The sequence below is a fragment of the Lotus japonicus genome, chromosome 2 (assembly GCF_012489685.1).
Source record: "Lotus japonicus ecotype B-129 chromosome 2, LjGifu_v1.2".
NCBI classification, from domain to species: Eukaryota; Viridiplantae; Streptophyta; class Magnoliopsida; order Fabales; family Fabaceae; genus Lotus; species Lotus japonicus.
In genome coordinates, this window is record NC_080042.1 from 94,603,350 (window position 1) to 94,724,931 (window position 121,582).

General features: G+C 35.6%; 14 protein-coding genes, 2 long non-coding RNA genes and 1 pseudogene across 27 annotated transcripts; 8 read left to right on the plus strand and 9 right to left on the minus strand.

The window, feature by feature from the left end:
• Positions 1-15,920: 15,920 nt before the first annotated feature.
• On the minus strand, positions 15,921-17,883 carry LOC130741368 (putative 12-oxophytodienoate reductase 11). The gene is made up of 4 exons (XM_057594246.1): positions 17,684-17,883; positions 17,333-17,604; positions 16,980-17,156; positions 15,921-16,822 (listed from the first exon to the last, which is right to left on the minus strand). Exons 1-4 carry the CDS (start codon positions 17,770-17,772, stop codon positions 16,239-16,241), a joined length of 1,122 nt encoding a protein of 373 aa, XP_057450229.1. The 5' UTR covers positions 17,773-17,883; the 3' UTR covers positions 15,921-16,238.
• A 1,454-nt stretch (positions 17,884-19,337) lies between these two features.
• On the minus strand, positions 19,338-21,723 carry LOC130741369 (putative 12-oxophytodienoate reductase 11; annotated as a pseudogene). The gene is made up of 4 exons (XR_009020360.1): positions 21,302-21,723; positions 20,807-21,078; positions 20,274-20,450; positions 19,338-20,130 (listed from the first exon to the last, which is right to left on the minus strand). The product of XR_009020360.1 is annotated as a putative 12-oxophytodienoate reductase 11 (transcript).
• A 4,720-nt stretch (positions 21,724-26,443) lies between these two features.
• Positions 26,444-28,646, minus strand: LOC130741370 (12-oxophytodienoate reductase 2-like). Its single transcript, XM_057594247.1, has 4 exons — positions 28,399-28,646; positions 28,036-28,307; positions 27,319-27,468; positions 26,444-27,166 (listed from the first exon to the last, which is right to left on the minus strand). The coding sequence occupies exons 1-4, from the start codon at positions 28,461-28,463 to the stop codon at positions 26,583-26,585; spliced, it is 1,071 nt and encodes a 356-aa protein (XP_057450230.1). The 5' UTR covers positions 28,464-28,646; the 3' UTR covers positions 26,444-26,582.
• Positions 28,647-31,625: 2,979 nt separating this feature from the next.
• Positions 31,626-32,713, minus strand: LOC130741371 (uncharacterized). Its single transcript, XR_009020361.1, has 2 exons — positions 32,167-32,713; positions 31,626-31,964 (listed from the first exon to the last, which is right to left on the minus strand). It is a non-coding gene; the product is annotated as an uncharacterized LOC130741371 (long non-coding RNA).
• A 22,000-nt stretch (positions 32,714-54,713) lies between these two features.
• LOC130741373 (12-oxophytodienoate reductase 1-like) lies at positions 54,714-67,819 on the minus strand. Its single transcript, XM_057594250.1, has 6 exons — positions 67,622-67,819; positions 66,887-66,988; positions 65,962-66,238; positions 65,721-65,861; positions 56,255-56,390; positions 54,714-55,249 (listed from the first exon to the last, which is right to left on the minus strand). The coding sequence occupies exons 3-6, from the start codon at positions 66,033-66,035 to the stop codon at positions 55,052-55,054; spliced, it is 549 nt and encodes a 182-aa protein (XP_057450233.1). The 5' UTR covers positions 66,036-66,238; positions 66,887-66,988; positions 67,622-67,819; the 3' UTR covers positions 54,714-55,051.
• On the plus strand, positions 56,414-62,217 carry LOC130741374 (uncharacterized). Of its 5 annotated transcripts, XM_057594252.1 has the most exons (7): positions 58,357-58,444; positions 58,517-58,620; positions 59,344-59,399; positions 59,504-59,788; positions 60,494-60,702; positions 60,787-60,932; positions 62,022-62,217. In XM_057594252.1, the coding sequence occupies exons 5-7, from the start codon at positions 60,623-60,625 to the stop codon at positions 62,096-62,098; spliced, it is 303 nt and encodes a 100-aa protein (XP_057450235.1). In that variant the 5' UTR covers positions 58,357-58,444; positions 58,517-58,620; positions 59,344-59,399; positions 59,504-59,788; positions 60,494-60,622; the 3' UTR covers positions 62,099-62,217. The 5 variants fall into 5 exon arrangements, 3 of the variants coding, with proteins under 3 accessions (XP_057450235.1, XP_057450234.1, XP_057450236.1); XR_009020363.1 differs by lacking the exons at positions 58,357-58,444; positions 60,494-60,702; positions 60,787-60,932; positions 62,022-62,217 and adding exons at positions 56,414-57,215; positions 57,516-57,764; positions 57,873-57,978 and having other exon boundaries at positions 59,504-59,786; XM_057594251.1 differs by lacking the exon at positions 59,344-59,399.
• Positions 62,938-65,686, plus strand: LOC130741375 (uncharacterized). Its single transcript, XR_009020364.1, has 3 exons — positions 62,938-63,274; positions 63,503-63,607; positions 63,751-65,686. It is a non-coding gene; the product is annotated as an uncharacterized LOC130741375 (long non-coding RNA).
• A 137-nt stretch (positions 67,820-67,956) lies between the features above and the next one.
• LOC130741372 (putative 12-oxophytodienoate reductase 11) lies at positions 67,957-69,782 on the minus strand. Its single transcript, XM_057594249.1, has 3 exons — positions 69,222-69,782; positions 68,943-69,101; positions 67,957-68,805 (listed from the first exon to the last, which is right to left on the minus strand). Exons 1-3 carry the CDS (start codon positions 69,556-69,558, stop codon positions 68,222-68,224), a joined length of 1,080 nt encoding a protein of 359 aa, XP_057450232.1. The 5' UTR covers positions 69,559-69,782; the 3' UTR covers positions 67,957-68,221.
• A 2,315-nt stretch (positions 69,783-72,097) lies between these two features.
• Positions 72,098-78,083, plus strand: LOC130741376 (DExH-box ATP-dependent RNA helicase DExH16, mitochondrial). Of its 2 annotated transcripts, XM_057594254.1 has the most exons (16): positions 72,098-72,379; positions 72,468-72,561; positions 72,663-72,784; positions 72,896-73,086; positions 73,418-73,558; positions 73,778-73,900; positions 73,986-74,063; positions 74,894-75,062; positions 75,710-75,822; positions 75,938-76,018; positions 76,341-76,406; positions 76,549-76,613; positions 76,780-76,825; positions 76,907-77,023; positions 77,379-77,470; positions 77,564-78,083. In XM_057594254.1, exons 1-16 carry the CDS (start codon positions 72,325-72,327, stop codon positions 77,673-77,675), a joined length of 1,665 nt encoding a protein of 554 aa, XP_057450237.1. In that variant the 5' UTR covers positions 72,098-72,324; the 3' UTR covers positions 77,676-78,083. The 2 variants fall into 2 exon arrangements, with proteins under 2 accessions (XP_057450237.1, XP_057450238.1); XM_057594255.1 differs by lacking the exons at positions 77,379-77,470; positions 77,564-78,083 and having other exon boundaries at positions 76,749-76,825; positions 76,907-77,010.
• A 1,769-nt stretch (positions 78,084-79,852) lies between these two features.
• Positions 79,853-82,696, plus strand: LOC130741377 (pentatricopeptide repeat-containing protein At3g22690). The gene has a single exon (XM_057594256.1). The coding sequence runs from the start codon at positions 80,066-80,068 to the stop codon at positions 82,619-82,621; it is 2,556 nt and encodes an 851-aa protein (XP_057450239.1). The 5' UTR covers positions 79,853-80,065; the 3' UTR covers positions 82,622-82,696.
• Positions 82,697-83,056: 360 nt separating this feature from the next.
• On the minus strand, positions 83,057-85,311 carry LOC130741378 (pentatricopeptide repeat-containing protein At3g22670, mitochondrial). Its single transcript, XM_057594257.1, has one exon. It carries the CDS (start codon positions 85,262-85,264, stop codon positions 83,609-83,611), a length of 1,656 nt encoding a protein of 551 aa, XP_057450240.1. The 5' UTR covers positions 85,265-85,311; the 3' UTR covers positions 83,057-83,608.
• A 963-nt stretch (positions 85,312-86,274) lies between these two features.
• LOC130741379 (protein RDM1-like) lies at positions 86,275-87,849 on the plus strand. Its single transcript, XM_057594258.1, has 3 exons — positions 86,275-86,499; positions 86,636-86,769; positions 87,201-87,849. The coding sequence occupies exons 2-3, from the start codon at positions 86,652-86,654 to the stop codon at positions 87,578-87,580; spliced, it is 498 nt and encodes a 165-aa protein (XP_057450241.1). The 5' UTR covers positions 86,275-86,499; positions 86,636-86,651; the 3' UTR covers positions 87,581-87,849.
• Positions 87,850-87,873: 24 nt separating this feature from the next.
• Positions 87,874-89,104, minus strand: LOC130737333 (pentatricopeptide repeat-containing protein At3g22690-like). The gene is made up of 2 exons (XM_057589079.1): positions 88,946-89,104; positions 87,874-88,809 (listed from the first exon to the last, which is right to left on the minus strand). Exons 1-2 carry the CDS (start codon positions 89,102-89,104, stop codon positions 88,168-88,170), a joined length of 801 nt encoding a protein of 266 aa, XP_057445062.1. The 3' UTR covers positions 87,874-88,167.
• LOC130735984 (protein SCO1 homolog 1, mitochondrial-like) lies at positions 88,989-92,389 on the plus strand. Of its 2 annotated transcripts, none has more exons than XM_057587848.1 (8): positions 88,989-89,138; positions 89,215-89,349; positions 89,438-89,632; positions 89,746-89,836; positions 90,194-90,406; positions 90,902-90,991; positions 91,127-91,259; positions 91,987-92,389. In XM_057587848.1, the coding sequence occupies exons 1-8, from the start codon at positions 89,103-89,105 to the stop codon at positions 92,093-92,095; spliced, it is 1,002 nt and encodes a 333-aa protein (XP_057443831.1). In that variant the 5' UTR covers positions 88,989-89,102; the 3' UTR covers positions 92,096-92,389. The 2 variants fall into 2 exon arrangements, with proteins under 2 accessions (XP_057443831.1, XP_057443832.1); XM_057587849.1 differs by having other exon boundaries at positions 89,215-89,322.
• A 561-nt stretch (positions 92,390-92,950) lies between these two features.
• LOC130741380 (serine/threonine-protein kinase STY13-like) lies at positions 92,951-97,184 on the minus strand. 5 transcript variants are annotated; one of them, XM_057594260.1, is made up of 9 exons: positions 97,001-97,184; positions 96,710-96,804; positions 96,508-96,522; positions 95,836-96,196; positions 94,767-94,888; positions 94,338-94,543; positions 94,077-94,251; positions 93,632-93,766; positions 92,951-93,418 (listed from the first exon to the last, which is right to left on the minus strand). In XM_057594260.1, the coding sequence occupies exons 4-9, from the start codon at positions 96,149-96,151 to the stop codon at positions 93,212-93,214; spliced, it is 1,161 nt and encodes a 386-aa protein (XP_057450243.1). In that variant the 5' UTR covers positions 96,152-96,196; positions 96,508-96,522; positions 96,710-96,804; positions 97,001-97,184; the 3' UTR covers positions 92,951-93,211. The 5 variants fall into 5 exon arrangements, with proteins under 5 accessions (XP_057450243.1, XP_057450245.1, XP_057450244.1 ...); XM_057594262.1 differs by having other exon boundaries at positions 96,698-96,804; XM_057594261.1 differs by having other exon boundaries at positions 96,934-97,184.
• On the plus strand, positions 96,898-105,766 carry LOC130737334 (uncharacterized). The gene is made up of 5 exons (XM_057589080.1): positions 96,898-96,949; positions 101,507-102,109; positions 102,330-102,684; positions 103,748-104,289; positions 105,003-105,766. The coding sequence occupies exons 1-5, from the start codon at positions 96,898-96,900 to the stop codon at positions 105,764-105,766; spliced, it is 2,316 nt and encodes a 771-aa protein (XP_057445063.1).
• A 9,954-nt stretch (positions 105,767-115,720) lies between these two features.
• LOC130735989 (uncharacterized) lies at positions 115,721-117,285 on the plus strand. The gene is made up of 4 exons (XM_057587853.1): positions 115,721-115,878; positions 115,997-116,127; positions 116,395-116,679; positions 116,877-117,285. Exons 1-4 carry the CDS (start codon positions 115,858-115,860, stop codon positions 116,929-116,931), a joined length of 492 nt encoding a protein of 163 aa, XP_057443836.1. The 5' UTR covers positions 115,721-115,857; the 3' UTR covers positions 116,932-117,285.
• Positions 117,286-121,582: the final 4,297 nt, after the last annotated feature.

Here is a 121,582-nt window from a genome sequence, read left to right on the forward strand (position 1 = left end):
TCCAGTTTCGTTTAAAGTTGTTTATTGTTGTCGAAAATACATCCGTCCACACACAACACTTTGGCAAAGCGTTTTCTCAAAAGGACCCTGAAATTTAAACTTCCTTTAGTCGAACTAAGAGGATATTTGTTTACCAAAAATCCGTGTAAACAAATTGGCACACCCCAGTGGGACCATTTTTGTGAAAATTAAGTTTTACAGAAGTGTTTGTGTGTTTTGTTTGCTGCATGCTATTTGGTATTTGCTACTTGCCTTGATTGTGATTTATATGCGCCTGAGAAGTGGTAAGACTATAAGTATGGCAAGCAATCGAGGAAGAACCTCCCCTCAAGGATCTAACGTGGGTAATCAGAGTAGTCCCGGGGGAAGTAGTGGTAATAATAATGAAGAAGTATCTACTGGAATGGGGCATGGCACCAGTATGCCAACCCAGAATGTGGCAATTTCTGCAGTTGCAGAAATGCCTGTATCTACATCAGTACAGGCACAAATCGTTCCAACGATTACGAGGGACATGCCTTATGGTATACCTGCATCTATGATGCAAGGCATACAAGCACGTGTTCGACGTTCCCTGAAAATGTTCCCCCATTCAGCATACCCCCTTTTGGGGCAAATGGAACAATGTTAAACTTGGGAAGTCGAGTTAGTCCCCCTATTCCTGGATCTAGTTCACAAATTTATTTATCTACAGGTATGAATAATGGTTCACTTCAAGCCATTAGGCAGCAAGTAGATGATAGTAACCATGAAATGGTTAACATGCTATCTCGACAGATAGGTGAGCTAATCAACCCTGTGCTCCAAAATAATAATGCCAATAATCAGCATTTGGCACGACAGATGGATCGTTTGGCAACAGCCCTGGGGGCACCAGTCGAAGTCCAACCGGCACCAGGGATTAACCAAATCCCGTTGCCTAACCATGTCCCTGCCCCGGCGCGCTATCAGGCGCCGCAACACCAAGAGATGAGGGCAAACCCTTTGTACGAGGCAGTGCAGCCACCATTGCAAAATGTGTATATGGTAAACAGGGAAGAACACACTGATGGTGTGCTAGAAAGAATTCGACACCAGAACGCTGGGGGCAACAAAATGTTGCTGCTGTGGTGGAGCAATTGTTGAACCAACATGGTTTCAACGTGGGTTTCGCGAATAGACCCCATTTTGTGTCAGCCTTTACAGAGGAGGTTCTCGAATCAGAACTTCCTCGAGGCTGGAAGGTCCCCAAATTCACTAAGTTCTCAGGGGATTCAGGAGAGTCCACAGTAGAACACATAGCCAGGTACCAAATCGAAGCAGGGAGACTTAGCCATCAATGAGAATTTGAAAATGAAGTACTTCCCGAGTTCTCTAACCAAAAATGCATTTACCTGGTTCACCACCCTCGCTCCTAGGTCAGTCCGTACATGGGCCCAGTTGGAAAGAATTTTCCATGAACAGTTCTTTAGGGGAGAGTGCAAAGTAAGTTTGAAAGACCTGGCTAGTGTCAAAAGAAAGCCAGCAGAGTCTATTGATGATTACCTAAACAGGTTTAGGATGCTTAAATCTCGATGCTTCACCCATGTTCCTGAACACGAGCTAGTTGTCTTAGCCGCTGGTGGTCTAGAGTATTCTATTAGAAAGAAGATCGACACTCAGTATATTCGAGATATGTCTTTACTCGCAGATAGAGTGAGGCACATCGAAATGCTAAAGGCCGAAAAGTCAGAGGAAAGGGCCAAGACCACTAAGTGGCCAAGAAGGAGAAGGTAGCGTACATAGATGCGGATTCAGTAGGTCAGAATCCATGTGTCTATCGAGAAGTCCCTGCGGACGTCGATTTGAATGACGTCAATCTGGCTGAACTTCAGCCAGGGGATCCTTATGTGTGTAAAGCATTGAAACCACGAGAAAACAAGCTTGGGGAGGAAAATCCCAAGAACACGATTCCTGCTGTAAAAACTTATACTTTTGATGTGGCCAAATGTGATGCAATCTATGATATACTTGTGTCTGATGGTTTGCTTGTGGTCCCCAAAGACCAAAAACTTCCTTCTCCTGAACAAAGGAAAGGGAAGAAATATTGCAAATATCATAACTTTTTTGGTCATTGGACCTCACAATGTGTTCGTTTCAGGGACCTCGTGCAGGGGGCATTGGACTCAGGAAGGCTCAAGTATGACGAAAAAGCCAAAAGTCAAATGAAGATTGACTCCGACCCACTGCAGGTAGCTGAAGCCAACTACGTGGAACCTTTCTACATTGGCATGGTTGACATTTCCGAGAAGCTGAATCTGGGCCTGACACTCGAGGAGGCAAAGGAGGAAAACACGGCTGTCGAAGAACCAGACGTCGTGAAAGAAGTGAACTTGGAAGAGGCTTACCCCAAGGCTGGAGAAACCCTTGTCGAGTTTCTATCCCGCAGCAAAGACGGCGAGAGGGAGGTTATGTTGTGCCCTCGATGCAGCGCTGTTTTCGACAAATCCGCAGCCAAGGCCTATCAAGATTCAGAAATGAAAAGGCATTATCAGAAGAAGGCTCCTGTATCCAGGAGACTGAAGTACCCTCACGAGGAGTGGGTCGAAAGAGACCAGGAACTCGATGGCCATAAAGGCCAAAAAACAAGCAGTAAAGACAAAACCTACCTCCCCAATGCTGGATTGCCAAGAAACCAATGGTTCAGGCCAACGCCTCCAAGGCCAAAACCATACCCTAAGTGGCAGAAAATCGACTTAGGCCAAGGATCCTCTTACATCAACAATTCCCGTGTGTCACGAAGCTACTCCTATGGCTCTGAGAACTACTATGCCCCTGAACAGATGACCAGGACTCAGTTCAGGCGTTTTTTGAGGAAAAGGAAAGCTGAGAGGGAAAGAGGTGGCAAGTTCCGTTCACTATGGGACATAAAGCCAGAAGATAACTCTCGCAATGAACCTAATGTGGCGTCGATTATCAACCAGCTGGATCACGCCATCAAACAGGGAGCAACCATACCATCAAATCCAGCTAAGGAAAAAGGGAAGAATGTCGTCGAGGATGAGGATGAAGACATGCTCGAAGATTTCGACGACAGTGAGGGAGAAGAGCTCAACATCATCTGCATCGTGTCCATCCTACCTGCAGAATTCGATAGAATCTCAGAGGTCACTGAAAGTGAGGAAGACTACTATGTCGACGACGAACCAGATGACAATCCTTTGTGTTATTATGTGATGCAGAGAGGATCCGTCGAAGATGAAAGAGCTATCTTCCAAAGGCCAACCGAGCAAATGAAGAGCCATTTGAAACCGTTATTTGTTTGGGCCAGAGTCGAGGAGAAGGGTGTTAACAAAGTCCTTGTCGACGGGGGAGCTGCAATTAACCTCATGCCCGGATTTATGCTCAAGAAGTTAGGAAAAACTGAAGCGGATCTAATCTCACATGACATGGTACTTTCCGATTATGAAGGAAAGACAGGTTCTTCCCTAGGGGCAATCATGTTGAACATAACCGTAGGAACAGTAGCCCGTTCCACATTGTTCATTGTAGTCCCTTCGAAGGCCAATTACAATTTGCTGCTAGGAAGAGAATGGATTCATGGCGTGGGGGCAGTGCCTTCAACCTTACACCAACGTATATCCATTTGGAAGGCTGATGGAGTTGTCGAAAATGTACAAGCAGATCAAAGCTACTATTTAGCAGAAACAAGCTACGTTGGTAAGAAGAATTTCGAGAAGAGTTTAGCCACAATTGCTCCTTTAGACACAGTGGCTAGCCAGTACTTCAACCCCTACTCAGAGTACTCAGTAACGTTGGACCCCATCCGGGGCCTAAACCTCAATGAAGCATGTAAACCTGATGCCATGAGTGGATGGCACAGTGATGAAGAGAAAGACGCCACTGATGGGTGGCAAGCCAATGATAAAGATGATTAATTCGAGCATGGCTCGAATTTCGGCTTACGCAGCCGAAAACAAAATAAGAACGGCCTTGGAGGCCGAGAGGATGGCCAAAGAAATGGCTATCGACGAAGCTAATGTCTCAATCCTGCCTGTCGAATTGACACCTCAGGAGGAGACAACAACAAACAAGGATGATACGTGCATAGAAGTAAACAAGCAGAGTGCCGAGGGATGCGGATTCGAGGACCTTTGCAATCTGAGGCTAGATTACATCTATGATGACGGCCCATTAGGCTTCGAGAAGCCAGTGGTCGAATTGTCCAAGAAAATGGAAGCGCAAGACCCTTTAGAAGAAGTAGACCTGGGTGATGGCTTAGAAAAGAGGCCAACGTATATTAGTGCTCTCATTGACCCGGAGCTAAAAGACAGGATGGTGAAATTACTCAAGGAATTCAAAGACTGTTTCGCTTGGGATTACGATGAAATGCCCGGCCTCAGTCGAGAAGTGGTGGAATTGAAGTTACCCATCAAAGAAGACAAGAAACCAGTCAAGCAACTGCCCAGGAGGTTCCATCCAGATGTGTTGGTGAAAATCAAGGAAGAAATCGAAAGACTCCTCAGGTGTAAATTTATCAGAACAGCTCGATATGTGGACTGGTTAGCCAACGTGGTTCCAGTAATCAAGAAGAATGGGAAGATGAGAGTTTGCATAGATTTCCGAGATCTTAACGCTGCCACTCCAAAAGACGAGTATCACATGCCTATTGCTGAGATGATGGTGGATTCAGCTGCAGGTCACGAATACTTAAGCTTGTTAGATGGTTACTCAGGCTACAACCAAATCTTCATAGCAGAAGAGGACGTGTCGAAAACAGCTTTTCGATGTCCTGGTGCCTTAGGGACATACGAGTGGGTGGTCATGCCATTTGGGTTGAAAAACGCTGGCGCGACCTACCAAAGGGTAATGAATACCATTTTTCATGATTTTATAGAAACCTTCATGCAGGTTTATATTGATGACATTGTGGTGAAATCCCCATCACGGGATGACCATTTGTTGCATCTAAGGAAATCCTTTGAGAGGATGAGAAAATATGGCTTGAAGATGAATCCCCTTAAATGTGCCTTTGGTGTTATTGCAGGTGATTTTTTGGGTTTTGTGGTGCACAAAAAGGGCATCGAAATCAACAAAAATAAAGCTAAAGCCATTCTCGACACAAGTCCACCAACCAGCAAGAAGCAACTACAATCGTTATTGGGGAAGATTAACTTCCTAAGGAGATTCATTACCAACCTCAGTGAAAAGACCAAGTCATTTTCTCCGCTTCTTCGACTAAAAAAGGAAGATGTGTTCCGCTGGGAGGCAGAGCACCAAAAGGCATTCGATGAACTCAAGAAGTACTTGTCCAATCCACCCGTAATGGTACCACCCATCAAGGGGAGGCCAATGAAGCTGTATATTTCTGCCACAGATGAAACCATCGGGAGCATGTTGGCTCAAGAAGATGAAGATGGCAACGAAAGAGCCATATTTTATTTAAGTAGGGTGTTAAATAGCGCAGAAACTCGATACACTATGATCGAGAAATTGTGTCTATGCCTATACTTCTCTTGTGTAAAGTTGAAATATTATATAAAGCCAATCGATGTAATGGTTTTTTCTCATTATGATATAATAAAGCACATGTTATCCAAACCAATCTTGCATAGTCGAATTGGTAAATGGGCTTTAGCCCTAACCGAATATTCATTAACTTACACCCCATTAAAAGCGATTAAAGGGCAGGCGGTTGCTGATTTCTTGGCAGATCACACCATGCCTAGAGAGATCATAACCTATGTGGGCATACAGCCTTGGAAGTTATACTTCGACGGTTCCAGCCATAAGAATGGAACTGGAATCGGGATGTTTATCATGTCCCCGCAGGGCATCCCCACTAAATTCAAATTTAGGATCAAGAGTAATTGCTCGAACAATGAGGTCGAGTATGAGGCACTGATATCAGGCCTCGAGATCTTGCTAGCGCTCGGGGCAAAGAATGTTGTCGTGAAAGGAGATTCTGAGTTGGTAGTAAAGCAGCTTACCAAAGAATACAAGTGCGTTAGTGAGCATCTAGCCAAATATTATGTGAAAGCGAGCAATTTGTTGGCTAAATTCGACGAAGCTGGAATAGGACATGTTCCTAGAATAGAGAACCAAGAAGCCAATGAATTGGCGCAGGTTGCTTCTGGGTATATGATAGACAGACTAAAGTTAACGGAGTTAGTCAAGATCAAAGAAAAACTGAGTCCTTCAGATCTCGACATTATGGTCATTGATAATCTAACTCCTGACGATTGGAGAAAGCCAATTGTCGAATACCTGCAGAATCCAGTGGGGTCAACTGATAGAAAAGTCAAGTATAGAGCTCTAAGTTACACCATTTTGGGCAACGAGTTGTTTAAAAAGAATGTCGACGGCACACTGTTGAAATGCTTAAGCGAAGACGACGCATTTATAGCAGTATCAGCTGCTCACGATGGCCTGTGCGGTGCTCACCAAGCAGGGGCCAAAATGAAATGGATTCTATTTAGACAAGGTTTGTATTGGCCAACTATCATGAAAAATTGCATCGAGTACGCAAAAGGTTGTCAAGATTGCCAAAAACACTCAGGAATCCAGCATGTGCCAGCTAGCGAGTTGCACTCTATTATCAAGCCATGGCCTTTTAGGGGATGGGCAATAGACTTAATTGGCGAAATTCACCCAGCTTCATCAAAGCAGCACAAGTATATCATTGTGGCAGTCGACTATTTCACTAAATGGGTCGAAGCCATCCCACTACAAAACGTAACACAGGAAACGGTGATCGAGTTCATACAAAACCACATTGTATATCGATTTGGATTGCCAGAGTCCATTACAACTGACCAAGGCACGGTGTTTGTAGGACGCAAAGTGGCAGCCTTCGCAGAATCTTGGGGCATCAAGCTTTTGACCTCGACCCCTTACTACGCTCAGGCTAATGGCCAAGTAGAAGCAGCCAACAAAGTCTTAATAAGCTTGATCAAGAAGCATGTGGGTCGAAAACCAAAAAGCTGGCATGAATCTTTAAGCCAAGTCCTATGGGCTTACCGGAATTCACCAAGGGAAGCGACAGGAACGACGCCTTTTCGACTGGCCTATGGCCAAGAAGCCGTATTGCCCGCAGAGGTATACTTGCAATCATGCCGAATTCAAAGGCAAGAAGAAATCACAAGCGACGTTTACTGGAATATGATGCTAGATGAAATGGTCAACCTCGACGAAGAAAGGCTCTTGGCACTAGACGTCTTAACAAGGCAAAAGGATCGCATAGCTAAAGCATACAACAAAAAGGTTAGAGATCGATCTTTTATTACAGGGGATTATGTGTGGAAAGTCATTCTCCCAATGGATAAAAAGGATAGAGTTTACGGAAAATGGACCCCCAGTTGGGAAGGGCCATTTACAGTCGAGAAAACGTTACCCAATAATGCTTACGTGATCAAGGAATTGGGCAATCAGAGTCAATGTGTTACGATAAATGGCAAGTATTTAAAAGCATATAAGCCAATGTTGCACGAATGTAAAATCGAATGAAACATGAACGATAAAATTGCCAAATTATATTCATTAATCGAAAAACATTACAAGTATGGCAAAATACAAGTAAAACTAGAAACCTAAAAAGGAAAAATGGCTCTGTATCCGTCATATTTAGCTTGCATAGGTGCTAATCGACCCACCAGCGCCACCATCTGGCCCTCAAGTCGAGCCTTCTTTTGACGAGCAACCAGGTCTTCAAGGGAGGCTGCAAGAATCGCCACAACTGACTGAACAAGACCTTCAGGATCTTGCTGATCCAAAGAGGCCTGGAGAAAATCGAATTTATCCCTCCACTCATCTATTTGGTGTTCTTGAAAGAACACCATTACTGAAAGTTCCCGGAACTCTTCAAACAGAGGCTTGGCCTCCAAGAGAAGCCCTTGGAACTCCTGAAGAGGAATTCTAACGCGCGCAACGATTGGCCTATGAAGTAGTTGATCAATGAGCCCTAAAAGCTCATCAAGGCCAGCAGAGGAGTCATACAGGTTCTGGAAAAGGTTCTCTTGGAAAGCCAAGTCCTTGATACGGCGAAGAATTAGTCTGCTATCCATGGTGAAGAATGAAAGGTTCTTGGATCGCAGAAAGAAGGGAAGAATGGAAAGAAAAGAGTTGCTGTTGAGAGACGAGTAGAAAACTGCTTCATTTATAGTAGGGAAGTAACAAACAGACGTATTAATGCAAGTATGCAGTTACCAAAGCGTCAGCCAAACACGGCAAGCCACGTCAACCACTACCACAAGTGAAGGAATTTCTTGAGTCGTTGAACAGAAACGTGATAAAAGCGTTATAAATTATCGTGGTTTTCCAAGAAACTTGGAAGTTGAAAGGTTAGATTAAGCACCAAGTCAAATGGTGAGGCTTAGCAATTCAATGCAAGGAGTAATGTAGCGAAAGCTAATTCAACGATAAAATGTAAATCGAGAAATAAAGCATGTCGAGCATTGCCAATACAAAGTCATTCATTAATTAAATCGAATAGAGTTACAGGACGGGAATGATAAAGTTGGCAACAAAGGCCATAATAGATCCATGGCCATTACAATAAGGCAACAAATATTGAAGCCTAAATTCTCGACTTGAAGGCTTCAAGCTGAACCCCAGCAGCAGCAATCCTACAATCCAAGCTTTGCTTCATACGCTGTTCCGCTGCTACTTCTTTAGAAAGTTGAGATGTCGAGAGCATCACACCCGTGCACTCAGCAGCCAGCGTATTCAGTCGCGAATTCACGGCTGGGCCTTCATCAATCAACATAGCCTTTTGCTTCTCGAGTCTGGCTACCTCCCTGTGAAGCTCATCTAGTCGAGCATCAACACTCGACAACTCAGCTGCAATAAGGGTCCTCCTAGCAGTCAGCTTGAGAACCTCTTCTTTTGCGGGCAATAGGCCATTGGTATTGGAAGCCACTTGTGCCTTTTTAGTCTCAATAGATTGCTCCACTGCAATGGCTTTGTCAAGTGTGGCCACAATATCGACCACGAGAGTTTGCAATTCGACGAGAGCATCTGCCTGAATTTGATCAAGTTGTTGGCTTAAGAGAAAGGCAAGCAGTTCTTTCACTTCTTGGCCTAATTGAGGATTGACTCGGACACTGCCAATGAAGCCAGCATCGAAAACCAGCCCTTTTAACTTAACGAGAGCCGCTTCAATCCGGCTATCATCGGGCACCCCACCAGACTGAGCAGTCTCAGCAATTTCAGCTTGGCGCGGCGGAGACTCGAGATCCAAAGTACCATCAAAGAAGCTCTGGAAGATGGAAAGAGGATCCTCGACCAAAAGAGCACTGAGCTTTTCACTAGAAGTATGAGAAGAAGCAGCCGTCTTAGAAGAAGCTGAATCCCCCTTAGCATGAGGTGAGATCAAAGCGGCTCTAGCGTCTTGTTGAAATCGCTGAGGAGAAAGTCGAGGCTGTTGAGGGGAAGCTTGAAGCGGTCGAGGAGAAGGTTTAGAATGAACAGAGGCCAGAACATCAGCCTTGGGTGGGGGCATTACGCCAATCACTTGGTCAGGCTGAATGATTGGACCCTCACCACCCTGCACTTCATCATGTGGCATGCTTTCTTCACGAGCAGGGGAAGGCAGGTTTTGCATACCCTGTGGAGGAAAATTAGAAAGGTTATCTCGACATTCTTTAGTATAATAGGGTTCACAACCAGGATGTTGCCAAGCAATTGGTTTCGAGTTAAAATAGAATGTCAGTTTGTCCCACACAGGGTCTGACTCAGTAGAGTCTAAACTCGAGCTAGAGGACTCTAAATCGCTCGAAGAACTAGATAGGGCAATTGGTGAAGGTTTATAAGAAAACCACGTGGCCCGAGGTACAGCCATTTTAGACATGCCAACCCTCTAAAGAATCAAAGTAAAAATGATTGAGAAAGAGGAAAAGGAAGCAAATTGAAACAAGATGTGAGTTAATGATTTACCTTAGGGCCAGATGCTCTGAGGGGACTGGAGCTGGTTGAACTCTTAGAATGGTGGGAAGAGGAGCTGCCAGATTTGCGACTAGACCTTTTCCCGGAGGTCTTCTTGGATTGAGCCATCTCGACAGGAATTGGTATAGTACCTTGAAGCAGAGGATTAGAAGCCTGCTCATCAACACCTTGTTCAACACCTTGCTGTACTTCCCCACGTTGACTGGCTGATTTAGCCGGGGAGGGATTTCCCACAGAAGATTCACCAGCGCCTTTAGCCCTCTTTTGGCTCGCAGAAGTAGTTGGGGTGGCTCCCCGTTTTCGACTCTGAAACAAAAGCAAATGATCACAAAGATATACACGTCGAGTAAAAGTCAGAGTTTCACAAGGTTCAATATTACCTTAGGAATCTTGAGCTTATCAGCCAAGGCAACATCATCATCATCATCATCCTCCACTTCGACAATCGCAGAGGCCACCCGAGGAGAAGCCTGAGGGGTCGGTCGAGGAATTGGTTCAGCTACAAAAAAAAAACAAAGGAGGATTAAGCCATAAATATCGCAAAGATGCCAGGTCGAAATGATTACCTTGACCAATAAGCGATTTTATCGATATGTGGTTGAAGATTTCAACCGGCACATGGAGAGGATAATTCCATAGGTAACGCTTGGTCCAGGTCACCCGCTTCCGAGGGGGCAGTGCACTGTGGTAGAAGTTTTTGATACTTACATGATCAACCCACTTAGGAAGCACTACCGGAAAAGCCAAAGCATACTTACAAGTAGGCAGTGGTGGGAACCTAAAGCCAGTTTTTCGAATAATAAAAGAAAGACCGTCCTCGTCAGAAGGAAAGTTCAATCGGGTTTTCTTGGCTTTAGCTTCCCACATTTTCCTGAGAACTTGAGCTGCTTTGGCAACCGTTTCCTGAAGTCGAGGACCCGGAAAGTACACTACACCGAAGAATTGTTGAAAAGCGTTGATCTTAGATGTATGCATACCTTTGGTTTTCTTTGGGGCCTGTCTCTGCAAAAGAAAAACGTTTGTTATGCGCTGGAAGCAATCCTCAATTGGCGTCGAAATATCATGCCAATAAGCATACCACCACGCCTTAAACGCCTGGGTGACGTAAAAGGATGGAGCGAAACTGAAAGGACTAAGACCAAGTAGCTCCTCATCGTTATAGTAACCAATGGTAGTGTCGAAAACACTACGTTTGGTGATGGTACCAGGATAGAGGATGAGGGATTTGTCGAACAAGGTATTGGGCAAATCTTGACTCAGCCCAAACTGTCGAGACACAAGCTGAGGATTGTAACCGCAAAGAGTAAAATCATTACTGGCGAAGTTGATGGTTAACACCCTGGGAGACAATATAGTCTGCCAAAGCTCGACTTGGTGTTGAGAAAGGTTTTCCGAACCGGGAAGATTAGGATATGAATTCCTTAGCCACCGAGGGCCGTAAGAGGGTTTGTGATACGGTGCAAAGCTCGAGCGGAAACGTTTCAGCTCGAAAAACATGGTGAAATACTTCTTAAAGTCAAACTCGAACGTGGAGGCATCATAAGGAGGGGTGAGAGCTTCAAGCCTGAAAGCGTCGATCCTTGTGTTGGACACCACAGGAGGAGAGTTCTTGGCTGGAAGAGATGGTTCGAAAACCGCATTCATCCAAAGCTGAAGAAGCCAGAAAGGACCAGCTGCATTCAAAGACGCCACTTTAGGATCTCGAATATCGGCGATTGCTTCATTGATCATTTGGTAGAGATTACCGAGCACGAGCCTAGCCATGGCGATAATTCGACCCTCGTGCAACAGATTGGCTAAAGGAAGAAGTTTAGCCGGAATTCTCAAAGATTTGGTGCAGAACACATAGGCAGAAAGCCAATACAGTAGAAACGCGACATGCTCAGCATCGGAGACTTCACCATTCTCGACATAATGATCTTTAATAAACTTACTGAAAGCAATGTTGTCTGTCGGAATGACGATAGGATCAGTGGGAGCAGCAGAAGAATGATAATCGTCACCCACCACCCAAAGGCCAGTGATGGCAGCAACATCGAGAAGAGTAGGAGAAAGCATTCCAAAGGGGAGATGAAAGCTATTGGTGGACCGCTCCCAAAAGAAAAGAGAACTCAGAAGCATGGCAGGGTTGTAAGTAATCGGCGACCTCGATAACTGAATGAGGTCGAAAATGCCAGTCACTTTCCAATGCCCAGACTTACTGGCCTCCACCCTGTTGAGCCATCTCAGATAGGCTCCTTCACCAGCAGACGGGTTAGGAGGCGCAGACCTGAAAGTCCTTTTGGGATCTTTCAGAAAAGGGAAGCGGTAAGAAGGTTGGAATGCAAGAATGAGCTCATCCCCACGAATGCTGGGGTGAAAATGCTCGTAGTCCTCAGGGAGACTGTTAGGCCTGCCCTTCTTCGCCTTCTTCAAAGGGCCCAAAATGGCACATAAATTGCCATTCACAGAAATAGGAATAAATACCTGGGATTTCCAGATAGCCCGTTTCTCCACGTCATACGGCGGATCTGGAATGGGAGTACGCTTGGCTTCATTCACCTCACAAGCAGCAGCCAAAGGGATGACATTGTCAGAGCCAGAACCAGAAGCCATGGAAATGTTCAGAGAATACACCGGGAGAACAGAAACCAAACGATGGAAGGCGGTCACAAGCAAAATCAGGCAAAAGTTTAAGTGTTCGAAAGCTTGAGGATTTGAAAGCGCGAGTGACTGAAGGAACGGTAAAGCTTGAAGAAGGCCAACAATGGCGTATTTATAGGCAAGTGAATAGTCGGACGTGAGGCTGCATTACAGGGTGATGCATAAAATTTTTGAAATCCAACGGTTATTTTATTATATAACCGCAAACCCTAATGAAAAGGCTAGGAAAAGGCCATGATTACTCTAAAAGTAGAGACGGCACACGGCAGACGAGGTCAGACGCTAAAGCCTCTGATTGGAGCGAAAGTCAAACGATTGGATATCTGATGGGACTTGAAATCAGAAAAGGAAAAGTCGCGAACAGCCGTCAAGGTCCGTCGAAATGCACGAGCGAAAAATGCTTGATCTCTCCAAGGACTGGTAGTCGAGAATCAACATTTTTGGGGGGCATCTGTTGGCCCAATATTTTGGCCCAAGAAAGAAAAACGCATTCAGCCCAAAATACTCAGAGTAGTCGAATTCTGACTAGAAGGAAGGAAAAGGAAAATGCACTAAGTTAATGGGGCAGCCAAATTCGACAACAACAATTACTACTAAACACAGGCACATGTAACACGTGCCACATTGACCAAGTCAAATTCTCCCCACGATGGTCGAAAACGTGGCCAAGAAACGGTTGAGGCAGTTGAGAAACACGACCCTCACCACTACGCATGAAACTTCCGGAACAAGCATCAGATCGTGGGGAATCAGACCCACTAACCCGACCAACAAGGAAGAAAACCGCCAGGGACACGCGAGACATGGAGCTCTATAAATAGGAAAATCTGATTCAGAAAAGAGGTTCCCAACTCAAACTCTGAAAAATTCACCAGAAAGCTTTAATGTCCGCATCAATGAGACTTCGAGAGCAGAACGTGATGATGGAGGAGTATGTTGCAGAACCAACGCTTTAATTTCCTTACATTTCAGTTCGTTAATTCCCAGTTTTTATGTGTAGCTTGTTTTGTCGAAATTTGCTTTCATGCTATTTTGGTTTGCTTGACTATTGTGTAATCGACTCATATTCAATAAAATCCAGTTTCGTTTAAAGTTGTTTATTGTTGTCGAAAATACATCCGTCCACACACAACACTTTGGCAAAGCGTTTTCTCAAAAGGACCCTGAAATTTAAACTTCCTTTAGTCGAACTAAGAGGATATTTGTTTACCAAAAATCCGTGTAAACACTATCTATCCTCATCAGTCACTATCTTTTGGATTAAAGATGTAGACATACACAAGAAAACTGGACAAGTATATACCTCTGATGTAGACCTCTCACTTGTATATATAAACACATTATTATACACACACTTCCAAGGTTAAAGGAACAATCTACTTTACCAATAAGCCATAAAAGAAGTAAAAAAAACTACAATCTCATTTTTTTCAGAAACTCAAAGCAACGTCTCACATACACTTTTTCTTTTTTATATTATTATTACTTTTTAATTTTCTATCGTATCATATTATATATTACATTTATTATTTATCTCTCTTTCTAATATAATTATCTACGGATTAAAATCTCATGTCCCCAAATTATGTCATATTTTTCTGTTACACTAACAAAATTTTATCATGTTTGTTGATTAAATAGAGGTATGACCGATATAATTCTTATAAAATGGTAGATTAACTCTCACTCGTAAGCTGGTTTTTAGGATAGAGTAGACTTACATGAAATTTATGTTATCGACACCCGCATTGGATGTATATGAAACATTCTAGAAAAAAAAACTATGTGGCTAATTGTAGAAATGGCCAACTGATTTTAGTTAGGAACGTAGAACTGGTGCTAGAAGTGGTTCTAGGATGCCATAGAATTAAGATTACAAGCATACCAGGTGAAAAGGTAGTCATAATTAGGAAAACAAACATGGTTGGCCCGAGTTGTGTATTTTTTGCAACATTTTATTCAAGTGCAGCATTCACCCCCTTGTGTCCAATTAAGTATGAATGCAAGTGAATTATTCATCATCATTGGATAATGATTAATTTTGGTTGACCATATATATGCATTCTTCTGGCTATCTCCATATCTTTGTTCACTTATTTCTGCTGCTGCTGGGTGAAGTGTCTCTCTTCCAAAATGAGGTAAAAATTTATTGAATTGGGTAAATCTTAAATGCATTATTGGACCAAAAGATAATGGTAGTAGGTAGAGTTCGCCAGTACAATAATTCACCAAGACTCCATCATATACGCAGATGCAGTTACCTGAAATTTAGGTCTTTTACGTATCTAAAATGTAGGTCACTAGGGAGCCATGGGTTCAGCAACTCAACTTTGGCAATAAATGTGTTATGATGTTATCAAAGTTCAAACGATTTTTTTCCTTATTCTTCATGACTCGTTTTGTATGTCGTATTAAACATGATGATATAAAGTTATACAATAATAAGTTTATTCATTATTTAATGTTAATATTGTATATTTGTATTATACATTAATTTATTCTTTTGCATTAAAATGATAGAGTATTTAATCATGCATACAGATCTGGGATAAAATATGATAAGATTATAACGTATAAGCTATTTGAAAATATTTAATCTAATCTCAAAGCCGCCACCACCACCTCCTTCACCACTTTCGTTGTCACCACCACCACCACCATTATCATCATCACCATCACCATCTGTCACCTTTGCCACCACCATTGCCGCTACCACAATCCTACAGTACCGCACCCTCCACCACTATTATTGTCACCACCACCACAACCAACTCCACCACCGCCATGCCACTACCACTTTATCGCCACCACCATTGTCATTGCCGCCACCACACTGCTACTGCTACAACTACCGCCCTTCGTTATAGCCAGAACCGTCATAGTTCATTCTTTCATCAATCATGCATTTCTTTCATGTCCCCACTCTCTGCCTCTATTCAACAGTATCGAATCATTTAGGCTTTGGGTTAACTAATCATTGACTTCCTGTATAATCGGTGAAATTTGATTTTCATTTTTCATCACAGTAAAGTTTGGATTTAGTTCATAATTTTAAGGAAATACACAATTTTAGTCTTCACCGGAGATGGTAGTCCAATGACCTTGCCAAAGAAATAGGTAACAGGAAGATTTTGGTGCAATACAAAAGCATAACCTGAATCTCAAGTCGAGAGATGCACATTTGGGGTTCAAAATGGTAAATTTATTGGGGTTTTTTTTGTTAACTTGCAATAATTCTTAAAGAACCAATAATTTTGAGTTAGCTGTTTTTATCAGCTACAGAAAATTGGCTGAGTTCTTGGTTTTACACTTTTACTTAGTTGTTAGCAGCTAGCTTACTGATAGTTACAATACCTAAGGTTAAGGATAAAAACTGGTAACGAAACAGTCCTCTTATTAGCACAAAGCGTCTATGGTGTTTGCACAATCAGTTGAGTAACTTTGACCCAGCACTAATTGGTATTCAGTGGCATAACTCATAATCACACACAATAGAAGTTTTACATGCTATGTATATGCCCTCCGTCATTTGAAAAAAGATCTGCCAACTGGGTTTGAAGAATATATTAATAAAATTTCAGGCATCATAATTTCTATTGCAATGACTAACCAAATTGCAATTAAGGAATGTGCAAGGGAAGAAAAACTTATTAAATCAGGAGGTTCCACCCTTGTAGGCTGCAGCTTTGGTTTCTTCATTCCAGAAATGGGTAATCAGTGTAACCAACAACTGGATCAGAGAGGTAGAAAGTCTCCCGGTTATACTTGTTGAGGGGAGCATCAAGTGCAAATCTCTTTGGCAGATCTGGATTAGCTAAGAACCAACGACCATAAGCAACGAGATCTGCCCTGTTTTCAGCTACGGCATTGATCCCATCTTGCCGGTCATAACCTCCAGCAACTATAAAAGTGCCATTGAAGGCTTTTCTCATTGGCACCAGGCTGTGAGGACATTCAACCTTTTCTGCAACAGTTTTCATTCTTGGTTCTACCATATGACAATACAGAATACCATATTTATTAAGAGCATCAACCATATAAAGCCCCAATTCTTTAGGATTTGAATCACCACATTCTGCATATTCTGCATAAGGTGACAATCTAATTCCAACTCTTTCTGCCCCAATCTCATTCGTAATAGCTTCAACAATTTCCAAAGGAAATCGACAACGGTTCTCAAGGGATCCACCATATTGATCTGTTCTGTCATTGACTTTATCTTTCATAAATTGCTCAAGCAAGTAGCCATGAGCCCCATGGATCTCAACCCCATCAAAACCTATAATTTGCATCACAACAAGTACGTCATATATGTTGGAAAACAAAATCAAATAAAGCAATAAAACAACTAACAGTCTAGCTTTTGAAATCACATTATATCATGATTGAAGCATATTGAATTTTAATGACATTTGTTAGAATACAAGTGAAGTTACCAGCCTCAATAGCATTCCTTGCAGCGAGTCTGAAGTCATTAACAACATGAGGAATTTCATCCGTCCTCAGCCGCCTCGGTGTTGTGAATTGCACTACATCAACCCCATTAGCCCGTACTTGCGGTTTGAGTGGCTTGTCCGTGGAAGATATGGGTGCTTGCCCGTTTGGCTGATAAGCTATTCAAAATCATACAGAAAATAATCATACATTGAGCTTGTATATTAACATCATGTGCATAAATGTGTACTAATAAAAAAATCATCATGTATTTTCCCCTTTACAATGATCAATAACAACAAGAAAGAAACCCTATTCGGAATTTGGTGCATTAGGTCAGGAAATATATGTATACCTGAATTTGAAACCCTTCCAACATGCCAAATCTGACAAAAGAAGAGAGCGCCTTTGGCATGAACAGCATCGACAATAGGTTTCCAGGCTTGGACTTGCTCGTTTGTCCAAATGCCGGGGGTGTCTGGATAGCCTTGAGCAGTGTCGGAGACACCGGTGGCTTCGGCGATGAGAAGACCTCCATTGGAAGCTCTCTGAGAGTAATAGAGAATAGCATGGGGTTGAGGAACGTTGTTGTAGGATCTCTGTCTGGTGAGTGGAGCCAAAACAATTCTGAAATTACAGTTACAAATGGAGAATCAGACAAGTGTGGGGAGCATGAATGAATACAGTAAGAATAAAATGTATCTACCTGTGGGAGAGATTGAAGTTACCCATCTTGTAGGGAGTAATAAGAGGGTTATTGGGATCCACAGGAAGAGGAAGAGTAGGAGAAGCCATAGATTCACAGTGGGTGCACTGTTTGTGTTGTTCCCTTGAAAATTGAATGAATGAAAAGAAGAAGAAGAAGAAGAAGAAGAAGAAGAAGAGAGAAGAAGCATGTCATAGCGTTGAAGTTGACTTGTTTGACTTTGACTGCTCTCAAAGGAAGTGACGTGTCCCATTGCACCTATCCATTTATCCGTCTACATTCCTCGGAACAAGTGTCCAACTAGTATGCTTATCATATTTCTACTAGTATTTATACCCGTGCTGATGCACGGGGGCATATTTCCGAGTATATAATAAATTACTTTTAATATATATAGTTATTTATTTTGTATAAATGAAAAATAAATATAAATATAATTTTTTATTTGATTAATTTGTTTATGATATAATAATATAATAAATTGTATATTTTTGTTTTTTTTCTTTTATTTTTGTTTTTCCGATCTCCAAATAAGTCTACAAAATTTATAACTTATAAAATTTGATAGAAAATATGTATTACATATTAAATTACATTTTTTTACACTATATCATTGTGATTTCCTAAACTCTATATAACTAAATACGGATGGGTATTCAAAATTTAAATGATGCAATAATAATTCTCTTATATAAAATACTATAAAAAAGCAAGAACATTTAATTAAAAATCGCAATAGATATCTCTGGTGGAAAAACACAACGTTGTGAAGCATACAAAATTTTTGCATTTAAAATCCAATCTATCTAATTGCACCACAAAGATAAATAAAAAATACAATAAAAAAATTTCCATAATTGATTTCTGGTGGGAGAATTTTTTTCACGAAATTATTTCGTTCATGACTCCAACATTAATAACGTGTGGATCATCTTTATGAATTCCAAACCAAACAAAATGATTCTCTGTAAGGTTATTCGCTTTGATGAATTTTTTCCACCCCTTCTTCAAGGTGCACTCTGACTCTCTCCTTGGGTTTCACAGTAAAATCTTCCATTTTTCTGATCTCGCAGAACCAAATTGTAATGCTTCTGTATATCTACTCCATTAAAATATTTAAAAAGTCTAAAAAAAGTTTAAAAATTATATTAAAACATTTTCTATTAGTTTCAACTTGAAGGTATCTTCATGTTAAATATTCCTCGTCGTATCAGCTTTTTTTTTATGTAACCTTAACATCAACAAATTTTGACTATATATTTTCAATCCTCGTGTGACAAATTGTTCTCTCTCTCTTAAAATACTTAAGAAAAAAAAATAGGGTAGCAAAATAATCCTCTTTTTAGCATAAAGCTTATCTAGGGCTTTGTTTCATGTTTTCTTGGTATGACATGTTTTCAAAATTAGAACTAATTTTGAAAACAGTTCTCATTTTCAGTTCTTAAAATTAAAAACCAAAACAATTAAAAAATGTTTTTAGTTTCAGTTTTTAGTTTTCAGATATAAGTTTTCTAAATGTTGGAAAACATGTCATTCAACTTGTTTTCTTCATCTGAAAACTGTTTTTAAAAATGGTTTATGAAAGTTGTTTTAAAAACTGAAAACAAAAATTGCAACCAAACATGCCCCTAGTACTGCAAATCAGGTACTTAACTTTAGCCCAATACTTCCCATTAGCATTCAGTGTCATTATCACACACAAATCATAGTTTTACATGCGATCTGCTTCCATTATTAATTAAAATTCAAGGATCATAACTCCTAGTACAATGACCAACCAAATTGCAAGAAAGGGATGTGCAAGTGAAGAATAGCTTATTAAATCAAGAGGTTCCACCCTTGTATGCAACAGCATTGGTTTCTTCATTCAAGAAATGGATAGTCAGTGTAACCAATAACCGGATCAGAAGTGTAGAAAGTCTCCCGATTATACTTGTTGAGAGGAGCATCAAGCGCGAATCTCTTTGGTAAATCTGGATTAGCTAAGAACCAACGACCATAAGCAATAAGATCTGCCCTGTTTTCAGCTATAGCATTGATCCCTTCTTGTCGAATATAGCCTCCAGAAACTATAAAAGTGCCCTTGAAGGCTTTTCTCATTGGTACCAGGCTATGAGAGCTTTCAACCTGTTCTGCATTATTTTTAATTCTTGGTTCTACCATGTGACAGTACAAAACACTGTATTTATTTAGCGCATTAACCATATAAAGTGCCAACTCTTTGGGATTTGAGTCAACACATTCTCCATGCTCTCCAAAAGGTGATAATCTAATTCCAACTCTTTCTGCCCCTATCTCATTTGCAACAGCTTCAACAATCTCTAAAGGAAATCGACAGCGGTTCTCAAGGGAACCACCATATTCATCAGTTCGGTCGTTCACTTTATCTTTCATAAATTGCTCAAGCAGGTAGCCATGAGCTCCATGGATCTCAATTCCATCAAAACCTACAATTTGCACCACAACAGATTGAAGCATGATTGAATGTTGGGGACATTTGTTAAACAGTCTAGTTTCTAAAAACATATTGTATCATGATTGAAACATGTTGAATGTTGGGGACATTTGTTATAAAGATCAATTAAGTTACCAGCTTCAATAGCATTCCTTGCGGCAAGTTTGAAATCATTGACAATTTGAGGAATTTCATCTGTCCTTAGCCGCCTTGGTTGCGTGAAATCTGCTACATCAACGCCATTAGCTCTAATTGTTGGTGTAAGTGGCTTGTCTGTAGAAGATACTGGTGCTTGCCCGTTTGGCTGATAAACTGTTCAAAATTACACGGAAAATAGGCATATGGTAAGCATTTACATGATGGTCATAAATAACATTACTAAAACAAAAAGAATGTATTTTTCCCTTAGTAATAATGACTAGCAAAAGACTGCAACTCCAATAATCTCTATGTTACTGTCAGTGATGGTAGACCAAGTGGTGTAAAAGAAAAATGTTAGGGACAGATTAACAACAACAAAGGCAATTAGAAAATATGCATAAGAGGTTCAATTAAACAGAAATTCCTTATCTATGTAAATTAAACTATGTTATTGTCTAGTGAAGCATGTTGAAATTTATAGGTATTTGCATTAGAATATGAATAAAGCAAGTGCAGGAAATATATACCTGAAGATGAAGCCCTTCCAACATGCCAAATCTGACAGAAGAATGTAGCACCTTTGGCATGAACAGCATCCACAATTGGTTTCCACGCTTCAACTTGTTCCTTTGTCCAAATGCCAGGCGTGTCTGGATAGCCTTGAGCGGTGTCGGAGGCACCGGTGGCTTCAGTGATGAGGAAACCTCCTTGGGAAGCTCTTTGAGAGTAATAGAGGATAGCATGGGGCTGAGGAACGTTGTTGTAGGATCTCTGTCTGGTAAGCGGCGCCAAAACAACTCTGAAATTATAGATATAGATGGAGAAGCAATGAAAGTAATTAGTATGATGGAGAAAAAAAGAGGAAAACAAAAAAAAACGGCGTGTGCGTGTTTGGAAACTCATTCGAAAAAAGGCGCTGAAGTCAAAATCATGGTATCATTCTAAATTTGAAGTCTCCATAGTTTTGACTATGGCGTCGGAGTTTCCAAAGGTGCATAAAATGAATGACAATAAGCAAGTACCTGTGGGAGAGATTGAAGTTACCCCTCTTGTATGGAGTGAGTAGAGGATTACTGGGATCCAATTGCTGAGCCATTGGTGCGGTTAACAAGTAAGTGAGTTAGAGAGAATTGAATCGAATTGAACTGAATTGAAGTGGGTGATAATGTATTGTTGTGTTCCCTTGGGGCTTGGTATTGGATGAATTTATAGAAGAAAGAAGCAGCATCTGCAACTGGCACCGCATGAGAGTAGTGACAGTCAAGTGGAGTGGGCGTGTCATGTGACGTTTGCCATTGCGTTGCATAGTCGGCTTCTTTGACTATGGCATAGCAGCCATTAATGAATCAATCACCCTAAAACAAAGGAACAAACAGAGAGAGGAACATGATTGAAAGTGAAGATAGATTCACTTTCACTATCCATGATCCCTCCCACTTTTCACTTTCATTGTTCCTCTCCACTAATCCTTCCACCCTCCTTTTCCATTTATATTTGTCATTTCATTTCATGTCCCACTCCCTGTCTATATATATCAGTATCGATAATTTAGTTTTTGGTGATCCTTTTTGGTGAGGCACTATCAAATAAAATAAATTGCATAATACAGATTTTTATTTTATTTCTTTGGAACATAAATGATTAAAAACCAAGGAATACAAGTTAGAGCATCTCCAATGGAGTTCTTTAATCCAGTTGGATCACTTAAGCAATGTTGCTTATTTTAGAGCACCATTAGAACAACATAACATTACAGTTTGGTTGCTTATTTATGCAACGACTGTTTATTCTCTTTTTTCTTGCTTTTTGACTAAAAATTATTTTTTCCTTTCGTTCATTCACTTGAATAATGTGATAACCTTGAAATAATATAAATATATAAGATATAGTGAGAACTAACCAAAAGTAAAATAAGCAACTGTGGTTTGAGAGAATTCTGCTTTGATTGCTTAAATCATATGTAGCAGTTTAGGATCACCAGAATAATGTTTAAGCAACCCAACTAGCAACTATGCATTGGAGATGCTTTTACATATTCAATATAAAATTATCTGACTCTGAAAGTTTTTATTTTACTTCTGAAAAAAAATTCTTAGCCAATGTATTTCCAGTCGTAAGACTAATTTCTCATCTCACGATCAACGCACTAAATGATACTCCCTCCGTTCCTATTTATCTGTCCAGGAAGAGAAGATTCACACAAATTAAGAAAAACAATTAATTGTGTTGATTTTCATAAAAGTATTATTTGTTTTTCTATGTCACCCTTTAGAATGCATTTTATCTTTCTTCATTTATTGTTTCTTTAAGGGCATTTCTTGGAAAAACATCAATTAATGCTCTCTTGAATCTCTAAATGGACAGATATATAGAAACACAATTTTTTCTTGGGTTAACTGTTATATTAGTCCCTGTCTTTGTCTCGCCGTCTGAGGTAGGTCCCTCCCCGGAAAAAAATTTGTCTGAAGTCCTCTTGTTTGAAAAGTGGTTGGAGCAGGCCCTCGCCGGAGGGCGGAGCTCCGGCGAGTGCATGTGTGGCTTGGTGACTAGGATTAATGAACCCACGTGGCATTAAAAAATAAATAAAAAATAAAAATAAAATTACAACTCAGAATTTTAAACCTAATTAACCTATTTCTAATTAACCCTAACTTAATTAACCAACCCAAATTCCCAATTAAAATCATATCCATACATCTTCTTTAAACACAAATCCAGAACCTTGAACACCTGGGTTTGAAAAAATTATGAACACCTTGGAAAAACATACTCAGTGAACGAATCAGCTGATTCAAAGTTCTTCAAAAGTCACACCATTTTCTTCTTTCATTTAGATTCATCTTCTTCCCAACCACTTCAAAATTATCTTCCCAACTATATTCAAACTCAAATTTAACAAATAAAGAAAGCTCAAATTCAAAATTATCTTCTTCACCCTTTCCTTCTCCTCCCTTATCTCCCATCACCAACAATCACCCCATGCCCATTTCATCCCATCTTCATCCCCCTCCGCCACCACCTCACGCACCACCACACCGACTCATTCTCTGGCCCCACGTCCCCCACACACGCGCTCCACCTCTGCTCACTCGTCATCTCCTCCATCCTCACAATCTCAACCCTCCTCTCTCAATACAGGAATTAGTCATAGTGTAGATCTGGGGTTTGAGATCTGAGAATCAAGGTGTAGTAGATGATAAAGGGTTTCACGGAAGATCTGAGTTTACTCACTGGAGGCGGAACTAGCACGCTGCCTGCGCCGGCGGTGATGACGCCGACGCCGACTTGGGTATCTGCGAAGTGGACAATCGATGAGAACGATGGGGGTTGAGTTGAAGGATAACACGAAGACGAGCCACCCACAACCACCAGGCGTCGAGCTCAACCGCGCCGACCATCGCTTCTTCTTTGACGGCGACGATGGAGGTCCAGAGAGGGTGAAAGAGAGTCGCAGAGACAGAGTCCAGATCAGAACATAAACATGAGGAAGCGTGACTCGTAGAGAGCTTAGGGAGAGAACATAAACTTGGATCTGGGTTGTGGGTTTCTGGGAGGGAGCGTGAACAGTAAACACGTTGAAGAACAGAGTGGGAATTGAGGGGTTTCTGGGTTTCTAGGTTGGATGAGGTTGCAGGGTTGTGGAATTGGGGATTTGGGTTAATTGATGTGAATTGGGTTAAGTTTGGGGGAAAATTATTTCTGTTTAATTAAGTTAGGTTTTTAATTAGGAATAGCTTAATTAGATTTTTTAAATCTGACTTGTAATTTTTTTTTAATTTTTCTTTTACACGTCACCTCATTAAGTCTAGTCAGCGTGCCATTTAAGCACTCGCCGGAGCTCCGCCCTCCGGCGAGGATCCGCTCCAAAAGTTTTTCAAACACGAGGAGCAAATGCAATAAATTTTCCGGGAAGGGACTTACCTCAGACGGCGAGACAAAGACAGGGACGAATCTAATAGTTAACCCTTTTTTCTTTAAAGTGGACAGTTAATAAGGAACGGAGGGAGTAGATAATTAATTGATGATTTTTTTTCATTTCCAAGAATTGAAAATCGTCAAACCCTCATAGAGAATAGAGAATTTGTCTAAGTCAATCGGTCTCATAGATAATTATGTCACGATGATGTGTATTCAATTTGGTCAGTGTTTATTATTTAAGAAATTTAAGTTCAGAATCAATAAGTTAAGGAAATTAATATTATATAATTTTAAGAATGATTTTATTTATATTAATTTGAGTAAGAAAAATTAGTTATGGTCCCAGTTTGTCTTTGGACAGTGGATGGGGTTTCCCTAAAAAGCTTTAAATCACCTATGATAGATATGATCTTTCTAAGAGCATTTAATTAAGATGTTGGTCCTAAATAATGTCTCATTTTCTATCTCACAAATAAAATTTTGTTATCTTAATTAAAAAGTCATTCTTACTCCCCCGTTCCTATATATAAGACTACTTTACTTAATTCTCTTAAATTAAGAAAAGTAGTTACAAGTAATAAATTTGTAAAATAGTTTATCTACTTTCCTAGATTACCTTTATTTACTTTCTTATAAATTTCTCACTCTAAGTTATTATTTCAAAATCTCATTATCTCTTTCAAATTAAATATGATGATAGTTTTGGAAAAAAAATATTTAATGCTCCATTAATATTGTAAATAGACTTATATTTAGAAAAAAAAAACTCTAAAAAATGATTTTATAATAAGAAACGAAGGGGAGTATTAAATAAAATTCATCACAATCTTCTTGGAAAGTAGAGTTTATAGAGAGGAGAGCTTCAGGATACAACATGGGGAATGTCAAGCCATTATGGACCTACCACTATTAAGGAGGGAGAGGGACAATAATTAACAGAAAGGATAGCTGAGTTTCAAAAGTTTCCTAAAGTATTGTGACAAGTTTATAGAGAGTTACGTGATTATTTTGGTTTCATCTACCGTGTGTCAGTTTGAAACTGACATACGGTGCTTCAGTTTCATATGCACCGTTGGATCTGATATTTTTAAATTTTAACGGTTCAGATAAATTAGCATTAAAATAATTCATTTGTTAATTATATCTTAATTTACAAAAACACCCTTCTTCTTCCCCAACCCACCCCCACCCCCTTTTCCTTCCCCCACCGCCCACCTCCGCAGCCCACATCCAGTGACCCTCACCATCAAACCATCAAAATCTTCCAGATCTGCATTTCAATCAAATAAACTAATTGAGGAAGCAAATCACTATCTATTTTCAGCCAAAGAAACTCATTGTACATAGGGCTATGTAGGTTTCAGAATAGTGTAAAAACAAAAAATAATCACTAAAACCAAAACAAATGCAAAAGAAATAAAAGCTGATGAATATAGCGACATCATCACCCCTCAAATCTACAATCATGCCCAGATCTTTTTCACTGACTTTCAATTGAAAATATTTTCGGTGGAGGAGAAAGACATGCAAAGGTTACCGGTGGTGATGGCCAGTGGAGGTGACTCTAAGACTAAGATTGGAAAAGCGGCAGCCATGGTGGATTGCTCTCTGATTTGTGAAAAGTGATGGCTTTTGATGTCTGGAAGCTGGAAGGAGAAGATCTGGAAAGCTCAATTCCACAATGGTGAAGAAAAGCTCGAACTTGTTGAAGTAGAAGATCTAGAAAGCTCAAATCTAGAAGTTCTGGTGGTTAAGGATGAGATCCAGGTTATTGTACGGCGGCAGTGGTGGTCGGTCAGAATTGGTGGTGGTTGTGTGGGGTTAGTTCCTTTCTACCCCCATTTTGTTCCCTTTTTTGAGCTGCGTCGTTCACCTCGCCATGAGCCTCCATGTCTTCGCCGCCATCTGCTGTAGTCTGGGCTGGTTCGGGAAGCCACATGCCCACATCTCATATTCAAACAAGATCTGGAAAATCTTGGATGATGATGGTGGAAGGAGCAAGGAGGAAAAAATTAAGAAAATAAGGATATTTTTGTCTAATTACTGAAAAAATGAAACTGAAGCACCGTATGTCAGTTTGAAACTGACACACGGTAGATGCAGCCGATTATTTTGGTGCGAACAACTTCATTATACTGACATTTAATCATTTCATGTACAGTTTTATGAGTATTTTAATAAATTTTAGAATTTACTTAATGATGTGGCAAATAACCATTTGATGACTTTGTAAAAAAAAAGACTCGTATTAAATCCATAATAAAATTTCAAGCATCACAATTCCTATTACAATGACCAACTAAATTGCAAGAAAGAAATGTGCCAGGGGAGAATAGCTTATTAAGTCATGAGGTTCCACCCTTGTAGGTTGAAGCATTGGTTTCTTCATTCAAGAAATGGGTAATCAGTGTAACCAACAACCGGATCAGAAGTGTAGAAAGTCTCCCTCTTATACTTGTTTAGAGGAGCATCAAGGGCAAATCTCTTTGGTAAATCTGGATTAGCTAAGAACCAACGACCATAAGCAATAAGGTCAGCCCTGTTTTCAGCTAGAGCATTGATCCCTTCTTGTCTAACATAACCTCCAGCAGCTATAAAAGTGCCCTTGAAGGCTTTTCTAATTGGCACCAGGCTATGCGAGCTTTCAACTTGTTCTGCAGCATTTTTCATTCTCGGTTCTACCATGTGACAGTACAGAACACTATATTTATTGAGAGCATTAACCATATAAAGCCCCAATTCTTTAGGATTTGAGTCACCACATTCTCCATGTTCTGCAAAAGGTGATAATCTAACTCCAACTCTTTCTGGCCCTATCTCATTTGCAACAGCTTCAACAATTTCCAAAATAAATCGACAACGATTCTCAAGGGATCCACCATATTTATCTGTTCTATCATTTACTTTATCCTTCATAAATTGGTCAGGTAGGTAGCCATGAGCCCCATGGATCTCAATCCCATCAAAACCTACAATTTGCAGAACAATTGGTACGTTACATGTATTGGAAACGTCAGCAAATAGAGGAACAAGTTAACAATATAACTTTTGAAAGCACTTTGTATCATAATTGAAGCATATTGAATTTTAATGAAATTTGTTAAAATATCAGTGAAGTTACCAGCTTCAATAGCATTTCTAGCAGCAAGTTTGAAGTCATTGACAATATGAGGAATTTCATCTGTCCTTAGCCGCCTTGGTGGCGTGAATTGTGAGCCATTGAGTGGCTTGTCTGTGGGAGATATTGGTGCTTGCCCGTTTGGTTGAAAACCTGTACAAAAAATCATAATGCAGGTTCCCCTTAACAATAACCAATAACCTTTTCAAGAAAAAAAAAACAATAACCAATAACAACAATCTCCAATTCCAGCAATCTCCATTTTATAGGCAGTGATGGTAGTCTAGGTTATTCAATTAATCTAACAAATATATGTTAATAACATACTGACAAGTGACAACAAAGGAATTTTGACAAGTTACTGAACAATCAATTAGCTTGAGCTTGTTAATATTAATTAATACCTTGATCGATCAAATTTCTACACTTAACATGTTCTACTACAGTCCAAGCAACATATCATATTTTTTACAAAGAATTTTTTGGAGTGATTCCTTCTACATATGCATTTTGATAAAAAAATGGCATTGAACAGGTGGGGCAGCGGGAACAACAAAGGCAGGTGAGTCAAAGCAATTTGTCCAATTCAACAGAATTCTCCCATTTTTATGTCTTTATATATGGAAGCATGTTAAAACTAAGTTTGAACTATTTTTAATTGTAAAGAGAAATCAATTAGTATTTACAAATTGATCAGGAGCAATTCAAGTTCATAAGTACCTGAATTAGAAACCCTTCCACAGTGCCAAATTTGACAAAAGAATGTAGCACCTTTGGCATGAACAGCATCCACAATTGGTTTCCACGCTTCGACTTGTTCCTTTGTCCATATGCCGGGCGTGTATTGATAGCCTTGAGCAGTGTCAGAGACACCAGTGGCTTCAGCTATGAGAAGACCTCCTTGGGAAGCTCTCTGGGAGTAATAGAGAATAGCATGAGGCTGAGGAACATTGTTGTAGGATCTTTGTCTGGTGAGTGGCGCCAAAACAATTCTGAAATTACAGATACAGAGAAAGGTGAAGCAATGAGAAATGATTGTAGAATAAGAGGAACCAGAATTGATTAACAATAAAAGGTACATACCTGTGGGAGAGATTGAAGTTGCCCATCTTGTAAGGAGTGAGAAGAGGATTATTGGGATCAGCCATGAGTGAAGTGAGTATGATTTGGTAATGAAGTGGCTAATAAGTAACAACTAGCTAACTAACAAGGCAAGAGACTCAGTTAGAATTGAAGTATGTTTTGCTCCCTTCCCTTGGTATTGGATGAATTTATAGAAGAAAGAAGCAGCACTGCACAAGAGTGAAGCATTGAAGTGGATATTGCACAAGTGACGTGTGCCATTGCGTTGGCATAATTGGAGTCATTGACCAACTCCAACCTTATGGCATGGCAGCCAAGCCATTCATAAATAATTATAAAAAATCACTGAAAGAAGCAAGGGAGGAACCTTACCTTGCCTCACTCAGTGAAACAAAGTGAAACTAATGCTTCATTCACTGCCTCTGAGCCTTGCTTTTGTCATGGAAACAATCACTTTTTTTTTCTATTAAAGGGATTCATTGTACCGCTCCATTAATCCGTCTACTTCCCTTCTTTTCCATTAAAAAATTGTAATTTCATGTCCCCACTCTCTATCGAATAATTTGTTTTAGGTGCAGCACTATGAAATGAAATAAATTGCAACTTTGATTCCCTGATCCTTTCAAAAATAGAATACAATATTTCTTTGAAACATCAAGTATTATCAGTCAAGTAATACAAGTATCAACCGTGTTATTGGTCTAAGTAGTAAGTAAACTAGATACCATAATGGTGAGAATACAAGCTCGAACTTCTAGAAAGTCATTTGTTGAGAGAGACAACTATACTTTCCCGAACAGATGTGGAAACTTATTAATGTCCCTCTGAGTTTGTCTTCACTATGATTTACTAGCCGCAGCTGAACTGCTTGTTTTATGGTTGACCTCCATTGCTACAGCACCAACAGAGCAAGACAGGCCCCAAAGTAAGGAGCAACGAAGAAAAGGCATAGATGGTACTCGAAGAAAATTAGGTAGAGATTTATTTTGATTCCAAATTTGATCGAGTTGTTTCTTTTAGCATTTCTATGCTTGTTTCTATTTCTAATTTTATGTTTTCACTGGATTGTAGATTTGTGGCAAGCATGCTATATATTGCAATACTTAATTATGAATCATTGTTGTATTACACTTTTGTACTACTAATGTGGTCCTCTATCATAATGTTAGTGTTTGTTTGGTCGCCCTATCAGCTTTGACCAAATCATCCTAGACAAAAAAAGTGATAACCAATAATCAATTTTCAGTTTCAAGAACAAGAAATTTGGCACAATCCTCTGGTTTTCATTACTTGTTGTTAGCAACTTAGCATCGTGATGGCTCCATAACTAACAGAAATATTTGGGTAGCGAAATAAAAAAATACAGCTCTTATGGTATTGCAAAATCAGGTACATAGTTTTGCCCAGGGCTTCTTTTGTACCCTCAATTTAAAAATTGTGTCAATTGGGTCTGAAGAATGTAAAAGAAAATTTCAAGCATCATAATTGATGACTGAGCAATTTAGTGACATGTGAGCAGTGGCTGGAAGGAAAAACTTTCCAACCAATCTCTGCTTCCGTGATCTAGTTCAGTTATTTGTGTGACGGTGGCCTCTCACCCAAAACGATGCATAGAGTTGGCATTGTATCATATGATTAAAGCAACAAATTAACAGTCTAGCTTTTGAAAACATTTTGTATCATGATTGAATCATATGCTAAATGTTTGAGACATTTGTTAAAGATAAGTGATAAAGTGAAGTTACCAGCTCCAATAATCTCTATTTTAATGTCAGTGCATGATGGTAGACCAAAGTGGTGCAAAAGAAAGGCAATTGACACATTACTGAACAATGATTTAGCTTGATATGGTTAATAACTAACTTAACATGTCATATATTTTACATATGCATTTTGACAAGAAAAATTGTATAACAGGTTCAATTAAATAGAAATTACCCATCTATGTTATTGTCTATTGAAATTAATTGGAATTTGCATTAGAATAGGAATGAAGCCATGTAATGTCAAATGTAGAAGTTAAATTTTATTGCAACCTTGAACATACATGAAGGAATTGACTCATTACTCAAAATTAATTTTTGGTTTAGATAAACAAGTTCCAGAAGCAAAAGTAGCATTGTTGATCTTGAAGACAAATCTCAGATGTTTGCAGTGAAAAAACATGATCTGCCAATCAATTGCGGTTTTGTACTTAGCATACAAGTTGAGTCCAAAATCTATTGATCCCTGAGCCTTGGCAGCGGCAACAGTGTTGTCACCCACAAATTGATCAACCGCGTTGATTTGAAACTGAAGCGTGTCCTGGCTCTGATTAAGTTGCAAGAAAGGTGGCAAGCGAGTGGAGGCAAAAAGGTTAAGTTGTGATTTATATTTTTTAGGAAAGTGGTCATAGTTATTGAGAGTGGCAACGATGAAGTCATAAGAGATGTTGTACTTGTTGTTAGGGTTTGTGAGAATGAGAGTGATGTCAAATTTGGCGGTGAGGTTGGGGCCAATGACATGTTCGAGTGAGGTGAAGGAGGCAGAGTGACATTGCACTCTGGGGTGAATGGAGTGTAACTCGCCTTTAAAAAAAGGGATGATAATGTTTGCAACAATAATGAAAAATGAACCAGTGATGCAGCCGATGATGGAGAGGATGAAGAGGAACCTAAAGAGGTTGGATCTAATTGAGTAGGCATAGTTAGGCGTTTGTGTTTGCATTGCAAAGAGTGTGAAGCTTGATGAATTGAAGCTAACTAGCGTGATGGAGTTAATTAGTTGTGGGTTGAAATAGAAATAAAAAGAGTTGTAGTATTTATTTATAAGTGATTATATGGGTTGATTCATGGAATCTCAAAATCTATTTTGAGTTGGCTTGTGGTCACGCGTAAATCAAGGAGGAGAGTTCGGAATTGATGATTGACAAAGACCAACAAGTTGGTTTTTTTTTTTGTTTAAAAAAAAGGAAGAAAGGGCAGTCTGAGCCCACATATGCGAAGGCCCAATTTGGGGATCCGATTTCTTGTCCACAGTGGTAGCTTAGTGCCATTAAAATAATGGCTTAATTGCACTTTTGGTCCCTGATGTTTGACCTTTGTGTAATTTTAATCCCCTTTGTTCTAATTGCGCAATTTTAGTCCCCTTTGTTTCTTGCGTTAGCTTCCGTTCAATTTCAAACGGAATATTCTTATTTAGATTCCTCATCAAATAAATAAATAAATGAAAATAAAAAGTAAAACAAATTAAATAAAAAAAATTCAGTAATTAAAACACGCGTTTTAAGTGTAATTTTCATCCATTAAACAATTCATCATATTTATCAATTCATCATCATCTCCCAACATCTTGATTAATTCATCGTCTTGAACAATTCATCATCATCTCCCAACATCTTGATCCATAAAACACCCGGTGTTCTCACCCATTGAACAATTCATCATCATCTCCCAACATCATCATCTACATCAATTCATGTCTTCATCCATCATCATCAACAACCCCTACAAACCCAAACCTGGAACCTTGAATTCAAACACCTGTTTTAAGTGTAATTTTCCGTCAAATTTGACACATGAACTACCCTGCAACAGAAGAAGTCAAAGGCCAGAAACTCATCATTTGACTCATGAACTACCCTACAACAGACATGATCAAATTCAAGAAAAGTAAACACATTTCAAACAAAAACCCAAACTTTTTGTGAGTTTGATCTTTATGAGAGTGAGAATAATAAAGAGAGGAAAAAAGAAACCAGGGACAGATGCTTGAGAATCAAATCGAGACCTGCCTTGGTGCTGGGAAAGAGAATGGCGGTGGTGCTCGGAAGTCAGAGGAACGAGATGGTGGTGGCGATGAACAGATCGGGAATGGGAGATGGTCGCAGGGGCAGTGGGCGTAGATCTGAGGGGAAACTCCTTTGGACGGCTCCCCGTCGTGGTCAGCTAAGGTTGTAGGCATTTACTCCGTCAGATCAGAAGCAGAACTGGGCGTTTGGGTCATGGCCAGTTCCATCTGGTGGCTGCACGCGAGCAGAGGAGGAGGTGGCGGTCGCGGGCGAGCACGAGAGGAGGTGGTGGCCGCGCGAGGATAAAGAGGAGGAGGTAACAGCAACGAGCAGAGAGAGGGGGAGGTGGCGGCTTGAGAGGAGAGAAGAGGAGTGTGGTGGGTGGAAAGTGGCAGTTGCGTTGAGAAGAAGAGAGAAGGAAGTAGCGACTGCTAAGGTTGAGGACAGGGTGAAGAGAATAGCACAGTGTCGGGACATGTGGTGGTGTGGGAGTCGGAGGCTGAAGATAGTGGTGAGATATGGAGGTTGAAGATGATGAATATTAGGTTTGGGGATTTTATTTTAATCTGTACTTGTGATTATCATGTATTAGGTTAAATAAAATTTATAAATTATGTATTTGTTATTTTAATATAGGGTAGGTGGTGCAGATAGAAAATAAAAGGTGTAAATAGAAACCACCGTTAGTAATTAGATGGAAGACTAACGACGGGACCCAATTGCCACTAACTTAGAACAAAGGGGACTAAAATTGCGCAATTAGAACAAAGGGGATTAAAATTGCACAAAGGTCAAACATCAGGGACCAAAAGTGCAATTAAGCCTAAAATAATTCTAATGAAGATCTTATCATTCTTATGTCTTAATTGTGTATGTGTGTACACCATTGTTGCTGAAAACCAAAGTTAAAGAACTGTTTCATTTTTTTGTTATGTCACTTCGTCACATAGGATAATGTATCCGATTATATTTTATTAGGTTGATATTCTTTTACTATATGTAACAACTAGATATTATACCCGTGCGTTGCACGGGTTTCTATACAACATTTTTTACATTAAATAATAATGATTATAATTTAAATTATTACATAAATATTAAAATATTTTATATTTTAAAATAAATAATAATAATTGTGTTCAACATTTCAATCATTTAAAAAAAAAGACTTTTCAATAAATATTATTGGAGTTCTCTTTGTAAATAAATTAAATTACTCAAATTTAATAATTAATATTTAATAATCAGCATTGGATCATTTTAAAAATTTAATTAATTATTTATTTAATAATGTGAAAAATAATACAGTCCACTTGGAAAAAAAAATATTAAGCAATAAGTTTTTAATGCCATTAAAAAAGTTATTTTACCATTTTTTATACTTTTTACCAAGAAAGTCATTTTTTGTGACACGATTTTCCAAACAGGTTTACACATGTTAAAATTGAGAAAAATAAAATAATGTCATCTTTTTCAACTATAATCAGGGGCGGAGGGACCAGAGTGGCTCACCGATTCCTACGCACCCCCTATCTTTTCGATTTTCATTTGGGTACTATGTATATTTTTCTTATGGCTCCAATCATAATATTAATATATTATCACGTAGTATACTTAAATTTGCACCCAGTGGCCCAGCGGTAGGCACACGAATAATTTTCCTAACCTTGTATTCCCTCAATTTGTCTTACCACTAAGCTAGGCAACTATAAAGTTTAATTTGACGATATATTATATTTATACATATAAATAATATCATTAAGAAACATACCTTTTTTTTATTCTCACTTTCAGTTTTAATAAACTTATGATTGGTTAGTATCTATTATAGTCAAACTAATTATATATTTCTTCTACTTATAAAAAAATATCTATTATATTAATTGATTTACACATGTAGAGTCGTTTGGATTATTGTTCGATAAAATTATCTTTGATATAATAAAATTTGATAATATGAATGATAAAAGATTGAATATGTGTATAGATATGATACGTAAAAGTAACTTCAAAAAATGAATATTGTTTAAATAAAAGAATGACCAAATTAATTTTTTATTTGATATTTGGTCACCCCGATGTGAAATCTTGGCTACACCCTGACTATAATAAGATATAAATTAAATGCTTTAAGTATTATGTAGTAAATTTATATTTATTCAACTTTGGTCATAACTTATCTATTAACCTTGCTCAAAATCGTTTTTACTAATATATAATAAAATCATAAAATTATATTGAGATTTTTTTGTCAAATAAAACACACATAAATTATAGTTAATAGTAAATACCTTATAGTGTCATTTTTAAATTTAAACAATTTTATCTAAATTATTTATTGCTAACATTATTTTCTCATTAATCAACTTTAATTTTAGTTATTTTTTCCTAATGTAAAATTCAAGTCAATTTTTATGTTTATGAATATTATTATTGAATTTAGGTAGTTGAATTCAGTTTGACAATAGTACAAAGAAATATGCTATTGCTTCCTTTATTTTAATGTAAAGGTAGGAAGATTTTACAGCTTAATATATTTAATTAATTTTTTATGATAATTAAATTAAAAAATAAATGACTATGACAAATATATATTTTTAAAATATTTTTTATCTAATTAAATATTTTATTAAATAATTATATTAACACGTATTAACCTTCGTACCTCAAATAAAAGTGTAGTTTTTATTTATTAGAGTGTTTTGTTTCATTTTTTTAGCTCTTCTTTAGAGAACTAAAGTGTTATGTTTCAGGAGTCTTTTGTAATGTTCTGTTCTACCTTATACAACAAACATGAAAATTAGTTGGTGGTTGAATAACTAATTGATCTAAAATATTTATTAATCGGTTTTTAGTTTAGTTTAATGTATATAATACAAATAATTTTGTTTTTTGTTTTTTTGGTCTATTTATAACAACATTTCAATTGAGTAGCAAATGACTTAGACAAATTGATTCATTTTTAATATTTTAATTTAATTTATTTAATACAAAGGAAAATGTTAATACCAAGGTTTAAAGTAACTTTTACATTTTAGTAGGTAGTGTAAAAAATAGCAATAACTTTTACTTGTTATTTTTTAAAAATTCCTAAAGTTATCATGAATAATTATTATAAAATTAATTTTAATTTTAATGTATAACGAATTAGAAATTTTTACAATTAAAAAGAAGTATAAACAATTACTATTAACTATCTAATATTGTTTTTTTAGGAAGAAGAAATAAATCTAATGTTTTTAATAATGTAAAGTTAGTCAATTTTAATTATTATTATTACTTAAAATTTCTCTCATGTAGTAATTAATAATTAAAATTTATATAATATTAATATTTAATTTAAAATATGTGAAGTTGAAAAGTTTAACAATCACTAATTATTACTTAACTTTAATTCTTTAATGCATTTAATTCTTATAGCTCAAGTGAGCTTTATATATATATATATATATATATATATATATATATATATATATATATATATATATACCTTTTGTAATCTATCAATTTTATCATAAATCTCTTATGTTTCCTTTTAAATAAGATAAGAACCCAACATGAAATTAGAATCTTAATAAAATCCTAACATGAATCTTAATAATATATAAAGCCCATCCACTAAAGTGGTCATGATGCTTTATAATTTCCATATGTCATGTTTTTATTGGTTGTTTTACTTGATTTTCCACATGTCCATTTTTCATTGGTCCAAATCCTTAATTTTTTATTGGTCGACATTAATTACAACATTAATCAATAAATAAGTAAATACATAAATCAAATTTGACTATTTGAAGCATTGAATGTCGAATACATTTTTTTAAAAAATTAATTTTCGTACACAGGTAAGTTATTTTATTTCAATATAATTAGATGATAAAATCAAATTTTTTTTATATAAATCAATATTAATTTGATTAATTTAATTAAAAACATTATTTTTAATAAATTTTAATATTTTTGTGAAATATAATTCAAAGAACGCACAGTTTTATTTTTTTTTCAATAACTGGAACATAAAAACACACATTGTTATTAAAAGCATTATTATTTTTAAATTTTAATATTTTTGTGAAATATATTTCAAAAAACGCACGGTTTTTTTTTTTTTTTCTATAACTGGAACATAAAACGCACATTACTCTAGTTATTAATGTTTGACTCGAACATAATAATCTTAATAATCTTTTGCATAATTATATTCTTTTTTTTTTGAAAGTTGCATAATTATATTCAAACATGGGTGTGAATATTTTGGTATAGGAAATAATGCATTCAATGTTGTTATTAAAACGCACATTGCTATAGGAAATTATTAAAACTGAGCAAAAGATTATTAATGTTTGAATATAAAAAAAAACGCACATCTATATATATATGAAAATAATGTTTCCTTCTAGAAGCCTATGCCACATGGCACCCCCAAATTCTTCCAATTTCCCTCCAAGAAAAAAAAATCCTTCCTTTTTTTTCCAACATAAAACCACATGACTCACATAATTATTGTTATCTAATTTAATTTTCAGTTTTCTTTGATAAACATAAAATAGAAACAATTACAAAACACATGCCTAACATTCAAAAAATTAAACAATATGGATTGAAAATAATTTTTTTATTTTTTTATTAAACAATGCGATGATTAAGATTATATATATGTGCACCAAAGGGTATTAACCATGTACATGTATATTTTTTAAATATTATATAGATTATATGATCACATCATATAAAGGAAAAAACCAAAATACATTTCCGTAAAACCTATTATTCTGGATATGTTTAAAACTATCTTAATTATTTAATAATATGTATTGTTGTCAAATTAATATACAGATTTTTTATTTTATCACATTAATATCGTTTTATTTTTTAAAAACATTTAGATAATATAATCCATTAATAAAGTAATTCATGTCTCCTTCTTAGTAATTCATTTTCCCTCCAAAACAAAAAACTCATTTCCATTATTTTTTATCTCATTAATTGCAAGATTTAATTACAATTATGACCACATACACAATAAATAAATAATTTCTGAAATTATTTTATAACAATGTTGTTATCAAATATTTAACATCTAACGTCAAAACAAAAATATTTAACATCTAAGGATTAATACAATTATACACTAACTAATTATCATGCAACTCAAATTAACCAATAAAAATATGAATTATTGAATATATTTTTGGAGACGTGTTTCAAAACAAAACAAAAAATAAATTTAAAATTTAAACTTAATAACCATTTTCAAAAAAAAATATTACAAAAAAATTTGAGATGTTGTATTCAAACTAAAATCAAGATGTTAAATTTTTTACATCATAATTAACTCAATTTCGGTCATTTTTTATAAGCAACGAGATATATTGAAATGAAGTACAAGGGTACTGCAACTCAATACATATAAAAACTATCAAAGTAAGTATATAAATTCAATTTTATTTTCCCTTAAATTATTTTTAAGATTTATCAAATATTAAAAAAAATATATTACAAATTTGAAAATACGATTCATACAAATAATTGGAAACCTTTTTATTTTAATTAATAATATACTACATACTAATAATAAATATACGTATTTATTTCAAATAAAAATAAATATTGGATCTTTTCATTTTTATTTTCTAAAATTAATTTATTTGTTTTTCTTTAATATTATGGTTAAAATGATTTTAAAAGATAAATTAATTTTTTTTTAAATTCGAATTTCCTTTATTATAGTAATTGTTTAAAATCTAATTAATACTAGATTAGATGTAAAATGAGTGTGATGAGCAAATGAATTTTTGAAAATAAAATAAATATTGAATTTTTCAAATTTTCAGCCTCACTATTTTTTTTTTTGTTTTTTTCAAAAAAATTCCAATTGAATAAATACTTCCTATTTTAGACACTGCAATTTTTTTTTCTTATAATAGAAATTAATGGCTCTAATTAATTCCTAAAATTAATTAATTATCTTTTTGAAATTCAAATTTTAAAAACATTGATGCTCAAGAATTGATAATTTATTGGAACAATGAAATAATTTGTAATAAATAACGAAAAAATTTAATTAGATGAGACAAGATTAATTAAATAATTGAATTTTCTTTTTCATTAAATTAAAGAATTGAATTTTCAAAATGGAATATTCCACATTTTCGAAATTAAATTGATATAATTTAATTAATGAATCCTTAAAACATTTAATAAAAATAATGTTTATGATATGTTTAATTTCTGATTAATTTTTCATTGACCAATAGTGAATATTTCATTTTAGGAAAAAAATTAAGCATTAATAAATCAAAATTATTAATTTAGGAAATAAAATTGCATGTTAAATTTATAGCATTAGTCACAATTTTAGCATCATTTTGTGCATACCTCCTCGACAACAAGGCAATGACATTCATTTTCTCCATTTTCTATTCATCATATATACTTCTTCCTCGCATCTTTGATATTTCTTAAGAAAAAAACTCATCCTGTTTTTTTTTTCTTTGTTCGTCTACTCCATGGTAAGTATTTTCAACCTTCTTCCATATTTTCCATACTCCTCTCTTTCCTCCCTTTCATTTTTCTTTTACTCAATTCGTTATTCGATTTCATGTTAAGGAACTTTCACCTTCAAATTTTCTTTCGTTTGAAACATCTATAGAGAAAATATATCAATCATGTGCAAGGTAATGCTTATTATCTTAATGCAAAAATAATTAATTTTGTTATACCTGCGCATTGGTTAGAATTCATTTGCTCTTTTGGGACATTATTCACATTATTTCTTTAATCTATAACATTCTATTTCACGCGTTTTTTGTAGCATTGTGTTTATCTTATTCTGATTTATTGTTTTTAGAGTTTTATTTCCATTTTTTTATTTTATAATTCTTCACCACCACTGTATGATCGCAATATTATAAGTTTATTATTGGTTACATTAACCTTAAAATTCACTCCTTTTTATTTGTTGTGTAAAATGATTTATTTCATGTTTCATGTTAGGGGGGTGTTCGCGGTTCGATTTTAAAGGAAAAGTTCTTCCGATCCGATTGTTTCGGATTTATAATTTAATCATCAAATCATTTTTTCTTCAAATCCGAACCAATCCGATCCAATTTTTATCAGTTTGGATTGGATTGAATTTCAGTTTTTCAAAGAAACTAAAAATCTTGAAATAAATAACGAAATAGAAAATAAAATCATAAAACAAGAAACACTGTAAAAGTTACAGAGACAAGAAATCATGCTTAACACTAACATCAATATTGTAAAAAATGTATTAAGTACGCACTGATACGATGATTGTTAAGTGATGACTGTAATTTGTAACACTACTGCATTTCATGGACAATATCTAATTAACTCTATCTAAGTTGATTATCAACCAACGTTATAAATGTATTATTTTGAGTAAGAGGCAAAGAAGCAGAACAATGAGGGTTTCACTTTCGCTTAATGAAAAGAAGACATATGTCTTTTAACTTGGAAAAGGTTAAACACATTACTGTAAAGGTTTGGGTATACATGGAATAAAATATTATAAGTATGGTTAAATGGGTAATTATGTATGTCAAAATTTAAATAAATAAATACTTTCGGTTTGGTTTGGATCGGTTCTATTTTGAACATGGGAACTGAAAATCAAACTGATCCATTAACAAAATATTGGTTTTTTTGGGTCGGTTTGAGCTATTTTAATTGGCTTGGTTCGGTTATGAACACCCCTATTTCATGATCCTATTATTTACTCATTCTTCCTTTTTCGATTCACCATTATATATTGTTTCACCTCCTCGGTTTGGTTTGGATCGGTTCTATTTTGAACATGGGAACTGAAAATCAAACTGATCCATTAACAAAATATCGGTTTTTTGGTTATCGATTTTTTCGAGTTTTGGTTTTTTGGGTCGGTTTGAGCTGTTTTAATTGGTTTGGTTCAGTTATGAACACCCCTATTTCATGATCCTATTATTTACTCATTCTTCCATTTTCGATTCACCATTATATATTGTTTCACTTCCCCGGTTTGGTTTGGATCGGTTCTATTTTGAACATGGGAACTGAAAATCAAACTGATCCATTAACAAAATATCAGTTTTTTTGGTGATCAGTTTTTTCGAGTTTTGGTTTTTTGGGTCGGTTTGAGCTGTTTTAATTGGTTTTGTTCAGTTATGAACACCCATATTTCATGATCATATTATTTACTCATTCTTCCATTTTCGATTCACCATTATATATTGTTTCACCCCTTATTTAAATCATGAAGGGGAAAGATGGAAATCCTTCATTTTATCTGCTTGGATTGATAAAATGGATTTTTTCCTCGATCGTCTCTGGTAGGCAGTGGTTACTAAAGGTATGATCTAAGAGCCAAAGACAAAAAAGGGGAACGAGTTCAAACTTTTAATAGTAACGTGGCACTTTATTCAAAAATAAGAGAAACCTTTGAATCGAAATAATTTTCGTTAGTCGTTGTTTTCTCGATTTTTCAATAAGGACCTTTTCAGTGGGGGTAGGCTAGGGGTTTTATGTGGGCTTTTTTAGCACGTTTGTGTGCCTCTAGGGTTCTTTCGAGGTTTTCGCTATAGTGACATGGTTTTATCATTTCAGCTCTATGCTGCTAGGTTACTGGTCTGGAATGGGCTGATCAATATGTATATTACTTAGGCTGACCGAATCATGTATTAAATGGGCCGGGTAACCCATGATCCAGCCGGATCAAAACCCAACTATAAATAAAGAAGGACCGCCCAAGCGGCGGGGATGCTATCATTTTTCACGCATTTTATTCGCTTTGTTTATCTCGCTTACTCTCGATATTGGTTAGCCTCAGTCTGCGGTTCCATTCCGGAACATTTGGCGCCCACCGTGGGGCCCTGGATACTTTCCTAGGCTTCAATTTTCACCGCAATGGTAACTCGATCCGGGGCGAACGGAGAGAGGAATCATGTTCAACAAAATGATGTTCCTCCCGATGTTCTTCAGCGGATCATGGACGATCTCAATGAACTTCGTCAACATAATCAACAGTTACAGAATCAACTTACTGACATCAATCAAACTCAGGGTTTACGAGAGGGCGATCGAAGAATGGCTGAGACGGTGGTGGACTTTCAACCTTTTACAGAGGAAATAGCGAACACTGCCGTCCCAGACAATTTAAAGACATTGAAACTTGACTCGTACTATGGCGATTCAGACCCAAAGGACCATTTAGTGTATTTTAACACGAAAATGGTCATTGTAGGCGCATCAGACGCGTTGAAGTGCAAAATGTTGCCATCAACTTTTAAAAAATCAGCGATGATTTGGTTTACCACTCTACCGTCAAGGTCAATTATCAATTTTACTGAATTATCTACAAAGTTCTTGTCGCAGTTTTCTACCAGTCGGGCACAAAAAGTAACTCCGGCGACATTATTTAATGTTCGTCAAGGACCAAATGAGACTTTGCAGTCTTACATGGGGCGTTTCAATCAATTATCTGTTCATTTGGAGGATAAAATGCCAGAAATTTGCATTGCAGCTTTTGAATTGGGTTTGAAGCCGGGTGGTTTGAAAAGTAATTTGAGTAGAAAACCTGTGGAGACAATGGTGCATTTGCGCGAAAGGGTACAAGGGTACATCAGGGAGGAGCAGAGTGATCGGATCAAGAACAACCGCCCGAATGCAGCGGTTCCAGGGCAGAAACAGCAGTTTGAGACGAAGAAGGGAGCGGTTGCAGATCAATATTCGAAGGGATGGACCGAGAGTAGCAGCGCAGGGTATAATAATCGTAACCGTTATGACGGCCGATTTGCTAACCGTTCTAATTTCAAAAATCGTGCTCAACCGTATGGAGTGCGTGGGCCAGGACATTCGATGACGTGGACTCGGAACCAAAATGACCGTGCAGTACCTTTGGCGGTTAATTTGACTGAAGCTTTGCACACGTGTTTGGAGGCGAATGTTATTCGTTTTCCACGGCAGCCAAAGCCGTCAACGGGTTACGTGGATAAGAAGAAGTGGTGCGAGTATCATAGGATTTCAGGGCATAATACTGATGACTGTTTTACTTTGAAGAAGGAGATTGACAAATTGATAAAGGCTGGGTATATGAAGCAGCTTGAAGGGCGAAGCAATTCAGATGAAGCAGGAACTTCAATAAGACGAACTGAAGATGGAAAAGAGATTGAGGGCGATGGTCAAGATAGACAGTCAGATGGAAAAGCAAAGGGGCGAATTCATTCTATTTTTGGTGGATTTCGTGGCGGAGGGATGACTAATTCAGCTCGTAAAAGGTACGTTCACTCCATTAATGCTGTTTACTCTAATGATTGGGGAAGTTGGGCAACCAATCAACCCGATATAACGTTTACTGTGCGAGATTTTGAGGGAATACAGCCTCACGAAGACGATCCAATTGTTGTAATGCTGAGGATTGCTGATTATGAAATTGAGAGGGTACTTCTGGATCAAGGAAGCTCGGCAGATTTGATTTATGGTGACGCTTTTGAAAAGTTGGGGCTAAATGAATCTGATTTGTTGCCTTATGATGGTTCTTTAGTGGGTTTTTCTGGAGAAAAAGTATTTGTTCGAGGATATGTAGAATTGAAAACTGTCTTTGGAGAAGGGAAGAATGCGGAGGCATTTGCTATTAAGTTTTTAGTAGTAAAATGTACTTCACTGTACAATGTACTTATTGGGAGGCCATCACTAAACAGATTGGGGGCGATCATTTCCACAAGACATTTAACGGCGAAGTATCCATTGAGCAAAGGAGGAGTTGGAATTTTAAAGGCTGATCAAATGGTTGCTCGAAAGTGTTATTCAGAAAGCTTCAAGCAGTATGGGCACATGGGTAAGAAGGCGGTGAAAGAGGGGCATCGGGTCTATGAGGTGGATTTAGAACAGTCATAAATCATTTTGGATCCTCGAGAGGGATTTAGTGAGCACAAGATGAAATCAGAAGAGGAAACTAAGCCGATCCAGATTGGGGAGCGAAACTTGAAAGTTGGTGTCAATTTGACTACGAGTCAGGAAAGCAGGTTAGTGAAGTTATTGTCTGAGAATATGGATTTGTTCGCATGGAGTGCAAAGGATTTACCAGGAATCGATCCGGAATTTATATGTCACAAATTGGCTTTAAATCCCGGGGCGAAACCTATTGTTCAGTTTAAAAGAAAGATGGGCGAAGAAAAGGCAGAGGCTGTGAAGGTGGAAACAAATAAGTTACTCGAAGCTGGATTTATTAGGGAGGTAAAGTATCCAACATGGTTGGCGAATGTTGTTATGGTGAAGAAGGCTAATGGAAAGTGGCGAATGTGCACGGATTATACAGATTTGAACAAACATTGTCCTAAGGATTCTTATCCTTTACCAAATATTGATAAGCTTGTTGATAGGGCATCAGGGTTCGGAATGCTTAGCCTCATGGATGCATATTCAGGGTATCACCAGATAAGAATGTACCAACCCGATGAGGAGAAGACAACTTTTATGACAAATCAGGCGAACTATTGTTATCAGACTATGCCGTTTGGATTGAAGAATGCGGGAGCAACATATCAAAGGTTGATGGATAAGGTGTTTGACAAGCAGGTGGGGCGGAACATGGAGATTTATGTAGACGACATGGTGGTCAAGTCAGAGGAAATGATGGCACATTGTTCTGATCTAGAAGAAGCTTTTGGTGAATTAAGAAAGCATAACATGAGACTTAATCCAGAGAAGTGTTCGTTTGGAATTCAAAGTGGAAAGTTTTTGGGTTTCATGATCACTGGGAGAGGAATTGAGGCGAATCCTGATAAGTGCAAGGCGATACTTGATATGCAGAGTCCAGCTTCAGTTAAAGATGTGCAGAAATTAACAGGAAGAATAGCGGCTTTGTCCAGGTTTCTTCCGTGTTCTGGGGAAAAGTCAGCACCATTTTTTCAATGCTTAAGGAAGAACAAAACTTTTCATTGGACTGAAGAATGTGAGAAGGCGTTCCAAAGTTTGAAGGATCATTTATCCAGGCCACCAATTTTAGCCAAACCCGTTCCAGGTATTCCATTATCAATGTTTATTTCCATTTCTGATAATGCAGTTAGTTCAGTTTTGTTGCAAGAAAGTAAAGATGATATGAGGATCATATATTTTGTGAGTCATGCTCTTCAAGGAGCTGAAATTAGATACCAAAAAATTGAAAAGGCTGCATTAGCTCTAATCATATCCGCCAGGAAATTAAGACCTTATTTCCAAGGCTTTCCAATTGTGGTAAAAACAGATTTGCCACTTCGCCAAGTTTTGCAAAAGCCTGATCTGGCTGGACGAATGGTTTCCTGGGCTGTTGAATTGTCAGAGTTTGAAATCACTTTTGACAGGAAAGGTCTGGTTAAAGCACAGGTATTGGTGGATTTTGTTAATGAAATGTCTTCCAGTGAAAAAAATATGGAAGTTGGCGAATGGAGTTTGTCTGTAGATGGCTCGTCTAATGTCAAGGGAAGTGGAGCTGGAATAATCTTAGAAGGGCCAGGTGGCGTGACAGTTGAGCAGTCACTCAAGTTTGACTTTAAAGCAAGCAATAATCAGGCAGAGTATGAAGCTATAATTGCAGGTTTGAAGTTGGCGATCGAGATGGGGGTCAAGAGCATAATGATTAAAACAGATTCTCAGATAGTTTCCAGGCAAATCCAAGGTGAATATCAGGCGAGGGACGCACAGCTGGCTAAGTATTTATTGAAAGCTCAGGGATTGATAAAGCAGATAGGCACAGTGCAGGTCAATTATGTTCCGCGGGAGGAGAATACAAGGGCGGATATTCTATCAAAGTTAGCAAGCACCAAGAAGCCGGGAAACAATAAGTCAGTTATCCAGGAAGTCTTAAGTAGCCCAAGTATCGAAGAAGATGAGACAATGATGGTGTTAACTTTAGCAGATTCAGATTGGATAGGGCGTATCAAGAAGTGTTTGGAGGCAGAAGGTTCTGATGTGCTGACATTTTCTAAGGATCAAATTCGCGAGGCAAGTCATTACACATTGTTAGGCGGTCAATTGTACAGAAGAGGGATTAGAATACCTTTATTGAGATGTGTTCCCAAGGATGAGGCGGAAAGAATCATGTTTGAGGTTCACGAAGGTGTGTGCGCAAGTCATGTTGGGGGAAGATCTTTGGCGGCGAAAGTGCTCAGAGCAGGGTTCTATTGGCCAACTTTACGAGGGGATTGTATGGAGTATGTGAAGAAGTGTGGTAAGTGTCAAATTTATGCAGATTTACATAAGGCGCCGCCTGAGACTCTTAGCTCAATGAGTTCATCGTGGCCATTTGCAATGTGGGGAGTAGATATTCTGGGACCGTTCACTCCAGCAGGTTCTCAGATCAGATTTATTTTGGTTGCGATAGACTATTTTACTAAGTGGATTGAGGCGGAATCAATGGCGAAAATAACAGCAGAAAAAGTCAAAAAGTTTTATTGGAGAAAATTGGTTTGCAGATTTGGTGTTCCAGCAACTATCGTCTCAGACAATGGAACGCAGTTTACAAGCAGGACTGTGAAGGATTTTTGTGCAGGAATGGGAATTGAGATGCGTTTCGCCTCAGTTGAACACCCTCAGACAAATGGACAGGTGGAGTCAGCGAATAAAGTCATTCTCAATGGAATTAGAAAGCGTCTAGGCGAAGCTAAAGGATTATGGGCTGAAGAGTTGATCACGGTCATTTGGGCGTACAATACTACTCCTCAATCAACTACTGGCGAATCACCTTTTAAGTTGACTTACGGGGTAGATGCAATGATACCAGCAGAATTGCAGGATGTAACTTTCAGGGTGGCGACTTATAGTGAGGAGCAGAACGACATGAATAGATTGGTTGATCTCAATTTAGCAGAGGAAACGCAAGCAGAAGTTCGTTTGAGACAGGCAATGGTAAAACAGAGGTCGGAAAGGCGATACAATTCTAGAGTGGTTCCGAGGCAAATGAAAGTGGGTGATTTGGTTCTGCGCAGGAAGGCGAAGGGGCCTGATGATTCGAAGTTATCACCTAATTGGGAAGGACCTTACAGGATTCTGCGAGAGCTTGGTCAAGGGGCGTATCATTTGGAGGAGTTATCTGGGCGAAGGGTCCCAAGGGCTTGGAACGCACAGCATCTCCGTTACTATTACAGTTGAAGTGCAGGGTGGTTCGTTCAGTCTGTTTTGTGTTGTACAGTTTGTTTCAGTGTATGTTCGTCCAAGACTATGTTTCGTTGTTTCAATTTGTGTGTGTTGAAGTCTATGTTTGCTGGTTGTATTGTTTAAGACTATGTTTGTTGTGTAAGACTAAAGTCGGTGCACTCTTTTCTCTACCCCAGGCGGGAGAGTTTTTAACGAGGCATCAATTATTAATGAATAACAGGTATGCACTCTTTTCTCTACCCCAGGCGGGAGAGTTTTTAACGAGGCATAACCTTTTTAAAATGATCAAGGGCTTATCATTTTACTTATTTCTTTTACCCATAGCGGAAACTTATCAACTAAGGTCTATCAATTGGGCGACGTCAGACAATTGAGAAAAAAGTAAGTCTCTTAAAACAAGAGCATTCGGCCACGAATTCATAAGCACAGTCTTAAATTGGATTTAAGCTTGTCCAAACTAAGCACAAGTCTCCACGCGAGCATACTAATGAAATCAAATATGTTGACTTTGATTTCCATGAGTAACTATGTCAAAAATGAAAATTTGACTAAGTTATGTTCACAAAGGCCTTATGATTCCAAAATAGTTGGTTAAGTTTAAACTTTGCGACATTTAAAGAGATTCATTCAAGGGTATTTTACCATGTACAGTAAAATGAGAGGGTAACGTCTTCAGCTAAATGACGAGGGCGGATTGATTTCGGTGAAAGGTTAGTAAATGTCATTTGTGTTAAGTTATATGTTTAAGTTATGTGATAACTTGAATAACTAAGTAAAGTTATGCTTATATTTTTAAGTTGTATGGTAACTTAGATGACTTAGTAATGATATGTTTAGTTATAGAAGTAGTTACTGTGATAGTTGTCTGGGTGCGAAAGGGATAATGTTATTTCTGAAGTCATGAAGTTTTAGGTTTTTGGCGATACAATTAGAATATGAAGTATTCATACAATGCTGAAGGAAAATTCATTACGATATGAGAAAAGTTCGGTACATGAGAGCAAGGAAAATAAATAAACAAAGACTGAAGAGACCGGAGGTCTTTTACATAATTTTCTAAAAAGGAAAAGGGAATGAGACTTGTTGCTAATGGTTTTCTCCCTCTCCTTCTTTGCGGTTGACATTTTCTTCTTCATTCTTGTCTTCTTCTTCTTCTCCTTCTTCTTCTTCTTCTTCTCCTTTCCCATCCGCGTTATCCGGGCTGATCAGGTTTCCATCCACGATACGAGCATAAGGGTTTGCACCCTCCAAGTTGATCGCCAGGTCAGGATTGAGAAAGGAGATTTGATTTAGTGCTTTGGCGAAGCCAGCCTCAAATTGATCCAAAACAGAACATTGCAATTCAGCAATTTCTGTTTTCATTTTAGAATTCTCATCCAGGGTTTGGTTATGAACAGTAGTTATTTGGGCGAGGTCAGCTTTCACTTTGTCATTTTCCTCAGTTAGTGTCTGAACAGAAGCTTTGTAATTTTCAGCAGTCTTCTTCGCATCCTCAATCTCTACAGCCAAATCAGCAGCCTTTTTCTCATTCACTTTGTTGGATTTATCTAACAACTTCAACGTTGCTTTCAGCTTCCCAATTTCTTTTTCTTTTTCTTCAACAAGTTTGGCATTGGTGAGGCCATCGAATCCGTTAGATTCTAGGTCAATCATCTTGGCGACTGCAGCAATTTCTAAGCCTTTGGTCATCATAGCTTGGCAGGCCTCTTTTAAACCCATCTTCCTCATCTTCTCACGGTCAGCTTCAAAAACCAAGTTTGTCTCCACCAGAGAGTTGAAATCTATCTTTGAATCCCAAAGTGAAGTTACTTCAGTGGAGGTCAGTTCTTCAAACTCCTTCAGCAAGTTCTTCCAGCAAATAGGCGGAGCGCTTGATGAGCATCCTTTATTCGCCCCTGGCGAATCATTTCTGTTCATAAATTGCTCTAAGGAAGTCTGGTTCGAAGCTTTGTTCTTCTGAGAGGCAGGTTCTTCAGTCTTTTTCTTTTTCTTGGCGGGGCGACCAACTTCTGTGCCAGAATGGCTGGTGTCTTGGTCGGCAACAGACTTTGAAGGATTCCTTTTTTCACGGGCGGCCTGTTGTTCACGGCGAAAACGGAGGAGATCTTCTTCAGTAAGGCGAGCCATTTTACCTGCAGTAGTATAGTGGTGTTAGAATAATTTTATTATAAAGTGGAAAGGTAAAATGCATAATGAGATGCCTTACCAATGTATTTACCCACTTCATTCTTAGAAAGGGCGGCCATAAAATCTGCAAGGTTCAATCCTAAGCCAGATAAAAGTTGGCAATCTACTAATTCTGATTCAGTCAAGGCATCCTCGGAAATTTTGATGATGCCTTCATATTGGTTCGTCCAGTAGAACAGAAATCGGGGACTCCCGTCATCAAAGTAAAAAATATCTTTACAGGTTTCTGATTCACGGAGTTTGAAAAATTTTCCTTTGAAGTGTTTATAGTGACTTTTGAATAAAGTGAATAGCCCTAAACCCCTAGCAGTAGCAAGCGAAACGTATTCACCTCTAACGTTTCGCCCACATGTCTCAAAAAAGTAGAAAAACTTATTACTGGTGGGTTCGATTTTTAGAGTTAGGCACAAAATTTCAAAGGCTTTTAAATACGCCCAAGCATTGCCATGAAGTTGAGTAGGAGCTACATTCAGAAGGGTTAAAACGGAACAGGTGAAATCAGAGAAAGGCAGAGTATACTTCAAATCGGAAAATAAGTTTTCAAAGAGATAGGTGAAATTTCGCCCCTGATTATCTGGTCCCCCAAAACAACACGGCTCATCAGGGGCGCAGGGAATTATGTCCAAATGTGCATCTAGGCCATCTTTCCTAAAGTTGTATTTAGTGACTAAATCTATAATAGCTTTTGGAGTAGAGTATTTAGAGAATTGTTTTTTGATTTTACTAGCTACCCATAGGGAATCGGCAATAGGTGGAACACTAGGAGTAGAAGCCTCTTTACGGGTGCGTTTAGAAACCATTTTCAAAGTGTCCTGAAAGTGAAAGGTTTAGAAGTAAGATGAAGAAGGAATAGAGTATAAGTTTTTAGTTTACAATGCAAGGTTTATGAAGTGTTTCTGGGTAGAGAAAGAGTTATGGGTATCAAAAATAGAAACTTTTATGCGCAAGTTCATGTGAAAGTATGAAATAAAGAAGAAAAAGGAAGAAGATTGTTACCTGAGAGAAAGTTTGGAACTTCAAGGACTCTGCTGGGTTGGTTGATGATGAATGCAGGAAATAGGAAAACGGGTTTGGCAGAGAAGAAGCAGGGTGTGGGTTTGTGTTTTACTTGAAAAGAATATTGGTAGTAAGGAATTGCAGGTAAGTGATGAGAGGGGTAAAATAGGGGGCTTTATATAGAGAAGGAAGAAGGATGAAAGGGTGAGATGAAAAGGTACATTAATTACCAGATGAGTGAACACGTGCTTACATTTGGGTATTCAAGAGTCAAGTTTGATGTTCATATTAAAAGAGGACACGTCGATCAAGGATTTGAATTTGAGCGGACGTGATTCATTGAAAACGCTGAGTGGAAAGGACATTTTAGTCCGGCAATCATGACGTTCCAGGAGTCGCTGGAACGGCACAACCTTTTGTGTTTGAATTCATTTTATGTGCTTTTAATCGCATTTATTTTTTATGATGGTAATCATGTTGAGGGGATTTAAAGACGCGGTAATGCTGCGGCTCAAGTTCCAAAATATTTGTGGATATCTGTTGATGTAATTGTAGCAGGAAAAGCAATGATGATTCTTTCCACAGTCAGGGCGTAGCAGGTAATAGGCTCAGAGATTTGACAGGTTAGGTTGAACACGCAAGAAAAGAAGAAGGGGAAAGAGCTGGTTTGACGTGGTTATTATTATTATTTACTTTTACTCAAATGAACACATGTTATGATTTACACGCCCATTTAATTGTTGAGGGCTTATCAAAGACACTTTCGTCTTATACTAAGCCTTAGTGTCTTGAGGGCTTGTGGTCTGGAATGGGCTGATCAATATGTATATTACTTAGGCTGACCGAATCATGTATTAAATGGGCCGGGTAACCCATGATCCAGCCGGATCAAAACCCAACTATAAATAAAGAAGGACCGCCCAAGCGGCGGGGATGCTATCATTTTTCACGCATTTTATTCGCTTTGTTTATCTCGCTTACTCTCGATATTGGTTAGCCTCAGTCTGCGGTTCCATTCCGGAACAGTTACTGTACTCATGTTGAGAGGGGATATTTCTCAACACTTTTTATATATCATTTTGCTTTTAATTTTTTCCGTAAATTATCAATTATTTTAGTTTATTTAATCTGGTGATTTTTTCCTATGATTTGATTTGATTTTTATTAGAAGTGGGGTTTCATTTTGTTGTTATATATTGATATTGATTTCTCTTGAAAATTAACATTTTGAATCAAAATATATATTATTATTGTTGTTATTGTTATTATAAATAGAAACATTGATATGAAAAATAGTCAATCAAATATTAATAATTAAATATGTATTAAAAAATTTAAAATACTAATTTATTGTATATACAAAAATTTGAGTGAATTTAAGTCTTATAATTTAAAATATTTAATTTTTTCATATTTAAATAAGTAAAAAATTATTGTAGACTAATACACAATTATCAATGTAAAAAAAAATACACAATTATCACTATTAAGAACATATAATTGAAACAATTGTTAAAATATGACTTAATTGCACTTTTGGTCCCCTAACTATTGTCTTCTTGCGAAAATCGTCCCTAAACTTCAAAATTAGCAAAAAAAGTCCTCCAACTATACATGTCGTTGCACTTTTGGTCTGCCGTTTGCCTTCCGTGAGAAAACTAACGTGAGAAGCTGATGTGGCTCCCTCACGTGTGTCTCACGTGACTTTCTTCAGAGTGCTTGATGACGGGACAAGTCACATGCTTCTCACGTGACTCTTTTAAGGGTTCCATGGTGAAGAAGACGATGGAGGAGGGAGATGACCATTGGAGCCTTTTAGAGTCACGTGAGAAGCATGTGACTTGTACAGTCATCAAGCTCTCTGAAAAAAGTCACGTGAGACACGTGTGAGGGATCCACATCAGCTTCCCACGTTAGTTTTCTCACGGAAGGCAAACGGCAGACCAAAAGTGCAACAACATGTATAGTTTGAGGACGTGTTTTGCTAATTTTGAAGTTTGGGGACAATTTTCACAGGAAGGCAATAGTTGGGGGACCAAAAGTGCAATTAAGCCTTAAAATATATTGACTAGAAAGATACCAAACATAATATTACACGAAATTTAAATTGTAAATAACAAAATTACATGAAATTTAAATTGTAAATAACAAAATTAGTCACCCGTGCAGGGCACGGGTAATTCCGCTAGTTGCTATCGAAAATAATGCATTCAATGCTATAAATTGAATATAATTATTAATGTTTGACTTCATTATGCATTAATGAAAATCACAAATATGGAATTTTTCAAAATGGTCCACAATTTAACCGTTAATCATGCTATATTACATTTATTTTTTCATAGTCAAAAACAAAAATTTATTAATAGTTACCTTTTCATAATTTTTTTTTTACGAAATCAGTGTTATGTTGATTTTAATGTATTATTTCTTTGAAAAGTTTAAATTATTTCGTTTTAAGACATTCCCGCCTTTCTTATATACTGCTATATAAACCCATGAGCTCATAACAATTCAACCATCCACACAATACCCTTGGCCGATTTTTTTTTTTTCACTTCATTTAATTTGTTATATGTTCTACATCATGTGGGGAAGGTTTATTCTTTACCAACATTTGGGCAAGGTGGAATGAGAGGCATGATCAAGTGAAGTCTCCCAACGATGACAGGAATGAAGGAAGGCCCTCTGATGAACATGGTGGTAATCAATCTCAAGATAATAATGAATAGAAATTTACGTTGGCTGTATACATTGTGACTACTTCAATATTTTCATTTATCTCAATGAATGGAAATCTTTCATTTAAAAAAAAAATGAAATTCTCCATGTTTTGATGTATGTGGTTTTGAAGGAGCCCTAATTGACCCCGTTTCGTCTTCTTCAAGTTTTGAATATGAGCAGTATTAACAGCTTCCATTCTCATGTATGAATTTCATGCTCTTTGTTTTCATGATGTTTAGGGCTAATGAGATTTATGGATTTCATGATGTCTTAATAGCTGAAGAAATTTTTAACAATTTTAAAATTAATATTAATTTATCAAGGGTTATTTTGCTATAAAATTTCGACATTTTTAAAAGTGTGAGGATAAGTGACCGTGTTCCAATGCCAAAAAAAGTGCATCTTAATTTTTTAATATTAAATGTTCTCTTTTAATATTTTCATACTAATGTGTTTGAATGAAAAAAAAGTGTATAAGTCAATCCAATCTTATGATTTATGGTAGACATTATTAGAATTTTATTAAAATTTAATAGCACTAAATATGACTTTCTGTGGTTTTTTTAGTTTTAAAAGTTTAAAATTGAAATTTGAAATTAAATACATTTAGATAACATAAAGTCATATATTGTCTACCATAAACCACTCATTAATTACCTGACTTTTGAAATTTAAAATTTGAATATATTTAGATTTTTTTTACATATATAAAAAGTTTAATATATATTTTTATGCATTAATTGCTAATTAGCCTAAAAACTAAATTTTTTAAATTTGGTTTACTAAGGATACTAATTGTTTCCTTTCATCATGGACTTACAACATTTGAATCCTGAAAATATAACTAGACCAAAATTAATCAAGTATTTAAAATTTATATATTCAAAATTAGAACATATTTAAAAAGTAATTACTTAATTGATAAATTAAGAGGTTATTTTAAACCTCCCTTCACTCACATTTTTCACATCATTATATGCATATACCTTTCACTCTTTCAGCCAATCTTTTTTTTTTTTTTTGAAATTTACCTTTCGGACATTCAACATAGAAGTTTTGTTTTCTACTACCTCTTAACTACGTTTCATACAATTATTTATGTTTAAATTGCACCGTAAAAAGCTCTCACGGGTTCATGAAAATGTTTTCGTGTTAAAATGGACATGAACATTCACATGATAAAATGGTCTGACAGGGAGGAATATTTTACATGAAAACACTTCCATGTACAAATTAATAGACACACAACAATATAAATTTATGTTAAAGTACACTATGAAAATATTTTCATGTTAAAACGGGCTGAAACATTTACATGATAAAATGCTCCGATGGGAAGAAACATTTTACATGAAAATACTTCCATGTACAAATAAGTAGAAACACAATTTATAAAAAATGCACTATTTCACAATATAATTTCATGTTAAAAGTGCACTATATAAAAATATAGTCTACTTAAATTTTTATAATTTTCAGGTAAAAGCTCTCACGGGGAGAAAGAATAAAATATTTTAATGTTAAATTAAAACTAAAATAAAATTTTATATAATTTATTAATTTTTTCTTATACTTATCTAATATATTTTATTACTCCCTCTGTTCCAAAACTATTGTAATTTAAGGTTATGTACAAAGTTTAACAATTCATTAATTGATGTTATAATTTGACTGAAACACCCTTATTTAACATGAGTTATATGAAAGAGAGAGTGGAAATCATTGCTCAACTAATTGGTGAGAATTGTGATTGGTGGAAATAAGAGGTAGTACTTGAGAGATACAATATTAAATGAGTGCATGAATGGAAGAGAATGAGATAAAGTGTTTTGGATATGTAAAACAACAATAGTTTTGGAACAAAACAAAAAAGCTAAAACTACAATAGTTTTGGAACGGAGGAAATAATAAATAGCATAATTTATATACAACATATTTTCCAGTGCATTGCACGGGTATAGAACTATAGTGCACATATACAAAATATACAAATTTATGCAATAACTTTAAAGACCACAAGTGACAATGCAACTACGTCAAATTCAATATAAATATATAATAAATTTTAAATAAAAGTAAATAAAGTTAATCACACAATGTGTGAAGTCTACAAAATAATAATTTGAAACGTAAAATACAATATTCAACTCATAAAAATATATGAAGTTCAACACCCAAAATATTTTGTCGAGCATTCAACTCATCCAAAAGTGAAATTTGTATCGTAAGTAATTCAATATTTGTAAGTGTGTTATTGTATTTTAACTTATATATACGGGGTGGGGACTTCGCAGGGCAGGGAGGGTGATCTCATCCCCGTCCCCAAATTCTTATCGGCGGTATTTCTGTCCCCATCCCTATTCCCACGAGGGAAAATTCTCCAAAGTCGGGACCCCAAATGGGACAGTCCCCACGGGGATCCCCATCTTCAAGTGGAAAGTGTCATTCCTATGTAAGATACATACTAATATACTATCATAATTATTTCCAAAATACATACCATCACAATTTAAATGAATTTAAGTTAATTCATTCATATATAAAAAAAAAATGAACAACCTAAAATTTTCGTGCAACGCACGGGCCATCACACTAGTAAATTTATAATGCAAATTCCTAACATAACTAAGCAATAAAATAAGGCCACATGGGCTCATGCAAATGCAAACCTAAAATGCAACATAACTAAACTTTTTATTTGAAATAAACATGAACTAAGCCTAATAAACATCATAATCTCCACTCTTCATGGGTTTCCAGCAAGTCCTTCTCCAGAAGAGGATGGTGGTGGAACATGATCTGGTATCATCTCAGTGGGAATGTTGCTAGGTTGCCCAATGCCATGCACTACTGGCTCTGAAGTCCCACGGGCAGCAGTTGGGGTTGGTGTTGGGCCAGTGGAAACAGTTTGGGTTGCGGGATCTCCTGCAGCTGGTTGAACTGGATCTTCTTGTATGTTAACGACAACGCTGCCAGTCGATCCTGCTGACTGTGTTGGTGGTGTTGACTGTGGCTGTGTGTGTTGTGATGACTGCTCCATATCTCCTTCGAAACAATCCGCAACAACTATCAGAATGGATCCCACCACAAGAGCACCACTCAAGACAATATATGGTATAGTTGTTATGTCAGAAAACTTAACAGCAAACACGTAAGCACCCCCGAGTAAGAAGGAAAGGAGGTTTCCCTCATAACCGGTTCTGAGTTTTCGCGATTCCGATTTTTGCAGCACGTTCACCGATGAATTCTAAGAAAGATTCTGGCGACAGAATTCCAGAACTCCAAACAAATCTCTGACATTTGGGAAAAACGATATCTAAAATCCCAAAAGCGGTGTAAGTTAATCTGTCCCGAGAAACTACTTTTTGCTGTGATGGTCAGACGACAAAACTTCGTTCTGAAGAAAGATTGGAAACGTCGAAACAAATCTGGCAACGCGGACGGAAACTTCGTAAGAAGTCCCGAATAGAAAAAGTCTTCATCCAGCGCTTGAATTTAGGGTTTCGAAGCAAAGAAATAAGCGTCGTCGGACTTCCGAAAAGTGAATACTATCGTGCGTACAGTCCAGGGTTCCGAAAAGAAACACTGGTCGAAGGAAAAATAAAGAGAACCTTTAAATTTCCCAAGGATTTGAAATCTCACTTAAAACGTTGCTTTAAAAGCGAAATTAGCTTACTATGGACACGCTCGTCATAAGGCAAATGTGCAGACGACTCGCACTAATTCCTAAAACGACTACGCAACATCCCTCAAGCAATTCCTGAACTTTTTTCTTCATTAATCTTTCTCAAACATCAAACTCCTGTCACGCTTACACTGATTCTACGCGTGAGTCAGAAATTAACTTGTTCTGTAAATCCAGGTCTTACCCTCATCAAATTTGTATGAAAAATAGGCAAACATTGAGCATGTACATCACCTGCATACACGTATGTTACTAAAAAATCATAATGCAGATTCCCCTTAACAATAATCAATAACGACAATCTTCAATTCCAATAATCTCCATTTGATTGTCAGTAATGGAAGTCTAAGTAGTGCAGGAAATACCTGACCTGAATTTGAAACCCTTCCAACATGCCAAATCTGGCAAAAGAAGATAGCACCTTTTGCATGAACAGCATCAACAATGGGTTTCCATGCTTCAACTTGCTCCTTTGTCCATATGCCGTGCGTGTTTGGATACCTTTGCATAAATATAATACAAGTCACATCTTATGGAATCAGTTTTTTATGAACCTTACTTTCTCTTCCATCTTTTTATTCACCCCTTCTGTTCTTTCTATCTTTCAGTTTCTTTCTCATAACATCATTAACCACATGTGTCACTTTATCTTTTTTCTCTAAAGTGATATATAATTATCGGTTTTGCATCTATATAGGTGGAAATTATAAAATCAGCGTTGAACATTATGTGTAGTTTTATTTTTTATCACTTGTTACTACATATCTCATCACATGGTCATTTTCTTTCTCTTTATATATATTTCCCCTGAAATATCCTCACTCTATAGTTTATACACTTCATTCATCTGTACAAATCTACTACATCTTATTCTCGAGTTACTATTCATAAGAAACCACCAATGGCATTTCGACATGTGTACTGCTTTTGTGACTTTTTCAAATTTAGTTTTATTTTTTTAGTTGAAATCTATTACTGCTTTTTCCATCTTTTAATCTGGGCCGTTGAATAAAATAATCACAGATCACACAACCCTACCTGTTTCTCTCTCTTCTCGAACATGTGAGGTTGGCAGAGCCGCCGCCTCCGCTCCCCGGTTTCCATGGGGAAGCACCGACCCCATGTCCCTTCAGCCACCCTTCCTCTGTAAATTTCGTCCTTTTTCCCCAATTTCTCGCTTCTCCAACTGTAGCAACGCCACTGATTTCCCCGTGCCAACTGCGTTCGACGTCACTCGGCTCTAAAGATCTACTTCCCACGATCTTCGGCACCTTCCCATGGCTTCCTCGACGTTGGCCATCAAGTCGCTCCATCAACCATTGCGTGGTAAGCCTCTATAACAGTTCTTCTGTGAACCTCACCATTACGTGGTTTAGCTCTTCCCATACGTTTCCTCCTAATTTCGTCATTTTTTCGAATTGTTTATCTGATTTCATTGATTAGATGTGCCTTTTTTGAGAGATTTCGTACTCTGTTTGCAACCATTCCCCATTGTCATCTTCAGTTCATCCAATTTTTATGCATCTGTCATTTACATTTTGATTTGAAGTTGGGATTAGCTTTGTAGATCTAGGGTTATAGGTTGAATTCTTTACACAACCTTTTCTTCTTTGAATGTTTCTTCAGATCCATTTGCCTATAAATGCTCACACAATTCAACCCTCACTCCACCACCATTCACACAACCATTACTCCACCACATTTCACACAATCCTCACTCCAATCTCTGAGATGGCTGGTGGTATTAATTCGATCAGAAGCCTTCTAACTGGACGAGATATGTGGAGAGTGAAAGTCAGGGTTTTGGAGGTGTGGAGCTTTGTTCTGTTAGAGAACCATTGAATCCATTTGACATCCAGATGGTGCTCATTGATGGTGAGGTTGCTCGAATCTGTGTTTTGGCTGCAGATTCTTTAATATTGTGACTGATTATTGATTATTTATTTAGAAAGATTGCTTACTATATTTCATTCTTCTTTTTAGGGCATCTAATTGAGGGAACCATATGCATTTAATAACTTTTTCAGCAGTTCTGAGTAGTTGCTGGAGTATGAAACCCATGTTATGCAGGATTATGCATTAGGCTAAGGTAAGTAGTTGCTTGATGACAGGCTTTTATTTTCCTATTATGTTTTTCTTGAGAAATAGACTAAGCGGATTGAATTGCTTGGGAAATTAGCTTTGAGCACTTTGAATTTATATTTTCATTGATGGAAAACTGAATCCTTTAATTTTAGGGATTGAATTACAGCAATTTCCTAATGTAAACTATATTTACAACTAATCAAATCAATATTGACAAGGAAAGAACTAAATTAGAGGAATAGGAAAATGTTAGATGCAGACGTTCAAATCTCTACAAGCGTGTATCTGTAATTGAGGGTCTGATCATTTAGGTTCTGTGCAAGATGGTATGATCTAGAAAGATTTTATGATATTTATAGGACTAAAAACATACCATCTAGGAAGATGTCTTATGTGCAAGATGGTATGATCTTTTTGTCTGCTAGGGTAACTTCTATTAGCCATCTTACTGTTGCAAACACATCTACAAGGTGGAGATTATGAACTTCTGCTCTCATTTTTTTTATCTATACATCATAATTTACAACAGTCAAATTATGCAGGTTCGCATCTGGTGGAAATATCTGTTAAGCTTTTGCAATTGATTCTAAGAAGGATATCTCTGGACACAATCCAGAATAATTACTTAGCTGAGCTCTCAGTTATTGTGAGTGTATTTTTTTAAATTCTTATATTTCAGAGTTAAATGTTTTCCCATTTCAATAGGGTAGTCTTTGTTCATGCTAAATAAACTTTTAAAACTATAGCATGTCTTCGGTAAAGCAATATCTTTGGTTTGTCTTCCTGCGGGTGGCAGTAATAGCAAGGCAGTTTGCTGTCTTGCACAATTCCTTGAAATTCGAAGCTCTCCACCTACTTAATGTGATTCTTTCTTCAAAAGATTCAGTACGTAATATGTTCTTATTCTGTGGCTTTCAGTCATACGGTCTCTATACTTACTTAATGTCATTCTTTCTTCAAAATATTCTGTATGCAATATTTTTTTATTCTGTTGCCTTCAGACATATGGTCTCTTTAATGTAATGTAGCGAAATTCTAAATTGATTGATAAAGAATGCTCTTTCAAGTTAACTATATGCCACTGGAATATGGCATGCATGACACTGTTGTCTGTTTCCCAATATTTATCTAGATGCTTCTGAATTAGAATTTAGATGATGTTTTCCATATTTGCGTCATCCATTTTCCAACATTCAGGATGACTTTCCTGCTATGTGGATCACCCACAAAATTGCATAACTCGAACTGACTTAATAGGATTTTATTCATGACCTTCATTGGTTCAATGCTATGTACATTTAACAATTTAATTTACGTATAATTTCATTGATTTTCCTTGCAATTGACTACAAGTTCATGGATTTTTCAGTCACAACTTCGTGATACACTCCATCTTGCAGTAAGATGGTGCTCATTGATGCTGAGGTTGCTCGAATCTGTGTTTTGGCAGCAGATTCTTTATAGATTTGCTCTTTGTTCTTTGTCAGTTTCCTTTGTGTACTAATTATTTTGTTATTGATTTTGTGCAGCTCCTACACATTTAAATAAATACATGCACTTTGGTTGCTGCAAATGATGTTCTGCTAGATTCCCAAGTTATGAAGTACAACCCCATGGACTGAACTTGATAGAGGGGAATGTTCTTCTCTGTGGCTATTCTTACAACTTTGTTTCTGGTACTGCATCAATAAAGAAAGTCTATGAAACAGTAAAGGCCCTTGAAGTAGTTCGATTTGTTCTTTGTGTAGAGAATGTTTCTCCTGAAAGGAAATTAGATCCAGTTCATGTCGGCCTTCTTGACATTCTTATTACAGGCACTTTACTTATCTTTGATAACTGCTTAGTGTTTCCATATACTTTCTACGTATGGACTTTACTTTACTTATCTTTGATAACTGCTGCGCAATATATCAGTTTTTGGGCAGCAAATGCTTTTAAAGTTCATCCTCTTTGTTCTCAAAGCTATTCTTTAATGTTGTCATTCTACTAGAGGTGATATTTTTGGAGGTTCTCTGATTTTTAGGTGTTGTATTTATTTTTGGTTTTCTTAGTTGCAGTTGTCACTTCATTATGACATTATCGGAAATTTTTACTCCCATGATTCCATATTTGAAATTTATGGATTCTGAAATCCTAGACTAGGACCTGAAAATTAACTTGAAGCCATGCCTCTTCCAGAAAAATCTATGGATGCTGAAATCCTAGACTAGGACCTGGAAATTAGTTTTTCAAGAGAAGGTGGAAAATGAGGTCAGACTGAAACTGCAGTTCGAATCACACACAACCCAATTGGTGTCACTATTCACTGAACATGTTATTTTCCCTCTTTTGACACTTATTTAATATGTGAACCCATCTTCCATGTCTATTTTAATCTTGCTTCTCATATTGTATCTGTTAGACGTTGCCTCACTCTCCAATTTATCTTTTATAGTTTTAATTTAAAATTGAACAAACAAGCTTATAATCACAACTCTGGTTTTCTTCTTTCTCATATATTAATTGCTTTTTTTAGTCAGGGTTCATAAGGACTAATTTTAGCATGCCTACTACAAGAAAACAGCAATGGAAAGTCATGTTTGAAATCCAATCTGTGAAAAGGGTTATTTTCACATCTTCCATAAGTACAACTACTGCAAAAGACAGCAATGGAAAGTGGAAACCTTTTGTTGATGAATGTTGTCAAATCCAAACAGACAATGTGTGTAATACAAAAGCAAGTGAATGGGTAAGTAACTAAGTAATGATTTTCCTTGCTCATTAGTACTATACACAAATTTTGGTTCCTTAGGTTTTTTTTTCATGACTATAGGTTTATGCACTTTCAAAGCTTCTCACCGAGGAAGCAACATTTAAATTTGCAAAAGAGAAGCATTGATGTAACAAGCACTGTTGCAGGCCCATTCTTCATTGCTAATGTGCCACCAAGTGTTGAAGTTCTACTGTCACCATTAACAGGTGATTTTCTCATCAATCTACATGTTATTTCACGTTTAGAAGAGCTTACTTAAACTTATCTTTTGACATAAACGCTAATGCAAGTGTTTGAGTGAACTTACGAAAATTATGATATACCTATAAATTGTTTCAAACTTATTTTATAAGTTGCTTAGATTAGCTTATGAATTGACACTTACATCCACTTATAAGCTATTTTAGGCCTATTGCAATAAGTTTCTTAGATTAGCTTATGAATAAGATCTTATATGAAAAGAGCTTAGGCAATAAACACTTAATTAAGTTATTTGCCAAAACACACATCACTCATGCTCAAATTTCTAACATTAAATTCCCCAAAAAATTTCAACCTCTATACGTCAATGTGCATTTTTATGTAAAGTATTACTTTGTCTATCCTGTATCAAGAAAAATCTGGCTTGCAAGTTAAAACAGCTTCCCTGCAAATAAATTTAGACCATAAGGAGCATATTCCTAATAACATGTACTATATGTTAGTAGTCATGGTGTTATTTAGTTGCAAACTGCATAAGTCATTAAGCTCTTGCCTTCATGTTCATTACTGAGCAATGATAAATTACTGCTCACTACAGATCAGGTAAAGATAAGTGAAATTATGGCACTGCATAAGTCATTCAGCTCTTGCCTTCATGTTCATAATACATCTTTTATCACTTATGCTTGGGAAGAAACCCACATTTACATAGTGAAATTATGGTACTTTGATCGGGTAATGATGATCCACTTTGTATGTGAGATATTTTAAAGCAATATATGAAAACATGTTTTTGTTGGTTAGCATGTTCAAATGAATTTTTTTACAGTTTGGTTTCGCTACCATAGTGAGATGAATGTAGGTTTGGAGTTAAGAATGACAAGTGCAGTACTTGCTACAATTTTTTTTTTTTAAAAAGTGATCCTCAATACAAGTTAGTCTTTTATCTTTACTGTGCTTTACTGCAGGTCCTCTCTTAGAATCTTGAACCTTTGTATTGAGTCAGTCTTGAAGAACTCTAGAAGTAGCTTATAAAGTGGTGGTTTAGTCTTTGACTATTTAGTCATTTACCTTTACTATTTGTCTTATTGCAGGTTCTCTCCTAAAGTTGGTTTGCTTTGGACTGTGGAACCTTTTTATTGAAGTTAGCCTTGAAGATCTATTGATCTAACTAACATATTGGTGTATTCATTCATTCTTTAACTATTTAGCCCTTTCCTAATTGCTAAATTTAATGTTTAACATATTGTAGTACAGTTTTAAAATGAAATATAAGGCGATTCTTGATTACTTTACTGCGTCTCCTGAAGTTGATTGCTTTAGTAATCAACTTAGCTTATTTTATTAGTTTTCAGGCTCCAAGTACTTTTAAAGTTGGTCTCTTCATTCTCAAGAGCTATTGATAATGCAATTTGGTTTTAGAGTAGTGTAATCTAATTTGTTTGCCATCTGCTACCATAATGTTCATTTAATTTTTTACCATGTGGTGTTCATTTGGTTATTCCATTCACTTAAATGGTATTCACATAGTTCAGTCCATGTTGTTAGTGTTGTATTAATTTAGGCAGGATATTTGAAACAGTTAGTCTGATTATTGAGCTGTGGTTTCCTTAATATATCAAATTGTGTTTTGGTTTTTTCTACCTGGATGATCAATTTAATTTCTAACTGTGTATTGAAAATGTGTTATTAAAATCAAACATTTTACCTGAACTGTATTTTTTTCATATATGGATTTTTAGTCCTATAAATATCGTAAATATCGTAAATACCATCTTCCTAGATTTTATGGAAAGTTCTTCTCAGATGAGAAGATGCATGAAGAGAAACTACCAAGGGTCTGATCATTTAGGTTCTGCAACTAATCACGAGGATTACGCATGTTATGCATCTGTCATTTCTTTAACAAAATGCATTTTGAGTGTAGACACCAAAATGAGGAAGAGATGAGAAATAAGATGGATGTAATATATGATATATAAGAAAACAGAGAAAAAATTGAGTGTTTAGGAAGTGTTGATACTATGGCTGAATTGGTCTATAACTTTTGTTTTGTTTTTTTTATAAGCTATAACTTTTGTTTTGTAAGCTGGTAACGTGATCTCACTATCTCAGATTGTCTGCTTCTCACAAAAAATTACAGTTTGTTGGAGAGTAAGCTCGGGTGGCAGCACCAGGTGGGACCATAATAATTGTAACATGGTGCCACAGGGATCTTAGCCCAGCTGAAGAATCCCTGTAGCCATGGGAGCAGAATCTCTTGAAGAGGATATGTGATACATTTTACCTTCCAGCATGGTGCTCAACTGCTGATTATGTCAAATTGCTGGAATCCCATTAACTTCTGGTACACCAAATCAAAAATCTAAAACTCAACTATTTAGTACATGTTTGAATACACAATGGAATATCACGGTGAAGTTAAAATCATGATGAACAAAAGCAACTTCCCCCAATTTTTGCGACTATCCACCATGATTTTGACATCACCTCACAATTTATCCAAACATGCACTTAATAGTATTACACATCAAATTGCTTTTAATTAACATGCTCAATATCAATTTCTACCTAGGACATAAAATCAGCAGATTGGTCTCCCTTTGTTGCTCCATTTTGGCCTGCAGTGATACACTCGGCACTTACATGGAAGGGGGTCTCATTTCACTCTTGCGCAGTGGTATATATATATATATATATTGGATTCAATCTCATTTTGTTTAGACATTTAACCAGAAACAATACCCTATATATCCATCTTATTTTTCTCCCAAATACCCATCTCCTTCTACAGTATATCACTGGTGTTGATTTGTGTGTTAGTTTACTGGGCAGGAATGAAAACCATAAAAGGAGCTTTGGCCATGCCATTAATGATAGAAGGATTCAAGAAGGGTGTCATCAAGTTTTCCGTTGTTACATGTAGCCAATTAGCTTTGCAATCCTGTACATAAGCATAAGGAGCTACTTGCTCTAATCTGTTGGGAGTACTAGCCGGGAGCAAAATGACATCTCTTTCTCAAAGTACATCCATATTTCTTGACCACTACTGCTATTTTCCTATCCTTATTTTTTTAGTATAATCTAAGGAAGCTAAAATCTTTATGTAGTGTATAGTTTATGACTTTATGCACTCTATGTTATGTTTCGTAAAAATAACAATTAATACGAATATGATATGTAAATATTTTATTGATTACTAAATTTAACTTTAAATAATATTCCAACAATTTATATATTTAGTTTGTTAATTTTATTGATTCACTTTGTTAAATTGTCGAATGATTTTCCCTTGTGATACGGATACAGGACCTCACTTTGGGGAACTAATGGATATTATTTTAAGGATTTAATGAATATTCATGTAAGTAAATATAGAATTATTCCTTATTTTAAAAACAATATCCTCTTTTGTGAGGATTCACATGGCAATTAATACAAACCGTATTCCTGTAAATAAATATAAAAAAATTCATTTTATTATCTGTTTCCTCTTTTATCATGAAAAGGAACTACTGATCTAATTGATGAATCAGATTGATCCAAAAAACTGTTAGCCGTTACTCGATGAATATTTTTTTGGTACATATTCTAATTCTAATTAATGGAGATAGAAGAAATGAGAGTTGTTAACAAAAGTGATAGATGGGTAAATTTAAAAATTTCATGGTAAATAGTTTGAATTTGAGGAATTCTTAAATTTTTTTAAATTTACATAAAGAATCATATTAAAAAAAGTAATGTAACCAGAAAAAAGGTAACCAAATATTAAAAAAAGTAAAATATGTATTAATGATTTAATTTGTCCCTTACTGTCAAAATAACAATAATTTAATTTGTCCCGGTAATAAAAAATGTATTTTTTCTAAAATACAAAACGTCCACCATCTAACAAAAATAGTTAGTTTTGTTACATGGTTAATCTATGGATTAATTTGGGGGAAAATGGATACATGTACCATTCTACCCAGAAAAATTTCTAAAATAACAAGTTTAAATTTGAATTTATTTGAGTCATTTACTTGATGTTAATTGGTTTTATCAGTTGGTATTAGTTTTTATTACCTATTATGTGGGATTAGATAATAAATATAATGAATTTGATTTGTATGATAGTGTAAAGAATTTTATACAGACATCGAATAATATCTTTCAAGTTTTGATTTAAATATTTTTAAATTCATATTAAATTATGATTTCCTAATTTTTTTTTCTTTCCGCTTGAGTACTAATTCAATTAACCAACATTTAAGCAACATATATTATATACCTTATATGTTCAGGATTGCGCCGGAGGTCACACTCACAAACTCCATACTAACTGTTAAGGGTGAACCAAACTTAATATTGCACGAATATCTAATGTCTATATGTAATATGAAACAATGTCTATATGTAATATGAAACATTAACAACATATAAGTGTTTCACTAATTAAAATTGTATGTTTCAGTAAATATATCATTGTATTATTTCATATTTTTGGTCTCTAGCATGAGAAGAATGTTCTCATGGTTTATCTCTCTATTAATATACCACTTGGCATGAATTTCTGTTTAAATTTTACCTGCAATATTGCACCTGAGATCACACCTACAAAATCACCTATATATACAATACTTATCTACATTATTGCAGTATTCCATATATATCAATATCTATCTAAACTCAATTATAATAATTAGTAGTTAATTCAAATGAAAATTCCCCGTGCATCGCACGGGTAAACGGGCTAAATACTAGTATACACACAATCGTGAAAACAAAAAAGCAAGTGAGAAGCATGAAAGTACCCTTGAGCAGTGTCAGAGACACCAGTGGCTCCAGTGATGAGAAGACCTCCTTTGGAAGCTCTCTGAGAGTAATAGAGGAGAGCATGGGGTTGAGGAACATTGTTGTAGGATCTCATTCGGTTCAACGGGGCCAATACAATTCTAAAATTACAGGAACAGAGAAAGAGTGTGGTGAAGCAATGGAAAATGATATTGGTATGGTGGACAAAAAGAGGAGCAAGAAGTGAATGGAAATACTTACCTGTGAGAGAGATTGAAATTGCCCATCTTGTAAGGAGTGAGGAGGGGATTGGGATCCTGATGAGGAGAAACCATTAGTGCGGGGGATAGATGAAAAAGATTATGTTTGTTTCACTTTGAATAAAGAAGCAGCACAAGAGAAGATTCAAGTGCCGGAGGTTGTTTCACTTTGACACGAGACTAGCTGTTTAGTTAGGAGGACTTTGGCACGGTTCTAGCTTGGCCCCATAATTGTGGTTTGAGATGTCATGTCAGTATGTCACATGACAATAAATATCCTAGAAATTGGATAGTGACCCTTAGTTCTCTTATCTAAGTTTAATAGGATTACGGACATTTTATTTATTTAAAATAAAATATTGAAAGATAAAGGATAAACTTATGTAAACTTCAATTTTGTTCAAGATATTGTTAATATGAAGCATCAGTGTGGGAAAAATTCTAATTATTCCCAAAAGCTTATTAAAATTTGAATAATTCATTAAGGAAATGATGTGGTATTAAAAGCCGTTGAAATATAGAGTCTTTTCAAGACTTGTATATATCAGGAACTTGTGGGACACTTGTATAGAAGGTGATGACATGTCACTTTAAATAATTATTGAAGTCTCTAAATTTTTTATTGCCATAATTCCCATGCCAATGTTCATGCTTCTTATTCAAAAGGCATCCCAAAGTGATGGTAATTTCACCCATGAAAATCCCTTGGGAGAAGAAACCAAGAAGTCATGTCTCATCTTTAGGTTAAGGCAACTTCGGAGAATTACAGACTAGCCTATTGCCAGTGCCACTAACTTATCAGTATGAAAACACATCTATCAACCTCAATTAATTGATTTATTCAAATTATATTCGTTTACCAAGTGGTATGAAAATGTGAATGAACACCTCAAAACTACATGAACAGGAACATGGTGAATAAGAACCTCTAGTAGTCCTCCAAGATTCCCCTCGCCATTGCATTCTCAAGGTGAACACCAGCTCTCTTGTAAAATAGCTCTTTGATGTCTTTAGAGTCCTTCTCATCCCTGGCCAAACAAACAAGTTAGTCCATCCTTATCAGAATTTCATCAATAACGGCGCATTGATAAATTGCAGGTTAGTTTATTTTTCCTCATTTGGCATTATATTTCTGAATACTGAGGTTTAGGTCCTAAACTGATTTCTACTAACTTGAAAGGATAAAGAAGAGCATGCAATCAGCAGAAGCTTTGCAGCTGTTCCACTACAAGTATAAGAAATCAACTTTTCAGATTGATGCCTTTTCAGATTTAATCAGCAGAAGCTTTTCATAGTTTAGATCAGTTGGACCAGGACAATAATATATGGAAAAAATCAATGGCATGGTTAATGAAACCAAACATAAAGGACCAAGATAGCAACAAAAAGACTGACGTATAGTGAGTGTATAGAGCATTATAATTCAACAAAAAAGAAAGGAGGCAAAGCTGTCAAAGTCAAAACAGTGTATTAATTTCTTAAATGAACATATGTTTTTGTATTTATAGAAGAAGCAGCCAAAGAGAAGAGTCCAGTGGTTGAGACTTGAGACTGACACAGGGGAAAGGGATTACATCTTCGACCCAGCATTCCAAGTAAATGATCAGTTAATTCCACATTCACACACACCGCGACAAGACGAGGAGAATAGTCATATATACCTGTCTGTCTGGAACTTTTGCTTCAGTTCAGGCGCACAATCCAACTCACCCTTTCCCCATTATTTGATGAACTTCGATGAAGTTAATTTATATCCCCACTGTCTGTGTACATATAGAAAGAACAGTATCCAATTATTTATTTTTGGTGCAGCAGTATCACAAAGCTAAAACACAAACGGAAGGGAAAATGAAAAATTAAACTTAAATCAATAAAGAGAAATGCATCTTATTATATCATGATCCAGATGTCCAATACCTAAGAAACAAATATTAGATTGAAATGATCCTCTTATTAGCACAAAGCTCATATGGTATTGCAAAATCAGGTACACAGCTTTTACCCAAGGGCCAAAACATCTTATTGCCATTCTGTGTCATTATCACACACAAATAATAGTTTTACAGACTATGTGCCCTCATCATTTAAAAAATGTGTCAACTGGGTGTAGAATACATCAATAAAATTTCAAGCATCATAATTCCTATTACAATGACCAGACAACTTGCAAAAATAGAAAGAAAGGAATGTGCAAGGGAAGAAAAGCTTATTAAATCAGGAGGTTCCACTTTTCTATGCAGTATGCTACAACATTGATTTCTTCATTCAAGAAACGGGTAGTCGGTGTAACCAACAACTGGATCAGAAACGTAGAAAGTGTCCCGCTTATACTTGTTGAGAGGAGCATCAAGCGCAAATCTCTTTGGTAGATCTGGATTGGCTAAGAACAAACGACCATAAACAACAAGGTCTGCCCTGTTTTCAGCTATAGCATTGATCCCATCTTGTCGTCCATAACCTCCAGCAACTATAAAAGTTCCATTGAAAGCTTTTCTCATTGGCACCAGGCTGTGAGGGGTTTCAAACTTTTCTCCAAGAGTTTTCATTCTCGGCTCTACCATGTGACAGTACAGAATATTGTATTTATTGAGGGCATTAGCCATATAAAGCCCCAATTCGTCAGGACTAGAGTCTCCAGATTCTGCATAGTCTGCAAAAGGCGATAATCTAATTCCAACTCTTTCTGCTCCTACCTCATTCGCCACAGCTTCAACAACTTCCAATGGAAATCGACAACGGTTCTCAAGGGATCCACCATATTCATCTGTCCGGTCATTCACTTGATCTTTCAGAAATTGGTCAAGCAGGTAGCCATGAGCCCCATGGATCTCAACCCCATCAAAACCTACAATTTGCACCATAATGGGCATATTAGATGTTTAGTAAACAAGAAATGAACAGCCTAGCTTTTGAAAACACATTGTATCATGATTGAAGCATATTGAAGTATGATAACATTTGTTAAAAGATGAGTGAAGTTACCAGCGTCAATAGCATTCCTTGCAGCGAGTCTGAAGTCATTGACAATATGAGGAAGTTCATCCGCCCTTAGCCGCCTTGGTGGTGTGAATTGCATGCCATCTTGCGGTGCGAGTGGCTTGTCTGTGGAAGATATGGGTGCTTGCCCGTTTGGCTGAAAAGCTGTTCAAAATCATATGAAAAACAACACACATTAATCGTACACATCACAAGCATTATAAAATTAGTCAATTAGCATTGGCATTTGATCGAACAGGTCAAGTGCAGGATGAAAATATATACCTGAAGATGAAACCCTTCCAACATGCCAAATCTGACAGAAGAATAGAGCACCTTTGGCATGAACAGCGTCCACAATGGGCTTCCACGCTTCTACTTGTTCGTTTGTCCAAATGCCGGGGGTGTTTGGATAGCCTTGAGCAGTGTCGGAGACGCCGGTGGCTTCGGCGATGAGAAGGCCTCCTTGGGAAGATCTCTGAGAGTAATAGAGAGTAGCATGGGGTTGAGGAACGTTGTTGTAGGATCTCATTCTGGTAAGCGGCGCCAAAACGATTCTGTGGGAGAGATTGAAGTTACCCATCTTGTAGGGAGTAATAAGAGGGTTATTAGGAGAAGCCATTGGTATTAGCGCAGTGCAGTGGATTGAAGAATGAATGATAATGTTATTGATTGATGATCGAAATAATTGAATGATTGAATTGGAAGCGGGTATTGTGTTGTATTTATAGAAGAAGATTGATGCAGGTGGTTGAGGTTGGTTGACTTTGACACAAACGAAAAGGGGGTGACGTGTGCCATTGCGTTTTCAATTTCATACAGTTGAGTCGACGGTGGTCTTTGATTTTGATTCACACAACGAGACGAGACGACAACCCTCATTTTTTATTCCTCTAGTTTTCTTTCCCATTATAGAGGGATTCATTCGTTGTACCTCTCCAAATTTCCGTCCACGTTCCTTCTTTTGCATTTATATAATCATTTTGAGCTTGTGTCTCATGACGCATAGCACACGTGATTTTAATGAACTTATGTAACTTCAATTCATTTTTTTAAGGCTTAATTGCAGCTTTGGTCCCTGACATTTACAAAAGCCACAATTTTGGTCCCTCACCTAATTTAATTACATAAATCGTCCCTTACCTAACACTCCGTGAGCAACGTTAGTCATTCTGTCAATTTGCTAACGGAAGGAGGCTGAGGTGGATTAATAATCTGACGTGGACAACACTGAGGAGTGAGAGAGAGTCACATGGGGGCCCTTGTACAATCCACAACCATAAAACACCCTTCCATGACTGTATGGTGTCCTTGATGCTACAAGGAGAGCTTCAACTCCGCAATCACAAAGAATCTTCAATGGCTTGGACTTGTGGAATCGCCTTCCAGATCCAGAACAGGCAGATGAACCTTCGCTAAATCCCCCATAACCGTCAAACCCAAGGACCTGCAGCAGTTGGAGAAGCTTCTTCGTCTTTCACGCGAGTTGCAGTAGTTGGAGAAGGACCCTTACCCTTACACGCAAGCTGCCTCTGTTTTATAGGAGAAAAGGGAAAGAAGGTGACCGTTGGAGGTCACGTGCTCCCCCATGTGACTCTCTCTCACTCCCCAGTGTCGTCCACGTCATATTATTAATCCACCTCAGCCTCCTTCCGTTAGCAAATTGACAAAATGACTAACGTTGCTCACAGAGTGTTAGGTGAGGGACGATTTATGTAATTAAATTAGGTGAGGGACCAAAATCGTGGCTTTTGTAAACGTCAGGGACCAAAGTTACAATTAAGCCTTTTTTTAATCAGAAGAAAAACAACAAAAATTACACAATTATAGATCTCTAGTCAGAAGGGGCTAAACTAAATCTGAAGGAGACTCTAACCCATCCTTCATAGCACATTGTGATTCAGCAATAAGCCCACTTGGGCAATTCGTGATGCACATGATGAATGCAAACATTTCAGTCACGCCGAAGAATGAGATGCAGATCCAACAAAACATTACATAGACCTCAAAGTTGTACCAATTCTTTTTAAGTGCATTCACTAGCTTTAAGCAATCTGACCCACAAATCACTCGCTTAAACTTCTCCGCCTACACCTTTTAGGGCTTGAATCTCAACTAGAAGAGGATCCCTGCTAGAGGACTGCACTTTTAATGGACTTCTATAGCTACATCCTTTATGAGCCCTTAAGTTACTGGATCAAATATGTTATTATTATTTCTATGTCATGGAGTGTAAAAATTCTTTAGGGTTATGTTCTTTCCTAGAAAAAAAAAATGGATCGGTTGCACAATGACCCATTTAATAACAAGCAAGCAAGGTTGTGAGGGGTAACTTTACTCTCTAAAGACCTTTTATAAGACTTTTTAGAGACTTACAAAGACATTACTAATAAACTATGAATCTATAAATAAATACAAGTGTAATTGTTCATTTACATATTTATGCTCATTGTGCAATACCTTGAGTTTTTCGTAGCTGTTGAGACTCTTTCTTTTCCTTCTCACTAACTTGAGGGTCAGAGTATCTTTTGTAAGTGCACCCCTACCATGTCAATGCGGCTTCGTCGCACAACTAAGTCAAGGAAGACCACGTACCACCACATATGACTAAGAGAACCGAGCAATCTCAAACTCGCTGACATGGATCTTGTGACGAATTTATCTTTCGTTGCAAAAGTCTCAAGATTTTGTGAACGCCAAGTTTCCTGACGGATATTATTTCCGTCGCAAACTCGTTGACATGGATTTTGTGACGGAAATATCTTCCGTCGCAATGGATCTCAAGGATATTGTGACGGATTTGCTCTTCAACGCAAATATTAGTGACGGATCAAGTTCTCGTCGCAAGCTCACTGGTATGAATTTTGTGACGGACTTGTTTTCCGTCGCAAAGGCTCTCAAGAATTTTGCGACGGAATATTTTTCCGTCACAGGTTCACTTGCATGGATTTTGCGACGGATTGTGTGTTAATTTTCGTCGCAAATAATCAATTTCTCTCCCTCCCAAGTCCCAACCAAAACTACCCCTATTTAAATTTTTTTATTTTTATATATTTAAAAAACCATAAATATTTTCTATAAATAAATAAAATATGATCTTTTAAATATAGCATGAATAATATGTTTTGTTTTGTCTACCAAAGCTATAAAAAATAAATCAAGAGAGCATATTCGTAATGGGAACCAGAAGAGAAGCAAAATAATGTTATGTTGCGTGTTTGAAGAGGCGGAGAGTGAGGTTCGGTGATCGTGTGGCCAAACTCAACAACCGCCGCCACCGCAATCGCAATCGCGCTTTATTCTATTCTTTCCATTTCTCTTCCTCTTCTTCCCCTATTTGACTTCCTTCTATCACATTCACACTCTCTTCTCTTTCCAACAACAATCAATGTCTTCCTTTTTCCTCCGCCGCAGCACTGTCTTCTTCTCTCGCGCTCTAACCGGTTCGCTCCTCATTACTATCTTCCAAATTCCCTTTGAATTATCATGTAATTGACTTTGAACCCAATCCCAATGTTGTTTATATTTCAGGTAATAGGGAGCGTTTTCATCTCTACTTTCAGTTCAAGGTACATCCATATAGCACCCGTACTGCTTCCATCAGAAACGATTTTACTGACTTGACGTAAGTATACAATAATACATGTCTGGAAACTGCTGTCTGTCTTCTATTATTCCAAATTTTGTTGTAAATGCTTGCTCATGGTTAATTCCTGCCTGTTTTAGTTCCCCTCATACATGGTATCCACAAGCCAGGAGTAAACGTCGCAGGGTTATCCTGCATGTTGGTCCCACAAATAGTGGTAAAACATATCATGCTTTGAAGCAACTTGAATCAAGTGCTTCTGGTAAATAACTTCTCTATTCTTTAAATAGGTAAAGCTTATCAGTAATGTGTATATATGGGATGATTAAAACTTAGTAAGGAGAATAAGTATTTCTTTTTTTTTACTTTCTAGGCATATATTGTGGTCCTTTGAGATTGTTGGCATGGGAGATAGCAAAACGGTTGAACAAGGCAAATGTTCCTTGTGATCTGATTACTGGCCAGGAGAGAGAGGAAGTTGACGGTGCAAATCATAGGGCTGCTACAGTTGAAATGGCTGATGTATCCTCTGATTACCAATGCGCTGTTATTGATGAAATTCAGGCAAGTCAATTTTTTACTGAGATTCCTTTCTAGAGCGCTCTCGTAGTAATATATTTTGGTTTATATGAGCCAAGATAAACAATCTTCACTTTCGGGTAAGGTCATGTTTTAACTTCTTATAACAATCCTTCATGTCAAGGATTCAATTTTAGTGGTATTACTAATTGAGAAGTAAAATTATTATTTTTCATGATTGAAGCATCTGCATTTGACATGACATTGATAGCTTCGCTAGTCATTATTCCATATCTTCTTGTTGATAGGCTTTCCTTGGTCTGCTTGTTATGTTGACTTCTATTCCACTCTAATTTATATTTCTTTCTGCATTTAGATGTTGGGGTGTAGTACAAGGGGCTATTCATTTACACGTGCTTTATTAGGCATTGCTGCAGATGAACTTCACCTTTGCGGTGATCCAGCTGCAGTTCCCCTTGTTCAGGAGATGTTGAAAATTACTGGTGACGAAGTTGAGGTACTGAAACTTGTGTTTTTTCATTTCACCTTCAAACATTCACTAAGAACTTTCTTCCTTTTTTTTCTGGACGGGTTAGGTTAATGGGGCAGAAAGATTACACAACTTATTTCTTATAGTAATTTCATTCTCATTGAGGCCCTGTGCTTAGTCATGGTTTTTTATTATAATGTAGTTGTACTCTCTTCGACTAAATTTTCTTCTTCATGTGCGCTTCAGGTTAAGTTTTATGAGAGATTGTCACCTTTAGTCCCACTGAAGGTTCCTCTTGGATCCTTCTCTAATGTAAGAAATGGTGATTGCATTGTAACCTTTTCACGTAAAGACATATACGGATTGAAGGTAGGCTTTTACATTTTTCAGATGATTTGAAATTGTGTTTCTATACTATGGCCTAACTTGTAAAAGTCGACCTCATATTTTTCAGAAGAAAATTGAAAGAGAAGGAAGGCATCTTTGTTCAGTAGTTTATGGTTCACTGCCACCAGAGACTCGTACAAGGCAGGTGTGAGGTCCTACCTCTCTAAGAAGTTTTTGGCTTCATTTTTGAATTAAACTTGTTACAGGGGAATGTGTTCTTTAAAATTTTAATGCTTACAGCCCAGATAAAAAATTTCGCTGTGTTTTTTTCTCTTGTGACTTTTGTATTTCTCATTCTAGCAAAAACTGTCATACTGACTTAGAATTTGGGTTAGGCCTAACTCTACGCCAAAAGCTAGCTCAGGGGTAAGGGTTGCTCTACATTTTATAAACACTTATTTGGTCATATCTCTAGTCAATGTGAGATTTTTTAACACACCCCTTACGCCCAAGGCTAGACATTTTAAGCATAGAATTTGCATATATGAACATCTGTGGGTGACCCATATATGAGAGGTCTCCAGTAAACGGAACTAGGATGGACTCTGATACAATAAAAAATAAAGAGAGCGATAGTGCAGAGAAAAAGATTTCTGAATATTAATTGTTTCAAATGAATGATTGTTACACAGAAAATAGCTCTTCTATAGAAGAACAGAGAAAACAAAGCTTGCAGGAGAAGCTAGATTAATTTACTAACTACTGAATCAAACAGAAAAAGACAGCTGGCACAAAACTAACTAATTACTATAGAAAATGTTACTGATAATCAGTAAATACACAATTCTTCAATACTGACCATGACCAGTTTATCTGATTTCAGATAAAATTCATGTGTCTGTTTGGAAATTCCTTCTCTTCTTTCACTTGTAGTTTTTAAGTTATTAGTATATTTGATCAGTATTTTTACTTTTCCTTTGTATTGTCCCTCTATGCCAAGGATTTACTGAGCTAATAGTTTCACTAGGACTGCAGGCAACCATGTTCAATGATGCAAGTAGCGAGTTTGATGTTCTTGTGGCCAGTGATGCCATTGGAATGGGTCTTAATCTAAACATCTCTAGGATCATTTTCTCAACCATGAAGAAGTTTGATGGTTTTGAGATGCGGGACCTGACTGTACCTGAGATCAAACAGATAGCAGGTAGCATGAAATTCGTAAAAGCAGATTGACCTTGTTCCAGAATTTGCTCAAGGGACTGTATCGGATATATAACAACACTGATAATTTGTTATTTTGAACTTTTCATTTGTCAATAACTGATGTTGAAGTCAACATACACGTTTTTTTTTTTGGTTTGGAAATTCCGCATATTTTTCAATTGCATAACTTTTCTGCACTTAACTTTTACCATGAGGCATGCCAGCTCTTCTTGTGTATTAAATTTGAAGCAACTTATTTAGCTCAGTTAGGCCAACGTTGAAGAATCCTTATAAATATGCCAATGTTCTATGTGGGACCGTCAAATATGTGTGTCTTAGAAAAACCCGTGCTACATCATAAAAAAGAATTTTAACTTCTTGTTCAAGTTTATTTTTGTTCCCAACCTCTGTAGGCTTTAGCATGCCCCTTCTTCATCTCTCATTCCTTCTACCAGCAAGACTATTAATGTTGATGTTTTTTGTATTGTTTTCTAGATTTTCATCAATCCAATTTTAATGTTGTCTAATGAATTTGGCATCTGCTTTAGGTTTTAAAAGCTCTATTAAATGTGGTCTTGGTTGTAATATGTCCTAAGTATTTGGATCATATCTGATTCTTGGTTGCCTTGAATGCATATATTCTTGCAGGGAGAGCTGGCAGATATGGATCAAATTTTCCTGTAGGAGAAGTAACCTGCATGGATGCTGACGATCTACCCTTGTTGCATTCATCATTGAACTCCCCATCACCCATTTTAGAGGTAACCTATTGCCTAATTTCCCTGTTCTAATAAGGATGCACCTTCATCTGAACTTGATTTACTTTATCTCAAATCTTTCATTGATGATTTGTGTATAATATCCATTCTAATACAGCGTGCTGGGTTGCTTCCTACCTATGAACTGATGTATATGTATTCAAGATTGCACCCAAAGTATGGTTTCTGTCAAGTACTGGTAAGTTACATTTGTAGTCTATATATTGTATCTGGGGTTCCGGCTCCTCTAAAGTAAAAGAGTCACTTTAGAAGGTTAGGTAGGTCTTCACAACTATTGGTTGAATTGTTTTATTGACTTTTCAAAGTAGGTAATCATTATTAATGGTTGTGATGACTTACTTTACCCTCTAAAGTGACTCTCTCAGTTTAGAGGAGTCACAAATCCATGGACAAGCGTCTATGTCCTCTTCCCGTCATGTGTCAAATTATGAAAGCTGAACATCCCTATATGTCTTAACATTGAAAACTACATAATTACTAATCTATCTTTCATATTGCAGGAGCATTTTATTGACAATGCCAAATTATCCGAAAATTATTTCATTGTTAATTGTGAACAAGTATTGGTATGTCTATTAATAGCTGTCTTGTTATTAAATCATGGACATTTCATATCAGTTATCAAACACCTCCATTATTTGATTATTATTTACTGGCTTCCATTTAATTATTTTGTGGGGTGTTATTTCTACACGCTGGCACCACCAGAAAGTGGCTGCTGTTATTGATGGGTTTCCACTCGGGCTGCATGAGAAGTACCTTTTCTGTATCAGGTACATTCTTACCTTTTCAGAAAATAATATTTTTAGAATGTAATGCCCAAGTCTCAAGGACAATTCTATTAATAGAAACCCTAGCAAAATGATCAAATTAGGGTGTATGTATTTTATATCACTTAACCTTATCAGGTGCTTTTTAACTGATACCTGTAATATTCAGTCCAGCTGACATGGATGATGATATTTCATCTCAAGGCCTGGTACAGGTAACTAACATATAGTTAGTATGAAATATTTTGATGCTAGTTTGAATGGTTATAGAAGTGATGTATCATATGATGAACCAGTTTGCAGAGAATTATGCAAAGAAAGGCCTTGTCCGGCTGCGGGAAATATTTACGCCAGGGACACTGACAGTGCCCAAGACACCAGCTGCTCTTAAGGAGCTGGAGTCCATCCACAAGGTTTCTTTTGTTACTTCAATTTTTTGAGTTCACTTGAATGGTTGTCATGGGCCAATCAATATACAGTTTCATGATTTCAATTCCAATCGTCATTTTGACCAGCATTTTGGAAATTCCTCTAAAGCCAAAATCAAATTTGGAAAGAAACTCTTGTGAGTTAACTTCTGGGTACCAGAATTGGTTTTGAAGAAAAATAAGCTAATCATCCAATCATGTACCATGAGCCTTGTACAAAATTGGCAATATTTTCCCTCTTGGTTTGATGGAAAATGTTGATTAACCCATTTTCTAAACTGATTTTGAACTAAAGAGCTTCTGAATTTATTGAGATTTTTAATTGGTGCCAAAACTGCAGGTCTTGGACCTCTACGTCTGGTTGAGTTTCCGGTTGGACGAATCTTTCCCAGACCGGGAGCTGGCTTCATCTCAAAAGTCCATTTGCAGCATGTGAGTGTTGCTCAGTTTCTATGTGATTAACTGCTCTCTTTTTTCGTTTCCATTTTATGCATGTACTATATAGTTATCCATTTCAATTTCTAGGTTGATAGAGGAATTCCTAGAAAGATTCGGGTGGCAGAAGCCAACGGATAGAAGGTTGCCTTCGCGGGTGTCAAATTCTCTATTATCCCCCCACATGAGGCAATATTTATAGAGGATATTCCCTTTCCATGCCAGCACCGTGACCCCTGCCAACACTTAGACCCGTTTGGATTCATACCAAAGAGCATTAATTGAATCTTATTTACTGCGATTTTTGTAGTGGTGAAACTTGAATAAGTGTTCATTGGTCCATAGCCAAACAGGCTCTTATATGCTCAACAATCGGCATTGTACAAGTTGGCACGAAACAGTGTCAAGTCTTCTGTACATTTCTAGGTTCTTTTACACCTCCTGGGTGGTTTTATCATATAAGTTCATCAGGACTTGTGATTCTACAATGTATGACAGAAGTAAATTATAATGGACTCGAGATTCTTTTTTCCTTGGAATACTTTTTTTCTATTCATTTTCAAATGACTGTAAACGCCACTTGATATTAAGTGATGAGTGTTTTGGATAATTTACATAAGATTATAAATTCGAACTTATGACCATCAATTTTTTTTTGGTCAAAATTACCATCATTGTTACGTAAAACATTTTTTGAGAGTTAGGAGTGAGATAAGGAAGAGGCAAAAGCTACTTAGGCCCCGTTTGGAATAAGATCTTAATTAAGCGCTTATTCATAAGCTATTTTTAAAAATTGAGTAAAATACACTTACCCCCCTCAAGGTTTGCTAGAAAAACACTCCACCCCATTCTTATTCAAAATATACACTCCACCCCACTCATTTTATCAAGTTAACCTCATTCAAAAAGATGCTAACGGAATATTCCATTCAAATCAAAATTATTTAATGTAAACTTATTTTTCCTTTTTTTTCTGTTTTTTTTTTAGAAAAAAACGTCACTTTCTAATATTTGACCAAACAAATATTCTCAATGCTTACATACTGTTGGAGCTGGTATATAAAGTAACCATTTTATAAAATAATTCAAGAATAAATATGTATGAAATAGTTTTAAATTAAAACTTATGGTAAAAGTACGTTAAACTTCCACTCCATAAAAGAATATAAAGTTATATTATTATTTTAATTAATTAATTAATTTGGATAGCGTTGGTTATAACATGTTAAATATTAAAGTATATATTACTTTTAGTAATTGAAAATGAGGGATGTTATTGATATATGATAAGAGAATTTTATTAAATAATATCCATACATTACTCAATGAATTCATAAGCAACATTTTTTTATAAATCTAGGAAAAATAAATTTAATTAGTATTTATTTGGTGAAATTTTAATTAGTATGAAATTAATTTCGAAATATTTTTATATAATTCACTATTTATAAAAATCTTTATAATCTGGGTATTACTAGTAACTGTGATGTTATATTCTTTTTTGTTGAAACTAACGTTTTTTTTTTAAATGGAACTGACGTTAAACGATTTTTATTTGAAAGTGAGGTTTTTTTTTGAAAAAAATAAAATAAAAAATAACCAGAAAAAAAAAAGAAATGAAAAAATATGTTTACATTAAATAATTTTGATTTGAATGGAATATTCCGTTAGCATCTTTTGGATGGAGTTAACATGATAAAATGAGTGGGGTGGAGTGTATATTTTGAATAAGAATGGGGTGGAGTGTTTTTCTAGCAAACCTTGAGGGGGGTAAGTGTATTTTACTCTTAAAAATTTATTGAAATAAATTAAAAATAAGCTGTATATAAGCATAAGCTGTTTTTCATAAGCTATCATGAGTAGTTTATGAAAATAAGCTGAAAATAGCTTATGGCATGTCATAAGCTGTTTGCATAAGCCCTCCCAAACACTGGCATAAGAGCTTATGCTGTCAAATAAGTTTTTTTTTTTTTGGTCAAATGCTGTCAGATAAGCTCAAATAAGCTCTTCTAAGTTAGGTCTAATCCAAAAGCCAAATTGAAGAGGAAGTGCAAGAGATTGGGGTGTGCTTTTTTTTTTCCTCATTTCCTCATTTCCTCATTTTATCTCTCTATTATAATATTTATGTATGAATATTTAAATATTTAGTATAAAAATGTCATTTATCAAGAAACATTCATCGATTGAGAGGAGAGAGATTTCTTTCTCCTGACTTTGTATTTTATTTTTCACATATTAAACAATCTAAAGGGCTGCTATTTTTTTTCACCACTTTAATCTCTTATGATATTCTCTTTTCACAATTATTTTTCCACAACCAAACATATGATAATAGAACTTGCAATATTCACAATTCACACAGGCAGCAACTTCTGTATAATTATAAAACACACTTCCTCTTCATTTAGTCCTTGGTTTTATATTTTGTTTCTAATTAAAATCTGCAATTATATATCTTTTCTCTCTCTGAATCTGATTAACTTTCCCTCTCTATCTTATCTTTCTTCAATCCTCCACCGGAATCTCAACGATGAAGCTGTCGGCAGCGAGGGCGAGGCGGTGGTGGGCGACGGGGATGGTGCCGCCGGCGGAATGGTGAACTGGCAGATACATTTGCTCGAGCAACTTGTATTGCATCAGCCACCAATGGCAATGGCCACAACCCTTCATCCATCTTCTACTCTCTTAGTCCCCACAGGCCAAAAAGAATCTAAACCCATAGCCACAAACCCATCACCCAAAACCCTGAAAGAGTTGAAGCAGTTACACTGTGACATGATGAAGAAAGGCCTGTGTCACAAGGCTAGTACTGAACTTAACAAGCTTGTTGCTTCCTGTGTCAAGATAGGTATCCATGAGAGCTTGGACTATGCTCAAAATGCTATCATGGATGCTGAAGGTAGCATGGGTAATTCATTGTTCATGTGCAACTCTCTCATTAGAGGTTATGCTTCAGCTGGGCTAGGTGACCAAGCAATCTTGTTTTACATTCACATGGTGGTAGTCATGGGCATTGTCCCTGACAAGTTCACTTTCCCATTTTTGCTCAGTGCATGTTCTAAGATTATGGCACTTTCTGAGGGTGTTCAAGTTCATGGGGTTGTTGTCAAGATGGGTTTGGAGGAAGATATCTTTATCAGGAACTCTTTGATACACTTTTATGCTGAGTGTGGGAAACTTGGGTTAGGACGAAAGGTGTTTGACGGAATGCCTGAGAGAAATGTTGTGTCTTGGACTAGTTTGATCAATGGTTATGTTGGGAGGGACATGGCTAAGGAGGCTGTTTCTCTGTTCTTTGAGATGGTTGAAGCTGGTGTTGAACCCAATCCTGTGACCATGGTTTGTGTTATATCTGCTTGTGCCAAGTTGAAGGATTTTGAATTGGGTAAAAAAGTGAGCTCTTTTATTAGTGAGTTGGGTGTGAAACTAAATACACTCATGGTGAATGCACTGGCTGATATGTACATGAAATGTGGAGATATATCCACTGCCAGACGAGTTTTTGATGAATGTACTGATAAGAATCTGGTTATGTACAATACTGTCATGTCAAATTATGTGCACCATGGGCTGGCCAGTGAAGTGCTACTGATTTTGGATGAAATGCTGCAAACAGGACCAAGGCCGGATAAGGTAACGATGTTATCTACTATTGCAGCCTGTGCACAGTTAGGTGATCTTTCTGTTGGGAGGTCTTCCCATGCTTTTGTTTTGCGGAATGGACTTGAAGGTTGGGATAACATTTCCAACGCCATCATTGACATGTACATGAAATGTGGCAAAAGAGAAACTGCTTGTAAAGTTTTTGAGCACATGTCAAACAAGACGGTGGTGACATGGAACTCCTTAATTGCAGGTTTGGTTAGAGACGGTGATCTGGAATTAGCTTGGAGAATCTTTGATGAGATGCCAGAAAGGGATCTCGTCTCCTGGAACACCATGATTGGTGCCATGGTTCAAGCAAGCATGTTTGTGGAAGCAATTGAGCTATTCAGGGAGATGCAGAACCAGGGCATTGGAGGAGATAGAGTGACAATGGTGGGCATTGCTTCTGCTTGTGGATATTTAGGAGCTCTTGATCTTGCTAAGTGGATCTATACTTACATTGAGAAAAATGATATTCACATTGACATGCAGCTTGGCACAGCCTTGGTTGACATGTTTTCAAAGTGTGGCGATCCTCCAAGCTCTATGCATGTGTTCAAAAAAATGGAAAAACGCGATGTCTCTGCGTGGACTGCTGCCATCAGAATTATGGCAGTGGAGGGAAATGCAAAAGGGGCCATTGAGCTTTTCAATGAAATGCTCAAGCAAGGAGTGACACCAGACGATTTTGTTTTTGTGGCACTATTGACAGCATGTAGTCATGGTGGATATGTGGACCAAGGGAGACAACTTTTTCAGTCAATGGAAAAGAACTACAGAATAAGCCCTCAAATCGTTCACTATGGATGCATGATTGATTTGCTTGGTCGAGCTGGGTTGCTGGAAGAGGCTCTTGATCTCATACAGAGCATGCCAATGGAACCTAATGATGTTGTGTGGGGATCTTTTCTAGCAGCTTGTCGGAAACACAAGAATGTTGAATTGGCTCATTATGCAGCTGAGAAGTTAACTCAATTGGCCCCTGAAAGAGTGGGGATTCAGGTGCTGTTATCTAATATCTATGCATCAGCTGGAAAATGGACTGATGTAGCAAGAGTAAGGTTGCAAATGAAGGAGAAAGGGGTTCAGAAAGTGCCTGGATCAAGCTCAATAGAGGTTCAAGGTCTGATTCACGAGTTCACATCTGGTGACGAATCACATGCAGAGAACAAGCAAATTGAATTAATGCTACAAGAAATAAACTGCAGGCTGAGCCAGGCAGGGTTTGTTCCTGATACAACCAATGTCTTGGTCGACGTCGATGAGCGCGAGAAGGAGCATTTGCTCGCCAGGCATAGTGAGAAGCTAGCCATGGCTTATGGATTAATCACTACTGCTCAAGGCATACCTATACGGGTAGTGAAAAATCTTAGAATGTGTTCTGATTGTCACTCATTTGCGAAGCTAGTATCAAAACTATACCATAGGGAAATTACTATTAGAGATAATAACAGGTATCATTTTTTCAAGGAAGGATCATGTTCTTGTAGAGATTTTTGGTGATAAAATTACAAATAGGAACTTCTGGTTTACAAATCAACTTCACTCCTTGCAACTAAAGTTTATATTTATGGCCTTCTATTTTAATGTTAAAGAGTGTGACATAAACTGAAAGGTGTTTACAAACCTTTGACAAACAAAAAGGGGAGAAACCAAACAATACACAAATTACACGGGAAACAGAAATCCCGCAAATCAAAGGAGTAATAACAGCTGTTATAATTTTTTTCATAGGTATGGACTTTTGTTGTTCATTGCTATTGAAACAGCATTAACAAGGATTTGCGGTGACGAAAGTTCAAAACAGATATGTTTTAATTTGAGGTGGCTCATATTAAACCTTCAATCCAGGATCATTAGTCTGTCCTGGCAGACATGCTGAGATGCAGCCATGTATTACAATGAAAAATAGCTAAGAACAGAAAATTAAGGAAGAAATGGTCAAGGAAGCAGGTTCTATTTTATTCTACAAAAAGGAAAATACAACTATTACACTTATCAGGATCCAATACAAAGCCTCTAATCTTTTTTTTTTGGTGAATACAAACCTCTAAATTAAATGGCTTCATGATGAGTTCTCTAATTTTGGAAACATAGAATCAAGAAAAGCATTGTATTTGTACTTCGGGTCCATCTTCCAGAGATAGCAATATGGAAATGTGATGAGGTTATTCATGTGTTTTTGTTCCCATCTAAATTCAGCGTCTTGCCCAGCTGCCAGTGCAAGACCACCAAAGGAGAGATGCAATGGGATTGAGGGTCGTTTAGTAGTTTGGGAAGTTTTAACGTGGTGCTCCATGGACCCATGCTAGCCAATGCCTAAAATTGTATGTTCATTCCATCCAGATATTGTTGATTCTAGGCTATCCAGAAAGTTAACACCGAAAAAAAAGGCTATCGCGAACTGAGAAACATAAGATTAAAGTCGACTCTATTTTATTTTCATAGCATGGGATGAAATGAGGGACAAATACAGGTAGCTTATGCTGACTATGAAGTAAATCTTATACTTGGTGGTGTCATCAACTTCTCAATGTGTTCCTTCTCTTTTAACATGCTCTTGGCCTCCAGATCTTTTACCAATTGCTTGAGCGCGCCATGCCTCGGAGTTAATCCCCGCGAGATCAATTCCTCAAAGAATGAGCAAGCATGATCAAGTTTTCCACTTTTACGCAGGCCATGTACCAAAAGTGAGAAAGTTCCCAAATCAGGGCTCAAATCATTCTTGAACATGTGCTCCAACAAAAACTTGAGCACCTTCATTCTCTTCTTTTTACAGCACATCTTGAGCAATGGATGATACGTCTCAAGATCCGGCTTGCATGATCTCTCTTCCATTTCCTTCAGCAACCTAAGAGCAGTTTCTTCCCGCGAGTGCGCACAAGCAGTAGAAATCATTGTATTGTAAGTCACCACATCTCGCACAATCCCTTGCTTGGGCATATCCTCAAACACATCACAAGCATCCTTTAACCTCCCAGCTTTGCCAAGAATGAATATCAATGAGCTGTAAAATGGAGTGTCAGGTACAATGCCATGGCTCTTCATCTTCTCATAAACCTCCAAAGCTTGACTTAGTTGCCCTGCTTTCCCTAAAGCAAACATCACAATAGTATAAGTCACAGCATTAGGGGGGCACCCATTTTCACTCATCTCCTCCAAAACTTGATCCACCTTGCGAAAATCCTTGTCATGGCAATACGATTCAATGAAGCTATTATACGAGAAAACATCAGGGACAAACCCATGTTCCTTCATGTCCTCCATTACTTTCCGGGCCTGATCAAAGTTCCTAACTCTGCACCACCCGTTCATCAAAATATTGAAAGAACCAGAGTTCAAAGGAATCAAGCTCTTAAATTCCAAAAGAACACCATGGGCATGTTCAACACTATTTCCTTTCACCAAAGCGTCCATGAGCATATTAAGTGCTGCGGTATCCATGTCGACACCAAACTCCTTCATTCTACGAAATGCTGCTATGGCATCTTCATGCTTCCCAGCCTTAGTAAGCCTCCTCAAAACCTTAGTCATTGTATACAATGTCACGTACCCTTCATGTTTTGCCATTTCCTCCACCAACTCCCACACAAGATCAAAATTCTTGGACTTCCCCAGTATGTCAATCATCAAATTGTACAGTTCAGGAGAATGCTCATAACCTGTTTGCGTTTTTGCCCAAGTGAAGAATCCGAAAGCTGGGACCCAATCATTGTTGAATCTCTTCAGAATCTGCTGAACGGAACTGTTTGATACCTGAAAACCGTGTCCATCAAGTGCTTGAGCAACAAGCTCAGGGGAAGAGTGGTGTTCCTTGAGGAGTGTACTGATTGCTTCGACATAGTCGTGCTTGTTTTCATTGAATGTTGGGGTCACGAGTTTGGGTTTGGCGTCAAGGATGTGGGCATCGACCCAGTGAGCGAGGGAAGGGATAACGAAGTCGTCGTCTGAGTCGGCGTTTGGAGGGGTTGGGTTGTCGGAGAACTTGACCCAAGCTGGGAGTTCCGGTGACTCCGGGGTCAGTGGCGGCTTGACGGCGGTGCAGAGAGGGTTGCCGTAGAGGAAGCGATGCGAGCCATTGCCGGCGGCGATTCTCGGAGAGAGGCGATGGGTGAAGAGGTGAAGGATTCGGAACTTGGTGAGCATTTTGGGGGCAAACTTGAATATGCTGGAAAAACGAGGTTTCAGTGTTAGGCCAAAATATTTGAACAAGAAATAGGTAAAAAGAAAAAACAAACAAACAAAAAATGTTTATTTTTATTGTTTTCAATATAAATAATCTAGCATAAAAGTAAAAACTAAATATTTAAAAAAGAAGAGATGTAAAAACTAAACTAATAACTTTAGGTAATGTAGGACTCCTCAACTTAGGGTTGGCCATTTGGAATATAGAATTTGTAGGATATACGATGATTTATCTGTTATAATATAATGTAAAATCATTTACGTAATTTTTACTTAAAAAAATCATTTACGTAACTTTAACTCAAAAGCTTAAGTTTTTTTGATAATTGAATGTTTAACATTATCTATGGATGGTCTACACTAAACAAATCTAAGATAGGTTTTGATATCATTTTAGAATTCGAGAACTCTTATTCAATCTTAAAGTTGTGAAGAAACGTGACACATTTTACAACGTTGAACAAGAGTCGTGGTTCCTTTAACCGTAAAATTATCATTATCGTCCAAATCTTCTATTTCACACGTGGCTATGCCACATCAGATTTGTCAAACACATGGCAACATCATTGAATCTCCCCCTCAAGTGATGACGAAATCATTATATTTTCATAAACACGTGTCATTTTCATAATGTACTCCAACGAGTGAGTGAAGGTGTGTTTAAGTAAATATTTTGATAAGTGTTTATTGCAATTAGCTTTTATTATGTGATAAGCGTTTATGTTTATTCATAAGTTAATTTGAAAAATTTATTGAAATAAGGTGAAAATAGGTTATGAATAAGTACAAGCTATTATTTGCATATGATAGATAAGTTTAAAAATAACTTATAGATAAATAAACTATTTACTCAAACTATGTAAAATACTTGCATAATGTTTATACTAATAAAAATAAGTTATAAAATTAAATTAAATGTGAGGTCATTTTGGGGACCAAAAAGTTATTTAACCTAGAATTAATGAATTATACGTTTGACATTTGACATTTGACATTTGAGAGAGAGGGACAGAGAGAGAGATACACATGACTGTGGTGACGAAACGATGCATTTGAGAGTGCGCGGGGCGTGAGGGTTTGCAGTGTGCTTTGTGTGGGTGTGGGGGAACTTTGATGCCATTGCTGACAACTCGCTCGCTCTCTCGCTCTTAATTCTGCGCTTTCTCTCTCCCTCTCTTCTGCAATTAATTTGTTAGGTACGTTGTTGTTGCTTCACTTGCTTGCAATTGCAATTGCAATGCCCAGTTCAAGTTATAGGGTTTGTTTTTATTTAATTTCAATTTAATTTTGAATTATTCTGATGCATGTTTGTCTGTAAATGGTGTTGATCAGGAACAAGAAGAAGAAGATGAATAGATCATTCGAGTCTTATTCCTCAAACCCCTCAATTTTCCCCATTTTCAATGCTCCTCCAACTAATGGCATTCCTCTCCCAATTCCCTCCAACTCAGATATCATGTCTCATGGTATTTCCTTCCTTTTCCCTTTTTCATAACTCTGAATATTTGTATGACATCTTCATTATTACTGCCTGCTGCTTAATTTTGCTTCCTATTGTTTATGTTGCCTCAATCTCAATTTTCATGAGGATTTTTTGTTTTTTGTTTTTGTCTATTGTCTATGTTTGGATATGATTAAAGTTCTTGCACTCAACTTTGTCTTTTGGTTTCTAAGTAGATTGCATGTTGCTTTCTAGTTTATTTTGTCAATTTTGTGTGTTTGGATTTCTGTTAGCAATGGTTTAAAGTACTTTTAGATGAAATCCATGTCTTATAATGGATTGAAGAAAAAGCTATTTTAGATGAAAGCAACAGAAATACAAACACAAACCTTAGGTGCACACAATGCTTGCCGTTTTTATGAATTTGCTTATTTTAAAGTTCATGCTCATATGCAGATGTGCTCATCAAAAGGGCAGGAATGTATCAGGATTACATGAAGCAGATTCCAATCCCAAGCCATCGAGGCTCTGTCATCCCATTTACCTCATGGATGGGGTTAGGAAGATCCCTTAAGCAGTTATACGGGCAGCCTCTTCATTACCTCACAAATGTTCTCCTTAAGCAGTGGGACCAGCGGAGAATTGGCAGCGCGGATGAGCTTACGCCATTAGACGATATCATTCACCCGTGCAAAGCTGAAGCCATGGTCTGGCTGGCAGAGGAAGTCCACCGGAAAACCTCATCGCATTTCCAGATTGCTGATCTCTGGATGCTGGACCCGAAGTACAATGCTTTTCTTGATTCCATTTTTCCAAAATTAGAGAACTCATCATGAAGCCATTTAGTTTAGAGGCTCTGTATTCACAAAAAAAAGTAAAGTTCAACAAAAAAAAGTTCAGAGGCTTTGTACTTTCTGCAATGTGTATCAGTTGTATTTTCCTGTTGGTACAGTAAATAGAACCTGCTTCCTTGACCTTTTCTTCCTTAACTTTCTGTTCTTAGCCATTTTCCATTGTAATAAATGGTTGCATCTCAGTGTGTCTCCCAGGACAGACTAAATATCCTGGACTAAAGGTTTTATATGAGCCACCTCAAATTACAATATATTTGTTTTGAACTTTTGTCATCGCAAACCCTTGTTAATGCAGGTTTCAATAGCAATAGACAACAAAAATCCATACCTATTCAAAAATTTATAACAGCTATTGCTCCTTTGATTTCTGGTTTTTCTGTTTCTACTTTCCCGTGTAATTTGTGTATTGTTTGGTTTCTCTCCCTTTTGTTGTCCATGGTTTGTAAACCCCTTTGCCTTTTCAGTTTATGTCACATTCTTTAACATTAAAATAGAAGGCCATAAGTATATACTTTAGTTGCAAGGAGTGAAGTTGATTTGTAAACCAGAAGTTCTTATTTGTAACTTTATCACCAAAAATCTCTACAAGAACATGATCCTTCCTTGAAAAAATGATACCTGTTATTATCTCTCATAGTAATTTCCCTATGGTATAGTTTTGATACTAGCTTCGCAAATGAGTGACAATCAGAACACATTCTAAGATTTTTCACTACCCGTATAGGTATGCCTTGAGCAGTAATGATTAATCCATAAGCCATGGCTAGCTTCTCACTATGCCTGGCGAGCAAATGCTCCTTCTCGCGCTCATCCACATCGACCAAGACATTGGTTGTATCAGGAACAAACCCTGCCTGGTTCAGCCTGCAGTTTATTTCTTGTAGCATTAATTCAATTTGCGTGTTCTCTGCGTGTGATTCATCACCAAATGCGAACTCGTGAATCAATCCTTGAACCTCTATTGAACTTGATCCAGGCACTTTCTGAACCCCTTTCTCCTTCATTTGCAACCTTACTCTTGCTACATCAGTCCATTTTCCAGCTGATGCATACATATTATTAGATAACAGCATATGAATCCCCACTCTTTCAGGGGCCAATTGAGTTAACTTCTCGGCTGCATAATGAGCCAATTCAACATTCTTGTGTTTCCTACACGCAGCTAGAAAAGTTCCCAAAAAAATTGGAACTACATATGATCTAATAAAGAGCTAAACGAATATGAACCAATAAATAGCAAAATTTCAAATTCGTCCAAATCAGAAATGCAAATGTTGAATCATTTTGTAATTTTCTTAATATTTTTGTTTTGTTTTGGAGGCCCATAATATTGAAATAAAAGCGTACAGCAAAAAAGGCCCAAATTGATAGTTGTAGTGCACAGGCCCAGTGCGTGAAGAACAAACGAGAGGGAGAACAAGAAGAAGAGAGAAATAGGCTGCGCCGGCTCCGGTGATTGATTGATTGATTCCGGCGAGAAACTTCCGTCACACCATCAACCACCATGTGGAGGTGGACGTCACCGCAAATCTCTTATCTCGTGAGTCTCTCTCTCTCTTTCTCCATTGTTATTGTTGTTTAGATAAAAGATTCATGTGAGGCACTTTGTAATTCAGGTTGCTAGATTGAGTCAAGTGAAACTGAGTGATGGCCGTTGCTGTTACAGTCAATTGTTGCAGCATCCTTCTTCGTCCGTTTTGCAATCTTCACAGCCAATGCCAATGGTATTTAATAGTTCAATTCAATTCAAAGTGAGTGAGTTATCTTACATGCTTCGCGCCATTCATTCATTTGTTCCAATTTTCATAATGTGTGTGTCACTTTGTGTTGAATTTCTAGGTTGGGAATCAAGGTTTTGGTAATGGAGTTTTGTTGACGTGTCAGAGGTTTCTATCTAGTAAGGCTGCGCCCAGTACTACTAATCAAGAAAAACCTGCATCAGATAACTCTTCAAAGGATGATTCTGGTCAAGGAAAAGAGTCTGGAGGAGAACAGGGTCAGAAAACTGATGCTGGGAAAGCTGTTCGCGGATCGGTGTGTATCTCTAGTTATTATAGCAATGGAGTTCTACTGCCTTAGAGCATTTTTTTTTTTTAATTTAAATGGTTAGTTAGACTCATGAGCTGATTTTAGTTTGTCCCCTGCAGCCTGTTTCTTGGTTGAGCTTTGTTTTGCTGGTTTTAACTGGAGCTGGATTGGTATTTTACTTTGACAGAGAAAAGAAACGACATATTGAAGGTAGATAACTATGGTGAGTTGAGCATTTTGTGATTATGCATGTGGAGGTAACCTGAGAGTCATGTCATGGTTGTTTTGTTTGGATTCTAGGTCGAGCATGGTTTGCTTATATAATGATATGTTTATTTTGAAGGGATTCTAACATATTTGATTTTATTAAACCTTAGCTGGGTAAAATCTAGTTCAGGATGAAGTTAGGATGCAGGATATATCATGCCACATCTTTGTTTCCTAGGAGTTGTATGAAAACAAAACAGACCATTCATCAAATAGCTCCATTTGCTGTTGCATTTGATTCTGATTCTCAAGTATCATGGATATTTTCTTCATTTACTGATTAGAGTTTTATTGCTGTAGACATACATAGTGCTTCGGAGGCAGTGAAGCATGGACCTTCTGCGGGAAAAGCTGCAATTGGGGGTCCATTTCACCTTACCAACCATCACGGGAAGCGCGTTACTGAAAAGGACTTCTTGGGGAAGTGGACAGTGATGTATTTTGGATTTACTCACTGCCCAGATATCTGCCCTGATGAACTACAGAAGTTAGCAGATGCAGTTGATAAAATAAGTAAGCTTTTGTTGGTGATTTGCTGGTGTAGCAAACTGAGTTTTATACATTCCAGAGCAAGATATTCTCTATTTCTCATTATCGCAGTTGATGAACTCTTGTGATTAATATTTTATACACCATGTGATGTCTGAAATAGTGAACTCATGAGAGGTAAATGCCTGGGGTTGAGGTTTGAAGGAAATAATGATTAATATGAAGTTTCAAGTGCTTCCTTGGCAAATCGATTTAACCTATGGATGAGATTTTTTCCTTCCTCTAAGTACACGAGAGCTATGCCAACACCTATACATGTCGGGACATATATAGTTAGTGCGTCGCTTATTATGAGAGTGAGAAGAGTCAAGTTTGACCGTTCTGTCTTGCATTAGTTGTCAAGATATAAAGACAACTTGAAAAAGCATATTATAGTTTTTGTAATCTTAATGTTTGATCTTGTGATCTAGCTACATTGTACTAATGGTAATCAATCCATGTCTACTTGGTTCCGTGCAGAGGAGAAATCTGGAATTGAAATTGTACCAGTTTTTATCTCTGTTGATCCTGAGAGGGATACCGTTGAGCAAGTCGGTGAATACGTCAAAGGTGATTGCTTCGTCCTTCCTAAATTCCACTTGTATCTATTTCATTACTTTTTCTTTCTTTAGAGGAGGGAGGGATCTGTCGATAGGTAATGGTTACTGAATTCTAAGGTCATTGTATTATTTTGTATTTTTTCAGAATTTCATCCAAAGTTAATTGGATTAACTGGTAGCTCAGATGAGATAAAGAGCGTAGCTCGTGCATATCGTGTTTATTACATGAAGACAGCAGAGGAAGACTCAGATTATCTTGTTGATCACTCCATAGTTATGTATGTAATTTTGTTTCTACTTCATATATACTATATTTCGCTTGGATTTGGTTCCTTTAAAGTAAATTTATCACTTTAGAGAGTGATGTGAGGAATAATCAACAGTTTAGACTGTATATGTGTATGTATGCACATGAATAACAAACAATAAAGTTCTTTAAATCTCAATCATTGATTTTTCAATTAATGGCAATAGCTCTTCACTTTTCTCTCGAATAAATAAGTTCCTTACTTTAGAAGAGCTAAATCCATTCTGTTTCACATCACCAATTGCTCTAGGTGCTGTATATTAACAGTGTATGAATTTGGAATCTTGATCATTGAAAATGAAATTTGTTATTGATCTAATCTTTGAAACTTTTCCATGGTTAGGAGAGTAATGAATCTAATGATTATGGAAGTAACATCTGTAATACTAATACCCATCATGACAAACTCTTAAATCTTCGCAACTTTGGTCAAACTGTATTGCTAGCAGAGTTGAACAGTTCTTGTAAATTTCAATTTAAATTTAAGCTATCAGTGTTAATCATAGCCATATTATTTCATTTTCCTGATTACCCATATATACATTGATTCCCTTTCCAGTTATGCTTATGCATTTTCCTTGTTATCAGTGCATATGTAATTTATGTACAGTTGCATCTGCTGGATTATATAGCTTGCACGTAGGATGATTCTTGTAGAATAATGAACTCTATTCTGATAATGTGTTCATTCTTTCCAGGTACTTGATGGGGCCTGACATGAATTTTGTTAAGTTTTTCGGCAAGAACAATGATGCTGACTCACTTGCTGATGGAATAATTAAAGAGATAAAGCAGTATAAGAAGTAATTTTAGCCCCTTTTCTTCTTTGTGTGAAAGAAACTGTCATTGATTTTTGGCATTATGATAGAAAACTAGAGTAAGTCTAGATATACGTCTGAAGGCTCGTTCCTTTTCAGGTGATTTTGGAGTTTTTTAACAGTTTTAAGAGGGTAACCTAATGATGTCATTGATTCAATTGTTCAGATTGTACTTGAACAAATTTTGTGGGGGAAGGGTTCAGCACCTTAATGAAAATGTGTTGTGCCGGTGTCACTGTAATATAAACCGTTAAATATTTTAGTGATGGGTTCAGATTTTGAAGTGTGGTTGCCTCAGTTAGAACTGAAATAAGGAAAATTTTACAATCTTCTTCTTTCTCATATCTCTTTTTCAAAACACCAGCATTTGAATGATAGGTACTGGTAGCACAATTTCATGAACTAAATACATACAAAAGACTGAAAAGAGTACTTACTAGTACTTAGTAAGTACTCTTTTGATTTGTGAACAACAACATATAGTTAATGACTTATAGCATGTTTGAAAAATCAATAATCTCACACTTTATGACAATCAATGCTTACTTTGAGTCGCAGCTCCTTGTAGCTTCTAAGCAATACAATAGATATTGGCTTTACTAGAAGCAAAACCAAAGATGCACGTAGTCTACATATGACTTAATGTTAATGAAGTGCATATAGAAAAATAAAAACTAACTTCACGCCATCAATATGTTCTGTTTTCATCAGTTTTATGTATGATTGAATAACTAATAGCTTTTCTCAATCAGATTTCACCTAGTTCCTAGTAAAAACAAAACTTTGTCAAATGTAGTTCCTCACTAAAACATGGGCATGTAGAGAAAGAGTAAACTCGAGAAAATTCTAAAGAAGGGAAATATCAATTAATGGTCATAACCTTTGTCCATACACAAAGGAAAAACCAGCTTTCAGTACTAAATACATTATCTAAGAAGCAATATACTGCTCCTCCAACCATTTTTTTCAATTATAAAAACAATTCCCTTCCTTTCGGATGTTACTGTTGACCTATCAACCGGCAAAACAATAAAATACCAATTGCCAGTTGCTGCGCTTCACCTCAACTCATGATCACACAACATAATGATGAAGGATTCAAGGATTAGGGACCCCTGCTTGGGGTAAAACAAAAGCAACCTGTAGCCTGATCTTCTGGTATCATTCCACCACCTTTGCTCGTATCAAGTGCTTCCAGCATTCTCACCACCTCATCCATTTCTGGACGCTTATTTGGATTCCCATCCCAACATTTCCGCATGATACTTGATAAGGCACTTGGACAACACCTAGGAATTTCTGGTCGCAAATTCTGCGCATAAATAAAAACAATATGAAATCCATGTATGTATCATTGGCAACATAGGTGAATGTATGGAAATTCTTCTAAAATTAGTTCTAAAGTCATATTCAATTTAGGGATAAGTTTCTGTGCAAGTTTCAGAATTGATTCTAAAGAAAGAGAAGTTGATTCAAACATGCGATAGAATGTTCTACAATTAAAAAGTTCATCATATGATCGGACCTGATGTACAACAGCAGAAGACACATCTGCAAAGCTTAGATATGGATACGGCATATCACAGCAATAAATTTCCCACAAGCAAATGCCAAAGCTATAGACATCACATCTTCTGTTGTAAGGCTTACCATCCAAAACCTACACATAGTGAAATGCCAAAGATTAAAGATAACAAGTATAAGTGTCTGTTGTGAGATTTCGGAATGCATTTCAAGTAACTTGTTTACCATCGAGAACCTACACTTGGTGAAATGCCAAAATTAAAGCTAACAAGTAACAACCAAAAATGCCCGAAACAATCACACATGAGTAATTGCATACAAATAGTATTAGAAACATAATCATATGAGTAAGTTGCAACTTGCATATACGCTTGAAATTATGAAAGAAAGGAAACGTTGAAACTGCTAGCCACATATGATATTATTTTTCAAAGCAGCATCAATACCTCAGGTGCCATATATCCAAGGGTTCCAGTTTCACCAGTCATGTCACTAGGATTCATAGCCTCAACACGAGCAACTCCAAAATCAGCTATCTTTAGATTCCGGTTACCATCTAGCAACATATTTTCTGATTTAACATCTCTATGCACAATCTTCTGCGAATGTAGATAGCTAAGACTGCATATTAGGGAAAACACATATTTCATATCAGTAAAAGATTTGCAGTTTCTAATTGTACGATAAAAAAAAAGTCAGCAACCTACCCTCTGGAGAGCTCCAAAGCCAGCTGAACGACAACCTTATAAGCAAGTTTCTTCCGCCTATTTTTTATTAAGAACTGTTTGAGTGTCCCACCGGGAAGATACTCAACAATAACACAACATGCCCTAGAAGGAAGATCTTGAGCATCATTTGAAGGGTTTTTCGAGGGAATCTTAAGATTGGAAGTGCCCATTGAAGCTCCAAGAAACTATTGCAAAAATGAATTCAAAACAATTACTAATCTGAACTTCTTGTACAACACCATGAAAGTAATTCATATCCCTCTTAAACAGATAACAAAGAGCATAAAACTAAGCATGGAAAAGATAACAACGCAAAGTTAAAAATATCACTTCTTTCATCAATTATATTAAGTACCAAGTAGCAGTTATTGATTTAAATAATTGAGATTGAAGCTTATGAGTCTTTACTTTTGTGACATTCGGATGGTCGAGTTTTTGCCAGACAGCAACCTCCTGCCTAAAAGATGCCCGTAGAGCAGCGGTTTCAGCAGCAGTGGCAACACCATCCTCACCCCAGTCCAACACTTTCACTATAAAATTCAAATGACAATATAAATAGTCATGCCAACTATCTCTTCATTCTACCCCACTCTTACCAACCCAAAAGCATAATGAAGTTAAGATGTTACATTCTCCATACCATTGATTTTCTTTTTCTCATAAATTTATTTTATGAATCATAAAAAACAGTTTGACATAAAGAACATAATATCAAGGGCAGGTATTTTCGTTTGATACTCAGGAGAAATCCACTTATTTTGGAAATTCTATAAGCTTTAGCTTTATTAGAAACAAATTTGGCAAAAGATACCTTATTTTCTCTGAGATGTAATTTCTTGTTCAGTAAGAGAATTATCAAAACAGTTTAAACTCAAAACATGAAAGAGGGGCATCAGTCACAAACCATTAGTTATTTCCCAAACTACATTGAGCTCTTATTCTCTAACTCACAACACAGGATCATCGAACTCAGTACAACATTTAAATTTAAATAATTATAATATAGCAGTCCATACAATTAATTATGGTTCATGGTTTTAAATTGCTGGTCAGTAATCACAGTTGCAGCCACAATGTCAATTTTAGTTACCGCATCACGATTGCAATTGCGGATGGATCAACCACATTTATCTTTAACTTCCCGCAATTTCAACAATCGTAAAGCAAACTCAACCGCAACTTAAAACCATGAATCTATTGAGGGGAAAAAAGCTCCATACTTAAAGCCTAGGTTTTAAATTGTGAATTGCTATCCGCAACCACAATTGCAGCCACATTTGTTCTCAATCCCCGACAAAAACGCAACCATAATTTAAAACCTCTAGTTGAAAGAATGTGTGGAACATTTTGGTATTTTACAGATGTTGAACACATTCTAATTTCTTTTCACTCACTTTTTCAGCAACAAGGACAAGCCTAACAAATAAGAAAAAAAAACGGGTGCGGGCACTCACACATATATATGAATTGAAAATACCTGCAACATCTTGGTTATCATATGTGCCCCTGTAGACAGTACCATAAGCCCCATGAGCAACAACATAGCGTAGATCCAATTTGGCCAAATCAATCTCCCACTCTTCTTTAGGCCTTTTGGTATCAACACTTCTTGACCAAACCCTGCTCAGGTGCTTTTCCAGCTGGGTATCCAAACTCTTGAGATCAATCCTATCAGCTCTGAAAATCATATCTTTGCTGCTTAGGGTTCCAGCACCTCCCATCTTCCTCGGAGTTCCTTCTCCTTCCAATTCCTTCTTTGGTGTCCTAACATCACCCTCACCTTCCAAATCCATCTTGAACACTCACAACTTCAAATTCACAAATGAAACTTGAACAACCTGAATCATGACAAAATAGATTTCTATAAATACAAAAATTTCAGCAATTATTTATAAAAAAAAAAGGTGAAACATATGCATATATAAGAGCAAACAGAGCACCTAAAAACCAATAAGTCCATAGAAAATTGAATTTCCCTGATTCAAGGCCATAATTTTTTTCTCACCAACCATTTATACCAGAATAAGAAAAAGTAAAGGTATCAGAGAATGATCCAATTGAACTATTCAATGAACATGACCGATAAACCAGAAAAATCAATTTTTCCAAAATGAACAAAAAAAAAAAAAGTATATGCCAAAGCACAAACCTCGAAAGCAGGAACCTTGAGACGGCAAGCAGAAGCATCAAGCAAGAGAGGAAAATCCACAGAAACAAAACAGATTAAGAATCACGCTAAATAAGAGAGAGGAAGACGAAAAAATTGACTTTTTTTCTTTCCTTCTTTCAATTCCAATGACCCAAAAGCATAAAAAAAGTCGGTGGTGGAGGATGAATACCTAAAGCATTACCTAGCTTTTGATAACAAGAGACAAAATGAGCATTGCAGAGGTTATCATCATCATCACCAGGTTCAATGTTCAGTCAATACACCCACCTTTTTTCCCTAAAAAAAAATAGAGGCAAAAATATTGAAAAGATGAGAGGTCACGGTGACCCTTAAAATGTGGAGATGAGAGGAAGACTAATTCAAACAACCATGGAAACAAAAATGCATGAAGCAAAACAACCTTACCTTGTTTTCGGTTCAGGTATGAACAATGGAATGATACTATATTATTATATATATACTAAGATGTTACCGTTTTGTTTGTTGACGACAAGTGTTTTTCCCCTCTTCCCTAGGAATGAATGTGAATTGATTTTGATTCTAGTTGTGGCGTTTTTCATGAATTTCGTGGCAAGGGGGGTTGTACTTGTGTCTGTACCAAAACGAGAACACACTAAACAAGGACAAGACTACAGCACATTTGTTTCTCTAGATGAATAATTGTCGGTCACTAATAATTTCTGTCGTTTCGCTTATTTTAGACTCAATTTAATTGCACTATGTACATATAGAAAGAAAATCAACCACACAAAACTTAAACTGTCAAGGATAGAAGAATCCTTCATACCTTTCACATCACTCCTTTTTTACAAAAATTCTCTATACTGTTTTTTTTTTGTTAAGATTTCTCTATATTTCTATGATGTAGAATATTGTGAAATGAATTTAATTTAGTCAATTTACACAAATATTCGATCATATATATATTGTCATATTTTCTTCACATGACTCTTGTTAAAAAACATAACATGAGTGAACCATTTTTCTAAAAAAAAAAACATAATAGAAATTTATACAATTTTTAATGTATTCTTTTATTTATTTATTATTTAAGAATCTTAAAATTAAAATATAATAGTAATTTAACAATTAACTATAAGAGAATATTTTTCATCAAAACATAATTTCTTGCATTAACTAGATACCTTTTATGTTCTTTTGACCAATTTAATGATATTTGACGGCTCATTTAATTAATTTGAAAATTTGATTTTTGAATTTTTGATCATCAATGTATCATCTCAAGGCTTAAAGATAGTACTACTATTTGTAGTTAGGAGTTACTTACAACAAAAAAATCGTTCTCCATATTATCACCCAAAGATTAAATCATTGACTTAATTTTTTGATACATCAGATTGCACTTGTCAGAAATCGATTCATTGACCTCCTCTACCAACTTATATGTCCCTCAACTCCTACCACTTAAACTGTCATATGAGGACAAATTATTGACTTAATAAGTCTAAAGTAAGTTGTTGGTATTTAAAAAATTAGTTTGTGTTATTATGAATATATATATATATAGGGGATGTATCTTATGAGAAAGGTGATCTTACGTGAGAAAATGAGAATAAATCACGACCTTAGATCTAATTATGAATGGTCTAGATCACATGACCATTAATTTGATTTAATCTGAGTCATTCATGATTAAATCTAACGGTCGTGATTTATTCTTATTTTCTCACGTAAGATTAAATTTCTCATAAGATACATCATATATATATATATAATTAGCTTTCCAAAATATAATGGTCAATAGGAAATGTAAAGAATACAAAAAAATTAAGATTTAATCAAAATTTTGGTTTCTATTGTTTTACAAATATGTTATTTGGTCCTTGTAGATTTAATTGCTCCGATTAAGTCCTCTATCTTTAAAATTGGATAAATTTTGTCTTGATATTAACTTATCATCTAATAATTAATGAGAAATGTTAACGTGAATATTATTTTTTTACCTGAATGGCATGATAAGGTGAGTTATGTCACTTTACAGATAAAAATTGTGTCCCCGAATGATAGCTCAGTGGTAAAAGTTAGAGACATAAGGGTTAGGTGAGATGAAGGGTGAAAGGTCCCGGGTTCGAACCCGGATGAGGGACTAATTTACTAACATTTGCCTATAAAAAAAAGCACATAAACTTTGTAATATGTGTCAATTTCTTTCGTTATTATTGAACGACAAATTAGCATTTATGCCAAATTTGTTTAATTTTGAATGTAAAGGAGCTAATTAATTCAAGAAATTGAAACTACTGAGACTAAACCACACGCTCTTAAAAAAAACGGTTCCCGAATTATAGCTCAAGTGATAAGAGTTAGAGAGATAAGGGATGGGTGAAAGGTGAAGGGTTCGAACCCTGAGGATGACTAATTTACTAACATTACTAACAACTAAATTTACCTATAAAAAAAACACGCTCTTAAAACTATAGGGACCAAAGTGTAATTAAACAAAAAATTAACCGTCTATAACCCACTTTTGGCAAAAACAAAGAAAGATCTAGGGAAAAAATGGATACATAAAATATACTGCTGATGCAAGGGAGAAGAGCAGAATACGCTTCTACTATTATTATGTTAGCAACTTATTGTATATAAGAACTTATTTATTCAAGCAATTTGTTTTTGTAATAGATTTGGAAGTCCGGTAGCATTATTTCATGATAAATAAAATCTTAATAATATATAAAGCCCATCCACCAAAGTGTGCCACATTGCTACATAATTTCCACATGTTTGCATTCTATTGGTTGTTGTCATTGAATTTCCAAATGTCTAATTTTGATTGGTCTATATTGTTCACTCAATAAATTAGGAAATGAAAATATTATGAGAAATGGTTAATCATCCAAATCAATCCTCCAAAACAATCTTCCGAAATCTTTGTTTGACATGTGACCACTATTGATTTTGTAAGTTGTTAATTAATTGTGACGGCTTTTAGTTTTTGAAGTTTTTCCAATCTACCATTTTAAGTTTTACAACCCAGTACCTTTATTTTCACGGTAGTTTATATTTCTTTATTAAGTTTTATGATTAAAATAAATTATTAACATAAATAGAATAAAAAACATTAATTTTTGTGAAATTATTTCTAACGTTATACTAGCATTACTTATTTATAGACATTATTTGAAATTATTTAATTGATTTTTCCACATGAATAACTATACTTTTATTTTAATTAAACTTAAAATGTAAGGTAATCATTGGTAGTATAATTGAGTTTTAGTGTTCAAACAAAATCTAGCACAACTGATAGATAGTTGAACTACTTAAGTATTTAGTTCAGAATTTGATCCATAAACGATGCGTATGAAAAATAATTTATTGAATGAGCTCCATTCATTTAACGTAATCTCAGAACCTTAGAGATGCCTTGAGAAATAAATTGAGTGTTAGTGTGAAATATTCTTACACTATAAAAGTTAAACTATTTAATCAATTATTCATTAAAAAAACCAGTATTCAAATATTTTCAGTATTTTTACGTTATAATTACTTAAATTACTAAAAAGAAATAGCACTGAGAAAGAAAGAAAGTGACATTTGATTTTTTTTAACTTAAACATTCAAGGCATATATTTGGTAAAAGAAAAAAAGTCAAAAGCAAATTAGTTGATATTAGTTTGTATCTTGAACCAAGAATTCTACAAGGCTCATTAATGCTTTTTCGGAGATAATTCGGCTCATTGTTTCGGAGGATATAACAATCCTCAAATATTAAATTATGGAGATGACGCCTAATAATGTGTTGGGCTTTAGCATTAGCACATAATATACTAAACAATATACTTCCGTATTATAGTTAACATACATTTTGAAAACATAGTTAGTTTTTTTTAAATATATTGGGGGAAATACCATATTAATTTTCTTTTAAGATTCAAATTTAAGTCAAATAAGTTATTGTTTCAAATCAGCATCAATATACTTTTCCCCTGTAACAAAAAAAAATCAGCATCAATATTTTTGAATTTTGAATTTTTCAACAATATTCAAAACAAATAAGAATTTCCTATTTTAGATATCCAAAATTAATTAATAGACTTAATTAAAATTTTCAAATTCAAATTCAGAATTCAATATTTACTTTGAATTTTAATATTTTCAAATCAAATCTTAATCTTTTTTTTTTGACAAATCAAATCTTAATCTTAATAATATATAAAGCACATCCACCAAAGTGGGTCATATAGTCACTTAAATGACACATGTTTTTATTCTATTGGTTGTCACTCATGAATTTCTAAATGTCTTATTATGATTGGTCCAAATTGATGAATTCTCATTGGTCTAAAATGATGACTCAATAAATCAATAAAGTCAACATTTAATTCATTTAATTAATACATTTTGAAATTTAAAATGTGAATCATTATTAAATAGGAATTTGACAATCTTTAATGGCACATGTGGAACAAAACGAAATCACATCTTTAACTTTATACCAAGTTTTTTTAAATGAAAAAATCATAAATTTTTTAATAGTGGATTTTTAGAAACAAAGTGAAATCAGAGATATATTCTTTTAAAAAAATATAATTTAATAATTGGAAAAATTGACAAAATATAAAAATCCCTTTTCCAAAATTTAAAATTGAGGTTTTAAAAAAAAAACGTAATCATTATGCAAATATTGCAAGATATATGTGATTTTCTTTTATTTTGTTGTTGTAATTAACCATTACAAATTAAAAAAAGTCAAAAGAAAACATCATTAAGCAATACTTTTATGGATAGTATTAATTTTTATCACGTAAATGGTACCATAAGATATATATTTTTATCTTAATCTTAATCTTAATAATATATAAAGCACATCCACCAAAGTGGGCCATAATGCTTTCTAATTTCCACATGTCATGTTTTTATTAATTTAGACTGCGAACGAGATGTTGTTGTAAAGGACACTACAGGCACATTCACAAGGTTGCACGAGAATCATGTTTCTTACATCCCCTTGCAGTATCTTTGTTATTTTCACATGAAGAAGATGGCTATCAAGAAGACATCCCATACAGGGAACCTGTCGTGGAGGATCAATATAACAAAAGGGACTCAGTTACTCTTAAAGACTTTGTTGCTTTTTGTATTCAGGATAGACGCATTGAATACGACAATGTAATTCGTGCTGGACGACTATTTCAACAATTTATCGTTGATGCATATACCATGATAGAATCTCAACGGTTAAATTGGGTGAGATTTAATCAAAATAAGATTAGAGTTGAGGTTTATTCTGGATTACATAACACAGTAGATAGGGGCGACACCGAAGCTACAACAACTGGAAAGCGCATCATATTGCCAGCTTCATACATGGGAAGCACACGATACATGTTCAATAATTGTCAAGACGCTATGACAATTTGCATGAGATTTGGATATCCAGATTTGTTCATAACTATGACATGCAACGCCAATTGGCCAGAAATCAAGTCGTTTGTTGAGTCAAGGCGATCCCGCCCAGATGAGCGTCCAGATATTTTAGTTCACATTTTTAAGATGAAGGTGAACCAGCTGATGAAAGATTTCAAAAATGGTCATTTATTTGGAAAAGTGGATGCAGGTGCGTAATACATTCTCCATGCATTACTATGCCTCACTTATGTTGTGAAATTTATTGCTCAGTTATCATGTTTCACGTCTCTAATCAATTAAAACTTTTGAATTATTCTACTTTTTTGTTTTCTTTTTAGAAGGGGAATATGTTTGTAATTTAGAATAAGCTAAAGATGAAGTCAAGCTGTTACAGAAACTTTTTTAATCATTAATATGTTTGTTTTTAGGTATTTATACAGTTGAATTTCAGAAAAGAGGACTTCCTCACGCGCACATACTGATTTGGTTGCAAGGAGAAAATAAGTTGAAGACTGGGGACGACATTGACAAAGTCATCTCTGCCGAGCTTCCTGATCGAGTGTTATATCCCAAATTGCACGTTGTAGTTTCTAACTTCATGATACATGGACCGTGTGGTAGTGCAAACAAAAAATCACTATGCATGGAGAAGGGTATGTGCACTAAATTCTTTCCAAAAAAATTTCAAAACACCACAACGATTGACGAAGAAGGCTATCCGCAGTATAGAAGAAGGCAAACAAGGATTGTAATCAAGAAAAAAGACATTGAAATTGATAACATGTATGTACTTTTTTACAAATGTAATATGCATTCTGAGTAAACTAAATTGATACCAATTTGAAACAACATAACTTCGTGAAAAAATGAAGGATACCTCAGATATGTTACAATTGTAATCTATATTCGCCATAACCTACATTGCAGGTAGAGCTGTCAATATGGGTTCCAACCCGCGAGTCAGCTCGACGGGTTGGCTAAATGAGCCGGGTTGGGTTGGTTAAATTCCAGCTCGAAAAGAACTTGGGTTAGTGCAACCCGACTCGTTTAACCCGCGGGTTAAACGAACCAACCCGCGGGTCAAGCGAGCCAACCCGTCGGGTTAGAGTTAATTTTTATTAAAAAAATTATTTTATTTCTCTTTAATTCCAGGTTAGTTTTATGGATTAATTTTAGATAGAAAAATGGAAATTTTCATTTATTTTAATTTGAGTCAATTTTTTATGTTTTATTTATTGTTATTATATTATTTATCTCATTTTAAATGTGACAGTAAAATAATTGTGTTCTTAAATCCTATAAACTAAATTCTTTTTCTATATTTCAAATGTTAGATAAAAATAATTGCGTTGATAAACCTCTTTTTTATGAGTTGATACCAATTTCTACAAGTATTTTTTTGAAATTATTTTTTTATAACATTTTAAACATTTTCTAATCCAATTTCTCAAATTTTTATATTTATTTCACTCAACCCGCGAGCCAGCCCGCCAACCCGCGAGCTTGTAGCGAGTCGGGTTGGGTTCATATTTTCCTGGCTCATTTAGACCCCGGGTTGACACAACCCAACCCGTTTTCAACCCAACCTAACGAGCCGACCCATATGGGTCGGGCTGGCCCGTATTGACAGCTCTAATTGCAGGTATGTTGTGCCTTAAACAAGGATTGTAATCAAGAAAAAAGACATTGAAATTGATAACAGGTATGTACTTTTTTACAAATGTAATATGCATTTTGAGTAAACTAAATTGATACCAATTTGAAACAACATAACTTCGTGAAAAAATGAAGGATACCTCAGATATGTTACAATTGTAATCTATATTCGCCATAACCTACATTGCAGGTATGTTGTGCCTTACAATCCCACGCTCCTTATGAGGTATCAAGCTCACATAGATGTCGAGTATTGTAACAAGTCCAATGCTATAAAATATTTGTTCAAATATATCAACAAAGGCGCAGACCGAGCAATGCTTGAAATTTCACATAAGGACAACGATGATCAAGCGAAAGAGCCAGTGGATGAGGTAAAGCAATATTATGATTGTCATTATCTTTCTCCGTGTGAGGCAGCTTGGAGAATATTTGGCTTTATCATACACAAACGATGGCCGTCTGTGCAAAAACTAAATTTTCATCTTCCAAATGAATATTTGGTATACTATAATGATGACGAAGACGTTGGAGATGTTCTAGAAAAGAGTGGTACAAAATCCACAAAGTTTATGACTTGGTTTGCAGCTAATGAAAAATATCGAGAAGGGCAGGATCTAACATATGCTGAATTTCCCAGTAGATTTGTTTATCATAAAAAATATAGAATCTGGAAACCAAGAAAGAGGGGTTTTAAAATTGGCAGACTACAGTATATCCCTCCAGGCATCGGTGAGTTATATTACATGAGAATCCTACTAACTATGTAAAAGGGTTGTACATCATATAGAAGTATCAGAACAGTGAAGGGAATAACATATGATACTTTTAAGGAAGCATGCGATCAATTGGGATTGCTAACAGATGACAAACAATATATTGATGCAATTAAAGAAGTCTCTGATTTAGCTTCCGGAGAACAAATGAGAAAACTCTTTGTAAGAATGTTGATGATGAATTCAATCTCAAAACCTATTGATGTTTGGGAAGCATGCTGGCTACTCTTATCATAAGGCATTCTACACCATAGAAGAAAAGAATTGCATAATCCAGGTCCGGAATTTTACAAGTGATATTATTAAGATTTGAAATGCTGTTATAATAATTTAATTATTGCTTGAATTTAATTTAATTGAAATTCAATACTTTAAAAAGAGTTTAATTTTTATGCACCGACGGTGTAAAGTTTTTTTACACCGTCAACCAATCAGATTTCAAGGATGTGAGAAAATCTCTCTTTTTATTTAATTTCATTAATTGACGTGACACATCCTTGAAATCTGATTGGTTGACGGTATAAAAAAACTTTACACCGTCGGTGCATCATCTGTTTTCTCCTTTAAAAAATCACATTGCGCAATATAATTAATGAATTATCTGTGAACAACATAAGTTATATTCGATACAGTTAAAAATAATTTGTTAATCACTATTCTCGACTGTAGGCCTACGAATCGCATATGCTGATTTGAAAATTTTATGTATCATTGAAATTGAGAAGTTGCTCCAAAGAAATGGTAGGTCATTAAATGATTACCCATGTTTGCCAACTCCAGAATATGATGAAGTTCTGCAATTTGACAATAGATTTATTGTTGATGAACAAAACTATGACAAAGATGCATTAAAGGTACAATATATAGAGTTGCTTAGTATGCTTACACCTGAACAAAAGTCTGTATATGAGAGGGTTGTCACATCTGCGTTGTCAAACTCAGGAGGCTTCTACTTTTTATATGGATATGGTGGAACTGAAAAGACTTTTGTGTGGAACACTTTATCGGCGTCACTTAGATCCAAAGGACTAATTGTTCTTACCGTTACTTTTAGTGGCATAGCATCATTACTCTTACCTGGGGGCAGAACAGCTCATTCTAAATTCTGCATTCCATTAGATGCTACAAAGACCTCGACATGTAATATAAAGCAAGGAAGTCTACGAGCAAAGCTTCTACTTGAAACAAGTCTTATTATATGGGATGAAGCTCCAATGTTGAAAAAATATTGTTTCGAAGCTTTAGATGTTACACTTCGAGATTTAATGAGGTCGAAAAATGAAGATAACGCTCATAAGCCTTTTAGAGGAAAAGTAATAATACTTGGAAGTGATTTTAGACAAATACTACCTGTAATAACTAGAAGAAGCAGACAGGAAATCGTCGAATCTACTGTAAACTCTTCCTATTGTGGAAACACTGCAAAGTTATGAAATTGACTAAGAACATGCGCTTAACCGCACCTGAGACGACTGATGAAGCAAAAGAAATCAAAGACTTTGCAGATTGGATTCTTAAAATTGGAAATGGCGACCATCCAGATTCCGGAGCAGGAGAGTACGATGTCCAAATCCCGCTAGATCTGCTTATCCCAATTAGTCCTGACCCATTAATGGAATTGATTAGATATACATATTCTGACCTTGCGCACAAAATGAAAGACCCTCAATTCTTTCAAGATAGGGCAATATTGACACCTACACTAGAGGCCATTGAAATGACAAACACTTACATGCTTGGGATGATAGCTGCACCAGAGCATGAATATCTGAGCTCCGACTCTGCCTTGCGATCTGATGAGGATTCTGAAATCCAAGGTGAGTGGTTCACCACCGAATTTTTTAACGACACTAAAAGTTCAGGAATGCCTAACCACAAACTTTTGTTGAAAGTTGGTACTCCAATAATGCTTTTGAGAAATATAGGCCAAGCAGCAGGTTTATACAATGGAACCAGGTTAATTGTGGACGAACTTGGTGAACGTTTTCTTGGTGCAACTGTTATCACGGGAACAAATGTCAATGACAAAGTGCACATTTTAAGAATGGACTTGGTTCCTTATATATGATTCTAAATTTCCAATTAAATTCAGAAGAAAACAGTTTCCAATTCAATATGCTTTGCTATGACCATAAACAAGAGCCAAGGACAAACACTATCTCAGGTTGGACTCTTCATTCCAAGACCCGTCTTCACTCATGATCAGTTATATGTATCTCTTTCTAGAGTACGCTCAAGAAAAGGTCTTAAACTTTGTATACTCGATGAGGCGGGCAAACAACAGACCAGTACTGTAAATGTAGTGTTTAAGGAAGTTTTTGGAAATGTTTGATGTACACAATACAATTACAATTACAATTATTTATTTTATTTTTCTCTTCATCTATCTTTATAGGGTTGCCTTATACAAAAATAGCTTATTTATTTATTAAAATATTACAACATAAAATTTCCGTGCAACGCACGGGTTACGGAACTAGTAATTTATATGTGTATTGTAAAGTCAAACTCGACAGTGATAATATTTTTAAGGTTAACTGCACGAGAGTACGTCGATTGGCATGCTTTTATGCGTACACGGTTTAAATATGCTTGGGGTCATGGCCGCATGGGATGTATAGTAAATTACAACCGAAGGTATCTTCAAATGATAAAATAATATTTGGGGATAAGATAATGATAATGCTTAGGCCTTAGGGTGATGGCAATCTCGGAATCACCAATGCCGTGCATCTAAATTTTATGGTATTTAATTTCTTTATTACTATCATTAGAGCATCTACGATGGTACTCCCTTCGTTCTTATTTATAAGTCTATTTTACCTAATTCTCTTAAATTAAGAAAAGTAGTTACAAGAAATAAATTTGTAAACACTCAAAAATGACCTTATAATAAGGAACGGAGGGAGTAATATCTAATCTTAAATACATACTTATATGAGTATCTATTACTATTGAAGTACATATTCAATTCCAACATAACAAATTAAAGATGAGTACGTGAGAATATATACTCTACACTAGACTTGAAAAGTGAGCTTGTATTTGTGAGCAATGCTATATAGTACGAGAGGGTAGGTACGAGTGATGCACGAGAGTAATTTTGTGACGGTTTAAAACCGCCACAAAATTACAACTGCAAAAAAAAAAACAAAGTTACTGTTTCTGGCGGTTCAAAACCGCCACAAAATTACAACTGTCAAAATAAAAAGAAAAGCTACGGTTTCTGGCGGTTTTAAAACCGCCAGAAAGTGCTTCGTGCGTGGTGCACGAGCCCCAAGGTCGTGCCCCACAGCATTTTCCTTATTACAAACACTTACAATTAATATAATTAGATTATAAATATATATATTCAACTCTATAGAAACTTTTAAGAGTTGTTAGGTTGGAGTAAAAAGTTAGCAAGGTGGTGTAGATGATGTGATACTATGAGAAATTATAAAAAATGAAGTGTAGATATTTTAGTGAGTATGATAGAGATAGATGCTCTTAATTCAATCCGCTCACAAAAGGAACAAATGGACCGGCTAGATTTTTTTTTTATATATGCAAAGATGGACTAGCTAGATGAGTTTATATAGTGAGAAAACTAGGGATCCTACTCGTTATTTTTCCATCACATGCAACTTTAGTAAAATAGTAAGATACTAAGATGTGACATAACTACATAACGGTTTCATAATATGTTTTTTTCCTTTTTCTTTCCATACATTCTTGATTCTTGGATATATTCAGAAGACCTCTAAATCTGTATTTTTATCCACTTGCGTTGCCGATTATCACTAAGAAATTTGGATTAGCTTGGAGTGTCTCTGGTGCGTGTCCTAACTCCTATGATTCGTATTTGTTTGTTTCTTTTACTTTTTGTATGTATACTAGTAAGTTACCCGTGCAGTTGCACGGGTCGCGGTCGGTCGACCGCGATCAATTTTACTTAACAATATTTTTTAATTATTTATAATTTAACATAAATTAAATTAGATATAAATCAATTTAAAACATGTGTATATATATAAACATGTGTCTTAAAAAATACATTGATATTTGAGTTTATTTCTAATATAAGTTCTTGGTAAAAGTTGGATTAAGTTCAAAAAAAAGTTGATGAGAAATTTATGACGTGTCAATATTTTTTAGAGTTTCTTTTCATTATTAATCTCTATATAATATAAGAATTTTTTACGGAAGAATTTTAAAAAAAAATTATTACTGTTGTTAGCATAGAAGTTTTCCCCGTTGATGATTGAAATTATTTATTTAAACATTGAAAAATAACTTTATTTTTAAACTTAATGTAAATTAATTATGTAAAAATGAAGATATAACTAATATCTATATAAAAATTTATTGTGTAAGAATTTAAATAAGTTGTTATTTTAGATAGCATAAATTTTTCCCTGTTGATTAATGAAATTATTTATTTAAATATTGAAAAGTAATTTATTAGTTAAAATAAATTATAATGAGATTATTAATGTAAACATTGAACATTAAGTTTATTCTTCAAGTTAATGTAAATTAATTATGTATAAATAAAGATATATCACTAATCTCTATAAAAATTATAAATATAGATAGCAAAGACATTTCCCCCGTCGATTAATATAATGATTTATTTAAACATTGAAAAAATAATTAATAATTAATTTTTTATGTAAAAATTTAAAATCTATATTTTTGTGAGCATAGAGATTTTCCCCGGTGACTAATGAAATTATTTATTTAAACAATGAAAAATAATTTTATACTTCAGTTAATGTAAATTTTTTTTGGTACATCGGAAAGATAAATTGCACCCGCCAGAAATCGATCCATGTACCGCCCCTAGTAAGATTTTAATAAGGCCCTCTCTCAAAGTCCCCATGTGGTCATTGGGTGGGGTTTTTTTTTGTAGGTGTCTTAAACATGTACCTTGATGCTTGCCTATTTTTGGAGGCTTTTTAATAATATGTTATTCAGTTTAAAAAAAAAAAGATTATCATTGAATATTTTCTTAATTTTTACAGTCCTGTAGATGAAAATATAAATTTTCAACTATCAAATTTCATTTGCTAAGAACTTTATTTGAATTTCATTCAAAATTTACTATTTTTTTTTATACATCAGAAAGCTATATTGCACCCGCAAAGGATTGATCCATGGACCTTCCCACCCCCAATTCATATGTCACCCACCTCTTACCACTTAAACTATCAAAGGAACTCAAAATTTACTATTTAGATAACATAGATATTTTCCCGACTGAACAATGTATCAATACGCTCACATATATATATATATATAAATATATAATTTAAGTAAAATTCTCATTTCTAAACAATATAAAAAATAATTTTCCCTGTGCTTTATGCATTAATAAAGTTTCATATAAATTTAGTCGTATAAAATTTGAATCCATGTGTAGTACTACAAATAAAATCAAATTTAAAGCACTATTATATGATGAAAAAAAAAACACATTCATATTAAAAGGAAAATAATAGACTCTTTTTCATTAAAAATTGAATTAATTTATTTATAGTGATTCCCCTTGCACCGACCATCAGCAAGAACCCCCCACAACATTCGTCATTCAATGACAAATCAATCCACAAAATATGTAGCTCAGGCTTTGATTTATGTGCTAAACAGACCATCAAACAATCTTTACAGAAAAAAAAAATTGAATAACAAATCAAAGTGTAATTCTTTTAGGAGACAAACATTCAAGTAAATCCCAATTCATTTCAATTTAGATCTGTAGTACAACATTTTACAATTCCAAAAACACATTCCATTACAGCAAAAACAATACACTGAAAATCTCATTCTAAATTATATATTAGGCACCCCATGTACAAAAGACTGCAATTAGAGGATAAGCATTTTCTTAGTTATCGCCTCTCGTCTTGACTTACTACCCATCTCTATCTCTGCAGCAAGCAGTTCTTGTTGTGTTATCTTACATAAATATTAGAAATTTCATTATCTTCAACATTCCTTGTATCACTGCTAAAGGTTCAGGTATATGGTGGTTAAACCATTTTGCCTGCAAGTAAATATGGAGGAAACAAAGCAAGTGATGTATTGCAAGTTCTGCTTCAAGTCCAAAAATAATTGGTTAATGATGAGCGAAAAATGTACTCACTTTGTATACAGAGCACACGCTGCTAGATTGCTTTACTATCATTGTAATGTAATGTAAGTTGAAAGTATTATAGTCTTAAAGCTCAACTCAAGTAAATCTAAAGGTGTAAGAAATTCTTTTGTTTGGATGTTCAGAAAAATAAGAAGAAAAAAATCCATTGTTCATGATTTTGCAAAGCATGTGAATCAAGTCCTTAAGAATTTCAATTCATGGGTAATATAAATTGCAAAGGCTCTAATTTTTCACCAACACCTACACTTTCTTTGGGTTTCTCTTAAACTTAACAGGTCATACAATAAAGGGGAATTAAGTCCAATAAATATAATTACAATGTGTAGTCTGCATAATCAAAGCACAGCAAGGAGTTTCATCGGACCTTTCTATAATCAAGGGATTAAAATCAGTGACTTTTCTAGGTGTGATAGGGGCAAGCATATCAATTTTCAGAATTCAGAATACAAATTGAAGCTTGAAAAAGAGCTGACAATAGCAAGTTATAACTTAAAGAGGCATTAAGTATAAAATGTTCTTGAGCTGGTGTTTATATCATTAGGGGGCTTACAAAATATAACTATTTGGTTGATAAAAAGAATTGAGAAAACAATAATAGAAAAAAGATATCAAAGAAAACCAAGGAGCTTACTTACAAACTAAAGCTCTTGTAACAGCTTGTGTTTCTTCATCTAGTTTAAGAACAAATAATCATGAACTGGAAGAAATTTAAAGAAAAATGGTAACAGGAAAAATACTTCACCATAATTAAGCAACAAAAAAGAGAATCACACCTCAACTTAAGGAAGCAACCTGGATACAAATAGGCAAAAATGCAACTATAACAGAACTTTCATAAGAAACTTACACACCTACTCAAATAGCTTGTGGTCATTAGGAGTACTCACCACAATTAGATTCTACTTTCTAACTCAACTTGCTTCCTCCTTCATGCACTCACCAAGACCATGCTAATCATCTTAAAAAACTCATTTTTTCTCATATTGAATAGAAAATATGATTTCAGAAGAACGTACGGCTCTTCCTGAAACAAACAACAACACATATTAAGATTGTATTCACTAAAATAATGAAAAGAAGGTCAGACAAATTTATATGAACAAAGACAACATCAGAGAAATACAAAGCGATTTAGCAACCAAAAGCTTTGAAACAACAGAATTTCTAATGAGATTGAGTAATGAGTAGACACTTCAAAGCAATATCCATCAAGGTTACAAAGACATGAAGTGTACCTTACATGATCTGGCTACCTCATTTGCAAATCCGTCTGTCCAGTACCAGATGGAGATAGGGGGGACAAAGCTTTAGGACTAAGAAGATGTGCATCTTCGTCATTATCCTGAAACCAAGGAAGCCATCAAATTAAGTCACTAAACTCACAAATTGTGCTTCCCTGTTGTTGCAACAAACCCTGCAATTTAAGTTTAAAATGGTATAAATTAGGATCATAAGATCATAACAAACAAATAAAAGATCCAGTTTGAGCACAAGGTAAACAATTTGAAGTAGAAAATAACACATGGCCATAACAGAATCCAAAAGTAGAAACCCTTTAAACAAAATCAAGCTCAAACATAGTAATGAAAATGAACATAAAAAACAAAGGAAGACCCAAAACCAAAAGAAAATATGAACCAAAATCCTCCAGCAAAATTAAAAATAAAAACAAAGAAATTTATGAAAGAAAAATTTACTTTGAAAAAGAAATGACGCACTCGAACCCAGAAGGAAAGAGGTAAATGAGGTGTGATTGGAGAAGGATGATGGGTAAGTGGAAGAGGGAGGAGAGTGGGAGCCAGATCGTAGCAAAGAGAAAGGGAAATAGAAAAAGAAAAAACAGAGAAGAAAAATTATATAGACAACATACAAAATAAAAATCAAACCTTGGAGGAAGTTTAGGTCAAGTATCGGATGCTTAGAGAGGAAGAGGGAGAAGAACAGAAAGGGACTGGAAAAGAGAAAGGAGGGTTTGGGAAGAAAGAAACACCAACAAACAGAGAGAAAGAAACCTGTGTAGAGAACCAAGAGAGAGAAGGGTCTGACAATTTTAGGCTACTTTCATGTCAATAATTTCAATTTGAATTTGAAATGATTCAAAACTCAAAAGCAACTAATTTGTAGCAAAGCAAACCATGAAAATTGGAGCGGGAACATAAAAGAAAAGGAAATTTTTTAAGCAAAATAAGAAGCTGAAAGTTGGAGCGGGAACACCAAAGAAAAGAAAATATTTATAATAAGCAAAATTAGGAGAAAGTGACACCTGTCCAGCCAGGGTATTTTTTTCTTAGAGTATATTGATATTGATATTGATATATTGATTGATCTCTGTCATCTTGTTACATTCACCTCACGACGAGTATCATTTTCTTTAATTTTGTTATGTAATTTTATGGGGAAAAACCTGAAATCAAGCTCCTTTGTCTTTTTCTTAACTATAGTTTTGGTCGTGTAATCATTAATCAAACTACTTTGTTTATTTCTTTCCGTTTGTAACAACAACAAAAAACTACTTTGTTTTTTTTTTCTTTTGCAAATATGCAGACGCGGTTTTATTTCTAACTACATTTTCACATAATTAACATATATTAGGATCGGATACTCACAAGTATTGGTAGGTTAAAATTTTATGTGTATAGCTCTCTTCATATATACGTATTAAATAGGTGAAGATTTAAAAAAAAGTTAGACACTTTAAATAAATCTGAATCATTTCAAGAATTGAAATTTTATATTTATAAATATATGGATTAAGACTTACAAACCGGTTTGTTTAGCCTGCGGTCCGTGTGATCTACAACTCTAAAATAGCTAATTTGTTTAATTTGATGCAGATTTATTCGAGTTGGACCGTTTAACTCACGGTTAAACTGTTTGAGTTTAATTTGCAAATTCACCAACCAATCTACAAGTCAATAATACATATATTTTATTAAATATTAAATTTTACAACTTTATCTATATTTATATATATTTTTTATTTTTTAACAAAAATTATATTTTACAATTAAAATTGCGTAATAATATTTTTTCTTAATATTACTACTTGAATAATTAATAACTATATGTTATAATTTTATATATTTTTCTATTTTTATTTTTGGATATTATGAGTACTATTTTTTTTTCCAAAAACTATAACTTTGTTCGATTGAGATTACAAAAGATTATAAGAACAACCCTCTTAGATGAGATTAAGATGAAAACAACACCCTTCTATAAAAACCCTCAAAAGCAACATCCCAACCAAAATATTTAAGTACTTTTATAAATTATTTTTTGTATTTGTTGGTTCACAAGTTTTAGGTAAGATAGACACATGTCACCTATTTTCTCGACTCATTTTATACGTGGATTAACCCACATTGGTTCATTTATTTGCGAGCTATGTGGGTCGAGTCTAAACAAATTGGTCTGACCTATCCACATACATACCCACACCTTGATGATTATGCAAATGGTTCGGCTCTTCTAAAGTGAATGTAAAGTAAGTCATTTTTACCGTTGCTTGAGTTTCTTTGATAATTTTTCAAAATATGGTTGTGATTATTTATTTTACCTATAAAGTGACTCTCTAATTTTAAAAATTGTCCATATATAAAACAGTTTGAAGCACACCATTTTACTTGAAAACAAAAGGAGGAATCAAAGTGCATTATCAACAAATAGATCAAGTGGAAGGGTTAAAATAAAAAAAATAAACTTAATAAAAATATATAAAACTAACTATCCTAAATCATACATAACTTTCCTATATGCTATATCTATTTTGCTTTTAGGTTTCCTTGTTTATCATTTCATTCTTTTTTTAATTTTAATTAAAACCAAGTCCTTATTTTATTTAAAATCTCCTTAAGCAAAAGTATTTCAGATTTTTATTTATCGAACTTATGTGAATTTCATTCATGATTTTTATTATTGTTGTGGTTGTCCATTTTAATTATTACATGTTTTTTTATTGTTGTGGTTGTCAGTATGTTGGTATCGCGTGACGTTTTTGTTTTTGTTCAATACTCTCAATTGTGTAACATTGAAAGAAAGGAAATGGACCCAGCCCAATTGTATCACATGATCCTTTGTATTGTTGAAGATTATGCATAAATGTAATTGAGATGAAGTGTTGCTGCAAAAAAAATATTACAGTCATGGTGTGATTGCAGAGACTTCAAAAAACTGTGATGATTTAAAAAGGCCCATTTAAAAACTATTGCATGTTAATTTTGATTTTTAATCAGTTTGAGAAGATTATTGTGTAAGTCTGAAACCCAAAAAAAAAATAAGAAATCAATGACAAATAACTTCAAGAGCAAGTGGTTATCAGAATCTAGGAGGAATATTGCGTTAACTGATAATATGCTGCGGATGAAATCTCATACTCATAGTTTCTTTTGTTATCGTTAATTTTCCGATGTATCAAAAAAAATGTGAATTTTTTAGTCAAGAGTATCTACCGCCGATAGCAGTGATTAATCTCTTCATCACAGGTACTCAACTAAGTAGTAAACAACTGACTACATTATGCACTTCATTCCATGAACGAGGATCGAACCTCCAAGTAGATGACACTCAAAACTACAAAAGCATTTCAATATAAAATCAATTAAGTTTATTTATTACATATTCCTATAGCACTATGAGGTGATATTTCATTTGTTCTTTATACTTACTACATTACATTTTTTTGAACGTTATATACTACATTACTTGATGAGTACTATCTTATAATTAGATTTTTACGTCAAAAAATATTCTTATAATTAGATTTTCAAATTAGTCCTAATAGTTTTAGCAAATAAATATAGTCAAGTCCTAACTCCTAGGGGTATCTGATCGATTGATCAATAACTATGTAAGTTTATTTTTATCATTTAAAATTGTATTTTTCTTTTTATGAGGCACATTTTTTCTAGTATATTTGCAATCACCAACTGAGTTTGAAGAATTCAAAGTTAAGCGCACTATCTAAAACTGGCTTTCTGGAATTTGATCTAATTATATATTTTTACCATGTAGTGAGTGGTTATGCCGATTCTTAAGCTGTTTGGATTATCCGTAAAGTCCTCCTCATAGCAATTCTAATTTTCCAATTTTTGGAAGCTTCATAAATGGATATGGAAGAAAGAAAAAAAAGAAATGGATATGGAAAGTGTGGCTTTATTATAGTAGTTTCTTCAACGGTCATACATATTTTTCTCACAAAGAACTTCATTCACATTTTGCCTTACATGTGGTTGGTTCTCATGGGCCTTTCTGCTTCTCAAGTCCATATATAAATGGATTCCCACCTAGCAAAATTTTGAAAATAAAAAATCACTCGTGTTTTGACTATAAAACAACAACAAAATCATTTGTGTCTGTTTTGTTTAATTTGATCGCAACAGCAGAATGTCTTTGAGGAACGCACTGGTAAATCGACACCTTTAAATTGGTTATGATTTTAAGTTTTAAATCACATTGATTTGCATTTGCTCTTGCTAGAGAGAACTTTACCAATCATAATAACATGTGGTTTTGGTGCATGCAGAAAAGTTGGCGATGGACTCTGACTCAACAATTGGGAGAGGGAAGGCGATTAATTGCCACCTCCACCACTCCAAAGTTGAAGCCCATGTCCCCAGCTATAGATGGTGCTCACCATGACCATTCCAATTCTAGGTATGGATGGAAATGTCAATGTAGAAACGGTTGATACGTGTATCATCATCGACTACTTCAAAACTTATTTTTACAGCGGTTTTTAATTGTCACACAATAAAAAATAGAAAGAAGAAAATTAACTTTGCCACTTTGCCGTGGTAATTTTTTCCTTTTATGGTTATTTGGTGTTTATCATTACTATCTATCTCATTTTTTTGCTATATGTTCCTATTAATTGAAAGTGCGTTTAATATTATTTTGATATGTAATTGGTGATGATGGTAGGAAGAATGCTTTGAAGGCAGATTTAACACCGGTGTATATTGTGTGTGGAATGGTGTGTATGGCTTTGACTATCGGAACACACACCGCGTACCAACAATTGGCTCGTTCTCCAAGTGTCAATATCAACAAGAAAAGAAGAGAATCTGTGCAAGAAGTGGATGATCCCGATCGCACCATAAATTCTGCTGACAAATTCATCAATGGTTCTTTTCTTAGGAAAGTGTCTCAAATCCAAGAAAACAAGAGCACGCTCCATGATCCAGTCCACCCTAATCCTTACACCCAGTAAGTTCATTCTCCCATCGCTGATTTCATACTTGAACGTGTGTTGAAATGTTAATTCTAACACAAAAGTTAAGAGTATGTTCGGATTAACATATAGTTCCTCATAATTAATTATGGCAGGCATAAGCTATTCAGAAAAACTTCTTCCCCGTAGTTGATCTTATATGTAGAACTAATGAAGGTGATTTTTGTGGCAGCCCTCGAACCGCTGAGACATTGAAGTCAGTGGGCATTGAGCCTGGGAGGCATTGATATGTTGTTTTCTTCCTAATCAAACGTGGTGGCACATAGAGTCTTATATCGCTTCCATCTTCAATTTTGAGGACTACTTGAGATCGTAAGATGAGAAGGTTTTGACTTTGTGGTTGTAAATTTGTTTTTGTAATTTTTCACTTGTGGCTTGTTATGTCACACTTGTAAATTTAGGTAAATGTTTGGTACTTATTAGCCCACCTTCACTCTTGAGAGTGGAATTATAAGGATGCGGCTCTGGTTCTCTTCATCTTTACAGCAGCTATATGTCTGCATTAATTGTACATAAATAATAAATAAAAGTACTACATAATACTAACTTGTGAAATAAAGCTGCCACAGGATTTTCTATAACATGTCTCTCTTTTCTTTAATTAGATCATTTATTTTGTTGGAATCAAAGCCCATTTCCTTAGTTCAAAAACTGCTAAGAAAGAGAGTCTGATGGAAAGTTGGGCCTTTGGGTCAAGCGCTTTGTTTTAATCAGTATGGCCCGTAAATATGGCCTCACCCTTAGTTACAAAAATAAAAAAATTAAAATGCTTTTTCTTATTGTAAAAAATTAAATTCAAATATTTTTATATCTAATGTAAATGGATCAGATATTATTTTTTTGTTGGACTGAAATCACCTTGGAAATCATTTAATTTCTTCATGTGAACTTGTCTCAACAACAACTGGCCCTTACTGTATAACTGCAATAAAGTCAATATTATGCTTTTTCATTGCATTATATTTAAGACTGGTGGTCAATTCAATTATTTAGGATTAGGAGTGTATTATTGACCAAAAAAAGGATTAGGAGTGTATTGACCAAAAAAAAAAGATTAGGAGTGTACCCCAGAAGAAAATGTTGTTAACGATGTCTCGATCAAACAAATAATTGTTTCAACACTTAAACCCAAAGTTCTAAAAGCAAGAAAGAGGTTTAGGAATCAAAAGTAAAAAGATTGAGGTGTGTGCAATTGCAAACATAAAAACTGTAAGCAGCAGAGATTTTTTTTATCTGGTACATGTAACTAGCTAGTCAAAATAATATTTAATTTCTTTTTCGGACACCGTAACACTAACTGTTTATATGAATAATTAACCCATACACTAGAGCTTTAAGCATGGAAATTAAGAATGATAACAGTAAGATTTTTTAGAAGAGGTAGGTCAACCTAATCGATGGACAAAATTTGCATTATGTCGTTTTTGGATTGGCCATATATACCAATGTGAGAACCTTCCTTCATGTAGCTAGCCAAACAAAAGTAATCAAACAAATGTACTAAAATAAATAATAATAAAACAAACAAACGAAACAAAAGAAAGCCTTTGATTTACACTCGCATCACAAGTTCTGAAGATGGATTATATTCCTTCCTGACAGTACCAGAGATAGATTATCATCACTTTGCTGTCTGTCACAAAAAATAAAATTAATTGATATTCAATCTTCCTACTTCCTAGTCCAGTCCTAACAACTTTTGGCTTGCATCTTGGTCATATCCATGTTGTAAACGGCATCCACATATAATTAGAAAAAAGCCAGCTACCTCGTTTATAATATTAATTTGTCAACAGCCTCCTTGTTTTTACCATAAAAATGTATAATCTCCGACACCCTCTTCATGATTGCCTAAAAAGAACTCCAAACTCTTGGCTTCTTTATTCTTCTCCGTATCGATCGAAGATCACAAACAAGTTGTAGAAGTGCATTATTTTATAACTGAAACACCCAAAGGAAATTAAAAACTAACAGGTTGTGTTATACAAGTTGAATAATCTTCTCCATTTAGTACATGCTTGATTTTTATCTAAAAAGACCAAGACTCCATGCGTTGTTTATTTGTAGGAATATAATGTAGTACTCGTATAAAGTTAGAAAGCGAAGTTGGCACGGGCAGGCACATGGGCGGCACGTGACAGATCGAGAAAGTACGCATGTTAGTTACTGAAATAGTCAACACTATGAAATGATTTTTTTTTTTTTTTTTGAAGGTCACTATGAAATGATTAATTCGCATTCGCATGACATGAACTTCATTTCATTTCATTTCCCATGGAATGTGGGAATAGGTTGGAAAAGAAGCCAAATTATATACTATATAGTCTAACACATACCCACACACCACTCCACTCTTTCATCATTATTACGTACACTTTTTTCTTTACAATTAAAATTTAATATTAAGAGTAAAATACACTCACCCTCCTCAAGATTTGTGTGAATAACACTTAGCTCCATTCTTATCCAAAATATGCACTCCACCCCAATAATAATCTCACAATTACACTTAACTGAATTCTTCTCTAAATTCTACACTCCACCCCCACCCCCTTTAACACCATCCAAAAGAGGCTAACGGAATATTATTTTAACTCAAAATTAATTAATTTAAATATAAATACATTACATTATTTTCTAACTAAATAATAAATATACTTTTTAAAAAAAAAAATAGCACGAGATAATCATTGCTCATTTAAGTAAACAAATCCTTGTTATTTGGAGGGCAACACAAATGATTTACAATAGAGCATGTTCTGGCCTTCTTGGTGTAATTCCAAATTCATAGAACTAGAACATTTCTTAAACGAGAACAACTTCTGTTTTACTTCTTCCGGATCTGAGTTACGTAGCTTCCAGCTAAGTTTGAAATCATCCTCTTCAAGGCAACAACATTTTCCATCACAAATTTAACAAAACTTAACTCAATGTCAAAACCATCAAAACTCAAAAACTTTACCACTAAGTTTACTAAAAAAATTTGTCAATAAGTTTACTAAACTTTCAAAATATAATTGTGTTATGACGATATGTGATTACCTTAGTTATTAGGTTGTATGAGCACTTAAGCACATGGCATTTTAAGTTCTAAAATATAAGTTGTTTAAGGTTATACACGGGTATTAAGAACTCATCATTTGATAAATATTTTGACTGAAATACTCCATATTTAAATTTGAGTTATATTAGAGAGAGAAATATTTTGACCATAATAAACATCAAGTTTAATTATTATTTTTTATTTGGAGGTATTTAAAATATTTTATAAATATTTAGAATATTTACAAAATTATAGTACAATTATTATTTGGTTAGAGGATAATGTAATTTATTTATCATTTATATTTTAATTAATTAATTTGAGTTAAAAGAATATTCCGTTAGCATCTTTTGAATGGTGTTAAAGGGGTGGGGTGGAATGAAGATTTCAGAGAAGAATTGAGCTAAGTGTAACTATGAGATTATTATTGGGGTGGAGTGTATATTTTGGATAAGAATGGAGTTAAGTGTTATTCTCACAAACCTTGAGGGGGTGAGTGTATTTTACTCTAATATTAATAATATTGATATTGATGTGGGTGGGATAAATCACGTGATCGAGCAACACCAACACTTATTTATATGATCAATTGCAGTGCAGAGAATGGGACCAGTACTGTATAAAGGGGACCTCTTGGCAGCATGTACACAACACAATCTTCGGAAAAGAATTAAGAAGCGGAGGAAATGGAAACGGAATGGGGAACACAACACAACACAAGACAACAGAAGGATAAGGTAGTGGCAAACATCGTGAACCTCTTAATTTTTCACCCTCTGGCCTCTACTACCTCGCATGCATTAATGCAGATTCACGATCATCATGAGAGCATCATTTTGATCACACCGTACACTTGTCAACACGAGCGTTATTGGAGCTTAGTGTAGCTTCATTTTATCGATGATCAGTAAATCAATTACATTTTTGACAAATAATTGTTTTAAGATGACCAAGTCATCACTTGTCAGATCTTAAAATCGTTAATTTAATATATCATATAGTAGAATACCTTATACCTTTGTATTGCATGTGCCTCGTTAATAGTCAATATGATTAGTAAGTCAATTACATATTATTGAATAATTGTGACAAATTAATTATTGTTAGAGTTGTGCTCATCATGTTTTTTTGTTCATGTAACAAATTTATCTCTGGTATAATGCACTTTTTTTTGTCATGGGACAGATGTTAATTTTTTTTTTTGAATGAATGGGACAGATGTTAATTACTTTACTTATATATGGGTAAAAATGTCTTATAAACTATATATGAAATGTCATTTTTAAGTCAAAGCCCAACAAAGCTAAGCAAACACGCTACATATAGAAGAGCAAGGTCACATGGTAGAGAAATTGCCCACAACCTAGAGAAGGACCTTCGACTTCGACCAAGAGCGGATATATATCAAATCATGAGAGTGAGTAAAACTAGCTAGCTACCCAATTCCCCACCTAGTTATCTTCTAGATTGGCATATACACAAAATCCTAACTTCCAATTAATTATGCTACTCTTTAATGGAGCCGAGCCATGGTCCACAAAGATTGAAATACATACATTCCATCCAAAGGTGCTTCAAGCCTTTCTCTCACATGCAACGAAGATAGCAATAAGAACATGACAGAAAGTGAAAAGAAAGAAAGAAAAAATACAAAATTTAATTGTATTACTTTAAAACTGCCACAAATTTCACATATGAAAACATACATATGTTATTTTTTATCGTCAATCACATTATAACTTTATTTTTAACTTTTACTTTGTAGTTATGTTGAGTGTTCAAATAACATTACTCTTCTCAATAATGTAGTTGCATACTTGCATTAATATTTGTAA

Excerpts from the sequence above, each read along its gene's own strand:
- LOC130741368 (XM_057594246.1), bottom strand. The coding sequence starts at position 17,772 with ATGGCTTCTCCTACTCTTCCTCTTCCTGTGGATCCCAATAACCCTCTT. Across the intron at positions 17,605-17,683 it reads AACTTCAATCTCTCCCACAG|AATTGTTTTGGCTCCACTCA; the intron begins GTAGATACATTT and ends CTGTAATTTCAG. Across the intron at positions 16,823-16,979 it reads AAGGAATGCTATTGAGGCTG|GTTTTGATGGGGTTGAGATC; the intron begins GTAACTTCACTT and ends TGCAAATTATAG.
- LOC130741370 (XM_057594247.1), bottom strand. The coding sequence starts at position 28,463 with ATGGCTGATCCCAATAATCCTCTTCTCACTCCTTACAAGATGGGCAAC. Across the intron at positions 27,469-28,035 it reads TGGAAGGGTTTCTAATTCAG|GTTTTCAACCAAACGGGCAA; the intron begins GTACTTATGAAC and ends TTTTTTGTACAG. Across the intron at positions 27,167-27,318 it reads TAGAAATGCTATTGAAGCTG|GTTTTGATGGGATTGAGATC; the intron begins GTAACTTCACTG and ends TGCAAATTGTAG.
- LOC130741374 (XM_057594252.1), top strand. The coding sequence starts at position 60,623 with ATGGAAAGTGGAAACCTTTTGTTGATGAATGTTGTCAAATCCAAACAG. Across the intron at positions 60,703-60,786 it reads ATACAAAAGCAAGTGAATGG|GTTTATGCACTTTCAAAGCT; the intron begins GTAAGTAACTAA and ends TCATGACTATAG. Across the intron at positions 60,933-62,021 it reads TCTACTGTCACCATTAACAG|GTTCTCTCCTAAAGTTGGTT; the intron begins GTGATTTTCTCA and ends GTCTTATTGCAG.
- LOC130741373 (XM_057594250.1), bottom strand. The coding sequence starts at position 66,035 with ATGGTTTCTCCTCATCAGGATCCCAATCCCCTCCTCACTCCTTACAAG. Across the intron at positions 65,862-65,961 it reads AATTTCAATCTCTCTCACAG|AATTGTATTGGCCCCGTTGA; the intron begins GTAAGTATTTCC and ends CTGTAATTTTAG. Across the intron at positions 55,250-56,254 it reads GGGTTTCAAATTCAGGTCAG|GAGATATGGAGCAGTCATCA; the intron begins GTATTTCCTGCA and ends ATTGTTTCGAAG.
- LOC130741372 (XM_057594249.1), bottom strand. The coding sequence starts at position 69,558 with ATGGCTTCTCCTAATAACCCTCTTATTACTCCCTACAAGATGGGTAAC. Across the intron at positions 69,102-69,221 it reads TGGAAGGGTTTCATCTTCAG|CTTTTCAGCCAAACGGGCAA; the intron begins GTATATATTTTC and ends GATTTTGAACAG. Across the intron at positions 68,806-68,942 it reads AAGGAATGCTATTGACGCTG|GTTTTGATGGGGTTGAGATC; the intron begins GTAACTTCACTC and ends TGCAAATTGTAG.
- LOC130741376 (XM_057594254.1), top strand. The coding sequence starts at position 72,325 with ATGTCTTCCTTTTTCCTCCGCCGCAGCACTGTCTTCTTCTCTCGCGCT. Across the intron at positions 72,785-72,895 it reads ACTTGAATCAAGTGCTTCTG|GCATATATTGTGGTCCTTTG; the intron begins GTAAATAACTTC and ends TTTACTTTCTAG. Across the intron at positions 73,087-73,417 it reads CTGTTATTGATGAAATTCAG|ATGTTGGGGTGTAGTACAAG; the intron begins GCAAGTCAATTT and ends TTCTGCATTTAG.
- LOC130741377 (XM_057594256.1), top strand. The coding sequence starts at position 80,066 with ATGGTGAACTGGCAGATACATTTGCTCGAGCAACTTGTATTGCATCAG.
- LOC130741378 (XM_057594257.1), bottom strand. The coding sequence starts at position 85,264 with ATGCTCACCAAGTTCCGAATCCTTCACCTCTTCACCCATCGCCTCTCT.
- LOC130741379 (XM_057594258.1), top strand. The coding sequence starts at position 86,652 with ATGAATAGATCATTCGAGTCTTATTCCTCAAACCCCTCAATTTTCCCC. Across the intron at positions 86,770-87,200 it reads CTCAGATATCATGTCTCATG|ATGTGCTCATCAAAAGGGCA; the intron begins GTATTTCCTTCC and ends GCTCATATGCAG.
- LOC130735984 (XM_057587848.1), top strand. The coding sequence starts at position 89,103 with ATGTGGAGGTGGACGTCACCGCAAATCTCTTATCTC. Across the intron at positions 90,992-91,126 it reads AGTCGGTGAATACGTCAAAG|AATTTCATCCAAAGTTAATT; the intron begins GTGATTGCTTCG and ends GTATTTTTTCAG. Across the intron at positions 91,260-91,986 it reads GTTGATCACTCCATAGTTAT|GTACTTGATGGGGCCTGACA; the intron begins GTATGTAATTTT and ends CATTCTTTCCAG.
- LOC130737333 (XM_057589079.1), bottom strand. The coding sequence starts at position 89,104 with ATGGTGGTTGATGGTGTGACGGAAGTTTCTCGCCGGAATCAATCAATC. Across the intron at positions 88,810-88,945 it reads CAATTTGGGCCTTTTTTGCT|CTCTTTATTAGATCATATGT; the intron begins GTACGCTTTTAT and ends ATATTCGTTTAG.
- LOC130741380 (XM_057594260.1), bottom strand. The coding sequence starts at position 96,151 with ATGGATTTGGAAGGTGAGGGTGATGTTAGGACACCAAAGAAGGAATTG. Across the intron at positions 93,767-94,076 it reads TTGGATATATGGCACCTGAG|GTTTTGGATGGTAAGCCTTA; the intron begins GTATTGATGCTG and ends CACTATGTGTAG. Across the intron at positions 93,419-93,631 it reads CTTCTGCTGTTGTACATCAG|AATTTGCGACCAGAAATTCC; the intron begins GTCCGATCATAT and ends ATTTATGCGCAG.
- LOC130737334 (XM_057589080.1), top strand. The coding sequence starts at position 96,898 with ATGGAAACAAAAATGCATGAAGCAAAACAACCTTACCTTGTTTTCGGT. Across the intron at positions 102,110-102,329 it reads ATTTGGAAAAGTGGATGCAG|GTATTTATACAGTTGAATTT; the intron begins GTGCGTAATACA and ends GTTTGTTTTTAG. Across the intron at positions 104,290-105,002 it reads GTATATCCCTCCAGGCATCG|GCCTACGAATCGCATATGCT; the intron begins GTGAGTTATATT and ends TCTCGACTGTAG.
- LOC130735989 (XM_057587853.1), top strand. The coding sequence starts at position 115,858 with ATGTCTTTGAGGAACGCACTG. Across the intron at positions 115,879-115,996 it reads TGTCTTTGAGGAACGCACTG|AAAAGTTGGCGATGGACTCT; the intron begins GTAAATCGACAC and ends TGGTGCATGCAG. Across the intron at positions 116,680-116,876 it reads CACCCTAATCCTTACACCCA|CCCTCGAACCGCTGAGACAT; the intron begins GTAAGTTCATTC and ends TTTTTGTGGCAG.